The sequence below is a fragment of the Callithrix jacchus genome, chromosome 10, assembly GCF_049354715.1.
Source record: "Callithrix jacchus isolate 240 chromosome 10, calJac240_pri, whole genome shotgun sequence".
In the NCBI taxonomy this organism is placed as follows: Eukaryota; Metazoa; Chordata; class Mammalia; order Primates; family Cebidae; genus Callithrix; species Callithrix jacchus.
In genome coordinates, this window is record NC_133511.1 from 65,273,999 (window position 1) to 65,394,909 (window position 120,911).

A 120,911-nucleotide genomic window follows, 5' to 3' on the forward strand; every position below is an offset into this window, starting at 1 on the left:
CTTTCTTGGCCAGCCCACGAAATCCTTAGGCTCCGGGACCCCATGCACTGAAAGTGAGAGACAGAGCCTTGCGCAGCGCAGATGGGAGGGACTTTTGAATGATGGATCCCTCGGAGGCTTAGTGAGAGGGGGATGGGAGGGAGGGAAGGAGGAAGAGTGGAGGAGGCAGGCAAACGCCCGCGGGGAGGAGCTGCTGCCTCTGGTGGTCATTCTGAGATGCTGCGGACTTGGTGCCCAGCGTGGCGCGGGCGAGGGCTAGGGAGAAGCCTGGACAAGGGATCACCACCGAGGTGGCTAAAGGCTCTAGTCCTGCTGCCTTTGGCTGGAGAGGAGTTAAGTCTGTCCCTCTCCAGGACTTGTCAGGATGGAGAATTCTGAGCCTTGCTCGGACTCCATCAGCTGTCGAGCCCCCGTCTGTGGTCAGGCATGTTTTGGAGTGTGTCCTATGAGAAGGACACACTTGACGGAGGAGGAAACAAGCTCAGAGCTATTAAACAAGTCGCTCCGGCTCACCACAGTAATGACCCCTTTCTTCGTCGGCTTTTTGTTTTTGTTTGTTTTAATAAGACTGTTTTGAACCCACCTAGTTCCTGGCCCTCTTTTTTCTTTATTTGCACCCTCTCTCGGGGTGATCTTGCTTATGACATGGTTTAAAAACCCATCTGCGCACAATGACTCACAAGTTTAGATCTCCAGCCCTCACCCTCCTCTGGGCTCCAGACTGCCAACCGGGTATCTTCACATGGGTAGCTCCAAGGTACCTCAAACCCAGCATGTGCAGGGCTGGACTCTTGCTTCTCGTCCCCATCACCCAGGACTATATCTCCTAACCTCTCCCAAGCTTCTCCTTCACAGGAAATGACACTATCCTCCTGCCAGTTACTCAAGGCAAAAACGCAGGAAACGTTCTAGATTCCTCTCTTACCTACACCTTCATCTTCAACCCATGACCAGCTCCTGTTGCTTCTAGTTCCAAAATATATATCTTGAATGCATCCCATTCATCCCATCCATTTTCCAACTCCAAATCACCCTCACCTGCAGGGACTACTGCAATAACCTTCATGCTAATGTTCCTACCTCTTTTTTTTTGACAGGATCTTGCTGTCTCCCAGGCTGGAGTGCAGTGGCATGATCTCAGTTCATTGCGACCTCTGCCTCCTGGGTACAAGCGATTCTCCTGCCTCAGCCTCCTGAGTAACTGGGGTTATAGGCATGAACCACCATGCCCAGCTAATTTTGTATTTTTAGTAGAGACAGGGTTTCTCCATGTTGGCCAGTCTAGTCTCGAACTCTTGACCTCAAGTGATCTGCCCGGCTCAGCCTCCCAAAGTGCTGGGATTACAGGGTGAGCCACCGTGCCCAGCCTCCTACCTCTCTTATCAGTTTATTCATTCAACAAATCATTGATGAGCACATGCTGCTTATAAGGAACTGACCTGGACACTGTGGAAACAGCAGGTGCAAAACTGCCATCTGGTTTAGACACAGCTGTCTTGATGTTTGGCTTCTCCAAGAATTTATGGCTCTGAGTTAAGTGGAGAGAGATCAGAGCCACCGACTCTCTCATATCTGTCTTATTTTCAATACCCCACTTCCCCTGCACTCCAGCATTACAGGGCTGTGGGGAATGAATGGAGGCTTTGAGGTTAGAAAAGCCTGGATTCATATGCTGGTTCAATATGAATAAGTTACATGATTTGGGATAAGTCCCTTCCTCCATCTAAGCCATGATTCCCTTATGTGCAAAATGAGGTAAATAATACCAACTCATGGGTGATAGGATCAAATATGAAATCACTAGCCCAACGCATGGCAGTCTGTGTAAGCACTTGATGAAGAGGAGTTTCCTCCCTAGCCACTTTCGGCACACAATCTCGTCAGTCTCAGAGTTTGACCAACCCCATCCTGGTTTTCTTTTCTTTTTCAAGAGGCCTTGCTGCCAGGGCACTTGGGATGCTAATCCTATGTGAGAAAGGGCTGGGAGGTCTGTTTGTTTTATAGCTGATTTGTGCTGGGCACAGTGCTGGATGCCTTAAGCAGGTAGTGTTATCACTCTTTGCCTGCCTGATGGATATGTTGATCTATTCCCAATAGGCTCCACTCCCTCCCTCCTACCCCAGTACCTCCAGTGTGCCGCCACTCTGCACAGGTGCAGAAGGCAGAATGTGGAACCTCTTGGCCAGGTTCCAAGCCACAGTTTCCCATATGCATGAAAATCAAAATTGATTTTAACTAAAACTACTTCCCCGACCATTGCATTTGACCCTACTATTTAAGTCCAGTGGGAAGGCATATTTTTTAATAGAAAGAATATATAATCATTTAATTTCAGCACTCATGATGAAAGATTTCAAGTCAGCAAATCAGTGTAATGGATTGCAGCCAATGCATTTTCCTTCCAGAAAGTGGATGGGTATCCAGTTTCCATCTAAACTGCAGTCACGCTGCAAAACATGGAGGCACAGACTTGGTCCACTCTTCTCTCCACCAAAATTTGCCATCGTATTCTCATATCCAGGACAATGCCTCAAGAATCCCAGGATTGAGTATACTGCTCAACAAGCAGGAAGCAGGGACTCTAAAGTGCCACCCAGTCATCACTCTCATGGTCATCAGCACCACCACCATCCATCCATCCATCCATCTGTGAGCACCACCTGTGCAGCAGGCAGGACCTAGACCCATAACGTTGCTATGAGGTTTGTACTGTTGTCTCTATTTTCCAGAGAAGATGACCAAGGCTCAGAGAGAATAAATCATTTCTCCAAAGTTACCGAGCTGGTAAGAAACAGGGCTGGGATACACCCCATGGTCACTCCGACTCTAAAGCCCAGGTTTTTTCTACTGTAAGATAATTTCTATTCTGTTTTTCCTTTTTTCATCATGATCTACATTTTCCTTTGCTTGTCAGCTCTTGTCAGTTTCTCCTCTCTAATGCTGCCCAATTCTGGCATGCCCTCAAGATGAAGTCTTCTGTTTTCACCTACAGGTTTTCAACTATAATCTGTATGATGCACCTGTGGCTCCCTCATAGCACTACTTACTATGATCTGTTTAAATTTACATCTACTACTCCCCTCCCTCCAGATGTATAGTCTTTGTCGGTCGGGACTCTCTATTGGTTAGTGCATCCCTGGTGTCCAGGGCTTGGCTCATGATTTATTCAAAAGTTTGTGGGATGAATCAGTGAATAAATGCATGGATAGATGGATGAAAAGACAGATGCATTGATGGAAGAGTGGAGGGGTGAATAAGATATTAATTGATGGTTAAGGATAACTCTAAACTCTACATTCCTAACCCTCTTCATTTCTCTCCATCCTTTTATCTCCAAATGTCTATCAGAAGCTTCTACTTGGCTTCTTTGCTGTCATCTGAAACTAAACCTATGCAAACCTGAACCCCACCCTAGCAGATTCTTGCTTACATCTTTTCTGCCAATGGTACAGTACTGTTATTCCTCCCAGTTTCCCCCTTCATGAGTTCTTTGATTCATTCATTTAGTCAACGTTTTTAGTTTGTTTTTCTTTTTCTTTTATTTTTTCGCTAACTGCTATATGCCAAACCTAGTTATGGGGTATAAAAAAGAGTAAATAAGACAGGCAAGATCCTGGGGGGATTCCCCCAAAGGATTTTGCAGTCAACAGTGGGGTAGAAAATGGGGTATCAAACAATAGGCAATTAAAAAATTAACAAGGAATTATAGAGCGTAATGAGTGATACATTAAGCAAACAGAGGGATGAAAGAGAACATAGCTTATGCCAGATAAGAAGGCTAGGAAGGGCTTGTTTGAAAATTGACATGAAGCAAGACTGAAGGAGAGAATATGCCAGTCAAGTAAAAGCTGAAAGAAGAGCATTCCAGGCAGAAGAACCAGCAAGTTCAAAGGTCCCGGGCTAGGAAAAGCCTGATGCGTTTCAGGACCAGAGAGGGAGCAGTGTGACTCGAGGGCAGTGAACAGTGGGAGACTGCAGAGGAGGAGGTTTCCACAGACCTGTGCAAGGTTATCCAGGGCCTTGAAGGCCCTGGTAAGGACTCCAGATTTTATTCTAGGAGCAGTGGGAAGCCACTGAAGAGGCTTAAAATGGGAATGACACAATCCATCTGGCAGGTAGGCAACAAGCTACTCCCCAAAAGCTCCAGGTGCAGATGATTCATAGGTGAGTTATGTCTAGGCAGTAGGAAACAGATAACTCCAATTCCATTTGCACCATTACAGAGCACAGAGAAGGTAAGCATCCAAATGCTTTCTATGAAGTCACCATGGCTAGGCATGGTGGCCCACGCCTGTAATCCCAACACTTTGAGAAGGCAAGGTGGGGTAGCACTTGAGGCCAGGAGTTTGGGACCAGCCTGGGGAACATAATGAGTCCTTGTCTCTATAAAAAGTAAAAAAAAAAAAAAATTGCTGGGAGTGGCAGCCCATGCCAGTAGTCCCAGCGACTTGTGAGGCTGAGATGGGAGGATGGTTGAACCCAGGAGGTTGAGGCTGCAGTGAGCCATGATTGTGCCACTGCACTCCAGGTTGGGTGACAGAGCCAGAACCTGTCTCTGAAAAATGAATAAATATAAAGTCATTATGATACTGTTGGCCATTCTAACAAGGTGCAGCAAAAACAAATGGACAGACCAAGCTTATTTATGAAATTAATGCAAAAAATCTTTAGCATTTTAGCAAATAGAATTCTGATGCACATTAAAAGAACAATGCATCACAACTGAATTGATATTATACCAAAAAGGCAAGAATGATTTACTATTAAAGTGGAAAAGACATGATCGTCTCTAAAGAGCCTGAAAGGCATTTGATAAATTAATCAATTCTTGATTTTAAAAACACTTTCTTAGTCAAATAACAGTAGATGTATGTTTCTAAACATTTTATGCCGAAAGTCTACATGATGCTTAATGTTGAGATACTGGAAACACTTCCATGAAAGTCAGAAAAATCATTCTAGAAGTATAGGAGGCATAATTGAATAAGAGAAAGGAATGAGAGGCATAAAAATGAGAAAGGAGGCAAAATTATGTGAACAATACATTCAAGATAACTCATAAACTATTAAAACTAGGAAGTTTAGTATAGGTGTTGAATGGAGACCAATACATGCAAAAATTTTAATAACCATGTTGTTTATAATTACAATTAAAATGATAAATGTAATTTTTTAAACATGTAAAACACTAAGGCTGGCCATGGTGGCAATTGCCTGTAATCCCAGAGCTTTGGGAGACTGAGGCAGGAGGATTGCTTGAGACAAGTTCAAGACCAGCCTGGAAACTATGGCAAGACCCCATCTTTAAGAAAATAATAAATTTATAAAAAACAAAAAAAGTAAAATAAAAGAAGCACTGAAAATATTTTAACATCACTAGACATTTGGGAATACAAATTAAAACCATAATATGGTTTTTAATATTGTGAAAGGATAAACAAGATTAATAGACCACTAGCTAGATTAACAAAGGAAAAAAGAGAGAAGATCCAAATAAGCACAATCAGAAACAACAAAGGTCACATTACAACCAATCCCACAGAAATACAAAAGATCCTCAAAGACTATTATGAACACCTCTATGCATACAAACTAGAAAATCTAGGTGAATGAACAAAATCCCGGAAACACACAACTTCACAAGATTGAATTAGGAAGAAATTGAAACCCTGAACAGACAATATCAAGTCCTAAAATTAAATCAGTTAAAAAAAAAAAAAAAAAAACTACCAGCACCAGCACCAACAAAGCTGTAACTCAGATGGAATCACAGATGAATTCTACCAGACCTGCAAAGAAGAGCTGGTAATTCTACCGAAACTATTCCAAAACATCAGGGAAAAGGGAGACTTCTCCATAACTAATTATACAGAGCCAACATCACCCTGATATAGAAACCTGGCAGAGACACAATGAAAAAAGGAAACTGCAGGCCAGTATCCCCGATGAACACAGATGCAAAAATCCTCAACAAAATACCAGCCATCCAAATCCAGCAGCACATCAAAAAGTTAATTCATAATGGTCAAGCAGGCTTTATCCCTGAGATGCAAGGTTGGCTCAACATACTCAAATCAATAAATGTAATTCACCACACAAACAGAAATAAAAACAGCATTTTATGTGTTGCACTTATAAGTTACTTATATGTATTTTTTTAAAGCTCTATGATGAAGATGATGATGGATTTTTCCATTTCTTCTTAAAACTCTGCAAGTTTTGCTTTCTGTATTTTGAGGCTGTTAGATGAAAACCACATTATATGCTTCTGGGGAATTGTTCCTTCTAATTTTATATGAAGATTCTCTTTATCCCTAACTGTGCTTTTTGTTTTAAAACCAAATTTATCTGTTATTAATACAATGGCATCAGCTTTCTTTTTGATTAGTATAATGTTACCAGTGGAGGGTGTCCAGGTTCTTGGCATTTTGAACAAGGAATTGGACAAAATGCACAAACGAAGCAACAAAAGAAAAACACAGATTTATTGAAACAAAAGTACATTCCAAAGAGTGGGAGCGTGCTGGAGCAAGCAGCCCAAGAGAGCCAGTTACAGAATTTTCTGGGGTTTAAATACCCTCTAAAGGTTTCCACTGGTTATTCGGTTTACACCCTGTGTATAGGGAATAGGGGCCTACAGTAAGTCTAATTGGTTTGTGGACCATGATCAATCAGAGGCTGAAGTGAAGTTACAAAGTTAGGCATGAAGACTTGGTCTGCAACCAGTCTGATTGGCCGCAGGAGGGGACCACTTAAAGGTACTTTCATTTTTCATCTGCAATGCAGAAAAGGTGTAGTGTGGGGGTTGCAAAGGGAGTAGCCTCTGGTCCTTTTGTTACTTCGGCCTGGAGAGGCAGGGTTTTTCTTTTCAGTTCTAGGAAGTCAGCATGAATCAGACTTAGGTTTCCTGCCTCCAGACTGTATTCTCCTGCCTCATCTACTACATCTTTTTCTATCATTTGTTTGAATATTTATGTGTCATTGCATTTTAAATATGACACTCAAAAATAATCTGGCCAGATGAGGTGACCCACACCTGTAATCCCAACACTTTGGGAGGCCAAGGTGGGCAGATCACTTGATCCCAGGAGTTTGAGACCAGCCTGGGCAACATGGCAAAACCACATCTCTGCCAAAAAAAAAAGAAAAAAGAAAATTAGTCAGGCATGGTGGTGTGCACCTGTAGTCCCAGCCACTTTTGAGAGTAAGGTGGGAAGATCACCTGAGTCCGAGGAGGTTGAGGCTGCAGTGAGCTATGATTGCACCACTGCACTCTAGCCTGGGCAACAGAGTAAGACCCTGTCTAAAAAAAAAAATCATTAAAAATTCATAAGAAAATTATGTATAGGTACATTTTGCTTTGTTTTATGTTCTCTAATCTGAGATTCTCTGTCTTTTAACAGGAAAATTTTGAACATTTACATTTTCCCCATCGCTATGTTTGAAAATATTTCTATTTCTATTATGCATTTGCTATTTGCCATGTTTTCTCTGTACTAATTTCTGGCCTTAATGAAAAGTTTCCTATAATCCCTTTTCTTTCTTTCTTTAAATGTGAATTTTTAGGTTCATAAACTTTTTAGGTTAATAAGTGATATGGCTTGGCTCTGTGTCCCCACCCAAATCTCATGTTGAATTGTAATTCTCAATGCTGGGGAGGAACCTGGTGGAAGGTGATTGGGTCATGGGGGCAGATTTCCCCTTGCTCTTCTCGTGATAGTGAGTGAGTTCTCATGAGATCTGGTTGTTTAAAAGTGTGTAGCACTTCCCCCTTCTCTCTCTTCCTCCTACTTTGGCCATGTAGAGAAGATGTCTTGTTTCCTCTTTGCCTTCTGCCATAATTATAAGTTTCCTGAAGCCTCCCCAGCTGTGCATAACTGTGAGTCAATTAAACCTCTTTTTTTTTTTTTTTCATAAATTACCCAGTCTTGGATAGTTCTTTATAGCAATGTGAGAACAGACTAATGCAATAAGTTAATATTTCTACTCTTCTCACAAACAAATAAGGACTTCAGAATATTTTAACTCTGATTATTCCTTCCCATCTTAACATGATAGTATTTGCTAGTATTTTAGTACTCTGCTGTTTTTATATACTTCAAATTTGTTCAGGCATGGCCAAATCCACATGCTCAAATGACTAAAATACTAAGAGAACCCCAAACAGTGATTCAAACAAGAGAACACTATAGTTCTTTCTTACATGCAGTCTAGCAGTAAGCAGGTAGCCCAAGGCTTTTAGGCTGCTCTGCCCCATGGGATCGTCCAAGACAGGTTTCTTCTGTCTTGTTCCCTCCCCTCCCCTCCTCAGGGTTGAATCTTGGCACTCAAATATTCTTAACCACAACAACATACTTTTCAGAGCTGTCTTAACTACCCAAATGATAATTCAGCTCTATCATGTCCACATCCTACCCAATAGGGAGAAAGACAAAGTTGAACACAAGCAACTTCTTTTAAGGAAGTGACATGGAAATGCAGATGGTTGTTCTTTGCTGCAAGGATGGCTGGGAAATGTGGTTTCTTCTTGGGTGGCCCAGTGTCCAACTAAATTTGGGGAATTTTGTTACTATGAGGAAGAAGAAAAGAATGGGCTCTGTGGTGTAGATTGCATCAGAATCCTGTGCCCCCTTCTGATTTTCTCTATGTTTGCTTCAACCTTAGGAAGCCTTCCCCCTAGTAATGGCAAAGTTGACCACTAACAATAGCTTCATGGTCTCCCATTTTAGCAATTCTAGTTAAAAATAAATAAATAAATAAAGAGTGGATCTTTAGGACAGTTTCAGCTAAAGTCTAGGGTTTATTTAACTTGTCTAACATGGATTACACCCCCATCAGTAAGCTAGTCACTTTGACCAGGAACATGCAGTCCTGGCATCTTCCTGGCAAACAGGTGTGAGTCATATGATCATCCCTAGAGGGTAGGTGGGGCAGAATTAACCCCACCTGAACCACATGGCCTGAAAGTAGAAGAGTGGCCCTCAAAAGTCAAATGTTGGGTGCTGTGACCACCAGAGTAAATGCTAACTAAGCCACATAACAGATGATGACTAGACTTATCTATCCCACAGGGTCATTGGATGGTCCAAGGAGGTTGTACAATTGAATGCATTTTTCAAATCTAAGTAAATAAGTGTGGAAGGTGATGTTGATGATAAAATTGCCTGGAATACTTTTACTTACACTTCTCATGCTGAGAGAACTCCTATTCATCTCTCACTAATCATTCAGCACCAGTGTTAACCTCTGTTATGTTGACCATACTCTTTGGTAATTATTTACTTATATGTCTGTCTCTCAGTCCTCCAATAATGCATTCCTCCAGAGCTAGAATCCATATGTGTCCTATAGTTCTCAAGGCACAAAGTAGGCATCAAGAGACAAGACTTGCTAAATGAAAGAAGGAGAAAGTATCAATTATTCTCAGAATAGAACTCCTCCCTCCAATTTTTAGCCTATTTTAAACTTTCGGAAATCATTATTGGAAATACATCAGCCAAATCCCAGGGAATTCTGCAGAACTGAGGGAGGAAATGTACGACCAGATTACATTCTTTTTTAAGACAGAGTCTTGCTTTGTCACCCAGGCTGGAGCACTGGAGTGCAATGGCATGATCTCAGTTCACCACAACCTCTGCCTCCTGGGTTCAAGTGATTTTCCTGCCTCAGCTTCCTGAGTAGCTGGGATTACAGGTGTGTACCACCACACCCAGCTAATTTCTGTACTTTTAGTAGAGACGGGTTTCACAATTTTGGTCAGGCTGGTCTTGAACTCCTGACCTCGTGATCTACCTGCCTCAGCCTCTCAAAGTGGTGGGATTACAGGCGTGAGCCACTGCACCCAGCCTCAGATTATGTTCTTTATAAAAATGTATCTCCTAATGACTGGAAAACAGCACCAGGCATCATTTCATTTATGGAACTCAAATCAAATCACCAAGAGGCAAAGACCTAAGTAGGAGGAAGTTCAACAGATAATTGACTAATCAGAGCTGTCTTCTCATCCTGTTTGGTTCTAGGGTTAAAGAAAAGCTGTGTTGTGCAATCAGTTTTTAAAATAAATATATACATGACTTTCTCCCCTAGAAACACCAATGCTCCCAGCTTAACTGATGCTGAAAACTCTGCCTATATTGGAGGGAAAAAGAGCTGAAGTCCAGTGGATGTAGCTAGTGGAGGAGCGCAGGAGACATAAATGGAGAGACAGCAAAGAGAGAACAAAAGTCACTTGGAGGATCAAGAGATCTCCTGGAGAAGGTGTCCAAGTGGCTTCTTGGAAAGCTCCACTTATGGGTCTTCTGGGTGGGCCTTTTGAATACTAATAGCTGCCATTTATTGAGCCACTGCCATATGCCAGATGTTGTGGTAAACATTTTTAGTGCATTATCTCATTTTAATTCTCAGAACAACCTTGCAAGTTAAGTATTGGTACCCCCATTCACATATGAAACTGAAGGTCAGAAGATTGCAGTGATTTGCCCACTGCCATACAGTTAAGAGCTACAAAAGCCAGGATTTTAATTCCTGCAGGTTAGATCTGACTCAAAACTTCTGCCCTGAGTCCTTAACTGTCCTCAAAAAACCTTTTTTTTGGAGATGGAGGAGTTTTGCTCTTTCGCCCTGGAGCGCGATGGCACACTGCAACCTCCACAGCCTAGGTTCAAGCAATTCTTCTGCCTCAGCCTTCCGAGTAGCTGGGATTACAGGCACTATTGCCTCGCCTAGCTAATTTTTGTACCAGCTAACTTTTGTATTTTTAGTAGAGACGGGGTTTCAACATGTTGACCAGGGTGGTCTCCAGCTCCCAACCTCAGGTGATTCACCGGCCTCGGCCTCCCAAAGTGCTGGGATAACAGGCCTGAGCCACTGGGCCCAGCCCACAGAACCATTTTTGAGGCAGCTATTACTTTCTCCATTCTACAGGTGAGGAGACTAAATGATACAGAAAGTAGCAGAGCCAAACCAGGTCTTTTGGACTCCAAAATCTCTTCTGCTTTGAAGATAGAAGAGCAAAGGCGAGGAGTGAGAACGTGCCAGAAAGCCCCTGCATTCAGGCACTGCCCTTTCCTAGCGTACCGCACCGACCCACCCCCAACCTCCACAATTAAGCCCCTTTCAAGAATCTTCTTTTCTCCACCTCTGCCCAGTGTGGCTCCTGAACTGAACAGGAACTGGTTGGTTCTTGGGGGATTCCCTAGGAAAGGAACCGCCAGGGCACCACCAGCCCTGGGGCTCCCATTCCCACACATCTGAGCAAGGCCTGTGTATAAGACTGGCAAGTACTTGAACCAGGAGGCAGCCAAACTGGGCTCACACACAGCCCGCCGGTTTTGACTACCAGCAGCTCCCCTTTTCAAAGCATCTATTCTGGGACAGACGTTTCACTAGGAGTTTCCAACATGGTTTAAAATTTAGTAGGCCCCACCCCCCAATAATTGGCCCTATTTTACAAAAGAGGAGTCTCTGACTCCTGGGGATGAAGCGACAAGCACAAGGACAGAAAGTCCTCAGGAGCTTGGGACTTGAACCCACTAGGGCCCCAGATTCTGCTGTTTCCCGGGAGCAGAGGAGGGAGGAGCTGCCAGGGCAGAGGGAGGTGGGGAGAGAGGGCAAACTCCCAGTAGCGCGCGCTGACGACAGCAGGTGTTTTGTGTTTTTTTTTTTCCTGCAGCACTCTTTCAATCATCGCAACGTTCCTGGATTTTTTTCCCCCTGCTGAGCGGCATAAAAGGGTGGGGCCGCTTCCCTGCAGCAGAGGCAGAGGCGGCAGCGGCGGAGACTGAGAGCTGCAGAAAAGGGTGGGGTCGCTTCCCGGGAGAAGAGGCGGCGGCGGCGGCGGCTGCGGCATCCTCGCGGACAGCGGCGGAGGCAGCAATGCTCGGTCTCTGCCGGGGGTGATGGCCTCCCATCCCTGCTAGGTGGCCGTCTGCAATCGGACACCAGCGGGAAGGAAACTCGAGCCCGGTCTGCCGACCCTGCGGCCACACCGCCCGGCCCCTCCTCTGCGCCATGGCTTAAGCCTGCAGCCACCTCTCCTCACGTCGCCTCGCTCGGCCGAGGTCTGTGCGCCGCCGCAGCCGCAGGGAGGGGCGCGTCCCAGACACCCTCGCCAGGGACTCGGGGACGCCGCGCTTCTCGCCCTTCGGCGCCGTCAGCAGACTGCGCTCCCAAAGGCGTTTGCAGCCGGTAATCGAGGGACTTTATCGACTCTCCTAGGGTCGCTCTCCCCGGGTGCTAGCTGACGGAGGAGAGCGAACTAACTCCGGCTGATCCGGGGGAGAAAACGGTGGGAATCACATTGGCCGGTAAGAGGAGGAGGCTGAAGGAAGATTAGAGACTTGCTTTAGAACCACAAAAAGAAAGAGGGGGCCGGCTTTGCAGCGAGCATCATGGCGTGGCCGTGCATTACGAGGGCCTGCTGTATCGCCCGCTTCTGGAACCAGTTGGACAAGGCGGATATCGCGGTACCGCTGGTTTTCACCAAGTACTCGGAGGCCACCGAACACCCGGGCGCCCCTCCGCAGCCACCGCCGCCGCCGCAGCCCCAGGCGCAGCCGGCTCTCGCGCCCGCCTTGGCGCGCACGGTTGCCATAGAGACGCAGCCGGCCCAGGGCGAGTTGGATGCAGTTGCCCGGGCAACCGGGCCAGCGCCTGGGCCTAGCGGCGAGCGCGAGCCCGCGGCGGGTCCCGGCCGGAGCGGGCCTGGCCTGGGCCTGGGCTCGGGCTCCACCTCCGGACCCGCGGACTCGGTGATGCGGCAGGACTACCGTGCCTGGAAGGTGCAGCGGCCCGAGCCCAGCTGCCGGCCGCGCAGCGAGTACCAGCCCTCCGACGCGCCCTTCGAGCGCGAGACCCAGTACCAGAAGGACTTCCGAGCCTGGCCGCTGCCGCGCCGCGGGGACCACCCGTGGATCCCCAAGCCCGTGCAGATCCCCGCGGCCTCTCAGGTGTCGGCGCCCATCCTCGGGGCGCCCAAGCGCCGGCCGCAGAGCCAGGAGCGCTGGCCAGTGCAGGCCGCTGCTGAGGCCCGGGAGCAGGAGGCCGCCCCCGGCGGAGCGGGTGGCCTGGCGGCCGGAAAGGCGTCCGGGGCGGACGAGCGCGACACGCGCAGGAAGGCCGGGCCCGCCTGGATGGGGCGCCGTACCGAGGGCCTGGGGCAGGAGCAGACGCCGCTGCCCGCGGCCCAGGCCCAGGTCCAGGCCACTGGCCCCGAGGCTGGCAGGGGACGCGCGGCGGCGGACGCCCTCAACCGGCAAATCCGCGAGGAGGTGGCGAGTACCGTGAGCAGCTCCTACAGGTGAGACGCAGCCGCTGCTCGGGCGGGGGAGTGGCCACGCAGACCCTCCCCGTGGGCTGCCCGGGGCCCACGATCCCCAGCGCAGGCCTCGCATGCAACCTCTCTCCAGTCCCAGGCCACACCCTCCCCTCAGCCGCCTCCCAGACCACCTCCCATCAAAGCCTTCCCTTCCGCCCTGTCCTACGCGCAAGCTGTTAGTATTTCCATCTCAGACTGCCTGGCTCTTTCACTTTACCGCTTTAGCCCTTTTCTCCATCCCGCCCACATCAGATCCCTGCCTGCCCACAGAGACTGCAATGTCAGCACAGGCTGTGCTTCTGTCCTGGCCCCACCCAGCTCACCTCCGTCTGGCAGGGTCCCCATTCTTCTAGAAGAAGAATTCTTTCCAAGTGACCTCTCCCCCTCCTCCCTAGCCCAGTTCACTTGGCCCTTCATTCTTTTCTCCCTCTCTCAGTCTCTGGGCAACACCCAAGCACCACACCTTTTTGTAGATTATCCACAGGATCTTTACAAATCACCCCCCTCCTTCCACCACTGGGACTTTGAAGTCATCGTCCTTCTATCTCTTACTAGCTGTGACCTACTGGGCAAGTTTTGTAACCTTTCTGGGCCTGTTTCTTATCTGTAAGATGTAATTGGTAATAGACATCTCTTAGGATTGTTCATGCTTTTATTGATTTAATATTAAATATTTATTTTATTTTTATTTAATTATTATCAAATATTCAACACATTTTTAAATGCCTACTATATGCCAAGCACTGTACTGGACATTGTGAGGATTAAATGAGATGATTCAGGAGAACAGCTCGTACCTAGGACATAGCGGTAATTAGTACGTCGTGGTTCCATTTCTACCTTCTACATGATGCCTTATTATTCTGATCCTACTTCCTAGATGCCTCCGGCCTTCTCTGCTGTTGAGGCATCTTCTTTCTTTCTCCTTTCCTTATATGTTCTCCAGATGTCTCTTATTCTCTTGCCACCAAGAACCTCTTTCTCCAGCACACTTAATTCTTTGCAAATGAATGCTTTCAAGCATGAAAATCTCTCTTTCCTTCTAGAATTTTCCCTCTGCTGCAGCCTCAGCCATTCCAGTCTGCTTTCTTGCTCTTCAGCCAGCCAGTATATACTTCTGAAGCCTTAGCTCTCAATCCTGCCCTTATGTTCCAACCAATATCTATTAGCTAACAACACAGTTGACTCTGGACATGTAACATTGCATTTGGGGTCTCTCCAGGAAGATGTGTATGAATAGCAATTGAGCTAGAGGTATTCAACATGCAGCTTATGGGGTCCTTTATCAATGCCACAGCTTCCTGCTGTCTCCTTCCTGCAAGAGGGTGTGGTGGGGAGGACTAGAGAGTTAGTCCTTTGCCAAGACTCTGTATTTAGCTTCATGTTAGACTAATGTCCTTCTCCAGTGAACATCACCAACACTCTCTCATAGGTTGAGGAAAGACTACCACTTCAGACATCTTTCATGTGAAGAGAAAATCTGTCCCCCAGCTTCTTCCCCTGCATTTCTCATCTTCCTGAATTCCACCTCCCTCTTGGCACCTCTCTCTTGGTTTATTACTATCACAACAACCACACTGGTACCCCAGGAGTACAGCACTTCCTTTGAGCTCTTGGTCAAGCAAGGACATAAATCCTTTTCCTTGGTTAGCCATGAGAGGGTAGAATGTTCACTATGTTTTTATGCTGCTACCAAGTGGGGAGCAAAAGAAAAGAGGAGAAACAAGCAAGCAAGATACATAAAAACAAAGCCAGGATGTAGTTTTCTGGTTCTGTTATGGCTTTGTTGTTTCAAGACCGCATTTCATTTCTTGATCTTCCTACCCTGAGAAACCCAAGTCTGGCCCAACATTATGGACTACCGGCCTGGCCTCTTCGTCTTCCCACTCTCATTCTAGCACTCTGTGGCAGGTTGGACCTTATTACCCACTGGCAGGAGCTATCTCTTCTCACTACCATACAGTCACTGCCAATCAAGAGAGATTCCAGATTCTTAAGCCTCCTTGGGTGATCCTGCTCAGTTTATGATTCCAAGTTGGCAGGACTTGCTTTGTTTATGGATGAGTGGCCTGTCAGTCAAGGAATGACCAAATCCTTCAGATATAATACACCTCAGATTTGGGGTTGTACCTTGTTCCATATAACCTTTTTCCTCAAAAAAAAAAAAAAACAAAAAAAAAAACAGCTTAACTGTGCAGTAAGCATGGCATGCTTTACATGCCATGCTTCAAATTATACACAGACTGGAAATGACTGGTGGGGGATGGTTATGCCCTCACAGCTGGTGAGAATGATTATTTTTTTAGCACCTATCAATTCTATCAACCTGTCAAAGAAAAACTTTGTTTCTTTTTATTTTCTTTCTTTCTTTTTTTTTTTTAAAGATGGGGTTTCACCATGATGGACAGGCTGGTCTTGAACTCCTGACCTCAGGTGATCCACCCATCTCGGCCTCCCAAAGTGCTAGGATTGCAGGCATGAGCCACCGTGCCCAGCCAAAAAAAAACTTTGAACAGCTCAAAAAAAATTTAAATTTAGATCTGTAAAATTTAATTATACTCATGACTTTGGCGGGGCAGCATTACTATATTGCTAGATAATCAGAAAGGTTTTGAAATGTTATGGGAATGAATATTGCTAAGAAATATCAGTTTATTTAATGAACAATTTAAATGCATGACAAATTTGATGTGAAATTTAACATTTTTTTGTTCCAGAGGAAAAATTAACAAATAATTGAGAAATACACTTTGTCTTAAAGTAGTTATAAAGAAATAAGATAGTCAATACATTAAATACACTGTACAGATGGTTGGCAATTATAAGCTTACCTAGAACATTGATTTTCCCTCCCTATTGTCTGATTCTAGGGAATTCCTTGCTATGATTCTAGGATGTCTTTTGAATTTAAGAGGGACATGTTCCATGTCCACTCTAGATGGGCCTTATGTTGCCTTAGAAGCTGAGTTGTGTACCACTTCAATGATAATTTGATTTACAATCGCTTTTCTTCTCCCATTCTTCATAAATTATGGTGTGTTTACACCATGGTGACTGGTTCATCTCATGGACTTTACAGATGACATCTGTCACATGACATCAATGTGAACAGTCTGCTTAAACAGAAAGGACACACAGTCCATCACATAAAATATACATTCAACATTCAGAATCCTATACATGCTCATTGTTTTACTTTATAATTTACGCTCATAAATAACATTAGATATCCTTTGACGTTATGGTTTTGAGAACCCTTCCTATCCAACAGCTCATCTAATTTCCAATCCATTTATACTAGCCTGAGATTTTTGCATTCAAGTAGTATCTGAGATAGCTTTAAGATTATTCACAAACATGAGTTTGATGAATTTTTGACACATTCATTTTACATAGATGATGTAAAATTGAGAAGCATGTCTTTATTACCATTTTTAATGTTAAGGATGGATTTCACTGGGAAGCCATTTGTGACTTTAGACCTGACATTCTCAATTAGAAAATAGATGAGTCATAAGGAGGGGATTAAAATTCCTCTCCCAGTCAACCCTATTGCCCTGGTCATCAGTTAATAGGGATAGATAGGGTAGCAGCTGCTCCCTATAGAAATGCTAATGAGAAACTTTTCCTAGAAAAAAACCAGCTGAGGCACCAGGAGGTAGAATTAATAAACCGGGTGAAATGCTTGAAAAATGAGAGCAGTGACAAGGAAGTTAGAAAGAAAAGGAGCTTTTAATGTCTGCCCTCCAGCCTTGCATGAAGGTTATAGGAAGGCCCATCTGACTTAGTTTATGCTGTGCAGAACTGTCCCATTCCCCAACTGCCCATTTCCCTAATTTCCTCATGGGTCAATCCCAGCAATGCCTCAAGGTCAATCTTGGTTACTGAATCTACAGCAATGCCTTCCTAGATCCAGCAATTAATTTTTCTTCTATTCCCTTTTTACTTTTTGAACTCATCATTGTCTGCTTGGTTGTAAAATACTTTTGTCCATATCAGTCTCTCCCACCAGGTCATGAACACCTAAAGAGAAGGCTGTATTTTGTTCACTTCTGGACCTCTCACAGCCTAAGTGCCATATAGAGTTGTTGAATCTAATGGAATTTTTAGGGCTTGGTGAAAAATTTATTTATTTACATATTGATAGAGTCAGTTTCATTTAGTTGAATTTTTTTTCAGAAAATGATCACCAAGTACCAGGTACCAGACAAGGACGTGGGGATACCAAATAAATGAGTCAATTTTAATGTAAGAAAATTGTGTCATCCTTAGTCAAGTTAAAGTCCAAATCTTACCAGGTTAGCACTAGAAGCAAATGTTCAAACGGAGAAGGGCAGTAAACTTTATATACCTGACTCTACATCAACCATCACCCAGGACAGTTGTCCTCAACCTTGGCTGCACATTGGAATCAGTGGAGAACTTTCAAAAGGCTGATGCATAGGTGCCCTGCCCAGAAAATCTGATTTCATTGGTCTGGGGTGTAGCCTGGGCAACCAACTTTTTAAAAACTATCTCAAGTGATTCTAGTGTACAACTCATGTTATGATCTACTTTTGTAAGTCATGGTTCTCAAAATTTAATACACAAAAGAATCACCTGGAGAGTTTTCCAAAATGCAGATTCCTGGGCCATATCCTCATACATACTAATTCAATGGGCTAAAATGGAGCCCAGGTATCTAATTTTTAGCAAGCACTCTAGATAATTTTGATGCAGATGAATGCAAGCTTTACTTGGGAAAAAATTACCTGGAGAGATTTACCATCTTTAAGCTATTGAGTTTTCCCATATGCAAACATGGCAAAGCTTGACATTTATTTTAATCTTTTATGTTCTTCACTTATATATTGTAATATTCTCCACAAAATTACATATACATATATACTCATATATATACACGTGTATACAGTTTTAAAGTTTTATTTCTGTATTTAAGTTGTTGATAATCTAACTAGATTTTGTCTTTATGAATGGAGCGAGGTAGGGATTTAATTTTTCCCTATATGGAAAGTCGTTTATCCCTACACTCTTTTTTAAAGCTTTACTTTTCCCCAATAACTTATGATATCTCCTCTATCACATAAGGGTCACATATCTTTAGATATTATTTCTGGATTCTCTGTTCTATTCCGTCAGTCTGAGTTAGCACCACATTATCTTATTTTATTTTATTCTGAGCTATCTTTTAATTATTGCTCTTATTGTGAAGAGTTTATTATGTTTTATAATTTATTATCATCCATATGCATTAATTTTGGTATGTTAATCTTATATTCAGGAATCTTATCACACTTTCTAATTAGTTTTGTTTGTAGACTCTGCTGGATTGTCTGTGAAGATAATGTAAGTTTTTAGCAAATAACAATGTATTATCTTCCTTTCCAAGGTTTACATATCTTGCTTTTTGTGTGTGTGTTTCTCTGTTGGTTAGGACATCCAGTGTGTTTTCAAATAGTAGGTGATAACAAACATCCTTGTCTTGGGATGTGGGAAAGTTTCTAAAGTTTTATTATTAAGTATGAGGTTTGCTTTATGTTTTAATAAGATAAGGTTAAGAAATTTCTCTTTATCCTAATTTGCTAGGGTTTCTAAAAATTAGTTGGCTGTTCAGTCTTACTGAATGCTTTTTCTCTTATTGAAGGCTCAGTATCAACTGAGATGATCCTATGGTGTTTCTTTTTTAATCTGCTAGATTTTTTTTCTGATATTGAACCATCTTTGCATTCCTGGGATAAATCTAACTTAGATAAAAATACATTTTATTATGCTGAATTTGGTTTGCTATTTTTTATCTGAAATGTTTGCATGTATATTCATAAATAAGATTGGCCTATAATTTTTTCTTTTTTATATTGGCCTTATGTACTGTTAGGGTTAAAGTTATACCTATAAAATTAGATGGGTAGATTCCCCTCCTTTTCAGTTATTTAAAACAAGTTTATATAAGAAGAGCTGCTCCTTAAATATCTGATGAAATTCTCCTGTAAAACTTGTTGGATCTGTTGTCTTTTTCATGGATTTTTTTTTTAACTATTAATTCAATGTCTTTAGTAGTGATTCACTTATCCAGTGAATCACTTTTTCTTCTTGAGCCAATTTTGGTAATTTATTTTTTCTGAAAAAATGTAAATTTCTTCTAATTTTATAATTTATTGACATAAAATTGATCATAGCATTATCTTGTGGATTTAAAAATAATCTCTTCTTACCTGTAGCTATGTCTCCTTTTTCATACCTAATATTTATTTGTGCCTTCTATCTTTTTTGGGGGATTAGTCTTGTTCAGATTTGTTTTGTTTTTTTAGTTTTTTCAAAGAATAAAATTTTGATTTGGTAGAGCATCTCTTTTTTCAGTAAATTTTACTATTATTTTTACTATTCCCTTTCTTTTTATGCTCTGAGAGGTAGGCATAGGTCAGCTTTTCAACAGCCTTATATTCCTGGCTAAGAAGTGTGGATTTTGTGCGTATCTACGCAACTGTCTTGCATGCTCTGCTCATGTACCCCAAAACCTAAAATCCAATAAAAATTAAAACAAAAACAAAAACAAAAAACAGAGTATTAACACCATAAAAAAAAAAGAAGTGTGGATTTGCTTCTATATACAATAATGAGTTACTGAAAAAATCTAAGCAGAGTGACAACACGGTTTGATTCAAATTTTATAAAGCTCCCATTGACTGGCTAACCTGGGGAGAGTGGAGAAAGGGAGGCCAATAAGGAGGCTATTGAAATAATTTGGAGAAAATGACAAAGCCTTAATCATGGCTGTGAGGTTGGAGATTTATAACATAATATAGGTACAAAACAACAGATCTGAACGACCAATTGAGATGCAAAGAAGAAGATATGACCCAGGATGATGACCCTTGTGTTTCTGGTTTTGGTAGCTGGTAGTGATGCTTGTCACTGGAACAGGGAATACAGAGGTGGAAAAAAAGTCAGAAGTGAAAGTTGAAGTACTTGTCAATATATAGAATTTGGGTGGTCTATGGAAAATCTAACAAGAGGTGTTTGAGGGTCAGTTAAGTAAATGGATCTGAAAGCTTAGGGAGAGTTCTGGGCTATAAATATAGATTTGAAAACGATCAGCTTGTGAGTGTTATGAAAGTAATGGGAAGAGGCAAAATTATCCATGGAAAAGGAGTAGAGAAAGTTAACCAACAGAAAACGGAGCCATGGGGGATACGTGTATTTGGAGTACTGACAGCAGAAGGGATATCCATGAAAAAGATAAAGGAGGAGTGATGGGGGAAGGGAAGAAAACCAGGAGAGAAACTTGTCATGGAAACCACACATGAACTCAGTAGTGTTTTATGTTTGATTGGACATTTTTACTGAGGCATTTTGTTAGATCATTGGTTAACTTTGTGTAATTAATTCTCAGAAATACAATGCTGACCAAGACTAACCCACAAAGAAGATAAGATATACACAATTAATTCTTTGTTGCTCTCATAGGGAAAAATTGCATCTAATGCATATACGAACTTTAAAAAAATGTCAAGCCAGTGATAATTCTAAATCAACAATCACTAAGAATAATTCAGTGTTCCAAATATAAAACGAAAATAAATCAACAAAAGTTCATTAAGATTAAGGAGCTATTTCTAGAATGCTGCTTTGGCTTTACAAATTGTGTTACCGTATTAATGTAAATAGGTGAGCTTCTCATTCTCTGCTGAATGAAGATAACTTCAACATGGCCCTGAACCAGCAAACTAAAAACCGTCTAATTTCACCATAAAAAAAAATAATAATGGTAGTAGTTAATTTAGTGCCTAGTATGTGCCTGGCAGAAGGCTAGAAACCTTAGATACATTTTCCTCCTGAAATCTTTACAGTAGCTCTGCAGAAACTATGTGGTTACTTCCCTGTTAGAGCTTATGACCCCCCTTGCTCTGTTGCCCAAGCAGGAGTGCAGTGGCACAATCTCGGCTCACTGCAACCTCCGCCTCCCGGGTTCATGCAATTCTCCTGCCACAGCCTCTCAAGTAGCTGGGACTGCAGGTGCACACCACCACACCTGGCTAATTTTGTATTTTTAGTAGAGACAGGGTTTCAACATGTTGGTCAAGCTGGTCTCAAACTCCTGACCTCAGGTGATCTGCCTGCCTCTGCCTCCCAAAGTGCTGGGATTACAGGCTTAAGCCACCGCACCTGGCCCCTTTAGGTTTTAAGACTGTTGAAAGCACAGACTTTGTCTATGCTTGCCTTTCTCTACACTCCGCACTTCCTCCATGTAATATTAATATGTACTCTCTTAATTCAGCTTCCATTCAGTAAATGTTTATTTACATCTATGTCGGCTCCTGAACTAAGTGCCTGGATGACAAAGTGGTCCCTGCTCTCAGGAGGCTTGTGTTTATCAGACATAGACAAGTCTGCTGAAAAGTTATAGGTGCCCTGATAAAATGTCTGTGCAGGGCATGGTGGAGCACAAAGAAGACTGGGGTTAAGTCTGCCTGATTTGAGGGGTGTTGGGAAAGAGTTCAGTAGAGAAGGTGACTAGTAGGCTGAGTCTTGAGAGATGAGTGGGCAGGAAATGGGAGAATGGATCGATTTGAGTAAATGTACCAGAAGAGAAATCATAAGCAGTTCTGTGCGGGCAGAACTTGGAGGTATCACTGCATAAGGACAGAATGGCAGGCGGCCAAAGAGGGAGGCAGGCTGGGGCTAGATCCTTTGTCCTACAAGCAACAGGAGAATCAGAGTTCAGTTTTAGATTTCAGAAAATGTGATTTTAACAGCAGTGGGAAGAATGGACTGGAGAGATGAGACTGGGAACAGAGTCCAGGGAAGAAACTGTAGTCTAGGTGAGAGATGATGAAGCCCTCCAGCAAGAATAGAATGTAAGCAAGTGCTGAAAAGAATAAAATAATAGGGGCTAAATAAAAGTAGGCAGAAAGGAAGAGGGAAGAGTCTAGGATGTTTCCAGGGTTCCTGCTTTGGATGTCTTGGGGGAAGATGGTGTACACTGAGCTTTATAGATAGCACAGTTTTGGATAAGTTGAGTTTGGGGTGTCTTTGGAAGGCCTACATGGAGATGTTCAATACAGAATGAAAACGGAAATTCATACTGCTGATAAGGGTGTAAATGTGTACAACCACATTATAAAATCTTTAGCATTATCTATTCAAGTTAAGCGTACATTTACCATGACCCAGAAATGCCATCCGCAAGTATCTACCTAACAGAAATTAATGCAGAAGATATGTATAAGAGTGTTTATAGTGGCGTTATTAGTAGCAAAGTACTAAAACAGCACAAATGCCCATCAACAATAGAATACATAAATTGTGGTATATTCATACAGCAGAATATTATATAGCAGGGTATGGAAGGCAGAATAATCCCCCCTCCAAAGATGTCCAAATCCTAATTCTAGGAATTTACAAGTATATTATCTTACATGGCAAAAGGAACTTTACAAATGTTGTTAAGTTATGGCCCTTGAAATTGGAAGATAACCTGGATTCACTTGGGCTCAGTGTAATCACAAGAGTCCTTGTAAGTGAAAGAGGAAGACAGAAGTGTCATATTAGGGTGATGCAGTGTGACAAAGACTTGACTGGCGGTTGTTGGCTTTGAAGATGGAAGGAAATGTGCCAAGGAGTGTAAGCCGCTTCTAGAAGCTGGCAAAGGGAAAGAAAGTGTTCTCCTCTAGAGCTTCCAATGAGACCCATTTTGGACTTCTGAATAACAAAACTGTGAAATATTAAATCTATGTTGCTTTAAGCTATTCAGTTTGTGGTAATTTGTTACAGTAGCTATAGGAGATTGATACACAGGGCTTATCAATTACTGACCAGCTAATTCTTTGTTGTGGGCCTGTCCTGTGCGTTGTAGGATGTCTAGCAGCATCCCCAGCCTCTATTCATTACACACCAGTAATATTTCCCACCCCTCTCCACCTTGAGTTGTGGCAATTAAAAGCATCTCCAGACATTGCCAAAAGCTTCCTAGTGGGTGACAAAATTGATCCTAGATACAAATGCACTTACTGAATGACTCCATTTATACCAAGTTCAAAAACAGGCAAAGTAATTGATGGTGATAAATGTTGGAATAATGGTAAATCTCTGGGAGTTAGGTGGGTAATTAACTCTCAGAAATACAGTGCTAACCAAGACTAACCCACAAAGAAGATAAGATGTATAGAGTTAATTTTTGTTGCTCTTGTAGGGAGAAATTGCATCTAATGCATATATGAACTTGTATATGTGCAGGTTGAGAAGGAGCACAGGAGAATCTTCTGAGGTGTTGGAAATGTTCTATGTCTTTGTCTGAGTGGTGGTGACACGGGTTTATACATACAAACAATTGAGACTTATGGACTTTATTCTCTGTATGTTATACCTCAACAAAAAATAAGAAACAAAATACAAAAGAACTAAATGGAGATAGAGCTTGAAGCTCAGAGAAAGGGCAGAACAGAAAAGAAGATAACAGACAACATCAGCCTGTTGGTGAGAATGAAACCCATAGACATTAGGGTAGGTGGGGGATAGAGAAGGTGAGAAGAAAAGAATGCTGAGGTCGGCTGGGCACGGTGGATCACGAGGTCAAGAGATCGAGACCATCCTGGTCAACATGGTGAAACCCCGTCTCTACTAAAAATACAAAAAATTAGCTGGGCATAGTGGCACGTGCCTGTAATCCCAGCTATTCAGGAGGCTGAGGCAGGAGAATTGCCTGAACCCAGGAGGCGGAGGTTGTGGTGAGCCGAGATCGCGCCATTGCACTCCAGCCTGGGTAACAAGAATGAAACTCCATCTCAAAAAGAAAAGAAAAGAATGCTGAGGTCAATGGCCAATAAGCATCTATATCTCTGATATGGGTGGGAGGAGTCAGCAAAGGATGAGCTCTCGTCTGTGCCTGCCTCTCCTGTCTGAAAGAGAGCAGGAGCATAGGCCTCACTGCGGTCTCAATCTCCCACCTCCCGTGCTGCTGGTCTTGAACATTACACACAGGAGCTACCCATGCTGTGTATTACATAATACACATCGTTATTATCTTTGCTATCCTTCCTTTATCCTCGCATAGTCCACTGTCAGTGGGTATTTGTTTTCAAACTGAATGAAGAGGCTTTTGCAGGATTAGGCCTGATGTAACCTCTTTTGGTGGGAAAATTGTGTCCAGGCCTCAAGCCACAAAACTCACCACAAGTGCATCCCTGAAACCATGCCTCCTCCACTGAGCTGTCCCCTTGTGGTCATTGTCCATTTCGTGCAATTACTTCAAAAAGCTGGCCCACATTGTGGCATATCCTAGAGTGCATAGTGCATTTTTGCAAGCTTCCTAGCCCTTACGGATTGTTCCCTATCAAACCATAATAATTAGGCAAAAGGTAGATCAAGGCAGAAAAGCAAAAGAGCAGAATATTAGAAAGAACAGAGACATCATTGAGTTTCGACCTCATCTGCTGAGTGTTTACTCTGTGCCAAGTGCTTTAACATATATTTTTCTATAGACTTCATAATGACCTTTTAAGGTAAACATCTCTATCTGTAAAGGTGCAGAATAGAGTCAGGGAGATGTGGGGACTGAGGTTACAGAAACAGTCAGTGTCTGAGCGGGCTCAGGAATCTCATTCTCCTCATTCCAGCCACAGCTGTGTCTTGCTTGTGCAGCTCCAGCAGGCCCCTGCCAAGTCCCCCCATACTCCCCTAGTCCAACATGTCATTCTTGGGAGGGCTGCTGCCAACTTCAGCCTTTATGCTGTCTTTCCCCAACTCTGCTAAGCCCATACCATCTCCCTCCACTAGCCTTGTTTCTGCAGTGGAAAAGGGGTTGGTAGTCTCACCCCTCCTTGTCCTAAACTCTCAATGGATTCACTTCTCCTCCAGGGCAAGGCCCAGGCACCTTGGCCTGCAGTCAATGCCTTCGAGGATCTGAGCCATCTGATGCTTCCAGCTTTTTTGACCACTGTTCCCTGCACACACTTGATGCTTTTTCTTGGGTGTTCTCAGCCCTGGCTGCACATTAAAATCATATGAGCCTCAGCAGGTGCTCTGACCAAATAACAGCCTACACTGGGCCCCACAAGCCCCACACTTAAACTACTGCTGGATTTTGCTCACAGTTTTTCCCCATGCCCTCCTCCCATCTTCTTTCTAAATCCTTTCTATCCTTCAGGGCTTTTAGTCCATTGAGAAAGAGGCTTATACTATAAAAGCAGGGAATTAGGTTGGATTTATTTGATCCTAATTCCATAGTAATATTGCAGTGGGCTTAATATTATTTTTACTCAGAGTTCAATGCAACATCTTAAGAGCATGCCAAGGCTGGGACTCTAGGCTATGTAGATTCAAGGTGAAGAGCACATGAACCCTGTTTGCAGTAGATTGTTACCTTTTGAGGGAGATAATATGGATGCAAGTATTGTATCTAAAAGCACCAGGCACGTCCTGGTGAGAGTAAAAATTGGGAGCCAGGGTTCTCTAGGGGTACAACTGTCAGAAAATTGTCAGAAGGAATGGTTGTATGAGTCCGGGAAGGTGTCCTTGTGTCCTGTGAAGAATTTAGTGCCCATCAAAACAGGGTTTGAATCATGCATCTTAACTTAAACTCTGTGTGATCTTGGGAAAGCTTTGATTTTTCTCATCAATAAAATGTGGGTGCTTACACAGTTGTGACTTTACAGAGTCATGATGAAGATGGGGGGAAATAATGCGCATACATCGTGCATACTCATCATAGTAAGTGCTGGCTACTTTTATTATTATCACTGAAATAATGGAGTAGATTATCAATGAATGTTTTTCATTTACTTATTCAGGAAACACTTATTGCATCTCAGATGAATCGCTATCCTAGGGTACGCAGGTAAATTACATCTAGCCATTGTCCTTAAGGAGCTCCTGGTCTAGTGGGAGGAAGGCATATTTTGCAAAAGTATAGTAATAGTAGTAAGTGCAAGAATAGAAATACGCACAGGGTATTGAGGAGATGTAGAGGAAAGGGTGTTTCTGGTCTGAGTCGTGAACCACTTCCTGGAGGAGTGTATGTGTACAGTGTGTCAAAAGCTTAGGAGTTAGTTCCATTGGGAAGGAAAAAGATTAGGAACTATAAATTCCTTCCTAGAGGTCTTTATCAATGAGATAAAAATGCAGAAGGGCACTTAAAAGTACAATACTTTCTTATAATTCCTGCTTGCCTCTGATGTCTGGCTTTATTTGGGACTTTGGTTTCAAGCTCTGCTTACCACATATTAACTATATGATTTGGGGCAAGTTACTTAGTCACTCTTCTCTGATTTTGTTTCCTTAGTGGTAAAACAGAATCACTAATATCTAGTTGTCTAATATGATGTTAGTTGTTGGAAGACTTAACATTCCATTAAGTCTGTTACTCTCTTACCTGTCTTATTTGCCATTGTACCACCAGCACTTAGCTTAGTGCATGGTATTTAATAGATGCTTAATAGATATTAATTAGTTGAACAAATGAATGAGTGATGTACGTACAGTGCTTAACATAGTGCCTCACCCATAGTAAGCACTCAATAAATGGCAATTATCCTCATCGTCATTGTCCCTGGTGCGTTGAGTACTACTTGGCTAATATACAGAGGTCCTTTGCCCTTCTCATTGCACACATTCTGAATTTCTGGGTAAAGAACCATTAAATGCTCAGAGCAAAGATTTTCTATGACTATTTTTAGTCCATTAAGCATATCTGAGTCACCATGTTTAATCTAGCAAATATGAATTATATGGAGAGGCCTGGCTTTTGCCACTTTGTATACACGAAAATTCTTCGTTGCACGAGTAAAATAAGAATCATGAAATTAGAACTGTAATGGAAGCAATTAGAAAAAAATGATTTTTAACAAGTTTAAATTTGCTCTGAAAATGAATTCAGAAATGTTTCTGTGCTTGGTAAAGTGATGTTATCTAATTTTTGCCAAAGTCTGGATTTAGGTGGCATCTAAGGGCCACAGGTCAGAGAATGGGTTAATTGTGTACAAACTTGAGATACAATTTTCCTCCTTGGATTGTGATGACTTGCCAGCCAAATAAATCTGTGCCACTCTGACAGCATTATGCCTGTATTGCCTCAAAAAGCCCAGGGGCCCCGAGGATTCCTCCCATGGATTTGTCATCTTTCACATGATTTTTCAGGGATGTACAAGAAAGTCCTTTCAGCTTGCTCTCCTTGCGGGCAGATCCTGGGCCTTGTCCTTTTATTCCCTTCTCAGGCCTGGCACGGAAGAGAGCTCAACCAGTGTTTGAAGAATGACTCTCAGTGAGTGATTGTGTCCGTTGCCTTTCTTCTCAGAGCTTCCTGATGACCAAATTCTCCCTTGTGGATTGAGTGAGCCACCAGATTAAATAAGCAATTCAGATGCTGAGATTCTATTTAGAGAGTACAGGGGGAGAAAAAAATGAGGCATCATGGATGTAACATGGGTGGGAGAGAAGCAAGCAGAGGAGAAGGAGTAGGGATGGCAGATGGAGTGTTGCTGCCCATAAGCAGAGCTGTGCCCCACAGCCTGAGGACTCGAGAAGACAGTATTGTCAAGGTTTCTCAAGATGGATTCACAGTATTGTTCTAAATACCTACTTACTGTAGTATGTGTGTCAACACACAATTCTCCATCCTTTTAAGTTACCACAGCCTTGCTGTGGTGAGTGCCCTCCTTCCCGGGGGTGAGCAAAGGCGTAAGTCACTGGTAGAAACAACAGTCACACCATCAGTTTGGAGTTTAGATCACCCTTCCAACAGGAGTCAGGTTAGCTTTTCATTAATTATTTCTTCCTTTCCTGTCAGTGCATCAGTCAACTATGCATCCCTTCAACAGACATTTGTCAATCTCCTACTGTATATGCGTAACTTCTTGCCTAGAGCACACTTGCAGTATAGGAAGGAAGGCAGTCATGGATGTGAACACCTTAACTATAGCAAAGTAAATTATGTTTTATGGGATGTCACATGCTTTTTGAGTAGAGGATATCAATTCTAGCTTGAAAAGTCAGAGAAGACTTAAGAAATGAGGGCAGCATCTGAGCTGGACCTAGAAGGATTAGTATATCAGCAAGCAAATAATCAGGCAGGCAGGGAGGTTAAGTGGCAGGTTCCAGCAGAAGGGACAGCTGGGGCATGGAGAGCTAGACATGCATGTGGAGAACCACGGATATTCCCATATAACAAGCGTTCCAAGTGTAAGAAGTGACATGGCAGAAGATAAGCTTTATAGCTTTAGTCTAGACCATTAGTGGGCAAACTTCCCATTGAGAGACAGATAGTAAATATTGTAGGCTTTGCAGGCTAAGACACAAAATTAAGATTATTAAGTACTTAAATAACGAGAGAAAACAAATTCCCCCAAAATTTTGTTGCTAAAATTCAAAATATAATAATTATTGAATATAATCTTTTATACAGCTCTGCTAAATGAGAAGAATTTTTTAGGGTAATATTTGCTGAATTGGGGTTCAAAGTTAGTGTTCCCTTTCATCAGATTGATTGCAAACTTTCGTCTACAAAAACCATTCTTAGCTCACAGCAAACAAAACAGGCAGAGGGCTGGAACTGGCTGGTAGGCAGTAGTTTGCCAATCTCTCTGATCTAGGTTATTGAGGACAGAATATTGTGTTACCAAGTTTCAGATTCTGTATTTAAATAGCAAGTAACTGCCTGAACAGAGTGCATAGAATGCTTGTTTTAACTGTGCCTTATTAAGCACATCACTCATTCTTTGAAAGTGACATAGTCATTCTCTTGTTTCCCCACAACTGAATAGCAACAGGAATCTGATGTACATATAAGAGTCTCTTTGTCTTTATATATAACGGATAACCAACCAATCTCTCGTAGCAACCAATAATCAAGGTACAGGAGTCACCATTGTGAGATACTATCAGTCTCTGGCTACTATGACCATTTCTTGTGTAGGGTTCCCTTAGGGGCTACTTCAAGGAATTAAAAAAAAATAGACAAGGGATAAGTGGTATTAAAAGAACACAGTGAGATAATCAACAGGCAGGGATCTAGCACCCAAAAATAGCACAGAAGAGAGCTCTACCTTGAGGGTCTGTTACGACACCTCACTGAAGCCCTGGTCCAGCATTCCTCCAGGGCTAGCCAAAAGCAGGCTGTGAATTGGAGACAGGCTTTGTGATTCTAAAAATCGAATCTAACAATACCATTCTCTCGGGAGCCTTTTAGCACACCATAGTAGTCCCAATCCAAGCTGCATTTGTGAGAATGAGATTCTTTGCAAGCCCTTGGCAGAATGCATTACTTTAGTCATTTGTTCATTCAATTCATATTTGTTGAGCTCTTCTTACAAACAAGACTCTGAGCTAGGCTCTGGGGATATGATACCAAGTCCAGGGGCTGGGACATGCTGATTTACTCTGTGTCAGCTCCTACTGCAATAGTAGGGAGAAATATGATGATGAAGATGATGACGGTAATGATGATGATGATAGGATTGCGGTACACATTCCTACCCATTCCCATTGTCCTATTCAGGTGTTATTTTTTTTAACTTGTCTACATTGATTCTGATTACTACTTTTTTCTGTGGCTTGTCTTTTACTTTCATTTACAGTATCTTTTATCATGCAGAAATTTTTCATTTTAATGTATTCAATGGATGTAGACCTTGCCTTTATCATTTATTTTTTATTGCTAATGTAAGAAATGCCTCACTATCCTGAAATTATAAAGGCACTATTTTCTTCCAATAGTTTTCTGTTTGTTTTCTTGCTTTTAAGCAGAGTCTCACTCTGTTGCCCAGGCTGGAGTATAGTGGTGCAATCTCAGCTCCTTGCTGTCTCGACCTTCCAGGCTCAAGCAATCCTCCCACCTCAGCCTCCTGAGTAGCGGGGACCACAGGCGTGCACCACCCCAGCTGGCTAGTTTTTTAAAATTATTTTTGGTAGAGATGAGGTCTTACCAAGCAATCTATCTGCCTTGGCCTCCCAAAGTGTTGGGATTACAGGCTTGAGCTGCTGCACCCAGCCTCTTCTAGTAGTTTTAAAATGTGTTTTTTACATTTAGATGTGTAGTACATCTGGAGTTTATTTTTATGTATAATGTGGGAAGGGTACAAGTTCCTGTTCTTGCATGTAGGAAGTCAAGTATCCCAAATCCATCATTTGTCTAACAGGTCATTCTTTTTTTCTTCGTTAAAAAAGTTCCCACTATCATATAGCAAGTTCCCTCATTTGTTTCTGGATCTGTTTCTGGGCTCTCTGTCTTGTTGTATTGGTCCGTCTTTTTCTTAAAAAAAAAAAGCCACACTTATTCATAGCTTTGTAATATGCTTTGATTTTTAACAGGGCAGATATCTCTTGGTTGTTCATTTTCAAAATTGTCTCTTTTTTTTTTGACAGTCTTGCTCTATTGCCCAGGCTGTAGTGCAGTGGTGCCATCTTGGCCCACTGCAAACTCTGCCCCCCAGGTTCAATCAGCAAGGTTCAAGCCATTCTGCCTCAGCCTTCTGAGTAGTCGGTATTACAGGCACATGCCATCACGCTTGGCTAATTTTTGTATTTTTAGTAGAGACGGGGTTTCACCATACTGGGCAGACTGATCTCGTCCTAACCTTGTGATCCTCTCACCTTGGCCTCCCAAAGAGCTGGGATTACAGGCGTCAGCCACCACACCCGGCCAGAGTGTCTTGGTCTTTCTCGGACATTTATCCTTTCATATTTGTGTTGGACTAACTTTTCAAGTACTGCAAAAAAATACTGTTGAGATTTTGATTGGCCTCAGGTTAATATTATAGATTAATCTGAGTATTAACATTTCTATAATACTGAGTCTTTTTATACATAAACAAGATGTTGTTCCCTTTACTCAAGTCTTCTTTGATATACTTCGAAAAGGTCTCTTTTCCTTGAGTTTCTTCCTAGACATTTCCTAGATTCTGTTGCTATTATCAATGAGTTTTTTTCTGTCATCTTTTCTAATTGGTTGTTGTAGTATACAAGAACAGCGTTGATTGTCATGTCTTTTACCTGAGAATTTGCCGAATTATTTTATTAATTCTAATATTTTCTCCTTTGATTATCTTTGATTTTTTTATTTATCATGATTTTTCTTTGCTCCTTTTGGATGCATTTCTGTCTTCTATTGAACTACATTTTTCTGTATTCCTTTCTCTGTGGAAGTCACATATTCATTTATGTGGAGTTTTTTGGTCAGGTGATTTTTTTTTTAGAAGCTATTCTTATTTTTAAATAAGAATTAAAAAATAAGTTTCAGCCGGGCACGATGGCTCACGCCTGTAATCCCAGCACTTTGGGAGGCCAAGTTGGGTGGATCACTTGAGGTCAGGAGTTCGAGGCTAGATGGCCAACATGGTGAAATCCTGTCTCTACGAAAAATACAAAAATTAGCTGGGCGTGGTGGCGCACGTCTGTCTGTAATCCCAGCTATTCGTGAGACTGAGGCAAGAGAATCACTTGAACCTGGGAGGCGGAGGTTGCAGTGAGCTAAAGATCATGCCACTGCACTGCAGCCTGGGTGACAAAGCAAGACTGTCTCAAAAAAAAAGTTTCAAATTAATCAAGCTCGACTGTTCTCAACTTCCATGGTTTTCTTTTCTTATATTTTACTTCATAAGTTCTCAACTTAGAAATAATTAGTAATACAATTTTTCTACCCAATGCTTATTGAGACTTGCCCACATATCTACTAATATTTTACTCACCATTGCTTCATCCTTTTTTTTTGAGATGGAGTTTTACTCTTGTTGCCCAGGCTGGAGTACAATGGCATGGACTCAGCTCACCGCAACCTCCAGCTTCTGAGTTCAAGCAATTCTGCCTCAGCCTTCCAAGTAGCTGGGATTACAAGCATGTGCCACCACACCTGGCTAATTTTGTATTTTTAGTAGAGACGAGGTTTCTCCCTGTCACGCTAGTCTCAAACTCCCAATCTCAGGTGATCTGCCCGCTTTGGCCTCCCAAAGTGCTGGGATTACAGGCGTGAGCCACCACACCCTTTTTTTTTTTTTTTTTTTTAAGACATGGTCTTTCGCTATGTTGCTCAGGCTGGTCTTGAACTCCTGGGCTCAGCCATCCACCTGCCTCCACCTTCCAAAGTGCTGGGATTACAGGCGTGAGCCACCACATCCAGCCAGCCATTGCTTCCTGAATCCCACTCTTTTCTGCTGAAAACATGTCCTTTTCTTTATCTCACTCTCAGCTTTAGAGATAGTGTCACTGAGCGAAGAATTCTAGAAAGACAGTGTTTCCTCAGCACTTTGAAGATACTATTCTCTGGTATGCTTGTGTCTGCTGTTGCCTGTGAGAAGTCTTCTGTCACTCTAATTGTTCTTCCTTCCTATGGACTCTTTCCTCTTTGTTTTACGATTTCTCTCTGTCTTTGCTGTTTTGCAGTTCACTATTATGCATCTAAGTACTGACTTTTTTTTACAGACCATGCTTGAGACTAGTTATTTTCCTGAATTTGAAGACATGTAACTTTTTCAATTCCATGAATTTCAATATCCCTGAATAATGCCTCTCTTTGTTTCTCTATTCTTTCCCCTAGAACTTACATGACACATATTTTATTTCTTCTCAATATATCTTCCTTGTCTTTAAACCACTCCTTATTTTTCATATATTTTATCTATTTGTGCTTAATTCTGGGAAATGTTCTCAGTCTTTCACTAATTCTCTCAAATAGGATATTAATCATTACTAAATTTTTAATTTCTGTGATGCTTCATTTCTAGAAGTTGTTTGATTTTTCAAATATGCATATTCTTTTCTCATCATGTCCTATTGTTTCACTATGCTTTCTTTTTCTGTTTAAGTCTTTAAATGTTTTAAACACATTTATTTTATAGTCTCTTTTAGGTTAGATGTTATCTCAACTTCTTTGGAGGCTAATCCTCATGGCAGATCATTTCTTCATATGGTTTTAAGTTTTTATTGTGGATTGTGAAAATGGCCCTCTGGAGCAATTGTGCTTTAGTTCCTGAGAAATATATTTCAGGGTTTCAGTGGTCTGGGGTTCAATTTTACCTTAATTTCTCAGCTTGGAAATTCTGTGCTCTGTGGGTAGTGCACATAGGGATTCCACACCCATGCGTGACTCTCACTTAGGGTTCTAATGGATAGTGGCAGGTTCCCTGACACCATCCCACCCAGATCCAGAACCCTTAATGGAAAGGGATATCCTTAGACTTCCCTGGGCCAGTGACTCCATTACATAGGGGGGCAACCTCTGTGGCCCTGCTTCATAAAAGAGTTTCAGTTCCCATTCCCCATTCTACAGAAGGCCGGGTTTCTTCTCCTTGCTTTGCCATGAGAGCTGACACTGGGGTCCAAAGTGCCCTCTCAGCAGCAGTGCAATCACTTCTCACATTTACTGCTCTAACTCAGGGGTGCCTTCATTGAAATCCTTGAGATGAACTGGATGCTGCAATGGCTGCCCTCTTGGGTTTAGGTGTTGTTCCTTTATGGAATCCATGCCTAGGTCTGTTGTGTACAATTTTTAGGTGTCTCATTTGACCAGTTCCAGAGGTATTTCAGCTTTTAGCCTTGATATTCCCGTTATACTGCCTTTACTGCTCTGACTCAGGGTTTCCTGCATCTGAAGATTCTTTTTCTTTGGAGCTCATCTATAAGTGTAAAAAAGAGTTTTATTATATTTTACGCAGAATTTCTGTGCATTTTTGTGGGGGAGAGGGCAGCTTAGCTTAGTCAGCCAAATTTTCTTTCTTGAATTTTCTATATAAATGGTAGTATTATCTGCAAATTATGACAATATTGTCTCTGCCTTAGCAATCTTTCTTCCTCTGATTTCTTCAGTTTTGTCCTGTATCACTGTGTAGGAATACCAGTACAATATTGCAAAGCTTTTGTCATAGTCTATTGTAGTGGATGAATAAATATTATAAACCGGTAAACTTTGGTATCAGGCACATCTGGATTGAATCCAGGCTCTGTGACTTAATACCTCTGGTATAAAGAGATGATAAAGATAATAGTGGCATTTACCATGAAAAATTATTTTTATTATTATTATTGAAAAATTGTTATTAAACAAATTACTATATAAACTGCTTGGATTAGTACCTGACACATAACAAAATAAATACCATAAATAGTAACTATTGGCAACAGTAGTTGTGGTAGTAAAAATAATGGTAACAGCTTTGTGCACATTATATCTAGTCTTCATAACTCTGTCAGTTAGATAGACTCAGAGAGGTTGAATACCTTGCTCAGTATCACACAGCTAATAACTAAAGGCATAACTTCCCTGAGTGGGTGCTCTGAAGCATGTGTCTTCCCCTCCCTAGCTTATACTGCCCTTTATGGTCATGATTTATATGCTATTGCAGAATTCTGTCCTGTCCCAAACCTTGAGAAGGGCCTCAAAAAATGAAAAGTAAGTTTGTAATCATGCACCTCTAAGAATAAGAATTGTTTTCTAAGATGTTGAAATGCACACCAGTATATATAGAATCAGAAACTGTCTAGGAGAGGGGCTGTTTTTCAAATCATCCATCTATTCATCCATTCTCTCATTGAGGGCTAGAGCTAGACTACCTGGATTCTAATCCCAGCTGTCCTCCTTAACCTTGGAGGAGCTCTTTACCTTCTTTGAACCTCACCTTCTTCATCTGTAAGATGAGAAGAATCGTAACAGCACCTACCTCATAGGGGTGGGGATTAAATGAGTTAACGTGTGTAAAGCACGTAGAAAAGTGCCTGGCAACATAACATGTACTCATTTATGATAAGAATAGCATTTATTCTTATCACTGTGTTCAATATACAGTCAAGAGGCTTTTCCGAGTTGTGAGATGTGTGGAAACTGCCGTGAATGTGCAGAAGTGGCTAGTTCTGTCAATTGTGAGTGTCAGAAAAGACTTCACGGTTGAAGTGAGATTTGCCTTCTACATTTGCAAAGGTTTTCCTCTGTGCCAAGCACCTTACTAATCAGTGGGGTTATAAAGCTAAAAAGTCCAGGGTCCCTGCTGTCAAGGAGCCTTCATTCTGGATGAAGAAACAAATATGTAAATCAGGGATCTATAGTATAGGCTCATAAACATATAAAACATGGCAAGACGGGGCTGCGATAAAAACAAAAAAGAGATATCTGCAGTAGTGTGCTGGCAAATGTGAATAACCAGCTCTCCAGGAAAAAAGACATATATATATTAGACATACATAATAATAAATGTTAGTAATTCGATGGATGTGAACACACAATTTACAAATAATAAAAAATACACAGTATTCTTTACAGTAAATTCCAAATACCTATTACCACATTATGTCTATTTCTTGCAAAGTCTACTATCAGTTTTTATATTTCTACTGCCAATAATAGTATCACAAAATAAGCTATGAATACAGACTTGATTACTATTTGATTTAGCAAGGAAGTCACTTACATTATTAACAAACAAGTGTAGTTCTGACCTTTTTTTTTTTTAACCAGACCATTTATTGTGTTGACTAATCATTTAAATCCTTGAGATGAACTGGATGCTGCAGTGGCTGCCCTCTTGGGTTTAGTTGTTCCTTTATGGAATCCATGCCTAGGTCTGTGGTGCACAATTTTTAGGTGTCTCATTCAACTAGTTGCAGTGGTATTTCAGCTTTTAGCCTTGGCATTTAAGCTATACTTTCTCTTGTGTTTAGCAGGGTAGCAACATTTGCCACAGGTCAACTTCTGAAAGTGGGGGGCCTTAGCACACCACAGAAGCGCAGTGTGTGTTTATGGCAAGGGTTTCCAAACAATGACTAATGGGATGTTCTCTTCATTGTCTTGCTTCTGTGCCAAAACCAGAGAGCCTGATGTATATGTTGACTGATATTTTTGTTTGTATTAAGGAGAAGGTGAGAGAGAAGCAATGAAGATGTATAAAGACATATTCCAGAACTTTACTTGTTAGTCAATGTTGAGGGTTTCTTTGCTCAATCAGATAATAGTTTTGAATCTTGGATTCAAGATTCAAGAATCCTCATTTTTTAATGCTATTTACAATGTAACAACTACAGATACAACCCATTTTTAAGCCTAATCTGCACTATTAACATTTACTCCATTACTTTCTTAAATCTAGACAGTCAACAGAGTGATAGACCTAGTGCTGATTTGTAGCATTTGCTGATTTCCAGGGTGTCAGTATGCCCACTATAGCCAGTTTCAATCAGCCGACCTGACAGTGATGATCACGGAGTCGGGAAGAGCTCTGCGGAAGCACATCACTGTGTAGCATTTCCACCCTAAGGCAGCAGGAGATGGAAATCACCTCAAGAGCGCAGCTAATAGCAAATGTGCTGAAAGAATTAGGAAAGGATGAGTTTTGAGCATTTGTTGCTTTAATTTTAATGTAATTTATTTAATTATATATTTATATAAATTTTTATAATGGTTGTGCTTAATAACTGGCTCATAAAATTCCAGAAAATTTAGCTGTGGCTCTCTGGAGCCATTGTGAACTGGCTCCAGCATACTACTGACCTCTGAAATAGACATGCAGACCAGAAGAAGCTTCCTGAAAGACTGACGTTTGAATGGGACTCTGGGGATTGAGTAGAAGTGTGCTAGATGAAGTAGATGGTGGCATCTCACACAGAGAAAATGAACAGAACAAGGAAAGGTCCCTTCCGGGGATACAGCATTAGCTTTACCTGGAAGCTTAACAGAAAAGCAGAATTCCAGGTCCTGCCCTGGGCATACTGGGTCAGACTGCATTTTAACCAGACCCCCATTGGCATTTTAAAGTCTGAGAATCCCTGAGCCAGAGCAGGCTTTCTCTCAAGTGGTCCAGGCCGCTTGCACTGGAATCACATGGAGTGGTTGTTTATAGTGCAGATCCTGGACCCCACTCAGGATCCTGGGTTCTACCTCAGACCTTCTAAATTGGAGTTTCTAAGGTTGGGCCCAGGAACCTGAAATTTCAATATGCTTCTGAGATTGTTATTATGCATATCAGCAGTCCACACTAAAAGACTTGGCCCCAAACAGTCATGTTTGAATTAGGTCAGAAAAATGAAACTCCTTAAGCCCTCCTAGTAAACTACTTCTTTCCCTTTGTATGCAAAGCATGTAGGTCATTGTCTGGCAGACAGTAGGTGCTACACCAGTGGTAGCAATTGTTCTTGCAGTATTTGTGGTATTTGAAACAACATGAGTTCCTTGTCAGGTCCAGAATTAAGCATGATCTAGGGAAAGACGTGTGAATGTGTGTGTGTGAGTGTGTAAACGTATGTGGGGGCCGGGGGTTGGTTGGGGATTGGGGTGAACAGAAGGATGCAAGGGGCTAGGTAATTCAGATTGTCCCTTCAGCCTGTTCCCCACCCCCAGTGCCAGCAACCATCTGCTCTAGGAGCTGCCTGTCTGGGAGTGGAGGGTATCCATGGTTACCAGTGTGAAGGTTGCCAAGAGGACTCTGTGGCCGCCAGCCAGAGGGGAGAGTGGAAATTAAGTGGAACTGAAAGTGACAGACTCGTGTGTGTTCAATGGAGTGGGAGGCAGTCAGCTGCGAGAGCCATGGTGGGGCATGGCCACAGCCAAGCTAGTGCTTGGGCACACAGAAGAAGCCTCCAGACAACAGTGACTGCACAGCTGTGCCCAGGAGGATCACTTTAGGCAATCTGAACAGTAATCTTTCTCTCTCTCTGTCTCACAAACCCCCTCCCTCCCTTGTTTTCTCCCTCCACTCCTAAGCAAATGCTTTACTTGTGGTGTTGGGTCATCTGTCTTTCTATACATATTTTTATAGGGTTGAAATCATGCACTTCCAATTCGGTATTCTTCTCTACAAAAAGTTCCTTTGAGTCAGGCATTTAGCTTTGAGAAGAAAGTATAAAATTTAGAGTGAGATGTCTCCTATGTTTGCACCCTACATCAGCCTGGTAAAAAATTAGTGGTTGAGGCCAAAATGACAAGTTAGCTCAAAATGGATATTCCTAAGTGAATGCTATTGTCCATCTCAACCCGCAGCATCCGTTTTAGTCATTTCACCACTTTGCAAGTTAGGGCTTTGTGTGTGTATTTAGCAGCTTTGATAAAGCCTTATGCATAAAGGAAAAAACATTTCCATCAGGAAGAAAGGAATGGGGATTGTTTTTGCTTAGATATATTTTTTTGACTTTTGTTTTTATAATTATTTTTTCTTTGAGACAGAGTCTCACTTTGTCACCCAGGCTGGAGTGCAGTGACGTGATCTTGGCTCAGTGCAACCTCTACCTCCTGGGCTCAAGCTATTCTCCTGCCTCAGCCTCCAAGTAGCTGGGACCATAGGCGCATGCCATCACACCTGACTAATTTTTTTTCTTTGTATTTTTAGTAGAGATGGGGTTTCACTGTGTTAGCCGGGATGGTCTCCATCTCCTGACCTTGTGATCTGCCCGCCTCACCCTCCCAAAGTGCTGAGATTACAGGCATGAGCCACCGCGCCTGGCCTGTCTTTACAGATTTAGGGGTACAAGTGCAGCTTGGTTACATGGATATGTTGTGCAATGGTGAAGTCTGGGCTTTTAGTGTACCCATCACCCGAATGACATATATTGTCGCCATTAAGTAGTTCTTCATCCTTTACCTGCCTCCCACCCTGCCACCTTCTGAGTTTCCGAAGTTGTTATTCCACTCTCTGTGTCCATGTTTACACATTATTTAGCTCCCACTTATAAGTGAGAATCTGTGGTATTTGACTTTCTGTTTGAGTTATTTCACTTAAAATAATGGCTTCCAATTCTATCTGTGTTACTGCAAAAGACATGATTTCATTGTCTTTTATGGCTGAACAGTATTCCGTGGCCTATATACCATATTTTATCTATCCCCCTCATGTGTTGATAGACACGGATTGATTCTATATCTTTGCTGTTGTGAACAGAGCTGTGATAAACAGCAACAGCTATCTTTTTTATATCATGGTTTCTTTTCTCTTGGGGTAGATACCCAGTAGTGGGATTGCTGGATTGTGTGGCAGTTTTACTTTGAGTTCCTTGAGAAATCTCCATACTGTTTTTCATAGAGATTGTACTAATTTATATTCCCAGCAACTATATATGTGTTCCCTTTTCTTCGCTTCCTTGCCAGCATCTGTTATTTTTTGACTTTTTAGTAAATAGCCATTCTGACTGGTGTGCGGTGGTCTCTCATTGTTTTGTTTCAGATGTTTTTGAAAAGAGCATTCAGATTTAAAATGCTATACTGACCCTGGAGCATGACATTAATAGAGTGAGAAACATGGAAGTGAATCATTTCTACTCAGTTAGTGGTACAACAACCAGAGGCCTCATTATTCCTGTTACCCCAAGAGCACTAGGGGTGACAGGGAAGTTGGCAGGAGCACTCCAAGGGCAGTGCCAAGTCCTCAGTGACCAACCATATTTCAGGGGCAAACGGGAATTACCTCTCAGGGAGATCAAGATACCATTTCAAGCAGAATGTTTCTCAGATTGATCCATTGTCTAGATGAGTTCTTTTACTGATCAATTCATCCAATCGTATATTATCTTGAGAAGGACACTTCACGGGAGTGGTAAGAGCCACACCAGGATTGCTATAAAGCAGGCCCAAGGGGCCTGTGAGGAGAGCTCAGCAGAGAACCAGGCAGATCCCGGCTCAGTCAAGCCACCCTGGTGTTCTTGAATTTTTCCTAAGACAACCAAACTCTTTATTTATATCATTTAAATGGTTACATACTATTCTAGCATGTGGATGCAGCACATCTTATTTAACCAGTCCCCTATTATTGGACATTTCACTTATTTTCAGTTTTTCATCGCTGTTAATTCAAAACATTATGGTGAATGTCAATTTTTCCTTCCTTCCTTCCTTCCTTCCTTCCTTCCTTCCTTCCTTCCTTCCTTCCTTCCTTCCTTCCCTCTCACCTCCCTCCCTCCCTCCCTCTCTCCCTCTCTCCCTGTCTTCCTTTCTTCCTATCCTTTTTCCTTCTTCCTTCCTTAAGAAACAGCTCCATTTCAAGGCAACAATTTTGATCCACTGATAGTTTGTTGACCAGAAGGAGTTTTGTAAGTAATCTGTCCTGCCCTCCCATTTTAGAGATGTGACATCTGAGGCTGACAGCGGGGTTTGTGATTTGTCCAGTGGCAAATCCAAGGCAGGGTTCAGGGTTCAGAGTAGAGAATTGGTTCCTAGTCTTTTTGGACTCTTGCTCCGGTGCTCTCTTCTCCCTCACCAAGCAGCCTCCAGCTCCACCTTTTCATTCTGCCTGATCACATATTTCACATCCCATCACCCAGAAATACTACAAAATTAGCCCATTCAAGACACTATATATAGCTGGGTTTACTTTAGTGGATGTGTCTCTGCCCTTCTAAATGTTTATTTATGAGTCAATACTGTTTTCGTGGCAAGCTAGAAAGCAGGGACTGTGTCTTTTTCAACTTAGTGTCAGTAAATGCTTTTCTTGCATGATTTAAAGGAGCTTGTGAATATTTCAACTACTCCATATATATGATCTGCCATTAACTTTTACATTTTTGCTTGAGAAAAACATCAGTTTGGGAGCAGCTTAAAAACTGATTTAAAATTCTAACCCCAAAGGTGAACAAAATCACTAATAGAAGGCTTCGCTTAAGCTTCTTGACTCTTTAAATTAATTGAACAAACAGTTTTTGAACACCTGCAGTGAACAAAACACCAAGTTAATATAATTAATAGCTGTTCAAACGGGAGAAGGCTTTGCCCTCAGGTTGCTTCTAGTTTAGTATGGGAGGCTGTTTTCAAATGCAGGTTTCATTATTATTCGTATATGGTGAGGCCAGAAGATCAGGAGACACCTGCCTTTGAAAGAGATCATTCGTTGCCAGGAGGAATACTGCGCCACGCAGGGCCACATAGGGAAGCACCAAGTTGGGTCAGGAGGCAGAAGGATTGAGGGGGAATATGGATGAAAAGCTTCTTTGTGGTTTTTGCAGGAAGGAATGGTTAAGCTGGGGTAAGCAGGCTAAGTGGGCTTAGGATTGGCTAGTTTGAATAGTTTCGGTGTGCTCTGGGGCACAGGGACTGTCCATGGTGGTCTGGTACGTGGCCCTGGGGTGATTAGGGCAGAGGAATAGTGGCCCAAGTGTGAGAGCCTCCTAAAGGAGGTGGTTGGGGAATGGTCATTGGGTCGGTTGGTTTGCATAGAAAAGGCACCCTCACAGGCAAGTTGTTTACTATCTCTAAAAATTGGCTAGTCTTGGGGTGTGTGGAGGGGAGCTGGGGAGCAAGGGACAATTTCCAGGGCATCACTAAGGCCCCAGATGCCAAAAACATCAGAGTAAAAAAGATGCACTTCATAGAGAGGCAAAGTAGGTGCTTCATGCTAGCATTGTATAAGATGAAAACTGCATGTAACAAAAGAGAAGCACTCTTTGGTTAAGAGGAAGAGATTATTTCAAGTATACTTGTTCTGGCACAGGTTTAATAGAAGAAATGGCTTTTCAGCAGGGCGGGTGAGGGGAAGGAGCCCAGCGCCCATCACTCATTGGCAAGTTGCCCACCTTGGGTAAATTACTTAAACCCTCTGAACCATGTTTATTCTGTTTATATGCCAAGGTTGTTGGACAGATTCAGTAAATATCTTAGTGTTTCTCTCAACGTGCACCACTGGCAGACCTGCATCGGAATCACCTGGGGTGCTCCTTTCCAGTGCAGCTTCCTGAGACCCAGAAGCAGACTATGGGGGTGGGGCCCAGGACTCTGCATCCTGACAAGCTCCTCACTCCCACCCTAGGTGATTCTTAGGAACACTAAAGTTGGGAATCACCATGGAGAAAACACTGCTAGGTGCATTCTAGGACTTAAAGGGTAAAACGTCACACTTGGGTCAAGATGTTTTTGTGTACTTATCATAATACAACCGTAGACTTTCCCGGGCTTCAATATCTCATGCCTGGCACAGCATCCACTGAGCTAGGTGTTAAACGTTCGGACACAATGAAGATACCTCCCCAAAGCCCTGCCTCCTGCAGCTCTGGCTGGCTTGGGCCAGCTGCGCGGGAGGCTAACGTTACAGATGTTCGGATGTGGCTCAGAAAGGAATGAAGCCAAGGCACCCAGTCCTGAGACTGTGAGAAGGCTCGAATCACAGCTTGCCTGCTGATGCAGCTGCGCGGTTTCAAATGCCATTTTTATCCCCTTGGGTTTCTATTTTTACCTCAAAAATTTAAAAATATGAACCGACAAACTAATTGAAAGTGCTTTAGCAGTTTCAAGTAAACTTGAGTAAAAATTATTGAAAAATTGCTGAGTCTTTTGGCCTTGCCTAATTGGGCTTTTGGCAGCAAGACACCGCCTGGCCTGGTGCTGATGGAAGGGGCTTAAGGAGGAGCACTTTGTAAGCACCGGATGCCGCTTGGATTCTCGTGCTGTTGATGTGTTTAACCCTCACGGCAGACCTAGGAGGTACGTTTTTCCCCTTTCACTTTAATAAAATGAAGCTCAGACACATTCAGTCCCAGGCCCAAGATTTCACAGGAAGTGAGGTGTGGACGAGGACCTCCCCGGTTCTCTTTGCTTTCAGAGGCTCCTTTATGTCCCTGGCAGGCTGCCTCCAAGAAGAGAGAAGTCCCCAGGGGAAGCCGGAGGCTGCTCCTGCACGTCCTACTCATTGCTTTACAATACCCGGGTACCATTGCTCACATTTTATGAGCCTTAAATTTTCGGTTCACGGATTTTCACAGAGATCATTATTATCAAATCTCTGACAGAACAACCAAAATCCTGGCAGCCTATTTTGCTCCACATTTTCCTTCCCACTTCCTAGTAATTATACAGTAATTACAATGTTGGTAATTACCTCATTAGTAATTTGGTGTGAGAAAGCTCAATGAGAGAATAATAAAAGGGCATCTCTTTATAGCTGCCAGATTACAGATGACAAACAGTTTTAATAGCCCTTAAACACTCATTAATAGAAAAATAAATTTTCCCACACAATATTTTGCAAAGTGTTAGCGTCTCTATTAACCCATGCATGGCTTTCCAAAGAGGCTGAGGTTTTCTGAAGAGCCCATTTCTAAACAAGTGAAGGTGCTCTGAAAATTCCAGTAAAAGCCATCTCTGGAATTTGCTTTTGCCATCCTTTGGCCATGAAAAGCCCTGTGTCTCCCATCTTTGGTGAATTTGTGTCATAAAAATCAGACTTGGCCAGGTGCTGTGGCTCACACCAGTAATTCGAGCACTTTGGGAGGCCGAGGTGGGTGGATCACTTGAGGTCAAGACTAGCCTGGCCAACATGGTGAAACCCTGTCTCTACCAAAAATAGAAAAATTAGCTGGTCACGGTGGTACATGCCTGTAGTCTCAGGTACTCAGAAGGCTGAGGCAGGAGAATCACTTGAACCCAGGAGGCAGAGGTTGCAGTGAGCCAAGATCTTGCCTCTGCACTCCAGTCTGGGTAACAGAGAATCTGTCTCAAAAACAAAAAAGATTAAAAAGATTAGAGTCATGTCTTCTTTGACTTTTTGCCACTGCTTCCACTTTCATAAAGTGGAATAAATCTTACCATTTTATGTGCTCTTAACACTCCTTACTTACATACTTGCTGTGTAATATTCTTAATTCATTCAGCAACTTTCAGCAAATATCTCTTCTGCTGAGCCTGGGAATGGGGACGCAGCTACTCTTGCCCATGTCATCATCTTTTGTCTGGACTAGCAAAGTAATCTCCTAACAGGTCTCCCAGCTTCTCCCTTGCCTAGCTAGTGTCTGTTCTGAACGCGGAAGCTGAAATAAACATAAACCGAGAGTCAGATCATGCCATCGGAACTAGATCAGATCTGCTCAAATCCTCCAGCAGCTCCCCATCGTGCAGAGGATTAAACCAAATCCCTCTCTCTGCTGCCCAAGGCCCTCCCCTCTGCCCACCCTTCACTGATCTCTTCTACTCCTTGTTAGCTCCCATCCAGCCTCACTGGTCTCTTAAGCATTCCTCAGACACATCCTCCTGCCTTAGAGTCTTTGTACTCTTCCCACAGAAACACACAAGGCTCCTTGTTTCCAGGTCTCTACTCAAATGTCACTTGATCAGAGAGGCTGTTCTTGACCCTAGGTAAGCACACACACATACAAACACACACACACACACACACACAGAGCACATAAATAAATAAAGGTGACTCTGTCGCTTTTATTATTGTTGTTGGAAGTTCCCACCACCTGACATACCAGCTTACTGGCTTATGGTCCCTCTCCCTTCACTGGAATGTAAGTCACTGCTCTCAGAGAGGGCAGGAACTTTGTATCCTCTGTCCCGATGCCTGCCTTCCCACAGCACCTAGGTTAATATATGTTAAATAAATGAATGAGTGATTTTTTTTTTTTAGCATCTCACTAGCATTTCCTCAAGAAATACTTACTCACAGAAAAATCCTAAGGTTGCCCAGAGTATCTGCCAAAAGAGTGAGATTTAATTTCAAGTTATATGAGGACTAGCCTAAAGAACAAAAGGCGTATGGACCTTTTGGGAAGATCATTTGCCTTCATAAGTCCCGTGGGATGGGGATTTATGAGCAAACCCCAGCAATTCAGAGGACATACTTAATGGAATAATTTCTAATGCCCTGTACATGGTAACTCACATGAAATACTTAAGTGAAGGTATGCTACAAGCAGTTAGGTTTTGTGGAGACATTATCTATTGTTGTTTTTAATAATAACAATATTACTATTAGTGCCTTTAAAATACTGTCTCCTCCGATGCAAACAAAACAAAACCAAAAAACTGGGCCAAGAAATGAGAAGCTGGAATGCTGGTTCCAGCTCAGCCATCAGTTGCTATGTGACTTTAATGGAGTTATGGAGTTATTTCCTCTCTCTCTATCTAATTTTTCCAATCTGTAAAAATTAACATATTGGATTAAATTATCTCTATGATGTCTGCCAGCTCTGAAATTCTACGGTTCTAGGAATTACTGATTGGCTGGCTGGATGGATGCATAGATAACTCTAATTTCCACATTACACAGTCATAACAATAGTGGTTAGTTCTAATCTCTTCTTATCACTCTCTTCCCATGATTCCCTAGTCCAGAGAGTACTACCCTTTATCTGAGGTTATGTACACCCCTTACCCTTAGGTCCTTGTATCAGTCTTCTTTGAATAGTGAACGGTTAGAAGCCAGTAGATTATAGAATCATAAAAAAAAAAGTGTTGATAACTGAAGGGCATTTATTCTGTGAGAAAGGAAAGAAGGTGGATGTATTAACTTACATCTGAGAATCAGGAAGGCAAAGTAGTTCATGCAGTCCGCGTCACTATGGCTGTCTGTGAGACATTTCTTCACACACTTTTGCACAAATTATTACGGAGATTATACAGACATTGAATCTTCCCTCTGGTGGATTATAAATTCAGATGGCTGAATGTGGAAAGACCCAGAAGAATATCTGAAAAAGTGATCTTGGCCCCCTAACTTCCTGTCCCTGGACAAGTCCCCAGAGTTGGAATGAACATGGAGGAAGCCTGCCTTGGGCTCAGGTCTACTTCTTACTAGCTGAGTGACCTTGGGTAAGGCACCCTCTACCCCCATGTTCCTGGAAATAGAACAGAGCTAATAAGGTTGAAGTGAGGATTAAACAAGAAGGCTCAGTGAGGTAAAGTAACTTGCCCCTAATGTCACAGAGCTAATCATTTGAATCCCATAGCCATAGTAGGAAATGAATATAAAAGGAATCAAAAGAGACTCCTATAATTTTACACTCTCTGTTTATTACATTGATGGATTTAAAGTAAGGAATGTCTAGATGCAGCTCTCAGAGATAATTTCACCATTGCTAGAAATTCACTTACTCACAAACCTGGTGTCCATTCAGCAAAATATACCAGAAATGTCTTCATGGGGGGTATTTGCTGGATGAAATTGGATCATTCCATCTAAGTGAAATAATTGGACACAGTGCTTATCTCCTGCGAGAGCAGAAATGATCACTTTTCATTGTTCTCCTTTTAGACCTGACCTTGTTATTCCCTCATTTCCTCCTAACTATATCAAAGCACCCAAGGATATAAGTGTGCTCTGCTTCAATTGAATTTCACTGGTCTCATGTTGAGGTTTGCGTTCTGAAGCAAGCACATGATCATCTCCTCACCAGCCCTTGAATCTGCTTCCTTTTCTTCCCTTTTCATGTTTGAGTTTCCTTAGCTAAGACCGCCACTTGACAGCCATCCATCACTGAAGCTGTGAAAGTGCCTTTGTACCATCTCCTGCTGGCCCTGTGTTACATGAGCCCCTCTGGAGCCGGGGTGTGGGAGAGGGTTAGGCAAAGGGCAATTAAGAAAAAAATATCTACTATATTTCATTAAATCTGCCCACTACCACAGCAAGGTAGATGACATTATCCCTGTTTTACAGATGAGGAAGCTGAGGCTCAGAGAGGGTAGTTCTTGAAGTTACACAGCTGATACACAGTATAATTGGGATTCCAAACACAAGCCCTTTCTCATAGGCCATGCTTTGTTTTTGTTGAGAATGAGTGGAGATTGTAGGAGAGTGACCAAAAATGCGTAGATATACCTGCAATCCTATTAACAATTAAGATTTTACCCAGCTATACCCCTCTAAAGAGGTAATTCAAATTATACATCTTAAACCAATCACCCTGGCACCCACAGCATGCCACCTTGAGCCTAATGGTGTGCCAGGCACTTTATTATGGACACAATTTACTTTATTCATCACCTTTATCCACAAAGTCATGATAACTTTAAAGTGGTGTTTTTCAAAGCACGCTCCTCTGACCAGCTGCATTAGAATCACTCAAGGAACTTGGTAAAATACAGATTCCAGGGCTTCTCCACAAGGATAAAAACAGTGGAATCTTCATTATTAACAAATTCTGTGATACATTTGGACAGTTGTTCTAAAAAGGTAATAAGTCTTTGTTATTAACAAAACACTTGAACCATTACCTTTTAACAAGCCTTTGTAAATTAAGCATTTTGTATTTAAAATGTAGCTGTGGATCCCTTTAATTAGTAATAAGTTTAGGGAGACAACAGATAGAAAGCTGGAACACAGTTCAGGGCTTAGTTGAATGAATATTACCTGGTACCCAGAGAAATTTGAAGGAATCTATTTTTAGGAGTGACTAGTAGGTCACATCTATAAAATTTCTGGTATAAATAGTCTGAAATTTGGACTCCAGTTTGGACTTTTGTAGTATTCTATGGTATATCAAATAGAAGCCTCTTTTTAAAATTTAAGTTAAATATTCATCATTAAATTATATCAGGTATGTTACAAAATTATAGAAACAGATTCATTTCAATGCAGTAACTTTAATGAACATCAACTGTAAACTAGGTGCAATGGATTACAAAAACAGTGAAACCAGTGATTTCTGCCAAACATGCAAAGAAAAAGTAATACCAATTTTCACAAACTCTTCCAAAAAATAGAAAAAGAGAGAACACTTCACAACTCATTCTATAACGTCAATATTACCCTGACACCAAAACCAGACAAAGACATGCGAATTCACAGTGAAGGTGGGAGGAGTTTAAACCCAGGAGTACCTGCTGGTTCTCTGACTGGGCCAGATGGATTTCTGGGAGAGGGTAGAGTCAGAAAGCTCAGAAGACCGCGATGATGACAATGGTGGTGAAGGTGGCGGTGATGACAGTTACAGCAGCACATGCACACACACTCACATCACTCATATGAATACATATTTGAAATCCAGCAGTGTGGCCAGGTGCAGTGGCTCACACTTGTAATCTCAGTACTTGGGGAGGCAGACCACAAGTTCAGGAGTTCAAGAATAGCCTGATCAACATGATAAGACCCTGTCTCTACTAAAAATACAAAAAAAAAAAAATTAGCCTGACATGGTGGTGCATGTCTGTAGCCCCAGCTACTCTGGAGGCTGAGGCAGGAGAATCGCTTGAATCCGGGAGGCAGAGGTTGTAGTGAGCCGAGATCGTACCACTGCACTCCAGCCTGGGCAGCAGAGTGAGACTCCATCACAAAATAAAAAGAGAGAAAGAAAGAAAGAAATCCAGCAGTGTGGCAGTGTGTTTTATCAAACATTCTTCTCTAAGGTAGATCCTGGCCTTGTCTTTGCTGTAGATACTCACTGTGGTAGATATTAGAAGACATGAGAATTCAGCGTGTAGCTGATGATCAAGAACCGAGACTTTTGTTCCTGTGTCGACAAGCCTTCCTCTCACTGCCTTCTTAGTTTCTTTTCTCCTCTTCACCCCCCTCAGCCCACTCCCCTTCCGACAATGCCCTCACTGTCCTTCAGTAACAGCTCCCTCCAAGTAGCACCACCCCTGGCAGTATATCTACAGCCCTGTTTACAAACTTGCATTCAGACCTAGATCTAGTTATTTGGCTATGACACCGCAGTTTATGTTAACCCTTTGACAAACAGGCAAGTGATAGCAGCCATGGAATAAACTTTTTCCAGTCCCTTTGACCTCAAAATAAGATAATATATTTTATGTCAGTATTTTGAGCAAAGCCTTTTGCTCTTTATAGTGAAAGCTTCATTGAATGTTTCAGGACAGTATTAATTCAGGGGGGAAAAAATGTACTTCTGATGCAGGATGCCAAAAAAGCTCCCACTCTGAGCACTTTTATTGGCGCAAGTTGGCCTGCAGAAGCCCCAAGGAGAGACACGGTAGAAAGGCCCAGGTTTGGCAGGAGGTGATGGCTCACGCCTGTGATCCCAGCGCTTTGGGAGGCCAAGGCAGGAGGATCACTTGAGACCAGGAGTTGGAGACCAGCCTGGCCAATATGGTGAGGAGGCTGAGGCAGGAAAATCACTTGAACCCAGGAGGCGGAAGTTGCAGTGAGCAGAGATCGCGCCATTGCACTCTAGCCTGGGCAACAGAGCGAGACTTTGTCTCAAAAAATTAGAAAAAAAAAAAAAAAAAAGAGAGAGAGAGAAAGAGAGACACCCAGGCTTTTTGTCCTTGTGAGCCTGAGTCTCAGCATTGCCACTTGCTAGCTCTGTGACTTTAGGTAGAATTCTTTACCTCTCTGAGCCTCTGTGTTCCAACGTGTGAAATAGAAGTAATAACTTCTATCTTGCAGGTTTGACTTGAGATTAAATTAGATCAAGTGAGCAAATCTATTATTAAAGCTTCTGGTACACAGTAAGTTTTCATTAATTGTAAATGTAACTTTTACATTCAACGAATGCAACTCATCAGACATAATTGCAAGGTGATTTTATTTTTGCCTCCGACTATCCCTTTAATTTATTCTCCAGGGCAAGTTCTTCCCCTCCCCTTTCACAAAATTTTGGATGAATCTCATAACTTGTACAATATTTACGGAAGTCTTGTAACTTGGCAAATGTCAGGAAATAAAAGTCCTCCAGTAATTTAAATGTTCAGTCCTGTGTAATAGTCAAAGTAGTCAGTATATTTAAAGTGAATACTTTTCTCCCCTGCTGCTCTGGCCTGCTGCAGAGATGCCCACAATGGGCTTCTACAGCCTGTCCTCCCCTCCCTTAGCTCCTCACCTTTCCAGGGTTGGAATTCGGGGAACCAGAGCAGGGAGGAGGAGAGGTCTTGCTTGAACCCGTGTGGCCACCGTGACTGCTCTCCCTCAGCAGGTGTTTAAGGTGGGCTCTTTCTCTTGTGGGCGCTTTGCTGGGTTCTTTGGAGGCCCCCACCTATTACTTTGGATCTTATCCCACAGTCCCTTGATAAATGGAATCTCTCCGGCTGTTCCCATACTCCTTCCTCACCTCAGCATCCTGCAGTCCCTCCAGCTTCTTTCTGGTGGGATCTGTTTGCTACTTCAGCTGGCCCTCTTGACCCCATCTGCTCCAGAGAAATAGCACTGTGCATTCTTTGCCCCCGCACACAGAGTACAAGCCACCCCCAACACAACCATTTCTCTCTCCCTCTGCTCTGGGATCAGCTAGCCAGCTGTCTCCTGGGCCTTTAGGTCTCTCAGATGAGTCAGCTATGGCCCCAGCACAGCCCTTGAGATCCAGGTGTCCTTGAGCCTCTCTCTTGATTTCAGTCGAAGGGAGAAGTAGCCCCATCACAGCACAGAGAGCTCTCCCCAACGTCCTCTCCCTCAATCATTCTCAGCCTTTCCCTTGAGGATTCTGCATTGTGACCTTGTGCCCACTTTGGTACTGTCTCAGTGCCTCAGCTGAATGTTCCATTTCAGTTCTGGGACACGGCTTTTACTGGTAGTATTTTTGTTTAACCCTAACGTTCCTACGTATTCCTGTCCAAGGTCAGGACACAGAACCCCCTCAGCTCCTGTTTCCTCATCTGTAAAACAAGGATGATAATAACAGTGTCTACTTCACAGGGTCTCCATGACGATTAAATGAGATAGTGCAAAAAGCGCCTTACACAGTTTCTGGTACCGAGAGGCTTCTCCGTCATCTGTTTTCACAATCATCACCATTACCTTCATTAGTCTTTTTTTTTTTCTTCTTTTTAAGACAGAGTTTCACTCTTTCATCCAGGCTGGAGTACAGTAGTGTGATCTCGGCTCACTGTAACCTCTGCCTCCTGGGTTAAGGCGATTCTACTGCCTCAGCCTCCCGAGAAGCTGGGACTACAGGCATGTGCCATCATGCCAAGCTAATTTTTTTTTTGTATTTTAGTAGAGACAGAGTTTCACCATATTGGCTGGGCTGGTCTTGAACCCCTGACTTTGTGACCCACCTGCCTTGGCCTCCCAAAGTGCTGGGATTATAGGCATAAGCCACCACGCCCGGCCACCATGATTAGTCTCAAAGCAAATCGGTTTCCCACTGGGATGGAGCCCTTCTTTTCAGGTCCATTTGTTACCAACCTTCCCTCCTCCTACTTTTTGCCCAGAGCACACACACACGAAGACACGTACAGACATGGAGGTATGTGTGAGCACAGACGCATGTGCAGAGCAGAGGCAGTTTGGGTGTGTCCTCGACGCTGACTCTTCCACACCCAGCACCCTGGTGCCCCTTACTAATTGGTTTATCTCTGCACATTGACCTCCCAAAAACCTCATTAAGTGGTGGGCCTGTGTGAGGCCAGCTGCTGCTGGACCCTCAGCATCTCTCTCCCAGGACCCCTAGGGCTCCCCAAATGGCACAGAGCTCCCTGGGGCAGAAAGACGGGCTAATCCCATTGTTGGGAAGTCATGTGCGAAGCATCTGTGTTGAATGATTACAAGCATGAAGATGATTTTTGAATCTCACAGAGGGCTGCTCTGCATATTTCCTCTCTGCTTTCAGCCATTTCCCAGGTTATATGCAGTTTGGCTCTGCTCCAAAAGGAGAAAACATAAGTAATAGGACCATGGGCCTATTTTCAGTTTGTAATGCACTTTCTTCTGCCACGCGTCACAGTTAGACCTCACTCATCGCCTGATGCCAGTGGTTACAGGCCTCCTCTGGTCCTTCTCTGCTCCCTCTGTTTCTCTGGGTTATAGCAACTCTGATATCCAATGACTCAAATCATTTATTTTCCTCTTCTACCCTTCACTAGATTTTGGGCTCCTTGTCTTTTCTTCCCAGAGCCTGGATCATAGTCTCTCTGAGGCCCTAGATGAGTAACTTCACCTCTCTGAGCTGGGTTTCCTCATCCATAAAACAGAAAGTAATAGCGCCTACCTCAAAATGTGGCTCTGAGGTTTAAATGAAATAGTGAATGCAAACACCTGGTACACAGTGGGCCCTCAGTAAAGGGTACCCATATTATAATTGCCTCAGGCACTCAATAAATGCATTAAATAATTTATCAGCAGAAGTGACACTAAGTTTGTAGTTAAGATCATTATTAAATAAAACATACGTGAATCTGCAGCCTCCAGTCTCTCCCTATCCTGGTCTTTTACTGTCTCAAAGTGGCCCGAGTTACCAAAACAAAATACCTCCCAGGCCACGACATCATGTCACTCCTCTGCTCTGAGGTCTTGTGTGGCTCCTGCTGCTGCCAGAGCCAAGCCCAAGCTCCGGTGTGTGGTCCCTCCTCACCTCTCCACCTTCTTTGCCTCTATTGGCCTTCATATAATTCTTAGCTATAAAATGAGAGTGTTCAGCTGTCTGTCTAGCTCTGCTACTCCATGATTCTTATGCAGTCATAGTCACTCAGCAAGCATTTTCTGAGTGCCTGCTCTGTGCTGGGCTAGGATCGGACACAGCTCCGGTCCTCTAGGGCATCCAGTTCAGAGAGGATATATGCTTGTCAAGAGATGACTGCAGCCGACTGCGATGCCCTGTGGTGAGCGTTTTCATCCTGTCTTGGGGGTCAGTGATGGCTCACAGAGGTGACATGTGTGAGGTCACGCAAAGAGCATGGGGCCTGGGAGAGCATTCTAGAAACAGGGCAGTATAAGCAAAGACCAGGAGTGTGGATAAGCTGCTCAGAGGATGACAGTGGGAGGCAGTGGGCCTACAGAAGTGGACTGTGCTGGACTGGAACCGTGGTCTGGCTGGGGAGTCTGGCCTTGATTCTCCAGATATGGAATTAGCAGCGGTCTTTTAATCAGGCCAAGCCAATTTTCAACCATGGCAGAAGTGTTCCTCCCTTCTGCTAGTGTAATCTGTGCATGTGATTGGTACCAAATTTTATTTTGATATTTAAGTAAGAGAAAAAATTTGTGGAGTTCTTTTTTTATCTGTTTGTTTTTTTGTGGTCTTCTGTACCAATCACTGTAGGATAGGAAAGTGTCAGATCTGTACTAAATGGTTCACTCTTGAATCTGAGTTCTGGTCCTCCTGTTTGTTAGCTGCGTGCCCTTGAGCAAACCACTCACCTCTCTAGGGGCTTTGGTTTTCTCATTAGAATGGGGGACAGTCCCTGCCTGGCGGCATTGTGTGGGGATTGAGAGCATGTCCGTGCAGCATCTGGCACACTGGAGGCCCCAACACCCTCTTCTCTTCTCTCCCCCTCAGTTGCAGGATGCCAGCCTGACGACCTGCACAGCTGACAGATAAAGAATGCAGGGTGCTGATGCGAAGGAGGCTTGCTTTGAAATATTAATTGCTTCCCCCAAAGACCAGGTGTTTTCAAGGGCTTTGTTTGCCCAGCTGAATGCACATGACATGACAGGCTCAGCCCTGCCATCCCAGGCTGCCTGGAAAATGCCTCTTAAGACAACTCCAAGCGCTGTGGCTGTGTTAATAAGTTTGTGGGATGATCTTCCTATGAATGCTGGGAGGGAAGGATTACAGAAATGTCAGTGCCTCCCCTTCCCTGCCTGGAAATCCCTCCTCTTCTAAAACTGCCCTGTGATTCCTCAGCGAGGCTCTTGAACTCCCAGAGCACCTGCTCTCCCCAGGCCCTGGTGTGCGCTTTTGTTTTCTTTGTGTTGAGTGAGATTTACTGCTCCACTCAGCTGAACATTGATAGAGGCCAGTTCACATCTTTGTGTTACTCTGGGACGCATCCTCAAGGCCTGTTAAACAGAATTGCCAGCAGAGGCCCAGCAGCATGAAACAATGCTTCCAGCATAGGCTGAGCACCTGCTATGTGCAAGGTGTGTGTTCAGTAGGCATGCGTTTTCCATTGGAATGTGAGCCTGGCGCCAGGCAGGGACGTGTTGTGTGGGTGACCATGCCTTTTGAAAGAACATGGCCACTCCCCTGATGGGTCCATGCATTACACTGACTTGTGTCCTTAGCCTCTTTCTTTCTACTCCTTTTTTTTGGCCTATATTTGCGTTGCATCTCTGGTAGAAAATGGAAACAAAAAATTCAAGGCAGGGGCAGGTCATGCAGACACAGACTAATGAACATGTTTCCGGCATCTGCAGAGCAGCTCGTGGAGCTTGAGATACGGAGTTGGCTGGGCCTGGGTTCTAGTCAGGCCCTGATTGGCCATGACACTTCAGGGAAGACCTTGAACCTCTCTGGGACCCAGGGGGCCTCCAGCCTTAATGGGCTGTGCTGAAGGTGAGAGAGCAAGTGCATGTAAGTGCCACCCACCCCTCTGGCATGGAGAGGAATTAAGGAAGTCATGCAGCTGCCCTGAGCAATCGGCCTCTGAGGTGCCAGCCACAGCACATCGCTGTCACCCTGGGTGCTGGCCCAGGCAAGTTTTGTGCTGCAGCTTCATGATGAAATTCCACATGCCATTTTTGAGGAAGCCTCTCTGGATTTCATGGCCTGAAAAACAAGTCTCACATTTTCTCAGACACTGACATGTCTGAGAATGTCTATTACTTCTCTTTGAGTTAGCAGGTTGCTGACAAACTTGCCGAAAGTAAAATTACAATGTGAAAAAGAAAGGAAGATATGAAGCCAGGGAAAGTTAGTTGGGCCTGGGTAACTGAAGTCCATGATTCACTCACCAGACCTCCCATCTGCTGCTGGCCCAGCTGGCGGCACGTCCCTGACCCAGAGTTCTGGCCCCTGCAGTTGAGACAGTGTGGGCAGCCAAGGGTCTCAGTGAGGGCAGCTGGGCTTCATGGGCATCACTTCCAGGGAATCAGTAGCAATACGAATCAGAAGTAGCACAAAATGCAACAAAAATGGTATTTCATGTGACTTTCATCATGGGGGTCACCTCATTCATATTTTACACTTGATGTTATTTACTAATGTCTGAGATTTAGGCATATCCCAGGCTGTCAGAATTCATTCATAGTTCCAAACAAAGGAGTAATGTGCATCCTCCACAGGATGGTCATCAAGAGCTTGTAAGACATTGTGAAAAAATGCTTTCTAGTCCACTTATTACTAATATTTACTAATGGTTGAATATGTGATGTCACTAATATGTGTTGAGTATATGAATTAATGAATGAAGCCTTTAACATTTCTGGGTCAAGGAATAGCAGTGTTAAGGGCTTCATTCACTAATTCCCATATTCAACAAATAGCCATGGTGTACCTGAGCACCCACAATGTACCAGACACTTTGCAGGGCCCTGGCGTGCAGACAATACACGCTCCAGAGCAGTGTCGTGCCGTATTGGAACAGGCTATACTTCCCCACATCCCTGTCAATAGTGGATGAAGTTACTCTTCTTCCACTTTGCCAGACTACATGAAAATATAGTAATACTTCCCAATGTCTTATAGACCTAAATGTAGATTAAATGCATAAATGTGCAAAGAAGAAATTATAGATGAATATTTATGTGACCATGGATTAGGGAAGCACTTTTAGAGCATAACTTCAAGAGCAGACATGATAAAGAAAAAGATAGATTAGGTCACATACAAATAGAAAGTTTATATAGAGATACAAAGGAAAAGACAAACTGGGAAGCAGAGTTGCAAATAATTATTTTATTTTTATCCCTAATATGGAGAATTCTTGCAAATTAATAAGAAAAAGGAAAACGGACCACTAACTGTAATTATTGTATGTCACTTTTACAATTAAAAAAGTTGGCTGGGCACAGTGGCTCATGCCTGTAATCCCAGCACTTTGAGAGGCCAAGGCAGGCAGATCATTTGAGATCAGGAGTTCGAGACCAGCCTGGCCAACATGGTGAAACCCCATCTCTACTAAAAATACAAAAATTTGTTGGGCCTGGTGGCACACACCTGTAATCTCACTTGGGAGGCTGAGGCAGGAGAATTGCTTGAACCCAGGAGGCAGAGGTCGCAGTGAGCCAAGCTAGCCCCACTGCACTCCAGCCTGGGCAACAGAGTGAGACTTGTCTCAAAAAAAAAAAAGTAAAGACAAAGGTGTTTATTCATTGTCTCAGCAACACTGATTTGAGTGCATGCTGAAACATGCCAGAATCCAGAAGAGGCACCAGGGAAACAGAGATGGGTCAGATGTCGCCTCTGCCCTCCCAGGCCCCACAGATGGGCTTGGAAACAAGTAACGAAGAATACACAGCATAAGAAGTCACACAAAGAAGGTGGGATCAGAGGAGGCAGGGAGCACCTCCTTGCAAAGGGAGGGGTGTAAGAAAGGAGACGTTCCAGCTGGATTTTTAAACAGCTTTATTGAGGTACCATTTATATAACATAAAATGTGCCCCTTTTAAGTGTACATTTTCATGAGATTTAGTAAAATTACACATTGGAGCAATCGTCTCTGAAAGACAGTTTTAGTATCCTCCCTCTCACTCACAGGCCTCGGCAACCACTGATCTTTCTGTTTCTACAGTTTGCCTGTTCTAGAATTTTCATATAAATGGAATCATACAATATGCGGCATATTCTGTTAGCCTTCTTTCATTTAGCATGCTTTTTAAGAGTCATCCATGTTGGTTCATTTCTTTTTGTTGCTAAGTAGTATTCCATTATACGAATATACTCATTTTGCTTATTCATTAGTTGATGGACATTTAGGCTGTTTCCACTTTCTGCTACCATGAATAATGCTGTTGTTAACATTCATGTACCAGCTATGTGCAAATGTGTGCTTTTATTTCTCTTTGGTATTTAGTAGTAGAATTGCCAGGCCACATGGTAAGCGTATGGTTAACTTAAAAATTTTTTTCCAAAATAGCTGTACCATTTTACATTCCCATCAACAACGACAGATCCACTGGTTCCACACCCTTGGCAATGTTTAAGACTGTCAGTGTCTTTATTTCAACCACTTTAGTGGATTTGTAGTGGTATCTCACTGTGGTTTTAATTTGTATTTTCCTAGTTATTAATAATGTTGGGCAAATAAGCATGTTGGGCATGCTTATTTACCATTTATATACCTTCTTTAGTGAAGTGTCTATTGACATTTTTTCTGTTTTAAAATTGGGTCATTTGTCTTCTTATGAGTTTTAAAAGATCTTTATATAGTATGAATGGAAATCCTTTACCAGATATATGTTTTGCAAATATTTTCTCTCAGACTATAACTTGTCTTTTCATTGTCTTTTTTTTTTTGAGACGGGAGTCTTGCTCTGTTGCCCAGGCTGGAGTGCAGTGGTGCGATCTTGGCTCACTCCAACCTCCACTTCCTGGGTTCAAGCAGTTCTCCTGCCTCAGCCTCTCAAGTAACTGGGAGTATAGGTGCTCGCCACCACGCCTGGTTAATTGTTTTGTATTTTTAGTAGAGACAGGGTTTCAGCATGTTGACCAGGCTGGTTTCGAACTCCTGACCTAAAGTGTTCTGCCGGCCTTGGCCTCCCAAAGTGCTGGGATTACAGGCATGAGCCACCGTGCCTAGCCTTCATTGTCTTAATGATATCTTTTGAAGAGTAAAAATGTTCAGAATTTATCATGTTTTTTCTTTTATTGTTTTGGGGTTTTGTGTCATGTCTGAGAAATCTCTGCATACCCCAAAGCCACAAAAATCTTCTCCTGTGTTTTCTTCTAGTTTTATGGGTTTAGGGTTTCTGTTTGGGTCTATAGTCCATTTTTAACTAATTTTTGTGTATGGTATAAAGTAACAGCTGAGGTACATTTTCTTTGTGTGTGGATGTCCTGTTTTCCCAGCACTGTTTGTTGAAAAGTTTGTCCTTTCCCCCACTGAATTACTTCAGTACATTTGTCAAAAATAAATTGACCATATATGTGAGCCAGTGGTATGATGATAAATGTTTAATAACTTTTTCCCACTATTTGGAAAAAAAGAAGGGCCTTATTTGTCTTATTTGTCGTGTTAGCCAGATTCCTTATATGAATACTCTCACATGGCTGCTTTCAAGTTACCAATAGTTTAACAATCAGTTCATCAAACTCCTGAAAATTTAACAATTATTGCTATAAACCAGTGTGAGCCAGCTTTAGCACACTTCTGTATGCAAAGATCTATTTCTGAACACTCTATTCTGTTCATAGATCTATGTGTCTATTCTTATGTGAGTAACACACTGACTGATGACAGTAGCATTATAAGTTATGAAATCGGGTAGTCTAATCCTCAGACTTTGTTTCTCTTTCTCAAAATTGTTTTGGCAATTCTAGATCTTTTGCATTTCCCGATAAATTTTCAGAACAGCTTGTCATTTTCTACAGAGTCTTGCTGGGATTTTGATATTAGTTGCTTTGAATTTATAGATCAATTTCTAGAGAGTTGCCATCTTAGCAATGTTGAATCTTCCAGTTTATGAATATGGTGTATCTCTCCATTTATAATATTTCTTCAATCTCTCTCAGCAGCATTACATAGTTTTCAGTATATAGGCATTGTACTTCTTTTGTTACATTAATTACTGGCTGAGTATAGTGGCTCATACATGTAATCTCAGAACTTTGGGAGGCCAAGTTGAGAGGATTGCTTGAGCCCAGGAGTTTGAGGCTGCAATGAGCCATGATCACACCACTGCACTCCAGCCTGGCTGACAGAGTGAGACCTTGTCTTTTAAAATTAAAAAATAAATTTAAAAATTTTTTATCTCATGAGACCTAATTTTAAATAAGAAAAGAAAATTTAAAAATAAAAAAAATTTAAAACTTATTCCTAAATATTTTATTCTTGTTGATATTATTGTGAATGAACTTTTAAAAATTTTATTTTCCCATTGTCTGTCACTAGTATATAGACATACAAATTAATTTTTGTGTATTGATCTAGCATCCAGAAATCTTGCTAAACTCAATCATTTTTTTCTAGTAGCTTTTGTTTCGATTCTTGAGTTGTTGTTGCTGTTGTCATTGTTGTTTTGAGATGGAGTCTCACTCTGTCACGCAGGCTGGTGTGCAGTGACCTGATCTCGGATCACTGCAACCTCTACCTCCTGGATTCAAGTGATTCTCCTGCCTTAGCCTCCTGAGTAGACAGGATTACAGGTGTCCACCACAACACCTGGCTAATTTTTGTATTTTTAGTAGAGACAGGGTTTCACCGTGTTGGTCAGGCTGGTCTCGAACTCCTGACTTCAAATGATCCACTCACCTTGGCCTCCCAAAGTGCTGGGATTACCTAGCCAATACCTGAATGTTTTCTAAATGCAAGATTATGTTATATGCAAATAATGGCAGTTTTGTATCTTCTTTCCTAATCTGTATGCCTTTAATTTCTTTCTTATTTTGTTATATTAACTATGACCTTCAATACAATGTTGAATAGAAGTGTTGAGAGTCGACATCCTTGCTTTGTTCCTGATCTTAGGGGAAAAGCATTTGGTCTTTCACCATTGAGTATTATGTTAGTTGTAGGTTTTTTGTAGATACCCTCTGGTAAGTTGAGGAAGTTCCCCTCTATTTCTAGATTGATTAAAATTTCTTTTTCTTTCTTTCTTTTTTTTTTTTTCAAGTAAAGACAAGGTTTCATCATGTTGGCCAGTTTGGTCTTGAACTCCTGGCCTCAAGTGATCTGCTTGCCTTGGTCTTCTAACATGCTGGAATTACAAGAGTGAGCCACCATGCCCAGCAAGCTTTCTTTTTATAATGAAAGGGTGTTAGATTTGTCACATGCTTTTTCTATGCATATCGAGATATCATATGGTTTCTGTTCTTTATTCTGTTAATACATGATCTATTATCCTAATTGATTTGGAATGTTAAACTGACCTTGTACTCTTGGGATAACCTTTACTTGGTCATGGTGTTTAAGTCTGTTTATGTTACTGGATTTGATTTGCTGATGTTCTGTTAGTTTTCGCATCTGTATTCATGAGGAATATTGGCCTGTAGATTTTTTTTCTTGCGATGTCTTTGACTGACTTGGTATCAGGGTGTCAAGGAAATGCTGTCCTCTTAAAATGAGTTGGGAAGCATTTTCTTTTCCTCTGTTTTATTTTTTTCTCTCTTGAGTCAGGATGTTGCTCTGTCACACAGGCTGGAGTGCAGTGGCACCATCTCTGCTCACTGCAACCTCCACTTCCTGGGTTCAAGCCATCATCCCACTTCAGCCTCCCAAGTAGCTGGGTCTACAGGCATGCACCACCACACCCAGCTAATTTATATATATATTTGCAGAGATGGGATTTCGCCACGTTGGTGAGGCTGGTCTCAAACTCCTGGGCTCAAATGATCCACCCACCTTGGCCTCCCAGAGTGCTGGGATTACATGCTTAAGCCACTACGTCCAGCCTCTTTTTCTCTTAAAAAAGAAGTTGTTAGGATTGGTATTTATTTTTTCCTTAATGTTTGATAGAATTCACCAGTGAAGTCATCGGGGTCAGACTTCCTTTATGTAAAGATTTTAAGTTACTTAGAGAAATGCAAAGCAAAACCACAATGAGATACCATCTCATGGCAGTCAGAATGGCAATTATTAAAAAGCCAAAAAATAGTAGATGCTGGCAACGTTGTGGAGAAAAGGAATGCTTATACACTGCTGGTGTGAATGTAAATTAGTTCAAGCATTGTGGAAGACATTCCTCAAAGACCTAAAGACAGAAATACCATTCAACCCAGCAATTCCATTACTCGGTATATACCCAAAGGAATGTAAACTGTTCTGTTATTTATAAAGACACACGCACGTATATGCTCACTGTAGCACTGATCACAGTACCAAAGACATGGAACCAACCTAAATGTCCATGACTGATAGACTGGATAAAGAACATGTGGTGCATATTTCTTTTTTTATGTCCTTTGCAGAGGCATGGATGGAGCGGGAGGCCATTATCCTTAGCAAACTAATGTAGGAACAGAAAACCAAATACTGCACATTCTCACTTATAAGTGGAAGCTAAATTATGAGAACACATGAACACATGGAAGGGGCATATCAGTAGGTGGAAGGTGGGAAGAGGGAGAGGATCAGGAAAAGTAACTGGGTACTAGATTTATTATCTAGGTGATGAGCTAATCTGTACAACAAACCCCCATGACAAAAGTTTACCTATGTAACAAACCTGTACACGTACCCCTGAACTTAAAAGTTAAATAAATACATAAATAATTTTAAAGATACGGACACATTTTTTTTAAAAAAGTTGAAAACTATGAATTCAATGTCTGTACCTTATAGAGCTTTATTCAGATTTTCTATTTCTTCTGAAGTCAATTTTTTTAAAGCAAATAAAACACTTATTCATACTTTTTTCCATTTTTTTTTCTTTTTTACAAAAACATGCATACATACACAGGGTATGGTGGGTCCTAGGAAAGACACACACTAACAACGCATGCCTCACTCACAGGCATACTCACACTCCTCACACATGCACTCACACACACTTCTTGGCCCCAGGCCTGGACCCCCAAAAGCCCTGAAGACTTCGCCAGAGCAGCCTCCCCTCCTCCATTTCTATATCTTTTCTCCTGCCCCCTCCCCCTCAGATGGGTTAGTCCCATATGGGGCAGGAGTCAGAGCTGTGGTCAGGGAGGCCTCAGAAACAGAGAAACCTCATGGAGCGGGCAGTTGCCGAGGGGTCCCAGGGGTATGCTCTGCTTCTGGGGAAGATGAAGGGTTTGGCACCATTGGATCAGGAAGCACAGGACTCCCAGGGCACCCATCGGCTCCACCAGGGCATTGACAGGAGGTCGATGTAGGGGGGCCTCTGGCCAGGGCAGGGACCAGATGGAGGTCTGCCGGTCTCGGCTGACAGGGAGTTTTGTCTCAGTGCCTGGTGGTGTGGGGAAGCTTCCAGAGTCATCTAAGGAAGCAGGTGAGAGGGATTCCCCCTGTACTCAGGAATAAGAGTCCATTATTATTTTTTTTTTGAGATAGTTTCACTCTGTCACCCAGGCTGGAGTGTAGTGGTGCCATCTCAGCTCACTGCAACCTCTACCTCCCAGCTTCAAGCAACTCTCCTGCCTCAGCCTCCCAAGTACCTGGGATTACAGGTGCCTGCCACCACACCTGCCTAATTTTTGTATTTTTAGTAGAGACAGGATTTCACCGTGTTGGTCAAGCAATCCTCCTACCTTGGCCTCGCAAAGTGCTGGGATTACAGGCGTGAGCCACTGTGCCCGGCATACTTTGTTCACACACACACACACCCAGACAAAACTTAGGTTGATTGAGTGCTTCACTAGATGTGTACCGGGTCCTTGGCAGTTTTTACAGAGTATACTCTCAGCACTCTAGGTTTACCCCCGAAGGAGTGGCATTCCCACCCACCTTTCAGGGCTTATCTCCCTTCAACGTTTCCATTTCCAGTCTAGAGAGCCATCTTTCTGCAGGGATGGACACAGATCGTTGGGGACCCAGCTCACTAAACAAGTGTAGCCTTCTCTTCTCAATCTTGACTGATAACTCTATGGCCTTGTGGCACAACCACACCAGCATTCCTAGGACTGATAAACCCTGACAGTGATGGGGAAATAATTACGAGGAAACTGTTTTCTTAAAACCATATAACCTTTCATCTATCTCTTCGTTTTTCTGCTTGAGGTATCCTTGTAGTGTACTTGTCTTAATCTTCACACTCCCTGACTCATCCACCACCTCTGTCAACTGTAGTTCTTATTTTGCACCAGTTTTCTTCCTATAGTTTCTGGTAAATACTGCAATTAAAATTAATTTGTGTAGAATCAGTTTGAGTTTTGGGGGTTTATTTATTTATTTGTTTGTTTTGAGACAGAGTTTTGCTCTTTTGCCCAGGCTGCGGTGCAGTGGCGCGATCTCGGCTCACTGCAACCTGCGCCTCCTGTGTTCAAGCTATTCTTCTGTCTCAGCCCCCTGAGTAGCTGGGATTACAGGCATGCACCACCACACCCGGCTAATTTTTGTATTTTAGTAGAGAGGGGGTTTTACCACATTGGTCAGGCTGGTCTCGAATTCCTGGCCTCAAGAGATCTACCCGCCTTGGCCTCCCAAAGTGCTGGGATTATAGGCATGAGCCACCGCACCCAGCCTAGTTTGAGCAGTTTTAATTTTTAACTATCCATCCTCACAGTTTTATACACACTGTGCTTGTGGACTTTCTTTGATGAGAGACACAGTTTCCCAGATGCCCAGGGGCCTCTAAGCTACAGGCCACCCACAACCAGACTTAGATGGCAACTACATGCAGAATGAGCCATTTACCTAGTGTGGGGGCCCAAACCTCAACATCTGTCATTGCCAGATGTCACCCATGCAAATCTTTCTACATAAGAGAGACGGAGCATTCTTTTCTATTAATTATCTACTCAGATTAGCTTCAAACTTTTCTTTATATACTTGACCATGTTTTGTCCAACTATGTGCTTTCCTCATTTTCTAAAATCATCATCCATGGTGTATATGCACGTACTGGATATTAATGGATGAGAAAAATGATCCTAAATATTTAGAATACTGGCATTCTCTATGCAATACTTCTTTCTCCCTTTCACACAAAAGGAACTGGGAGCTGCATGCAAGCATATACACACAGGCATGTGCCCAGTCATTTCTGGCCAGGAGAAAGCAATCTTCAACTACCTTCTAGAAGGAGACAGAAGCTCTCTACACCGCTTGCAACTCTCTAGGCCCAAGGTTGTTCTTTCTTTTTAATTTATGGATCCTACTTCCTTTAACCACCTCCTGACAATAGCTCGGCAAGTGACAGCATTCAGCGACTGCCTCCATCAGAGTGCACAAAGGAGGTGGCTTTCCTTCTTCAGGAACACTTCACGGTAACAAATGGAGACAAGATTTTCGAACAGAGACTTGACATGTTTCCACGATGACATAAATTGCCTACAAAAATCTGTAGGAAGATTTTAGACCATTAAGACTAGAAAGCACCCTCTTCTTCCTTCATCAAGCAGTCGAGGAAAGTAAAAAAAAAATTTATGAAGGAGATTGGGAAAGAATTTTATGTTCCCAGGATTTAGACACATAATAAATAATAAATACTTAGATACCTAAAAAATAAGTTCCTCTTCCCTCATAAACAGAGAAATTGAATTTTTATATGATCATAGTTGGCAGTAATCCATTATTCTAAGTCGCTACTTTTATCGAAGTGATTTATACCAACTAATACATATAGATGTTCTTCAGAGCAGTTAAACTTGTTCCTTGCATACTTATATTTCCTTGTTTCCTGGAAATGTCAGCGTTTTGCAAATTAGCAACCAAAGCACAGCCTCCCCTCTGTTCTTTTACAGCACCTTCCAGGGCCAAACCCTTCCTGCGCACTCCTGTTGCCTGGCCCCCTCCCTCCCTCCCTCTTATGGGGCCTGGCCCCCTTCATTGACAGGCTCTCTGCAGGCTCTGCCTCTATAATTGCTCTTTCAGTATCTCCCCTAGAATGACTGTGGGCAAGACTTAAGTGGAGCAAGGCCTTAAAAAGGGAACATCTGTTTATAGTGGGTGCTCACTACTGGAGATTCAATTAATCAGAAATTCATTGAATGCCACTTTGTTCAAGTCTAACTTGAAATGTGCCCAGAAATAAGCCTGGTGCTGGAAGCGGCTGCCAAAATTTTACCCAGTCCGGGCACCAGAACGTTGACTGCAGCGTTCAGGATTCTAAAAATAGCTATCATGGATATTTGGTTATCTGTGTACTTGTTGATCTCTCCCCACCTGGCAACAAGGTCCATGGAGGCAAGAAGCTTCATCTATCTGTCCACACTGCATTTCTAGCTTCATGCCTGGAGCACAGAAGAAATGCAATACTTTTTCTTGACTAAACGACTCTGTAATGAAAGCCGAATACATTTATTATGCACTTATCTACCATAGGATTTGTAATTCTGGTACAAATATCCAGGTCCTCTTCAACTAAAGAACTGGTTTGCATTCTTTCTTACTTAACCCCACATCAATCCTATTAGTAGGCAGTATGTAAATCCTTTACAAATGAGTTCACCAATGTTCAGAGCAGGCATGACCTGACCCATGGGTTAGAGCTAGGATGGATGTATCTCACCCCAGAGCCAGTTCTCTTTCTAGTAACTCATCATCACTGTCATCTGGCCCAGGTTCCATGCTTCCTCTCACCCTGTTAACCTCTGTCTGCACTTCCGAGAGCTTTGCATGTGCTTTGTGCTCTGAGACATCATTTTTTCTGTGCTGGTCTGTGTTTCTTTTTTCTGCTTATGACCTGGATCCAAGGCAGGTGCATTTTTACCAGCTTTGCAGCATTGGAGGCTTTGCTACCTTTTAAAGAAGGCTAAAACCATTCACTCTGTTTCTTAGGACAGAGCATGACTTCTCTCCATGAAGGTAATGCTGCCGCTCTGCTGGAAACTTAAACTTCTGTGCTCTGCTTACACCAGTATTTTCTGCCTTGCTGAGGTGACACAAGTGTTTTAAACCCTTTTCAATGAGAAGAGAAAATTTTCTGATTGGGGTTCGTATTAGAATTTGTTGCTTGTAACAAATTACTCCAAAATTTAGCCACATAAAGCGATAAATATTTTTTATCTCATAAAGTTTCTGAAGGTTAGTAATCCAAGAATGGCTTAGCTGGATGGTTCTAGCTCAGGGTCTCCCAGGAAATCATGTGAAGGGTTGTCTGGGTCTTGGATCCACTTCTAAGATTTCTTACTTCCATGGCTTTTAGTGGGAAGCCTCAGTTCCTCCTGACACTGGCCTCTCCACAGGGCTACTTGAATGTCCTCATGGCAAGGTAGCTTGCTGTCCCCCGAGAGAGTACAAGGAGGAGGCTGCAATGCCTTTAATGATCCACTCCCAGAAGTTATGCACCACCACTCCCACCATCTTCTGTTTGTTAGAAGTGAGTCTCAAAGTCCAACCACACTGAAGAGGAGGGAATCAAGCTCTCTATAAGGTAAAAGTATCAAAGAACTTGTGGGCATATTGTAGGACAGCATATGGATGCCATGAGATGCTTGCATAGCAACTTTACACCCCCTCCCTGGCTGGAGCAGCCCCAGGGAGCTGGGAGCTGCATTCCACATCCCTGTCCTAGATATGATGATAATTACGTGGATGCAAAAGGAAAGTCTTTACTCTCAAGGATGGCACAGCCTGGGAGGAAAGAAAGTCATCTACTTAGGTAGCGTGAGGTAAAATATAGTATGGTGCATGCTACAGAGAGATGCAGGTCAGAGAAGGAACAGAGATCAAACAGGAGGATTTGAAGGTAGAGTGTTTGTTGACTCCTCTGAAAACTTCACCTCATCAGCAAGATCCCAAAGTCCTGCTTAGGCAGCTGCTCTGAACATGACCATACAGCTGTTCAAAGGTTCTGGAGGAGCAGCCCCCCAAAATCTTGCCCACTAAGTCTCCATGAGATGGCTCAAACTGGGCCTGGCTCTGCCATCCCTTAGTAGGGGGGTTAAGGGCTGGCCCAGCCTTCTCTCTATAAATTTTCCCAGCACAATTAAGCCCTCAAGGAGTCATTTAAACCCAGATCTGAATATATTGACTGAGCCCACTCATCTGCCGTTCACCCACCCACTGGGGAATATCATAGTCCCAGACCTGCTTCTGCCCCTGGAGGATTGTGTATGAGATAGGTCATGCATCAAGGCTCCAATAGCAGGGTCCACCAGAGGCTCTGTTGTGGATGGGACAGCAGGCCTTTGGTGATGCAGTTGAAGAGCACCCTGTCCCTGTGACTTCTACATATCACAATACTAGAGAAGCTGTGGCATGAGGAGCATCTCTGAAATGTCAGGGTAGAAACGCATGGATATGGGACCCTCCCAGTGTGCCCAGAGCCTCACTGTGGTGTACCTTCAGGCTGATGAAGGGAAGGGCTTTTTGTGATTACTTCCAGGAGCCAAAGTGGCCATGAGCTTGAAGGACATCAAGACAAGCTTGGGTTACATATCCACTCCCAGGTGTGAGCTTTGGAGGCAGGCATTCCCATGCCACCAAGAAGCAAGTGTCTGCCCCATGTAGGGCAGGGAAGGAAGGACTCAGGAGGAGGTGGCATCGGCTGACCAGAAATAAATTTAACAATAGCTACTTCCATTAGCTGCCCACTGAATGTTAAGCCCTTAAATCCTGTGAAGAATGGAAAGAAGATATGGAGTGTGGCCCTGGGTGGCAGCCTAGGGTGTGGGGGATAGGCAGGGATTGCAGTCCTAGCCCCTCTCAACCCTAACCTGCAGTCCAACATAGCATATCCCTTTGCAGCATGCATATGAGACTGGACTCAAGAGTAGGATTCTGTCATACATTTTATATTATCTTATCCCTTAAGAGAGACAAAATGCACATGATAGAATTGAAGAATGGCATGAAACTGCCTGGTAACCACAAAGATAGCTAGTAAAGTAAATGGGCCAGGAGCCGAGAGATGGGAAATTTTGGGTTGAGTAATCCAGGAGAGGTTGCTGGAAGAGAAGAACCCTGAGCTGGGCCTTAAAGAATAGCTAGAATCAGGGCAAGCTGGTATGAGGAGAGCACCATCAATGGAGAAACAGTGCTCCCTTGCTCAGAAACTTTCAGCGTCTTCCCAGACACAGTGCATGCTTCCACACATGGCATCCAGGCTCTCTGCCACATAGCCCTAGCTCCTATCCAGTTTGGGCACCTTGCACAGCCTCCAAGACCCCACCCTGCACCCTGAGTAGCTGCCCTGATCAGTTCACCTGCTCTCTGAACCTGCCATACAGACTCAGACTGGTACCTGAATTCCCTTCATCTGCTTATCTGTCGACATCCTTCAATACTCCTTTCCTCAGTCCTCACTCTCTATCAGAGTTAAGCATTCCTTTCCTTCGTGCCCTCTGAGCCCTGTCCCATTTGATCCATCCTGTCTTTTCTTAGAATCACACACGGTCAAGTCTAGATACCTGAATTCTAGACACCTCATCCATTCCATGGTTTACACATCCCTGTGGGCCACTTGCCATGACCACAGCTAGTATTTGGCAGATGCCAAATGAATAGACGAATGGATGGATGGATGGATGGATGGATGGATGGATGGATGGATGGATGGATGAATGAATGATCAATAAAAAATATGGTTGCACAAGAAGGGGAGACCATGTAACAGAGGACCATGAACTCCTGTCAAGAGGCACTGGGGATGACAAGGCAAGAGTGTGGCCCATATTGCTCTCAGTAAAGCATCTCAGGGCTGGAGGAGCTCAGGTGTCACCTAGCCCGGTCTGTGTCATATAACTCCTCTACAACATTGCAGGCAGCAGGCCAGGGCCTGCACAGGCACCTCCAGGGAGGGCAGGTGGAGCACACTGCAGCTCTGGCACATTGCCGAAGTGTAGCAGGAAGGCTGTGGCCTGCGGAGCTCAACTGACCTGAGCTAAGACCCCCAACTCTGCTATTTGCCAGTTGCATTGCCTTATGCAAGGCACTTCATCTCTCTGAGACTTGGTTACCTCCCTTATAAAAGGGGCATAATAGTACCTGTTCTCAAAGTTGTTGTAAGAACTATAAAGAATATACAAAATAAAACAAAACCCTCCGGCTTATAAAAGGCAATTAACGAATGGTAGCTAATTTTCTTTTTATGACATAATATTAGTTGTTGCATGTGACTGGAGAAGGTTTTACGGAGAGTACAAAGAAAGTTCTTTTCTCTTTTCTTTTTTATTTTTTCTTGTTTTTTCCATTTTGTATTATTTGGCTCATTTTCACACCTTGACAAAGAAGTTTTTAAGAAATGGAATTTGGGCTTAAACCTAACCATCTGTCATAATTACAATGAACTTATTCTGAAACTCATGATCAAGGTCTCATGTGAAGATGATGTACCAAAGTTGTTCAAGATCAGGGATTATCAAATTTTCCCACAGAGACATGTCCCATTGATAGTGCTCACAGGTGAAACACTCCCCAGCCCACAGGGGCCACTGCAGAGACGCAGGAGGTGGCAGAGGCTGGCCTGCAAGAAGTGACCCTGAAACAGTGCTGAGGAATCATGTCCACCTATCTCAGTGCTGGTTCTAGAAGTGGGCAGGGGTGTGACAGAGAACCCAAGTTTCTGCCATCCTATGTTCAGAAGCCAGGTTGTTACTGATTTGGTCCTGGGAGGCCCAGGCCCAAATATCAGGAGCCCATCTAACCGGCAAGGCTTTGGCTCTGAAGGATAGAGGGAAGGAGGGAGGGACTGTGGCCTCTAGCAGGTAATGGTGGCCACAGCCCCAAATGTCCTTGGGGCTAGCCCTGGGCCTGTGTGTAGGGCTGAAATGGTTCAGAAGTCAGGTCAGAAAGGAGATTGAACCTAAAGAAGGTGGAGAAGTAAGTATGAGGGGTTAGGAAGGGATCCAAGAACAGCCTTGTTGCTGGGGTGGGTGGGGTGCTGTGAACAGAATCAGGAGGGCCTCAGCTTCTTCCCAAAGCCCATTTTCATTTCCTCCCAATTTCCACATCTCAGTGAGGGACTACCACCCGCCCCAGCTGGAGTCCTGGAGTCTCCCCACACTCCCCGCTACCTTATCTCCCACGACTCATGAGTTTCTAAGTCCTGCCCATTCTCCCTCTAGACCCAGCACCCTCTCCTCTGTCCCCTGCTTCCCCCTCTTCCTAACTGCACAGTCTCCTGCCTGGCCTCTTGCCTCCACTCTTCCCTTCTGTCCACCATTCACACTGCTGCCAACATTCTCTTTCCAAAAACTAACCTGGCCTCACTCATCCTTGGCTAGAAGTCATTTGGCAACTCTTTGTTACAGTGGAGACTGTCCCCTTAACGTGGCTGGCAAGGGCCTCCATGGTCTGTCTATCCTCTTATGCCCTTCCCCACTAAATATGAGTCCAGCCACCCACACTGTCTGCAGGTCCCCACAGGGCCTTCTCCTACTTGCATGGGTTCCATAGCACTCAGCATCTTGTTAGACAGACCATAAGCACCAAGTACATATTTTGTGAATGAATGAATGAATGAATGAGTGAGTGAAGATGAATGATGAGGGAATCTAAGAGGAGGAAACAATTTGGCAGGGAAAACAAGATGGTTTAGGTCTAGAGACATTAAGTCTGAGTTGTTGGTAGGTGTCTTTTTCCATTTTCTGTTGCATATAACAGAATATTGGAAACTTGGTAATTTATAAGAAATAAAATGTATTTCTTACAGTTCTGAAGGCAAGAATGTCCAAGGCCAAGGAGACATATCCAGTGAGGGCCTTTTTGTTGGTGGGGATTCTGCAGAGCCCTGAGGCAGCACAGGGCGTCACATGGCGAGGGGGCCAAGTGTGCCAGCTCCAGTCTCTTCCTCTTCTTATAAAAGCTACCAGTCCCACTCCAACAGTAACTCGTTAATCAATTACCTATTAATATACTCACCCAGGAATTGATTAATTCATTCATGAGGGCAAAGCCCTCATTATCCAGTCACCTCTTAAAGGCCCCGCCTCTCAATACTGCCACACTGGGGATGAAGTTTCAATATGAGCTTTAGAGGGGACAAACATTTGAACCATAACAATGGAGCATCTAGGCGGGGACCTAGGCTGCACTGGAAAGGAGAGTCTGAAGCTCAGGGAAGCATCTCTTAAAAGCCAGTGATCTCTCTTCACATACGAGCCGGTTTCCTTAGAGAAATACAGAGATCAGGAGGTCAAATAACCAGCAAGTGGCCCAGAGTTACCAAATCAGCTTTATCAACTGAGATAGCCTCAGAGCTAGAAAGACATTATAAGGACCTTGTTTGGCCTAATTCTTTCATTTTACAAATGAGAAAACGTATGCTCAGAGCAGGGAAAGACCTGCTAGCAACAAGGCAGTGCTAGCACGAGAGCCTGCGTGTCCCCGGTGCAGTCCAGGCTCTTTCTCCTGCCTCCTGCAGCCTCCTTGCTCATGGCACTCCTCTCTGAGCCCTGAAGGAGGGAGTCATCCATGAGGGAGACAGAGGGGCTTGGAAAAGTCTGACTCCACAAATATTCGTGCCCTAATTCCTCCTTTCCCATGATGCAGCTTCTTTTGCCCCCAAAGGAGAATAGACCCAATAAAGACCCCAGAAGCCACAGAGCTCATGCACTGACTCTCGTGAACTTAGCAAACAGGATGGACCCTCACGGCCTCAGTCAGCAGCTACATTTTTAAACTCTGTTTTAAACATTGTCAGCCATCTACTCTCCAGCCCCATACCAGATCATAAACAGCTGATGAGAAACCACGAGGAGGTTGCAGAGAACAAGAAAACTGACACACTGACTCAAAAAAGCAGCAAATGAGGATCATTTAGGTTAAGGACCAACAGCCAAGAGCACAGGAAGATGCTCCTACACAGAGCCCAATACAAGGCGCAGTTATGTCTCCAAATTATGTTCAGTCTGTGTTGCTTGCTTACGATCTGCAAATGTTTAGATATTTCACGAGGATGTTCATCTAAAGTGATTAAGATTGTTAACATTCTGGCAGTCCGAGAAGCAAGCCCTCTGCTATTCAAATGGGGGAATATCCTCAAGGAATCTGGGCAGCAAAAGTTGTTCATTATAAAAAAGGGGGGAAGGGAATTGGCATTCACTGATATGCCACAATATATCAGACAGTGTGCCTAATAGAGTGTCTCACTTAATTTCACAACTCTTTAGCTTTGCACATAGCAGGCATTCAATATTTTTTTGACTTCATGAATGATTGAATGGGTTAGGTTTTTTCTGTCTCATTTATGAGATTGGGAAAAAGAGCCCTGAAGATTAGAATTGCCTGCTCATGGTCACACTGTGTGGAGCTGAGCGCCTGAGCTTTCTCCAAGGCACAGCTGCTATTGCCACAACCCAACCTGGGTCAACTTTGCAAGAAGGGAAACTTGCACACTTCCTTATGAAAGAGTGAAGCTAACCCTCCAGCCACATTCAGTGCTGCAAGCACTGATGGAGAGCGTGCTGTGTTTGCAGCCCTGTGTCAGGAGCACTGCTTCCAGGAAGATGGTGTTTCATATCACGTATGCTTTCTTTGACTAACAGGAATGAATTCAGGGCATGGACGGACATCAAGCCTGTGAAACCAATAAAGGCCAAGCCCCAGTACAAGCCCCCAGATGATAAGATGGTTCATGAGACCAGCTACAGTGCCCAGTTCAAGGGAGAGGCTAACAAGCCAACAGCAGCTGACAATAAGGTCATTGATCGCAGAAGAATACGCAGCCTCTACAGTGAACCCTTCAAGGAACCCCCAAAGGTAAGACAGACCTTGTGGAAATCCATCAGCACAGCCTGGACCATAAGGGTTAACGGCAGCAGAGCATGGGGTGGACTGCTTTCAACTCTGGCCCTGCCCCCATGGGCATCTTTAAAATCCCTGCTTCCTCTCAAGCATACTGAGACCCAGGGGCATCTTCAATGGGAAACTTTGATAAACTCAAAGGGAGTATTAAAGAGAAACATCACCTAAAATAAAGACAGTTTAAAGGTTGGCAGATTTCCAGGGAACTAGCTTCCAATTTTGAGAAATCCAGATAAATAGTGGCAGAAAATCTCACCTAAGCCCTAAATCCCCTTGTCTTAAAATAGCTGTGCTTGCTGGGCGCGGTGGCTCACGCCTGTAATCCCAGCACTTTGAGAGCCTGAGGTGGGTGGATCACCTGAGGTCAGGAGTTCAAGACCAGCCTGGCCAACATGGTGAAACCCCACCTCTACTAAAAATACAAAAAATTAGCCAGGCATGATGGTGCGCATGCCTGTAATCCCAGCTACTTGGAAGGCTGAGGCAGGAGAATCGCTTGAACCCAGGAGGTAGAGGTTGCAGTGAGCCAAGATCACACCACTGCACTCTAGCCTGAGTAACAAGAGCAAGACTCTGTCTCAAAATAAAATAAAATAAAAACAGAGTTGTTTGGGCCCCAGAAGCATTGGCCCAGTATTGCAGGTTTCCATGCCCGGTTCCCCTCGTGCCAGATCCTGCCCTGCCTCATCCTCATCTCCTGCCCTGCCTCATCCTCAGCTCCAATCACTGGACACTTTCTTCTTTCCCTAGTCCCTGAAAAGCACCTGCCCTCTCTCATCTTCTCGAGCTAAACACTATCCACTATGCCTTCTCAGCCTGTCACAACATACCTGCCACATCAGCTGTAAGATGTGTCCCCAGCAATAGTTACCAAAATGAACAGACTGTGAAAGTGGACTCAGGGATTTTCCTAAGGTAACATTCCTCCACCTTACATAGGAGTTCAGGAGCGGGAGAAACATGTTGGAGATATAGCTGGTGAAGCAGGAATCATACAAGCCATGCAACCTAGCATATTCTGATGCCAGGCCCCATGGAATTGTACAAATATCCGCTGTCCTCTGTATAATAGCAGAAAATGCCTGAGAACCTAAATAGCTCTGGAACCTAATTAGCCTTTTCTTTGCTTTTGTCCTAAAGTCTTACACTCAAGTGGAGTTTCCTATTTGGCCCAGGACCAGTTTATGGGTAAGGTAACTAACCGACCCAGTTTGCCTGGGATTCTTCCATTTTAGCACTGAAAGTTCTGTGTTCCAGGAAACCTCTCAGTTCCAGGCAAACCAGGACGATTGGTTCCCTTCCTCACAGGTCAGGAGTGACTGAAAACCACTGCACCTCAGTAAGCGAATGATCCAGCCTGCAAGGCCCAGCATCAGCTCTGTCCATCCAGAGATGGGGTGGGACCCGGGGCATGGGGTCGGCATTGGACAAAAGAGGACATAGGGGCGAAGGAGGGAAAATGAGGGAAATCTAGAGATGAGTGAGGGGGGTGGCCTATTGAGGGGTCCCTTTCAGTGACTCCAGAGTTTCCTGAGAAAGAGCTGCCGAGGCCATCTTCTCCAGATGAGGGGAACGGAGGTAGAGAACAGAGGCTGGGGAGAGTGGAGTGAGCTTGGAACAGCTGCTATGGGGGACATGGTAGGGGAGCCAGGCAGAGAGGAGAAGCGGAGGGCTGGCAGTGGAAGGCATAGCTGAGACTGGAGACGCCCTGGCCCGAAGCATCTCAGTGAGGACATTTCTCCATATGAGTGAGCCAACCTAGAGACAGAAACAGGGAAGCCAGCGGGTGCTGCAGTGACCCACCACCAGAAACTCTGCATCTTACAAAGGTTTATTTCTTATTAATGTCCACTGTGGGTTGGCTGCCACTCTACCTCTTGTTGCCTCCTCATCTGGGATGGCGGAACAGCCTCTCTCTGTGGCAGAGGAAAAGAGAGTGCTGGGCAGCACAGCCTGACTCTCACATCTTCCGCCTGAAGGTGACCCAAGTCACTGCTCACATTTCATTGACTAAAGCAAAAATCCTATGCCTGTGTCCCAACATGATGAGATGTAACTTCCTACAGGGAGGGGCTGAAATATTCCCCAACAGTGGTGCGGCCCACTGCCTGGGGTGGTTGGGGGAAGGCTGGCAAGACAAGGGAGCCCACGTGGCCAGCGAGTGCTGCCAAAGCGGCGGAACAGGGAGTTCACATGGGAGAAGCCGAATGCCCTAATGTCCCTGGGAACCCCTTATATACCGTCCTCCATCTGGGCCAACCTCTGTCATCACCGTTATTCCTTAATTAATCCTGCCTTCTCTCTAAATTCTCTCCCACTCCCTCCCTTTTCGTGTTTCTGTGTTTTCGGTCTGTCTGTCTCTCGGTGCAGGTGGAGAAACCTAGTGTTCAGAGTTCCAAACCAAAAAAGACCTCAGCAAGCCATAAGCCCACGAGGAAGGCCAAAGACAAGCAGGCAGCGCCAGGGCAGGCTGCCAAGAAGAAGAGCGCGGAGGGCCCCGGTGCCACCAAGCCTGACGACAAGGAGCAAAGCAAAGAGATGAACAATAAACTGGCTGAGGCGAAAGAGTAAATTTCCCTGCACTTTCCTTTTACTCTTCTCTCTCTCTCTCCCTTCCACCTTTTTTTTTTTAAAAAACCAACCAACAAAAAAAAGGCCACAAAATTAATTAGAGGCTTCTCATCTGCCTTGGTCTTGAGTGTTCCAGGAATTCTTTGGTTTGGCTTCTTTTGATGGAAGAATCCTGCTTCAAAGACTGAGTGGCAGGCCTCCTCCTGAGGGTAGCCCGGGAGTCCAGCCAGCCAAGGCCCCTGGAGCACCAGGAAGCATTGCCACTGGCTGTTCCCTCCCCTGTCATTCCGACTACATGCTGAACAGTAAGGTGGGCAGGTCAGAGAGGTGAAAAGAATCTCCTGGCAGTGCTTGGAAGTGTCTGTAGGGTCTCCTCCTCCCAGGTCCCCCAGATCTGTGTCACTGGTCAATTTTGAACTTTAGGTACTCGTGTTCTTTTCCAAAATTCAGAGAATCGTCAAGTGCTATAGAAGCTCAGCTTGGGCTTCAGCAACTGACAAAATTTGAGTTAAACAAAAACAACAACATAAAAGAAACAACCTTGGCCTTAATGGCACTAAAAGGGAGTTGTGTCTGTGAAGTAGTCTTTTCACAGACTCGTCCATGAGACGTATGTGCCTGTGCTTGGTTTCCTATCAGTGGGCTTCAATTGTATGCCAAGTCATGGATATGCCACTGAGCCAAAACCAGGCCAGGGCTGGTAATGAAAGGTTAGGTGTTTTAGGTGCATTCTAGCTGTCATAGGAAGGTCACAAAAATGAGGAGGCTGTTTTCCTCTGATTCCCCTCGGCCGACCACCCGTTCAGTGCCGGTTTCGCAGAGCGACTAGTTGGAGGCATCTGAGGAAGAAAGTTCAAGGTGTAGGGATAGTGCATTTGGAATGTGACTTTCCGTTTCTGAGAGACCCAAGGGCATGTAGACGTAGTGGCAAGTGTGGCGATGTTTATCCTCCCTTCCTGAACCGCCCTGGTCTGCTCCTCAGAGAGGGCAGCGCTGCCAGGCCTGAGGACAGGGAGAATGTCTGTGACTTAGCTGCAGACTAGAAGACTGCCCTGCTAACTGATTGGCAAGCAGCTTTGACCTCATTCATATAGAAAAGCAGCTCTCAGTATATTCCGTGTCACGTGTGTGTGTGTGGCCAAAGCCCTGAGGGTGGCCAGTGCCACCTTAGCTGTGCTAGAGTTGTGTTGTAGGAATTAGTCAGGGAGTTGTTGTGGAACAAAACCCCAGTGCTTGTGAGGGAACGCAAAATAGTTACCAGAAAAATAACCTTTGCCAACGTGATGTGTATATTGCTCAGCACACTTTCTATCTTCTGTCCTTAAAATCCTTCTCGCCCCCGGCATTCTGACATGTGGGGCTGCCATCCAGTGTCAGGCCCCGGCTCAGGCTTGCTCTTCTTTTGTAATGAAAGGGGTGAAGAGTGAGAGTCTCACAGTTCCTTACCTCAAAAGTCCCTTTAAGTCTTTCTGCTTTGGAGGAAGTGGAGCCTCCGCAAACTCTCTTATTCTGACCATTCAAGGCAGCAAAGTCTCTGCTTCACCGTCATTTTGGTTGTCACCTTGAGCAAGAAGCCTTTTGCAAATTAATTCGGCATGTGTGACGTGAGCCATAATTATTAACAGAACAGGAATACCAGAAACGGAGTCGTTGGTGGAGCCCACTGCGACCTTCCTTTCTATCTCAGGGTTTGAATCTGTGAGGAAGGAGGTGAAAGAAGTCGAAAATGCTGGTGAGTCTCAGCGTTTTGAATGCTATTGGGAAATGACTCAAGTGGATCTCGGTACTGATTCCAACTCTTTGCCAGCTAATCTTAACATTTACCAGAAAGTTCTGTCAACATGATCTTAATTGTATCCAGAGAATCTGCCAATGCACGTTCAGTCTCTCAAGATTTGGTCTTAGTCAGACATGTTGATGCTAGCCACAGTTTGGATTTCTCCATAGAATAATCATTTATTTTTGCAGATCAAGTAAATCAGAGTTTACAATGCACAGGGGATCATGTATTTAGTGTTCACTTACTAGAAGCCTGTGTGCCAGGCCCTGTGCTAGGCATGGTGGGCAGTATAAATAAATCTGTCTCCACAGCCACACAACCAGAGGGTGACATGACTTGATCCTTGTGACGAAGTCAAGCTGGTGTTGCCCAAATCGCAGTTTGCCATCATTGTCCCGTAGGCTTTTCACGCCCGTCACTGCCCCAGGGACCCTGCCCGCCCCCGAGGCTGTAGAGGACCTGTAGAGTGTCTTTTCCACCCTGTCAGTAGCCCCTTCTGTTTAATACACCCACTGAGAAAAACCTGTTTGTAGTTCACTTCGACTCTTGAATGTGTCACTTCACTGGCAAGAAACTTCCTTGAATTTCTACTGTTTACAAGTAAAACTCAGCCAGTCTCATTCTATATCCCAAACATACTGAATGAAACTGATTTTGGTTCCACAAGCAGTGTTTGGGTGTTGCCTTCCTGAAGGTGACCAAGCTTCCAGTGCTTGTCCCACTGATCTCTGTACATTACCCTGTGGTTCCCCGTCCTTCCCTGGCAAGGGAGCTGGGACTGAAGCTTTCCTGCTATTTCCCTGCCTGCAAAAGCAGCCCCGACAGCTGCGTATTGGCTTCCCTCAGCAATCCGTCCTCTGTCCATGCTCTCATTCGGGCCACATAGCTCTGCCTCTCTGAGGCAGACAGGAAGTGTCTAATTACCATTTTGTGGCCTGGGTTTTGTTGCGTACCACAGAGTGTCTATGTAACGTGTAGCGCACACCTCTCTTGGTGCTATTTCATTCCTGCTGTAAGAGAATGACAAAAATATTCATGTATAGCCAATTGATTGTGACGTGCTTGTGGTCTGTGCTTGCTCGGAAAAACAAACCAACCAACAGTTTTTCCAATTATAAATAAATGCTAAAGACGAACACCACTTTCTTGATCTTATTTCCTTGGTGAGGCCCACCCGAGTAGATGAAGGAACAAACCTTTGCCATTTGAGCCATTCTCTGCAAGATGAGCTGTGCCCTGCAGTCTTCCTGGGGCTCTCCATAATGCAGCTTGACTCTTTTAGATTGCCTCTCAGATACTATTTGCAACAGTCAGAGCTAAGTGTTGGGAAAGCGAAGATGGACCGGGAGACGCACTGGCCAACAAGGTAGTGTAACGCTTTGATCCCATGTTGCCGGGAAGAGTGACCGCCCGCACCCAGCACTGCCTTGCCGCACTGGGAGGCTGGGCTCTGACGCTCTGCCTGACTGGCAGGACTGTTGTTTCTGGCATTTTCTCCTCCCATGGGATGGCAGAGATGCCTTCACTTGCTCGATTACTCTATGTCATTGTGGACATTCCACCCTTCGGGGGCTGGCTCACTGTGGGTTGTGGGGGTGATAGTCATGTGTGTGCCTAGTGTGGGGGTGCTGAAACAGCCACCAGAGAGGCCACCAAGTAAGGTAACAACAGAGCAGGTAATTGGGAACTCAGATGAAGGACAGGCTTCTTCCAGCTAGGGCTGGGGAGTTGTGGAAGGCTTTGTGGCAGAGGGAGCCCCTGGAAAGCCCCTGAGGTGTGGATATGTAAGGGCAGGGCACCACAGGGAGCAAGTCTAGAAATGGAAAAGTGGTGGGGGCTGGGTAGGAACCTGAAAGCCAGGACCAAGCTTGCCCACTTTGTTATCCTTCTGGTAAAGTGGAAGACAAAAGATTTTATACTCTCTTCTTCCAACATATGTTGATTGAACACCTATTATGTGCCAGGCACTGTGCTGGGCACTAGGGAAACCAGGATGACTGAGACCCCGCCTCTGATCACAGTGGGGCACGAAGGAGGAGGCCATTCTAGCTGGTTCCATGGATCAGGGAGGACTTCGGCGATGGGTAGGTGTTGACCAGGTGAACAGAGCCGGGGGTGGCCGAGGCATGCCGGACAGAGGGGTCTGCCCAAGCACAGGTCGGAGGGGAGGCCGCCAAACACCAGATTAACTCAGGTTCTGGTGGGTAGCTCCCTCGGGAGGGTCACAGCACAGGCTGGAGAGTGGCAGAGCTCATGGTGGAGAGGCCTGGTGCATGGGAGGGGGCGGCTGCTAACGGAGATCTCCATTTCCATACACCCAGATGGTACCCGCACCCCTGCATGCTCTCCTGTCCTGCTTTTCTCGCTTGCTACGTGTCAGGCAACACCACAGATCCTCTCTTGCTCTAAGCTAGGAGCCTTAGGGTGGACTTTTATTGCTGGACCTGATTGCTGAGTTTTGGGGGAGGCAGGGGTAGAAATCAATCATGGGTGGTATAAATAAAAAGCCATATGTATTTGTTTTCCAGATGAATAGAAAACAGCCCACCCATCTGCCTACTTTTGTATGAGGCAGAAAACATAAAAGCTTTACAAGAACTAAAACAAATACATGAAAGTATATTATTAAGCTCTCTTTTGAGAGAGAGACAACACAGGGATTGAGAAAGGCGAGAAGTAGAGAGGTAGAAATAGCAGCACAGAGAGAAAAAGACATGGAAAAGCACACATATGACACTGAGAGTAACCTAAGAGAGTGCGAGAAGGACAAGAATTGGGCAATGGAGGAGGCAGGAAGGCGGGGGGCTTGCCAGCTATATCAGTGCTGTCCACATGCTTAGGGTTCTCCCAGACTTTCTTCCGCCTATGGTTCCCACCATGCTCCCCTCTGCTGCCCAGAGCCCCAGGAGGTGAATCTATAACCGGTCACTTGCATTGCCTCCCCCAAACAGCAAACAAACGAAATTCAAACGAGCCCCCTATTTTCAAAATAGGTTATTTGTTGCTAAGTTAGTTCTAAATGTATTTCAATTCTTCCTTAGTTTGTGTGTTCTTTGTGAAATTCTTCCCTCTTTCACTAGGGTTTAAAAATTTACAACTTGTTTCTCATAGATTTGAGGAGTGTCAAGTCCCATTTCACAAAGGCTGCGGACCCCTTTAATCTGTCACTGTGATTTAAAGCTCCTCTTACTGCTAAAATGTCTGAAAGCTGTTCACATTTTCATGAGCATAGGTACAGAAGTTTCCTTCAGGATGTAACCTGTGGACCGTCTGTGTTAAAGCAAGACTCCACCCCTAGCACCACCTGGAGCCAGCAGGGCTAGGACAGCGGCTGGGGCAGCCAAGGCCACTGAAACAGGAAAGACAGCTATTTGAAACAAAGGGAGCCCAGACTCCACTCTCACAGAACCAGGCACGTGGTCCAACCCCACTTCCACCCCACTGCCATTTGATGCATGTATCCTCATAACACCTAGACCATCCTAAAATTCCTGTAACAGGGAGAATTAGAATTGACATCATTGTGTTATTTGTCCTATGAGCAATGGCTACCATGGACAGTGCACTTAGGCGTTTACAAGGTTCTTGGGTGGAAATCAGTGCTGCCATGCAACCCTGTGCCTCTCACCAACCTCCTGGAGCATTAGTGTCCTTCTCTGAAAATGGGGAGACTGAAACCCCCCTCAGAGGAGCAGAGTGAGGATGAATGACACGAGGGCTGTAGGGAACCCATGGAGGACACTAAATGTGTCACTTCACACCCTTCCCCTCCCTTTAGAGTGCTTGAAAGGCATTTTCTGATAGATAGATAGATAGATAGATAGATAGATAGATAGATAGATAGATAGATAGATAGATACTTAGCTGTGAGTAATACATGAAGTTGATTGAGGCAAACATTCTTAAGAAGATTGCCTTTAAAGAATTACAGCTATTGAATTACCTTGAATCCACAGACCTAAATGATAATATTCTAACAATTTCTATGTATGCATTGCTTACGAAGCATTTCTTTCTGTGCCATTCCACTGAACCCTTCCAATGTTATGGGGCAGGTGTTGGTAACAGAGGAGAAAGGGAAGCTCAAAGAGGAGGAGGCACCTGCCAGTTTGGTGAGCCTTGGAGGATGGAGGAAGCACTGGAATCTAGGCTTCCAACTCCGTAGTCTGCTGTCTCTCCCTCTCACCTGAAGGAGGCTGGGCTGGCCTGAAAAGAATCAGGTTTCAGAAAAGTGGGACCCCCAATAAAAATGAAACACGCACCCTGGCTGGGCCATTCCAGGTCCTCCAGCAGGCTTGCCTAGTACCCTCTTTAATTCTTGGGACCTAGATATAAACTGAGGGAAAATAAGAATGGGGTCAGATCTTTACACATCTGGCTCAGACACCCTGACTGTACTGACCAATCATCACAGCCAATACACAGTTTTTCTCCTTTTGGTACTATCTTGCCTGGGTGACTACAATGTAGGTTACTAAATGCAGAATGGTCCAGCAGATACTTCATTCATACAAAATATATTCGGTCTTGGAGGTACCAAGATAAAACTGGTATCCATTATTATCCGTGGTATATGGGTATTGGATCTGAGACTGCATTTTGAGCATTTTATTTCAGCCAGTGGAATTGAGCTTACATTTCTGTCCCTTGTCCTCATGTAAGTGGGCTCAATTACTTGTTAACCTGGCATTGTATATAGTGATCTCAACAGATGGCCCCAGAACTCTTATCTGGGTCCAAGAGAGATTCAGAGGCTGAGATTTAAAAGTTACTGCCACTGCTTGCTACTGGTTTAAGCTGCTAGAGGGATCTTTATGCAAATCTGACCATGTCACCCCTGCTTTAAACCATCCATGGGCTCCTCGTGGCGCAGAAGCTTCTTGTTCCCTGGGTGCACCATGCTGCTTATCACCTCCATGCCTTTACCCTTGCTGTCCACCTGCCCGGAATGCCCTTCTCCTGCTTCTTCACCTGGCTAACTCATCCTTCAAGACTCCGCTCAGGGGACAGCTCCAAGAAGCCTTTCCCGCACCTCCCAAGCTGGGTAAGCTGCCCTCTGTGTGTCTTCCTGATGCCACATGTACTGTGTCATCTGCTCTTGTGTGTGTCCCACCTACTAGACTGTGCTCCCCCAGGGCAAGAGCCAGGTCTCTCTGTTCACCGTTGTAGCCCTAGCTCCTGGCCCAAAGCCTACCATAGAGACTGTCTTCTAAAGGGCTCATTGAATGAAGAGTGAGTGAGTGAATGAACTACGATATTCACCATCTGACTCCACATTCACCATGGTGCCTCCACAAGGCTCTTCTCTGCTTAATAACAGTCCCTGCTCCCGTGAAAGGGGCAGTTTTGCGAGAGGTCACAGCAACTGTGGAGCAGAGAGCAGTCAATGGCTGGTTTTACACTGGCTGACCTCTGTTCAGGCCTGCATACTTCTGTACTTTAGCCACTTTTTCTAAACAGTCTGGATTTCATAAAATCTTGGGCTCTTGTTACAGAGTAATCTAAGAGACGGGCCAATCCCACTCCCTGCTCAGTGCAGGGCTCCTACCTCTAGGGTGACGAGACCTTCCCCACCACCACACATTTCACAGGCATGCTCTAATTCTGGGCAAGGATTACAACCAACAGGACTGGTTCTAAATCCAAGCTCTATTTACTAGCTGTGTGACCTTAACTGACCTTAACTTGTATAAGCCTCCAACAGATAACAATAATGCAAATATCCATCACTCTCCAAATATATTTGGTTCCCAAATTCAGGAAGTAAGAATTTGGCCAGCAAGGGATAACATGTTATTTCAATCCGTTTGTTTCCAGAGTTCAGGATGGCAAGTGGCAAGAGCTCTGATAGCAAGGGCTACCTGATTCACAGGCAGGCTGTGAGTGCCCCGTGGCTGTGAGGCATGCAAAAGTCCTCTGCAAACTGGAACACCCTTGCCAATAGCTCATGTTATGGGTAGTTTTGCTGACAACAGCTTCCCAGTTACTTACTGCCCTTGGTCCCCAACTGCAGGGCAGCTGGAGCTACACAAGGTAAATCTACTCCTTCTACCACACAATGGCCTGAGATTAAGACCATCTAGTGTTGGTCTTAAATTTGCTGCCTCCTCCGGTCCTCCAGCCCTTCATCTGGCCCGTGCTCTCTAAGCACACCCTATAAATCACCTGATGCAGACCCATTTCTGCAATTCCACGTTCATTTGGATTGATCCCCTCTGGACACAGGAAACCAATTTTCATTAATTGCTCAAGATCCGATCCTTTGCTTTAGATGGGGGTTAGGGGAAGACAATGATTGATTTGCACATTCCCAGGAGCATAGTGTTAGACAAAAATTGAGTGCTGCCTTAGTCCAACATTTTACATTTCAAAAAGGGTCATTAGCAGAATTAGCAGATTCCTGGCAGCCCACTGGGACAATCCACTGTGCCTTTTCTTAGTGCTAAAACAATGTAGAATGCTTTTAAAAATATTTGTCGGCCAGGCACGGTGGCTCAAGCCTGTAATCCCAGCACTTTGGGAGGCTGAGGCGGGTGGATCACGAGGTCAAGAGATCGAGACCATCCTGGTCAACATGGTGAAACCCCGTCTCTACTAAAAATATAAAAAATTAGCTGGGCATGGTGATGCGTGCCTGTAATTTCAGCTACTCAGGAGGCTGAGGCAGGAGAATTGCCTGAACCCAGGAGGCGGATGTTGCAGTGAGCCGAGATCGTGCCATTGCACTCCAGCCTGGGTAACAAGAGTGAAACTTCGTCTCAAAATAAATGAATAATAAAAATAAAAATATTTGTCATACAATTAGAAATTTATTTAGTTCTAGTTAGCAGGCCAAATCCAGAAAAGGTATTAACAATGGCAAAAATAAATAGGTAAACAACCACGCAGAAAACATGACTACCTAGCCACCTACCCGCCTAGTGCAACCATTTCCCTACTATAGAAGAACATGTCTGCCTGGAGGGAACCCAGAGTGGCAGGGAAAGACCTGAACCAGGAATTCACCCCAGATCTTGAAGCAACTGTTGAAAAACGTGGAGTTGCCACAGCCTTTGCCACAGGACAAAAGAATGAACCTTTACTTGGCCTTTACACACTTCATCTCACTTAATCCTCACAGTAAGGTTAGAGAGTCCTTGGGTGTCACTCCCATTTACAGATAAAGAAGTCAGAACTGGGTGATGAAAGAACAAAGTCACACAACTTGTAAGTGGTGAGCCAGGAGGTGAACCCAGGTTTGGGTGACCCTTAAACCCATTCCTTGCCCAGTACTTGGGACTGTCTGTAGGATTCCTGTTGTAAAGATGTGCATGCCCTAAAGCAGCAGCCGCCTCCTCTGTCCCTCGCTTGCTCTGAAGCCTTCAGCGACTCTCCATACACTTGTCTATGGAAAATGAGTCACAAGAAGGTCACAGATGCTGAGTTTGATCTACACATTTCACTCCCTCCAGCCCCGTCCAGAATTAAGTCTTGTGGAGGCAGAATTTCTCCTAACTGTGGGCCTAGCTGGTGTTTCTGTGGTGATGAGCCACGCCTGACGGACTCAGTGTGGTTCTGGGCTGGTAGACTGACTGGCAGCTGCACAGGTAGGGCTTCCAGGTGTGAATGTGGTTGGCACTCTTAGGCAGGATGCCACTTCTTTCTGGGGCTAAGGTCTTCTTTTCCAGGGTCTGCTGAATGCTAGGAAGTAAACGTGGAGGGTGCGGGGGTGCTGTGCGGTGGGAGCAGCCAGCCAGGTTGTTGGGCCCAGAGGGGCAACTCTCTAAGGAGATGCAGCTGGGGGATCTGAGCTGGGACCTACAGAAGTTATTTGCCCCAGCCAGAGCCAGTCAGTCATCTCAAGCCCAGGCCAGTCCAGACATCTGCAGACAAATTTGGGATCTCTGTATCTCTGTATCCGACCATGAGGGATGTTGTAGAGAGGAAAGAGCTCTTCCATTAAGGTCCTGACTTTGCCTGAACTCACTACAGGACCTTGGGCAACTTCCGCCTTCTACACTGTGTTTTTGCTTCTGGAAGGTGAGGTGAGGGCTTTCTGTCTGCCTGGGTGACACTGCTGTTGTGGGAATCAAATGTCTCATTGCATGTAAAGTTCTCTCAGAAACCTTAAAGAGATGTTATCCTTAGGAGGGACAAAAAGGGTGCTAAGGCAGTTGAAAATAGGAAAACATTTTTATGTCATGTAAACGTGATTGTTAGAATTTGACCTTGTGTGAGCTATTTTAAAACTTGAGAAAGTAGGCCTCCTACTATGTGCCAACCCTAAGCTGGTGATCCCTGGTTCTGCACTATATGCAATGGCCTGGCACATAGTAGGCATTTAGTAAATGCTTGTGGAAGTAAGGCAGGAGACAAGAGAGGCAGGGAAGAGAGAGGAGAGGAGGGGAGGGAGTGAGGGAAAGAGCGATGAGACAGGCATGGTCCCTGGCCTCAAAGTGCCCAGTCTAGAGAGCAGCTACAAAACTTTTGAAACTGATCTGATAGGGGCTGCTGCCAAGATGGGGGTGGGGATGGGGGTGGGGGTGGGGGTGGGGGCACTGCGGGAACACAGAAGGAAGTAGAGGCTCAGAGGTTGTTTCACTGAGGAAATGGCTGAGAACCGATTTTTCAGTCCTGGAGAAGGGGTTTGCTAGGCGGATGGGGAGTGGTGGTGTTTGGGCAGCAGGCACTGATACAGCTAGAGCTGCTCAGGCTGATCGTTGGAGGTAATAGACTACAGGGCAGAGGAGGTGTGTCCTATGTGGAGACCACGCCTACAAAATGGCTTTCGGTTCTGGAGCTGTGCTTTCCAAGGAACAGAGCCAATTGAGACACTGTGAGGAGGGCAGCTGGGAGGTGAGGGCTCTGGGAACCAAGTCTGAGCTGAGTGGGGCATGTGTTAAGCCAGGAATATGGACCCAACTGCTGCCCCCTTCAATACCCAAAAGTCTGTCCTGGGACAGCCAGCAGGGCGTTCCCTAAAAGGGTGGCCCCAGAGTGCAAAACAGGGATCAGTGTAGCTATAGGAAGGAGCGGAGCTGACTGTCATGCAGGCTTCTGCTCAGGTCTAACCAGTGGCCACCGAGGAGACTGCCTCACCAGGCATCTGCAGCCCACCCCAGGTGGTGCGAGCAGTGGCTGGGTTGCCACCTGCCAGGGAGATTGCAGCCCAGCAGTCTGTCCTTCCAGCCCTGGGCACCTTTGATTTGGCTTGTGGAGTTGTGCTTTTGTGGAATAGCGAGGGAGGACTTCTCCAACAAAGTGACAGCTTGGCCCCTAATAAGAACTTTGAGCCTCTCTGGTTTGAAGAGACACAGGCCAATAAGGCTTAGGGCCCAGCTTGGTGGTGGTGCCTGTGCCCGGGTGGCGGTGTCATGTTTATGTTGTGTGTTTACAGGTCTGTCTCCTGCCTCACTCCAGGAGCTCCTTCCCCCAAGTCAGGGCTCAGGGCTCATGCACTTCTGTGTCCCCAGTGACAGCCTGACACAGAGCAGGGTCTCAGTAGATTTCTTGAGTGAATGGATAAAAGAGAAAAAATTAAAAGAGAATAAAGAGAAGAAGCTACCCCAGCCACGTGTTTTTCCCAACAATATCTGCCAGGTACTACGATGAGCCAGACCCTGTGCTAGATGCTCGTGATGCAAAGACCAACAAAACACAGTCCCATGGGCTGGCAGGAGAGGCAGATAATTACAACGGGATAATTACTAAAAGAGAAGCTCCCACAGAGTCCTGTTGGGGAGAGAGGCGGAGCAAGTGTTGTTTTGAGAACGCCTGTCTCCTGCAGATTCTTCATAAGAATAATGAGCCTTTCAAAGATGGTTTCCTTGGCAATCCCCCTTGGCGGCTGCATTTCCCATCGCTGTGCTAGGAGTTTTGTTTGTGTCTAAGAATCATGAGCACGTGTATGGGGCCCATGGAGGCAGGCAGCAAGGGAACAGAGCTGGAATCACCCTGTCTCGTCCTTGTCTCTTCTACCACCCACTGAGGTGTTGAAAGGCCCATGTTTTAGTCCTGGGCCTGCTATCCATTAGCTGTGTGGCTGTGGGAGAGTCGCTTGTCCATTCTAGGCCAAGTTTCCATCTGTGGAGCCAGACAATTGGAACAGATCACCAACTCCTCCTTTGGAATTAACATTTGCTAAACATCACCTGTATTCCTGGGGTCATGCCATGAGCATTTACATAAGCTACAAGGTGGACCTTCTAATCCTCCTTTTATAGATAAGGAAACTGAGGCCTGGAGATGTGTGTCCCTGATGCCATCCCATGGCTAGGAAGGGGTTGGATTAGCATTCGAACCCAGTTCTTCTGGCCTCAGGCCCAGTCAATGCACTGTCTCTTCAGCAGGTTGCTTTTTACATCATGAGAAATAATATATATTAAAACAGCTGGCACCGAGCCTGGCCCATAGTTATTGCTCAGTTTCTTTCATCCTCAAGGCTTTTCCACACTGCCCCACACTTCCACACTTCCCCTGGAAAGCAGGGTCCATAGGTTCCCTGCTTTCTGAATAGAGCCCTATGCCAGGAGCACTGCTGCAGCTGTGCGTCGCTTTGATGGTGCAACAGGAGTCAATCTGGGAAGAAAAAAACCACGTGGGTGGATTATAAGACTGCAATCATGTGCAAGGGCAGGAATCAGTGGGAGAGAATGAAGTCCTTTCCCCATTCATAGACGGCAGGTCTTGGTAATCCTGCTTCTAGACTCTGGGAAGCATCAATCCAGTGTCAGTGTGTGCACTCAGGAGGCATTGCCTGTCTCCATGGAAACAGGAAGAAGGCCAGAAAAGGAAGTGTCTAAGACAGGATTTCTCATATAACCTTGGAACATTAAGTTTTGTAGGACAGAGCCTAGCACAGAAAAGTCCCTTGTTTATTTAGTCATTCAAGTATTAAGTCAGAACCCACCGGGGTTCGGGTACTGTTCATTTAAAGTACAGAGGATACAATGATGTGCAAAACTGACATGGTCCCTGCCCTCCTTGTATTCCAAAAGAATACAAGGAATTACTTGAGAGAAGAGAGCAAAGCAAGTGCCAGGGACTAGGAGAGCCTGTAGCAGGGGGCTGGCCATGACTATGGGGTCCCTGGTAGGCTTCCTAGGGCTGTGCTTCAGTGAGCTGATTGAAGATGGCTGAGTAGGCACTAGCCAGGTGAAGAGGGAACGAGAGAATATTCCAGGAGCAGACAGCAGCATGTGCAAAAGCTGTAAAATGGGAAGGAGCAGGGCATGTTGAAGGAACAGAATGCTGGGCACAGAGAGCCAGGGAAGGCAGGAAGGGGAAGGGTGGAGGGGTAAGGAAGTGGGTAGATTGGACAGCTAGGTGGAGCAGTGTAACACATTTTATTCTTTATTCTTGGTGCCAGGAGAAGTTACTGAAGGGCTGTAAGCAGGGTAAACAGGATCCTGTAAACAGGATCAGGTTTGCTCTCTTAGAAGATCATTCTGATTTCTATATGAAGAGTGGATTGGAGGAGAGCAAGGATAGCTGGAACAGGGGACACCAGTTAGGAGGCTGTGACAGTGGTCCAAGGAGATGATGGCATAGCAGGTGGCAGGGGAAGGGAGGGAGGGAAAGAAGTGGGAATATTCAAGGATAAATGTTAGGAGCTGAAATCAATGGGGCCTGATGGGTGAGGTAAGGGTTTTGAGGTGAAGGGAGGTATTAAGGATGAATTTGAGTTTCTGGCAGGGGCCAGGAAATAGACGATGAATCAGCTCTCAGCAACAATAACTTTTAAAACTTTCCATTTTGCCTTCTTTGTTTCAGATACTGTGCTGGGCATTGGGGCTGCAGGCAAGAAGGTTGGCCCCTGCCTTCAGGGAGCTCGCTGTTTAGAAAGGGAGCCTGGCCTGCAGCTGGGATATGTGAGGAGGTGGAGAGAGAGACTGAGATGGTGCTGCAGCAGGGATGCAAAAGAAATGCGTGTGGAGAGACACAGGCAGGAGGAAGACCTGGGAGGAGGTGGGAGCTGAGCCGAGCCTTCAAGGATGGGAGGGCTTTGACACAGAAAAGTGGGTGAAGCAGAAACAGCAGAAAAAACACAGCCCTGGCTGGCAGTGTGCAAAAGAGTATGAGAGGATGAGGCAAGGGAAGTGGGGTTCCCCCAGGACTTCTGTGAGGGGCAAATGACATAAGGTAACAGATGCGTGAGCATTTAGTAACCTGCATCCCGGTTATTACAATAGTGGACTTATCTGTGTACTATCCAAGCATGCTGAAAATATCAAGAATTATGATTGCAGATGCCTGCCTCGCAAGATCTTCTGTTGTAACAATCCCTGAAATTTAAATTCTTATCCCCACTTTATAGGCAGGGAAACTGAGGCCTGCTGTGGTTGAGCAATTGCCCAAGACCTTTCAGGCAATAAGCAGCACAGAAGCCAAGACAAGCCCAGCAGGTTATTGTAGTTTCTGAGACGGTGCTTTCAGGGTACACAGGCTGGGAGAAGGCACCTGTGGCATATGCTGTCTTGAGAATATGTGCTGCCGACCCAGGGCACCAGATTTGGTTGTGTAGGTTGGGCCATGCCCAAGGAGAGCAGGCCTGTGGCCTGAGTGGGCTGAATGCAGCCTGCTTCTGCTCCCCAAGCCACGAACCAGCTTCTACCCTGAAGGGGTGGCTTTGCCTCATTCTCACCAGCCTCACTGGAGGAGGTGGGACATTTTACAGATGGGAGACTGGCAGGCAACTGTGGACCAAAGCGAGGACCAGTCAGTGTCAGTGAGGATTTCACAGCACCCTTGAGTGTAGTTTCATGCATAGAAAAACCATCCAGGCTGCTTGGATTTTAAAAGTGAACACTTAATAAAAAGTAACAAAAATCAAAAACCTAGTAAAATGTAACAATCTCTTTTAAGGAGGATGTTACAGCTTAATTTGATCACCCTAAACATAAAGCAAATTATAAATAATTTTAAATAAATTGATTAAAAATATGGTGACCAATGACTTGCCATAAAAGTTCCATCATTGTTTTAAAAAACTGTAAAACTGTCATATCTTTCAGCTTTAAGTTATAAGTCTAAATTTACTTATTCCATTACACATTTTATATTGGGATTACAAATCTAATCTGTTAGATATTCTAATATGCTAAATTATCTTAAATATTACAAATACCTTTGAACTAAATCTGTGCAAATTTTTCCTAAACTTATTTTTTTTTTTAACTTGAGACAGTGTCTCACTGTGTCACCCAGGTTAGAGTGCAGTGGTGAGATCTCAGCTCACTGCCTCCTCCACCTCCTGGGCTCAATGATTCTCCCACCTCAGCGTCCTGAGTAGTGGGACTACAGGTGCTTGCCACACACCCAGCTAATTTTTGTATTTTTAGTAGAGATGGGGTTTCACCATGTTAGTCAGGCTGATCTCGAACTCCTGACCTCGGGTGATCCGCCAGCCTCGGCCTCCCAAAGTGCTGGGATTACAGGCTTTTTCCTAAACTTAATACCAAAAAAGTAATGTTGGGGATTTGATTTAATTCATAATTTCTAATCCTAATTATAACCTTCCCATGATTAAAGATACTCACTAAAGAAAAAAGTTTTCTAACCAAAGCAATATGGGTTTATGTATCCATGCAAAGTTGAGGTTAGCTCACAGCTGGCTCATTAAACACAAGTGCCCAGTAAACAGAAATTTGGTACTTGGCACAGGATCTAATGCTGTAAATATCCAGGGAAACGTGCTTCCCAGCCTAGGCTGCAGGGCTGGCCTTCTTTGTGACCTCTGTGCCAGCAGGAGACTCCATCCAGGCCCATGTCCTGCCCTTGGGATGGGGTTCAGCCCCTTTTTTTGCTTTTGTCTCTTCTCAGCTTCATCACTCTGTTGGCAGGACACCACCCAGGTCGCCTCACAGTCTAAGAGGATACACCTAATTGGTTTCCTGCTTGGTTCTATTCTGAATTCGATTTTTATTTTTCCTCTCTGACCAGCCACCAGTGACTGGAGGTGTTTTAATGCCTTTGGATTCCACATGCTTCTCATGGCCTTGCCTGGCTCTCTCCTCAAACACTTAGGACCTACTAATGGCAGCCAGCTGTGTCCATCTGGCTAGAGCACCTGTGTTCCATGTCATGCTAAGCCAGAGAGCCACCCTGGTGCCTTCCACTGTGATGCTCAGGGACAGCCAGGAGGAGTGGACGGAGAGGCCGCCTATGCTGCCATGGACTCTGCTGAGAGATACCAGTCCATGGGTGGCTCAATGTGCTAAATACAATACAGCAGAATAAAAGTAGTCCAAATATATATAATTTTACTTCTAAGTAAATATAAAAATAACCATAATACTACCTAATAATACCATAGTACAAGGTGCTCTAGGTACTGACATCTACTCATTATAGATTTCTGTGTAAATATCATTATACCCAATAAATAGAGTAATAGTAATAGCTACCTGGCATTGAGCACCTACTATGTGCCAGGCATGCTACGGGAAAGAGCCCAGGCTCTAGGAGTGGAAGGACTCAGATGCTGGTCTATGGGGGTCCCTCACTTTCCCCATTACTTGTTCTTTCACAACCTCATTTTCTTCATCAGACAAGTAAGGGTAAGAAAATCCTTCCTATGTGCCTCACAGGGCTGCTCCGTTGCCAAAATGAGCTCTGAAAGGGAGCCATTTGGAAAGCTGAATGTGTTATAGGTGTGCAAGGGCCTGTGACGCTTGCTGAGCAACGCCACTCTCGAGTGGCTACTTCCAATGTGGCCTGAAAGGAAGGAGTGTGCACTCTAAACCAGAGGCTCCAGGCTGGCCGGGTCCAAGTGTGGCAACGCTTGCCTTTGAGGGTTGGTGTTGTCATAGGTTCTCCACAGTTTGTGTGGGCCAGTGGATGAGGCAGATGGCCACGGTGAGGCAGACAGAACAGTGCCTGAGGATTCTGATGAGAGACTGAGACTCTTGGCTGCAGGGAAGTAAGCCCAGGAGCCTTGGAGTTGGTGAGGGCAAGGGTCTTAGGAGAGCAGAGGGAGCCAGAAGTGGGAATGGAGTGAGGGGATCAGGGCCCATCCCTACCTGAATGGGGAGTCCCAGTGAGTCACCTACCAAAGGTTGGGGGTAGTGGGAGTGGTGCACGCAATCACGGGGAACACTGTCTATAGAGAATTTAAAGCAATAAAGCTAAAAGCTGCCTGTAGTCCAGCTATTCCGCTGGGAGGATCACTTGAGGTCAGGAGCTCGAGAATAGCCTGGGTGACATAGTGAGACTCCATCTCTACAAAAACAAATAACAAAAAACTACAAGCTGGCCTTCTTTTTATTATCACCACATGCTGCTCATTCAATACAATGTCAGTGATAAAATCCTTTTCCCCTTCCAAGAGAGGGGGAGAAGGGCATTCCTACTGCTTCCTTTCCTAGTATGCCATGAACCCCTTGCCCCTTCCTGCAGTCAGCGCTTAACAAGGGGGTCAGGGAGTCAGGGAGGGAAATGAACTGGAAGTCCCTGTGAGCAAGGAAAGAGTACCCTGGCCTTTGGGGGCATCTGGTGGACAGCTAAGATGGGCCCAGTGATCCTAGAACAAGTAGGGACCTGGATGGAGTGTGGGGTGGACAGGCTGCTGGGATGCCTACTGGATGACTCTGAGTCCAGCTATAGTATTGCCATTGTCACCAGAGTGCCACCCCCATGCCACGTGCAGGTTATAATCAATTGGCAAGCACATTGAATGACTGATTCCTGTGCCTTCCCCTCACCCACCTCCCTCACCCACATTCTGTAATAAGAACACAGAAATCAGATTCTCCTGGCTCTCCAGCAAGAGCTGCCCAGCCCAGGCTCCACTAGGCCAAGACTTATCAGGCAATCTGTTCTCTGCCCTGTCCCTGCCTGAGCTCTACTCTTACAGTGACCACCTCTCTCTCCTTTGCAGGAGCCTGGGTCAACACGTCAGTGATTCAAGTAAGAATCAAGGTCCTGTAGCCACAGAGCCAGACAAGGATCAAGGTTCTGTGGTCCCAGGCCTTCTGAAAGGTCAAGGTCCTATGGTCCAAGAGCCTGTGAAGAAGCAAGGTTCTGTGGTCCCAGGGCCTCCGAAGGATCTAGGTCCAATGATCCTGTTACCAGTCAAGGATCAAGATCACGTGGTCCCTGAGCCTTTAAAGAACGAAAGCCCTGTTATCTCGGCACCAGTCAAGGACCAAGGTCCCTCGGCCCCAGTTCCTCCAAAGAATCAAAGTCCTATGGTTCCCGCAAGAGCTAAGGATCGAGATTCTGTGGTACCAGAATCTCTAAAGGATCAAAGTCCTAGGGTTCCTGAGCCTGTGAAGAATCAAGCTCCTGTGGTCCCAGCACCTATCAAGGATCAAGGTCCCATGATCCCAGCACCTGTCAAGGATCAAGGTCCCATGGTCTCAACACCTGTCAAGGATCAAGGTCCCATGATCCCAGCACCTGTCAAGGATCAAGGTCCCATGGTCTCAGCACCTGTCAAGGATCAAGGTCCCATGGTCTCAGCATCTGTCAAGGATCAAGGTCCTATGGTCTCAGCACCTGTCAAGGATCAAGGCCCCATGGTCCCAGAGCATCCAAAGGATCAAAGTCCCATGGTCACAGCACCCATAAAGAATCAAGGTTCCATGGTCTCTGAGCCTATAAAGAATCAAGGTTCCATGGTCTCAGGGCCAATCAGGGATCGAGATGTTGTGGTCCCAGAGCATGCAAAGTTTCATGATTCTGCAGTTGTGGCACCTGTAAAGAATCAAGGTCCTGTGGTCCCTGAGTCTGTGAAGAATCAAGACCCCATTCTCTCAGTACTAGTTAAGGATCAAGGGCCCATGGTCCTACAGCCTCCAAAGAATCAAGGTCCTATAGTTCCTGAACCTCTGAAGAATCAAGTTCCTATAATCCCGGTGCCTCTGAAGGATCAAGATCCTCTGGTGCCAGCACCAGCAAAGGACCAAGGTCCTGCAGTCCCTGAACCTCTGAAGACTCAAAGTCCCAGGGACCCTCAGCTACCTACTGTCTCACCCCTACCCCGAGTCATGATCCCCACTGTCCCCCATACGGAATACATTGAGAACTCCCCTTGACACTCACCCCTTGACACACCAATGAAGGAGCTGACAGTGAGAGTGCTCCCCTCCCAGGGGCAGTGAAGACACATATTTAATCTGCATGAAATATGTACAGTAGTCTTGCTGGAATCTAATAAAAGTGGTCCCTCTGGCTCAGCAGTGTTTCTCGCTGGCTCTGTTGGGCAGGGTTGCATTTGTGTGAATAGGTGTGCATGCCGTTACACTCAAAAGTGGGCATGTCGGACTCTGCATTCACCCATATGGACCAGAGGGGTCCTGTGAGTTCTCAGCATGACATGGGAATGGGTAGGCGATGCCAGGTTGAAATAGGACCCCATCACAGAGGTGGGCAGGATAAGGCAAGGGTCAGATACCATGACAGCCTCACAGGAGGTGCCAGATCCCAGAAGGCTGAGCTCTGGGTGGCTGAATTGAAGCCTGAAGATGAAACAGGAACAGGGACTCACAGAGCTCAGCCTTAAAGCTCATACAGGGGTCACATGTCTTGAGGAAACCAGGCCTCTGATCACAGGTCTCAGGACACTGTAGATCCTAACATCTGCTGATCCTCATTCAATATCCATGACAGATCAACTGAGGAGCTTCTTAAAAATATGCCTAGGACCAGGAGTGGTGGCTCATGCCTGTAATCCCAGCACTTTGGGAGGCTGAGGTGGGTGGATCACCTGAGGTCAGGAGTTTAAGACCAGTCTGGCCAACATGGTAAAACCCTGTCTCTATTAAAAATAAAAAAAATTAGCCAGGTGTAGTGGCAGGCACCTATAATCCCAACTACTCAGGAGGCTGAGGAAGGAGAATTGCTTGAATCTAGAAGGTGGAGGTTGCAGTAAGTCAAGATCATGCCACTGCACTCCAGCCTGGGCAACAGAGTGGTCTCAAAAAAAAAAAAAAAAATGTCTGTGTGTGTGTGTATACACACACACACACATCTGAAGTCCCCATTCATTATCTGTGCAGCAAGCTTGTCCTTAGCATGCACTTTGTGCCAGGCTCAGTGCTGAGGACTGGGTCAGTCACTATGAGAAAAAATATTATGACAATAAAACGTGGTATGGGATGAGGCCCTAGGACAAGTCAAGGCCTGGCTTTGAGAAGACAGTGAGGAGAAAACACCTGGTGAGTGTGGCCAGGAAGACTTCCCGAAGAAAGCGGCTGTGGAGTTCTGACGGGGTCTAAGCAGTCCAGACAGGGCAGCACGGGTGTTGCTGAGGACTGGGTAATGCTCCCTCCGGAAGTCCTTGAATGAAAGGAATCTGGTTTGCATGAGGACTTGACCAAGGGTATTGCCTCTGGGGTGGAAAACTGGGATGAGGCAGGGGTGATCCATTTTCTGAATTCCAGGAAGTTAGGGGAGTGGGGGCCAGTCCTGTGGCTGTGAGTGTGGTGCTGACAGGCTGAGGAACAGCCATAGCCAGGCTGTGGAGAGGAAAGGTGGGAGCTGCCAGCGGCCCGGGCTCAGCCTCAGTCAGAGATGGGTCCCACGGATGCCATGGGAGTGGCCCACAAAACCATGTGGTAGCCTCCCTTTCAAAGCCTAGAGCCCTGAGGAGCTAGGCTCCATCTATTGACCCCACCAAAGCTGGCTCCCAAGGAATACTGCTACCCCTTTCAAAGGAGCTCAGCTCAGTTCTTACAGGAAAACCAGAGGAAGTACAGTACTGAGGACCCCTCAAGAGTCTAGTTTTCTAAGCAAGTCTTCCCCATCCAACTGGCCCCAAGCCTGCCTCCTCACACACACACACACACACACACATACAGAGACAGAGAGAGGTTTCTTCACAGTGAGGTTGGATTTTTTGGCCCAACACAAAAGTAGCCCTCAGAGCTTGTGCCATGTGAGCTCCAATAGTCAGGGACCTGAAGGTAAGACAAGGTCACACTGAAGCCAAAGAATTGGGTACGGAGGCTGTGCTGGTTGGCTGGAGCCTATAATCTCAGCTACTTGGGAAGCCCAGGTGGGTGGATTATTTGAGGTCAGGAAGTCAAGACCAGCCTGGCCAACATGATGAAACCCCGACTTTACAAAAAATACAAAAATTAGCTGGACGTAGTGGCAGGCGCCTGTAATTGCAGCTACTTGGGAGGCTGAGGCACGAGAATGGCTTGAACCTGGGAGGCAGAGATTGCAGTGAGCCAAGATCTCGCCACTGGACTCCAGCCTCAGCAACAGAGCGATACTCTGTCTCAAAAAAAAAAGAAAAAAAAATGCGTGTGGACACCTCCCACCTCCTCTCAGTCCTTCCTCTGACCCACATACCAGGCCCCATGACACACATGCTTCCACAGGCCAGGCAGACCGTGGTGCCTCCTGAGGGCCTCAAGGACGCCCAGGGACAGATGTCTAGGCCACTGGCTCCCAGGGCTTGACCTCTGAAGGGACAGGGCCTGGGAGTCACCTGCCCCGGGGCTGGGGAGAGGACAGTCACAAGCCCCACTTGGAGGACGCTGCGCTCCCTCAGAGAGTGTCAGAATGGAAAGAGAAGTGGGCCCAGTTCCAAGTGTTGGAGACTTAAGATGTCAGAAGAGAATCGCCCAGAAAAAAACCTGAGAGGGGCCGGCCCAGAGCTGTAAGGAGGAACCAGGTGCCTGTGGTGCCTGCAGTGATTCCATCAGGAGACAGTGAGGCCGGGTGTAAAGCCGGGAGCGCTTGCGCAGATGAGGACTGCGGGGTGACCGCTAGATCTGGCAGCTTCTGCTCTGAGCCCAGGGCCAGCCTCTCAACTTCTTCATTTGCAAGCCGGTCCTGACAATGAGATCGGAGCCTCTGATCCGCAGGCCTTCCCTGCTCTGTCCAGTCCAGCCCTCCACTACCGAGAAAGAAGGCCCAGTGGGGGAGGAGGGGCTCTGGTTCCCCACCCTGGGCTGGGACAAGGAGGGCGGGAGCGCACCCTACTCTCCTGGCCCTTCTCAAAGGCAGTCTGTACTCGCGGCCTAGCTCCTCCCTGCGGCCGCCATTTCCTGGCCCCCCGCGGTGTCCCCGTCCGAACCCCTCCCTCTCCCCCTTCCCCCTCCCTTCTGCCTCCTCCCTTCTCCCTCCTCCCTCCTCTCTTTCTCCCTCCCCGCTGCGGGGCCTCACTAAGCAGGGGCGACCGCAACCCCCCCGCAGGCCGCAGGCTCCCGTGCCCCTGCTGCAGCCGCCCTGGAAGGAGAGAGCTCCGCCCGGAGGCGGTGCGAAAAGGGAAATCTTCCCATCCGGCCCAGGGGCGCGGCCCACGCCTGAAACCTGGTGACCCGACCCGAGAGCCCCACCCCGAAGATGCCCAGGCTCGGGAGGGCGTCTCCTCCCACAGAGCCCCGCTACCAGGGCTCTCGGCTCGGAAACAGCAGCACCCCCCAGCCTCGCGCACGCGCACAGTCCCCGCCTGCAGGCTCACCCCGGCCCCACCCCAGGCTCTAGCTCCGCCGCCTGGGCACCCTGGCCCCGCAGAACCTCGGGAAGCGGGATCGGGCCGGTGGGAAAGACAGTGCCCTGGCGAGGGTGGGCGAAAGAGGCCCCGGGACCTGCGAGGGGCAGAACCTGCGCTCCGCCTACCCGCCTGGGGCCGCTGAAAGGCCTGGCTGGGAGACCCTTTCTGGGAGCTGGGCGGAGGCCTCGCTGGAGCCCCAGGAGGCTGGTCTGGGGAAAGGCCGCGATGTTACTCCTCACATAATAGCCCCACCCGTGATATCTGCCGGCGCCCCGCACCGCCCGAGCACCTTGTGACATACTCGGGGGAGAGGGGGCGGTCTGTGTGGACAAGGGTCAGGTGCCATGTCGGACCAGAGCGACGCTTTCGGGAGTCTGCCGCAGGGTGGATGGGTGGTCTAGAGGAAGGGGTGGGAAGGCACTCGGGTTGACCCAGTTCTCAGCCAGAAACCGAGAAATCCTTTTCAGTACCAATCTCCGACCCTCCGCTTCCAATCCCTCACTAAGACCTGTCTGCGCTTCCTGCTAAATAGCAAATCTGCCCACTTTTCTCTGTCTCTATGGCTACCCCTTCTCACCTCATACATCTTGCAATTTGTAATTCGGTCTATGCATCACAGCACGACACTCGGGTGTAAGGAATGCCATGTCTTTATTTTGGTAAATCTCATTAAATACACTGGGAGCCCCCTCCTCTCATTGCCAGGGTTGGCAGGAAATCTAATATTAGTCATTTTCCTGGAGCCTCATCCTCTTTGGGGCTAGTCACAATTCCAGGAGGCTCAAGCCATCCTAAGAATCACTATGGCTTCCCTGGGTCCAAGCCAGGGGGAGCTGGCAGCCCCTCTCCCTCTCCCGAGGGCTTGGCTGGGGAGCTCCCAAAGCCTGCCCAGGTTGTGGTATTTCTGTGCAGTTTTTCCAGGCCCTCCTGCAGCCTCAGCATCTGAGCCCATCCCTCACAGACCCTGCAACCCAGCCTGCAGACACTTGGCCTTTTCTGCACACCTTCATTCCCATAGGCAAGCCACTCCACCCCTCATCCATCAAAGCAGCTGAACTTTCATTCTCTCTCCAACTTGGGCCATCAGTTCAATCCTCTGCTGGATGTGGTGGCGCATGCCTGTAGTTCCAGCTACTTGGGAGACTGAGGCTTGAGCCCAGGAGCTTAAGCCTGCAGTGAGCTCTGATCATTCCACTGTGCTCAAGAGCCCATCTCTTGGTGCAGTGGGAGAACAATGACAAACATTCTCTATGGGCTCAATTCTGGTTCTGGGTGGGCCAAGACACCACATTTTACCTTCCCACCTGCAATGTAAGAAGTTTCCAATTTCTCCACATCCTCACCAACACTTGTTATTTGCCCATCTTTTTCATGTAGTAGTAATTTATTTGGATTGTTCCCAATCTTACATTTTTTCTTACATACCAGTTGGTATCTAATAAATATGAGTAGATATTTATTGTTGTGCGGATGAATGGGAATCCATGAAACAGCTTGTTTGGCAGAAGGATGGACTCAATTTGGTGTCCAGGAGATGTCTGGACATGGTGGTCTGAGCCTGGGAAAGGGGTCTGGGCTGAAGGCGGAGATGGAGACCTCATTGAAATGTGAGCATCACCAGCCCACAGAAGGTAAAAAGGCCATGAGAGAGGGCGACTTTACCCAGCAAGAGTGTGGAAAGTGAGAGATGGATGGGGTCAGGATAGAGTGCTGGGAAACACCCACATTCAGGGGACAGGCAGAGGAAGGAGCCCCAAAGTGGAGGGTGCCCTAAAGCAGCAAAGCAGCAGAGGAGTCAGAGGAAAACTAGAAAGGAAGGTCACCTTGGGAAAGGCGTCAAGGATGAAGTAGTCAGCTGGATTAGAGACCATAATGGCTTCCCTACGATATGGATTTAGAGTCCATTGAAAGACATGGGTAAAATGTCATTACATACTGAAGTTTTGTGATGCGTACTATTTTATAATTGTGTATATGTTGGAATTTTTCCCCTAGGTATGAAATTAATTTTTTTCTTTAAAGTAGCAATGAAGAGATCACTGACCTTGGCAATTGCAGACTCTCTGGAGTGGAAGAAACAGAAGCCTGATTTCAGTGAAAGGGGATAAGAAAGGAGAGAAATCAAGTGTGTTTTCATACCTGATACATAATATACTAACATCTCATTTAGCAATCACTGAGCACATATACCCCAAGTATCCCTGAGAAAAGAGCACATTGTGTGTACAGGCATTAATTACCTTCACAATCCCTTGGTGCCTCCCACACCAGTGTCAGCTGGGACCACTGTCAGCTAGCAGTAAGCCAAGAGTCCTTCCTCAAAAGGAGGAAAACTGCTTCCTCGGAGCACCAGGCTTCACTCCTAAATCATAGACACTCCACTGTGATTCTCCTATCAGAGTTTGCCATGGGTTCAAATACCATCCCATCTGCTGCAGACACTTGAACCACCTTGGGATAGCTGGGCTACCAGGGCCATGTGGGAGAACTGCTTGCCATTCATTCTGGACCACCTGGAAACCTTCCTTTTCTCTGGGCCCCACTCCAACCCGGCAGCCTTATAGGTTACTCAGTAACTTAAAAGGATCAGAGAAACACACCAATACATGTTGCCTCTAAAATACCTAGAAGCCCAAGAAGTGTTGTGCTTATTACCAGCAAGAGGTAGAAAGCCCAGCAAGTTGTCTTTCACTTTGCAGGGTCCTTCCCTGCATGATCCAGAACACTGAACATGCAGGAGCTTCACTTGAGTGGCAGGCCCCTATGTTCTCATGGGATTCACTTTCCATCCTCAGACACACTTGTGTCTTACTGATACATCTGAAGTACCCACTGCTTGTCTCTCTCCCAATCCTAGCAACCTAGTATCATCAATATAGTGGACAAATATAATGGCCTGTGATTCAGGAGGATGATCAAAATCCACATAGACAGAAAACCAGAACTTGAAAACTTCAACAGAAAACCAGAGACTGGAGGAGTTTCAAGACAAGATGAGAAAGGTGTACAGCTATCCCTGCCAAGAGAAAGAAAACTGCTAAGGGGACTGTCTATAGAGGACAAGAAAAACAATTTACCAGATAGTTTCACATCAAGTCACAAAAAAATTATCGTTCCCATAAAAAGACCACACCGGGAATAATAGCATCTGCAACTGAACTCGCCACCTGAGTAAGCTTACGGTAAGGCACTGCCATTCTCCAAGACCCGTGCCTTTTGCACAGACCAAATAGATGAGTTAAAGGAAGTGTGACAGAAATCACCGTTGCATCTTTAAAGTCTTTGATGGTGGCACAAGTTCCAGTGATTCCCCAGAGTTTATTATTGACGTATTATTTTGGTAAGAAGGGGGAGTTTGAGGGACTTCCACTTGATCATTTTGCCATAATGACCTTTATTCCACAGGTCTGGGGGCTCATGTGTGAATTCTACCTATAATTCCAATTATATACCATGCAAGTAAAAAATAATAATAATTGCAGAATGGGTTCAGGGTCCCACTGCAATTGTGTCAAAGCTCCGATTATTACCTGACCCATCTGAGCCTCTACATAGCAACTTTCTGTGTCTTCAGGAATTAACATTAAATAGACTTAACATCCCCTAATCCCTGAAACATCTGAGTATTTTCCTTTCACAGAGCACAATTCTCTGGTGAATGGCCCAGGACCTTTTACAGAAGGCTAAAAGAATGACTCACAGTAAGTATCTCTGGTGCTATCGAAAGGGCTTTTCTGAAGGGTACCAGCCTCTCTTTCGTTTGAGGGACTTTGGGTGAGAAGTTGAGATCTCGTGGCTCAAGTCAGGCTTCCACTTGCCAGCTCTGGAGGGTTTGTGTTTGTCTGTTGGTTGTTTTGTTTTGTTGTTTCTGTTATAGAGATTAAGGGGGGCTGGGTATGGTGGCTCATGCCTGTAATCTCAGCACTTTGGGAGGCTGGGGTGGGTGGATCACTTGAGGTTAGGAGTTCAAGACCAGCCCGGCCAACATGGTGAAACCCTGTCTCTACTAATAATACAAAAATTCACTGGACATAGTGGCACATGCCTGTAATCCCAGCTACTTAGGAGACTGAGGCAGGAGAATAGCTTGAACCCAGGAGGTGGAGGTTGCAGTGAGCCGAGATCATGCCATTGCACTCCAGCCTGGGCGACAGAGCAAGACTCCATCTCAAAAAAAACAAAACAAAAAAAATAAACGAGATTAGGAGGACCTTAAGGGCTGCCCATCTGTTTGGTCTCCTTGGTCCAATTTGGCCCTTGATTGATCAGCCTTTGCTGAAGACATCTGTGGTCAGAACATGCTGATTGCCACCTGAGGTCTGATTTCCTAGGCAGTCGAGTGCTGCTTGCCCTCTGCTCCCCTGGGGTTCCATCATTTCCACTGAAATCATGGCCTCCGTTTCTATGACAGCATCTCCCAGCAGTACGCCCCACCTGCAGAGAACAAGTGCTGCATCACACTTCAAAGGCGCTCCCCTCACCATGTGTTTCTGGGTGCCTTGATGAAGGGAGTGTCTTCCAGTTTCTACAAGAGGAAGTTAATCATGTGGAGCTTAGCCAAGGAGAGTGACTGGGTCACATGGGAACAGTCACCTCAACATTCCTCCCTCCTTAGTCTTTGGATTGCATCTTCTATATTAAACAAGGAACTTCTGGCATCTCGATTTCAATTAGAACAGGCCTTGACTGAATCAGGAGTCAGTCAACCACTCCAAGCTAAGCAAATAAAACCACTCCTAGCTGCTCACACCAGCACATTGAATCTAGAATCTCAGGTAAATGTAACTATATTGATAAATTCAGCCCAGTGAAAATCATATTCCTCCCTCCCTAGACTAGCACCCATAGAAAACATTCTCATGTTATCCAGATTTTTGCTGATGTAAGTTAGCAAAATCTTACAGTTCTTTTGATGTGTGCGCTGCCTCCTCCCAGACTTGACTCGGGAATTAGGCAGGCAAGGATCTAACCCATTACGGGGCTGGAGACAATGTGACTTGGACATGAAGAGAACTGGCCTCCCCTTAGATGACAGATGCCCACCATATTTTGCTCCAGAAGCAGAGTCTAGTTGTCGCCCCTTGAATCTGGGCTGGCCTCATGACTAGCTTTAACCAGGATGATGTATTATAAGTGACTTGATGCAACCTGCAGAGCCCAGGCCTCAGATGGTTAGCTCTTGCCTCCATTCTCCCAGAATCCTGAGGTCACCATACCATGAAGAAACCGGGAAGAAGGACATTGTGGACAGATACTCAGCATCAGCCAACGCAACGATCCCAGCTGAGCCCAGCATCCAGTGATTGCAGTCATCTGAGCAAACCCAGACAATTAAGTCGCTACATGTGGAGTGGCCTGTTACTCAGCAATAAATAACTAAAACACTGCAGGGTAACTTCCAAGACAAGGTCGTTGCAAGGTCTTCAGGCGGGGGCAGGAGCCTCCGCTGGTGGAGGAGCAGGGACTGCTTCTGCCGCAAGGAGGTGCTGTGGAGTAGGGGCTGGTGAGGCCTCTAAATTGCCCAACTCTTTCCATATGACCACTGTTTCATCCTCATGGAGGTCAGTGCCCTAAGTTTCACCTGAGACAAAGCAGTACTGTTAATTCCATTGAGAAATTGACAATGTAGTTTGGCAACGGGCAGCATCAAGTTCATGTTTTAGGAAGTCAGAAGGCCGGGCGTGGTGGCTCACCCCTGTAATCCCAGCACTTTGGGAGGCCAATGTGGGCGGATCACCAGGTCAAGAGATCAAGACCATCCTGGCCAACACCGTAAAACTCTGTCTCTACTAAAAATACAAAAATTAGCTGGGCATGGTGATGCATGCCTGTAGTCCCAACTACTCGGGAGGCTGAGGCAAGAGACTCATTTGAACCTGGAAGTAAGCCAAGATTGCGCCACTGCACTCCAGCCTGGTGACACAGCGAAACTCTGTCTCAAAAAAAAAAAAGAAGAAGTCAGAAAATATGGCTCAGCGCACCCTCCTCTCCTGAGTCTCCCTGCTGAGCTTTTGACCTCTGCTTATACCAAGAGTGGGTAAATGGAGAAATGACATGGAAAGAAAGAAAGGAAAAGAGCTGTCCACTTCTCAGCGTGCGTCTTTTAAATACAAAGCCACTTCCTTATTCTTGCTGGAGCAGCCAGGTGGGTCAGCCTGAACTGGATGCCCCTGAGGGATGGGGCGCTGGAGACCATGTGGTGGAGCTGAGCAGACTGAGAAAAGTCACACTGAAAACACGGAAGAAAGATGGTAGCAAGATGCATGAAGGATGGTGTGTCTCCAGGTCACCTGGAGGGATACTGCTGTGCATGCTGCCACACTTCTGACTAGGGGCCTGGAAGGTTCCCTGGGGGTGGTAGTACCCTTTGAAATAGGCCTTCAAGGATGTGGAGGACTCAACAGGCAGAGATGGGAGAGGCCTGGGACCAGGCAGAGACAGCATGGGCAAACAGGAAAGGGAGATGTGAGAATTGAGAGGGGCTGCAGAGGGAGCAGGAGTGGCAGGACAGAGGACTGGGAAACTGGGAGGGGTTGAGTGGTGAGCGCCATCTGCCCTGCCTCTAAGAACAGTCCCAGACCCACTGTGTGCCTTATCATGTAACAGTTCCATCCTCCACCTCCTACTTCCACCCTCCTCACCAGCCCCTTCCCTATGTTCCAGGGTCACCCTGCCCATCCCAACTGCTGCACCTCTGTTTCAGCTGTTCCTCACATCTGGAATGCCTCTTTTCCTCTTGCCATCCAGCTCTAGCCCCTTCTTCCAGAAGTCTCCCCTGATACTTCAGCCCTGCCTGAACCCAAGGCACTGTGACATCATGGAAAGGATCAGACTTGTCACAGCTGCAGAGAGGTGGGCTCAAATCCCAGCTCTGCTGTATGATCTTGAGTCACTACCTTCACTTATTAGTATCTATTAATAATATTTATTGGCTGTGTGTTTGCCAAGTACCATGGATGGATTACCTCATTTAACTTTCACCACAAGCTTATGAGGTAAGTACTGTTATCATTTCCACCTTACTGCTGAGGAAACTGAAGATCAGAGAAGGTAAGTAATTGACCCAAAGTCATACAGCTAGGGAGTGGCAGAGCTGGGACACCCGTCAGGTCTGTCAGGCTCCAACACCTCTGCTGCTAAACACCACAGTTCCCTCTGGACTGCTTCCTTAGAATGAGCATTTATTAGGCACCTCCTGTGTGCCGGGCGTTGTGCTAGGTGTGGGGATGTAGCAGGACACAGGCAGACGAGGGCATGCTCTCACAGAGGCCACAGCTGGAGTGTCAGGACAACAAGCTCGATGCTGCAGGGGCAAAGATGGGTGACTGCTCCCTGCAAACTGTGGAGTATGGAACTCACACACTTCAGTAACTTCTTCTTCCTCCACAGCCAGGAGACCTGGGTTTCCATGTGGGCCAAGCTCTGCTGTTGCCCTGCTGAGTAGCCTTGAGCTGGCCACTTTACCTCTAAGCCCCAGTCTTCTTGACCATAACATGGGGTAGGAATAGCTATGGAAGTCTGAAAATTAAATGAAATTGGCCAGGCGCAGCGGCTCACGCCTATAATCCCAGCATTTTGGGAGGCCAAGGCAGGTGGATCACGAGGTCAGGGGTTCGAGATCAGCCTGACCAACATGGCGAAACCCCGTCTCTACTAAAAATACAAAAATTAGCTGGCTATGGTGGTGCACACCTATAATCCCAGCCACTCAGGAGCCTGAGGCCGGAAAATCGCTTGAACCCAGGAGGCAGAGGTTGCAATGAGCCAAGGTCACATCACCGCACTCCAGCCTGGGCAACAGATGACTCTATCAAAAAAAAAAAGAGAAAGAAAATTAAATGAAATCATACATGGCAGTGCTGGGCACACAGTAGGCACTCAGGAGAAGGCAAATCTGCATCTCTCCACTTGCATCCACATCTGGGACCCACATAATCCAACAGGCTCGTTATTTCGAGAGTCTTTAACAAGCACCAAGGTGAGAATGACAGGGTGATCCCTCCAGCGGCCTCCAGGTGGCAGGAAAGCTCCACACAAGCCAGTGATGGGCCACGGGCCAGCAACACTGGCTGGCCCAACCTCTAGCCCCCACCCCACCCCTAAGTCGCCCACCTCTGCCACCTGCACTGCCGCTCCCACACCAGCAACCCCAGTCCTCACTGACGGGTGTTTGAGATGCAGCAGCACAGACCTCTTATCCCCCGCCTCACCTGAGTCGGGAGGGAGGAGCGTGGCCTGAAGGCCCACTTTGGGTCATCCCCTTGGTGGCCCCCACACCCAGGCCTGGCTTATTTTACTGCCCATTCCCACTTGGTGTGGGAGCTGTCACAGGCTGAACTTCAGGGCCAGGTAACCTGGGTTCCAGGAGGCCTCTCCTGCCCTTCCTGTGCAGTGAAGCAACTACCCACCAACTAGGATCGAGTCCCAGCTCAGCCTGCACTGACTGTGGGGCCTCAGGCAGCTCACTTAACCTCTCAGCCTGTTACCTCACCTGTAAAATGGGATGATCCCTACCTAGCCAAGCTGTTAGGAAGCTTGGATAAAACTGTACCTATCAAGTACTTGTAACACAGGAGGAGCAAAACACAAAGGACTACCAGCTGGTTTCACTAAAAGCATCATTCTGATCCAGAAATGCCTACTTCCCCTTTAAGACAGCCCACATGCCATCTCCTCCTGGGAGCCTTCCTTTGTCTGCCTAGGCAGTCATGGCTTCCTCCTCTGGACTCCCAAAGCCCTGGAAAAGGCCCTTCTAGAACGGTCCTTTCACTCAGCAAATGTTTTAATGCCTTGTATATGCACGACACTTAATCTAGGTGCAGGACTTATAGCAATAGACAGCCACGGACCCTATCTTCATGGATCTTCCATTCCAGGAGGGGAGGCAGGCAGGGAAGTCATAAGTGGGTCATTTCATAGTGCTACGGCATCAGTAAAGTGAGGAAACATGGTAGAGAAACTGAGATGGGAGAGGGACTGGTTATGTGGGGTAGTCAGGGAAGGCCTCTCTGAGCAGACAACATTTAAGCTGAATCCTGGATAACAAATAGCAACCCTGCAAACATCTGGAACTGCCTGTCAGGCAGAAAGGACAGCTAGTGCAAAGGTCCTGGGGCAGGGGGACAGGCATGACACACCTGGAACACAATGATCCAGGTGCCTGGAACACAGTGAGCACTGAGCACCCGGTCTCTGTCCCTAAGTCTCCACCTCCAGACAACCCACTTGAGGAGAGAGACCTAAATGATTAAGCTGAAGCATACAAAGGCCCTGGGACTCGGCAGTCTTGCTGAAACTTCATCCTGGCAATGACAGGAGTAAATCAGCTGGCCCTTCTGCAAACTTATATATCTCTTGGTGGCTACTGCTGGATTGCTCAGCCAGGTAAGGGTCCCTCCCTGAACCAACAACCCCAGGTCACAATCTTTGGCAGAAGAAAGCTGGAAGTGCCCAGAGAGAAAAATGACCTGCCAAAGGTTAGATGGCAGCAGGCAGCAGAGACAGGGCTCTAGCCCAGTATCCTTTGCTCCTCCACCTCCCTGGCCCCTGGCCCCATCCTGTGCATCCCTCTCCCTCCCTGAGGTATGGTGTCAGGAGCCCTAAGGACCATGAGGCATCCAACCGGAGGACTGTGTTGGGGGCCTCCTCCCCTGCTATAGATCCAACACTTTGGGCCACCTAAGGGCAAGGATCCCCATGAGCTCCTTCCTTCCAAAGTCCAGCCTAAAGTCAGGCAACTTACTAAACGTATGCCTGAGTTTGTACCTGTGGCCTTGGATGTGGCATAAGTTAGCTTGGAATGAAAGGCTAGGGGAGCTAGGCATAGTCCTGGCTCACACCCATAGTCCTCCCTGTAGTCCCAGCTACTCAGGTGGCTGAGGCAGGAGGTTCGCTTGAGCCCAAGAGCCTGAGTCCAGCCTGGGCAACATAGCAAGACCCACCTCTAAAATAAGGGTAAAGAGCCAGGCGTGGTGGCTCACGCTTGTAATCCCAGCACTTTGGGAGGCTGAGGTGGGCAGATCACCTGAGGTCGGGAGTTCAAGACCAGCCTGACCAACATGGAGAAACCCCGTCTCTACTAAAAATACAAAATTAGCCAGGAGGGGTGGCACATGCCTACAGTCCCTGCTGAGGCAGAAGAATCACTTGAACCCGGGAGGCAGGGGTTGCGGTGAGCCAAGATAGCACCATTGCACTCCAGCCTGGGCAATAAGAGCAAAACTTCATCTCAAAAAAAAAAAAAAAAGGATAAAGAAATAAAGAAAGGTGAAGGGACTAAAGACTGGCTCCAGCTCCAGTGCTCTCATTCAGGCCCTGTAGCCACTTCTCCAGGGCTGCCAGAGCCAGAATCATTTCCCAGATCAGCATGGAGTGCACCTGCCACTTGGCACTGTCTGCACAGTGATCTGCCAGCATTCCAGGGCCTGATGTGAACCCTCAGTATCGAGCCTGCCTTAACAGGAGACCTTGTCCCCTGGGAAGAATGGTGTGAGAATCTCCTGATCCAATCTTCCACGCTCCAGCAAAATTTCATTGGAAAAGTTTTATTGAAAAAAAATTGTACAAATAAGTTCTTGGTTTGATAGCAACAAAGGCTCATGTTCCCCCTTCCCTCCCCATCTTTGAAGAACTAAAAAATGAAGAAACAAAAACAAAAAGTTCATCCCCACGAAGCTGGACACAATGCTTCTTGACCAGAGTCTGCCCAGAAGCCCCTCCTGTGAGCTCTTTCTCCATCCACCTCACTGGGGCCAGGTCATTCTGGGGGTGTCTGGTCCCAGGGGCTGCAGCACCTAGTTTTATAGTTGGGAGAGGTTGGGATAGAGCTGGGGAGGTGGCTGAGGTGTTTTAGTGTCAGGAGAAGAGGGCTGGCTGAACCACCTAGTTCAATTTGGTCTCACAGGTGAGAAGATACTTGGCTATAAATATGAACACTGATTGAGGCAGGCTTGATCTGGGACTCTGGGGGCAGGCAGGATGATTACCGGTCAGGTCCCACAGGATGTGGAGTTTCTGGGCTCAGCATCATGGTATCTGGGGCGCACGTCCAAGCGGAGTGAATTCTAGCTGGGAAGGTCCGCTCAGGCACACGGGAACCCTGGTCTGTTTTTCCACCCCCACCCTATGGAGTATCCAAGGCTGGTACTTCACCTCCCCCCAATCCCAATAGCACCCATGTGTCTCAGGAGCCTTCGGCTGCTTCCTGCCATCCTGTGTGCACCCTGAGGCCCTACAACTCGTCTCGCATCTTGTCACCCTTAGGCCGGACCAGGCGCCCAATGAACAGCAGGGAGCTGCTCTGGGTGTCCCGCACCAGGAAGATGAAGGGGTGGTCAGCGTAGAACAGCTTGGGGTTGCGCAGCTCCTCGCGCCCGTAGATGTCTTGGTCAAAGGGGTTGCCATCTGTGTCCAACTCAAAGGCGGTGGCGTGGAACACGCTGGCCAGGTACAGGTCCTTCTTGCCTGACATGCGTGACAAGTCTGCCTTGTTCTTGTCAATGGCCTCGGTCAGGCCCAGCCCAGCCAGGTGTTTCTGTGGAAACAGGGGGGTGTGCCAGGTGAGGCCATGGCATGCCAGGCTCCTCCACCTTTGCAACCTCCACCCCATACCACCCTGACCACTTCCCAGAGAGGAGAGAACCCCTCATTGGCCACCTTCTGTGTGCCACGCATGGTGCTGGGCACTTCAAACCACTCTTTCTCAGTTTTCACTGCAACCCTACAAGGGCTTCTAATTGCCACTTCACAGATGAGGAAGCTGAGACTCAGAAAAACAGCTGAATCCTGGATGACAGGGGTGGGACAACAGCCACTGGAGAAGGGGCTGGGGAAGGATCGGGACCAGGCTGGGGAGGGAGACAATGACCCCTCTCCAGGAACTCCCAGTGTCTACAGCACAAAGAATGTATCCCCGGCACTGCCCAGCTGCAGTGCAGGGACAGGCAGCATGGCACCACCCAGGTGCTTATCTGGAATGCCCACGTCCTGACCCCAGCCCAGAGCCCCGGAGTCTGAATCTCTGGGAGTGGGCACAGATTCCTTCTCACAAACTCCCCAGGTGCTTTCTTAGCATACTCAAATTTGAGAAATACTGATCAAGGACAGCTATGCCCACATCACTCTGGGGCTAAAACATTTCCAGAGTGACAGGATGCCTGGAATTTGCTTCAAAATAATCGGATGCAGAGGGGAATTGGTAGGTAGAGATGGATCACTATTGGCCATGAGCTAATAATACTTGAAGCTGGGTGATAAGACACTTGAGGGTTATTATACTAATCTACTCTTAGTTTATGTTTCCAATGTTCCATAGTAAAGATAAAACACACACACACACACACACACACACACCCCTCCACTGCTCTGCACAGCTCTTGGAAGCCAACCATAAGCTCTTTCACATATGACCTCTGCCTACCTGGCAGCTCCAGCCACATCCCTTGGCATGCCCACCCTCCAGAGGGCCTCAGTGAGCAACTTATATCCTGGATGGCCATCCTGTCTCCCATTAGGGCTCTTTAGAAACCACTTCTTGGCTAGGTGTGGTGGCTTATGCCTATAATCCCAGCACTTTGGGAGGCCAAGGTGGGGGATCACAAGGTCAGGAGTTCGAGACCAGCCTGGCCAACATGGTGAAACCCCATCTCTACTAAAAATACAAAAAAATTTGTTGGGCATAGTGGCAGGCACCTGTAGTCCCAGCTACTCAGGAGGCTAAGGCAAGAGAATCGCTTGAACCCAGAAGGCAGAGGTTGCTGTGAGCCAAGATCATGCCACTGTACTTCAGCCTGGGTTACAGAGTGAGACTCCATCTCAAAAAAAAAAAAGAAACCACTTTCAGGAAGCCTTCCCAAGCCCACAAGATGAGTGGTACCTCACTGGGCCTTCCTGTTACCAGTCTGATGCTGCCTGTCTCTCCCACTTGGCTTGGAGCTCCCTGAGGGCAGGGCCCATGTCCAGGGCTCTCCCTGGCTCTCAGTGCAGGAGAGATGACAGTAAAGGGCTGCAGGCTGAGTGAATGGCAGTGTCCAGGGCCCAGGATTCTGCAGGATAAACTCCACCTCCCTGGCATGGCCTGAGGTCCTAAACCCAGGGGGTCCTGAGACAGGCATTCAAGGTAGGCCCAGCTCTTCCCACCCCGATGACCCTGTACAGGTCATCCGCCTCGAATTTCCCAACTCAATCTACCCCATGGACTGGGGGGTGCTGTCTCCACTGTGGGTTCCAGGAAGACATCAGAGGAACAAGGGGAGAAGGGGATGGGACAACAGCCACTGGAGAAGGGGCTGGGGAAGGATAAGGGCCAGGACCAGGAGGGAGACAGTGACCCCTCTCCAGGATCTCCCAGTGTCTACAGCACAGACCAGTACAAGCTCCATTTGTCCCTGGTTCGGTGCCTAAGCCCCATTTCATCTCCAGCTTTCTCTCTCCAAGCTCTCCAAGCAGCAAGTCTTGCCCGTGAGAACCATCTGTGGCATCCAAGGAAAGAATGACACAACAGTTTCCTGTTTTGAGTAAGTCAAAAATCTCTCTCTTGATCGATAAAAAAGGCCACTATTATGTTTTTACCTTGAGGTCTAATTGCAACTCTGCCACTTATGGGCCTGGGGAACCTTAGGGAGTTACTTACTGTTTCTCTGTGAGCCTCTGCCGACCACCCAGGATAGTTGCGAGGGAGAATCTTGAGCATGTGTGTTAAGTTTCTGGCCACCTTAGAAGACCCATAGCTACCAGTCTTATTATTGCATGATAGATAATCCTCCGGCTTGAACAACCTGTAACTGGGGGCACTTCAGACCTCAGAGGCAGTGCAGTGACCAAGGGTTAGCTCTGGTGCAAGATGTCTGAATTACTAGCTGTGTGACTTTGCACAGGTTACTTAACCTTTCTGAGCCTCAGTTTCCTCATCTCTAAGATGAAATTTCTAGCCCCATCTAATAAAGTTGTTTTGAGGATTAAAAGAATTTAATATATATAAAGTGCTTAGAAGAATGCCTAGCATACAGGAAGTGTTCCATTATATTTAGCTGCTGGTATTATCATCATCTTCCCAAGGGCAGGGCCCAACCTCCTGCCCCAGCTTATCCCATCACAGAGCCCAGCACTGCCTGGACAACCAGGGGGGCTCAGGACAGACCTGCTGAATTGGTGAGTGGGATCTCCCCCTGGTTCCAAGCCCTGCAGGCCCCAGGGCTGGGCCACCCCTTACCTGCAGGTCATGGGTCACCTCCACCACACCCTTGGGCAGGGAGATGGCGACAGCCTTCTTCTGCATCTTCCCCATCCAGATTTTCAGCTGTTCTTTGGTTAGCAGCTTTTCAAGGCGCTCGAGGGGCTCCACGTGGTGGGGCATGAGGATGATGAGGCTGGAGAGCTTGTGGGCCAGGGGCATCTCCACGATTTGCAGCTTTTCCTTCTCATCATCATAGTAGTTGTAGAGGCCTGGGAAAGGAGCGGTGAGGACATTGGGCACCCTGTGTTCAGGGGTGAGTCAGACCCCAAGTACCCTTGGAACCCCACCCACCTTGACACCCTGCTCCTCCCGGCACCTACCTGTCCGGTGCATCATCATGACACCCACAGTATAGGATCGAGTCACCATGAAGCCACGGTTGTCCACCATCTTGTGATGGAATTTCTCATCCCAGTGTGCTGTAGTTGGGGGCAGAACACAGGGTCAGAGACACATGGCCACCCCACCGACACAATTATAGCCCACCCCAGCTGCAGACCCTTGATTTATCCCTGCCACAGGTCTTTGCTCCATTCTTTTGGGCCCAGCTGTAGCCCCCCTTCCCCTGAGTACCCATTCCACAGAGTCCACGTTCCCAGCTTTGGGAAGGATCTTGGCCCCAGGACATGCCATCTGAGGATGAGGCTCCCTACAGTCACTGCCTGGCTGCTCCCACATGGCAGAGAATTAATTCCACCCTAGCTCAGCCACCTCTATGGCCACTCCCAGCTCTGGCAATTGTCAGATATTTTGAAAACATGCTCTGAGCTGGGCTTTCTTCCCTGCCTGGTACCTGAGGGACAGTTGTGCCCTGGGCAGGAAGTGCCCCATGACTACTGTCATTTTTTTTTCTTTTTTTTTGAGACAAGGTCCCACTCCGTGCCCCAGCTGGAGTGCAGTGGTGCAATCATGACGCACTGCAGCCTTGAATTACCAGGCTCCAGCGATCCTCCTACCTCAGCCTCCAGAGTAGCTGGGACTACCAGCATGTGCCACCACACCTGGCTAATTTTTTGTAGAGATGGGGTTTCACCATCTTACCCAGGCAGCTCTTGAATTCCTGCACTTATGTTATTCACCCTCCTTGGCCTCCCAAAGTGCTAGGATTACAAGTGTGAGCCACTAAACTCAGCCCATTCTTCATTTTTTTCTGCAAGTTCTGTCTCCATGACCAGAAAATAACAATAAAAAAATGCCTGAGAGTGGCCTGAATCCTGCCCTTGCTCACAGCCAGACCTGTGTTCCATTCCAAGCTCAGCCACTGACTCTGGGAGACCTCACCTCTCCTAGTTTGGTCTCATTTGTAAAACCAGGGTTACTTCATCCTCACAGCAAACTGTGAGAATAGTACTGTCTATCTATGTAGGTACTCAGAAACATTGATTAACCCCATATCTAGTCTTCAACTGAAGACAGAGGCATCTGCACCTGAGGCCTGGCTCTGCTTCCTCCTCTCTGAGCCTCAGTTCCCTCACTGTGAAATGAAGGTAACACTGTCTGTGCCCCCAATGTTGCTTTAAGGATTCTGGGTCTTGGCTGGGCACAGTGGCTCACAGCTGTAATTCCAGTGCTTTGAGAGGCCGAGGCCGGCAGATCACTTGAGGCCAGGAGTTTGAGACCAGCCTGGGCAACATGACAAAACTCTGTCACTACTAAAAATACAAAAATTAGCTGGGCATGGTGGTAGGCACCTATAATCCCAGCTACTCAGGAGGCTGAGGCAGGAGAATTGCTTTAACTTGGGAGTCCGAGGCTGTAGTGGGCCATGATTGTGCCACTGTACTCCAGCCTGGGTGACAGAGCAGCTCCATCTCAAAATAAAAATAATTTTTTAGGCCGGGCGCGGTGGCTTACGCCTATAATCCCAGCACTTTGGGAGACCGAGGCAGGTGGATCACGAGGTCAAGAGATTGAGACCATCCTGGTCAACATGGTGAAACACTGTCTCTACTAAAAATATAAAAATTAGCTGGGCATGGTGGTGGTATGTAGTCCCAGCTATTCGGGAGGCTGAGGCAGGAGAATTGCTTGAACCCAGGAGGTGGAGGTTGCGGTGAGCCGAGATCGTGCCATTGCACTCCAGCCTGGGTAACAAGAGCGAAACTCCGTCTCAAAACAAACAAAAATAACAAACAACAACAAAAAATAATAATAATTTTTAAAAAAAGGATTCAATTTCTTTGTCCAGCTCACTACTGAGGCAAAATGGATTACAAAATTTTATTCATTCCAAGACATACAAGGACACTTGGATGAAATTTGGTCTGAATATATTCCATGGAGTCCCTCTGGGGTCTCGGCTCCCTGAATCATTCCTTTAGATGCTGCTACCTGTCTCTGAATCTAGTTTCCAGTCTGTACCAAAGCTGAGTGACAGTCCTACTCCCTGAGTTGTTACAGCATAAATGAGAGGCAGTGAAGGATGGAGTGCACAGAATGCTGTCCTACGTCTTGTATGGGGATCCTGGGAGGAAGAGGGGGAGGAGGACCCCTGAGCGCGCCCTGACTCACGCTTGAAGAACATGGCGTTGACAAGCAGGGCTCCGTCCGTGCGCTCCACATCCTGGGTGACCTCGGGCAGCTTGCCGTCGGTGGTCTGTGCGGCCCACTCGTTGATGGACTGCAGCGCACTGCGCTTGTCGCGGAAGTTGATCTTGGAGTGCTCGCAGTTGTAGTGCTGCTTGCTGCTGCGCACAAAGTCATCAGCGAAGCTCACTGAGCTGGGTCCGTACAGGCGGCTGCCCAGCTTCCAGGTCACATTGCGTGCCGTGGAGTTGCTGAGTGAGCGCAGCAGCTCGCCCAGGCCGGCGTGCACCTCCTCATCGCGCAGCTGCTCAGCGCTCAGCACTGCCTTGGCCTGCGACGCCGTGGTTGCCTTGCCACCCAGCGACACGAGTCCCAGCGACGATGCCACCACCACGGGCGACACCAGGATGTTCTCTACCGCCTGGTCCTTGGCCATGGCCTGGTAGAGGCTGAAGGCCAGGCCGGCGCTGCGCTCAGCCAGCGTGGCTGCCTTGGGGCTCAGCTTCTCAGCAGTGCCAGGAGCTGCTGCGGCTGCAGGTTTCTTCACCTCGGCCGCCAGGGCCATCGCCAGGAGGCAAAAAGCGCTGAGAAGCAGGAGGGAGCGCATGGCTGGGAGGTGGTTTGTGTGCACCAAGGTGGACCTGTGAGGGCTGCACAGACAGGGTGGCCTTGAAGCCCATGGCCTTCCTACCCAACAACCACCCCCGGCCCTCTGGCTGCCACAAGTACCCTGGAGATGGGGACAAGAGAGCCCACAGTCCAGTAATACCATACCTCACTCTAGGCTGCCAGCCTCTCAGGGACCTCTGTGACATCCCCACCCAAAGCAGGGCTCCCAGCAAGTCACCACCAGACCACCTTATCGATTTCCTGCACCAGCCAGCCAACATTTCCACTTCTTTGTGTGTTTATTACATACATATTTCTGCCCCTAAGTAGACTGTGGCCTCCAGAAGGACAGAAAACCTAGCCAATCTGATCGCCACTATATCCCCTGTGCCCAGCACGCAGTAGTCTCAGCTCTTCCTGAATGAAGCTAAAACAGGGTCACTTGGCCAGACCTGGGGTCCTCATCATGTCAGCCCTGATCTCACATGACCCTAGGGGCCCTTTTCCAGTGAGAAAAAGCAGCAGCTAGGGCTGAACGTCTGCAGGAAGCCCAGATGCCTGGGCAAGGAATGAGGGACAGAGCTGGAGGGCTGTCCCGCCCTCATGCCTTTCATTCTGTTCTGGGATGTTAATGAGTCACCGTTTGGCTCACTCATTAAAAGGAGAGCTCAGATGCTCTGCTCTGCTGCCCCAAGGGTAACCTTGAGAAGGCACGTGTCCTGTGTCCTCTCGGCCTCAGTCTCCCTTTTCCAAGCTGAAGGGTCCAGGTCTCCATGCCCAAGGCCTCTATCTGGGCAGGAACTTGGCATGCCCATCTGCCCACAGTGCCCCCTCCCACCCCATTCAGATGGGAAATCCCCACGACAAAAGCTCCTGGGAAACTGACTCCTTTGAAGACTTGGTGGGGGTGGAGAGGAGGCTTCCTGCCATAGCACAAGGACAGGATACTAGGGAAGGGGGTGAGACACACAGCTCAATAGAGCAATGACCCCCTCCCCCATCATCAGAAGCTGGCCAGATGTGCACTCAGCCTCCAAGGAAGCTGGAGCCACGTCAGACTCCAATCTGCTCTCCCATCTGACAGCCACAGCCACACAGGCCATCTGCTCCAAGGAATCAGGGTTGCCCACAGGCCTCCTCCCCAAGCCCCAGCAGTAGCAGTGGCCCCAAGGACAAGCCCCAGTCCCCTCTCTGGGGCCTCCAATTGGGACAGTCTCTGTTCCTGGGATACTTCCAGGCTCCCTCTCTCGCTTCAGGCCATTATGCCCCTTTACGACAGGAGAGGGTGTTTATGCAACACACAGGAGAGATGACGGGGCAAAGGGAAGGCTAGAAGGACCCCTGGTGGAGGCTGCAATCCCACTGCTCTGATGGATTCCGACTAGTGGTCATCCTTGAAGAAGACCGAGCATTTGAGATCTTGGTGGAAGACCCTCAGGACTCTGGCTGCACTGGATTTCTGCGAAGATTCTACTGTTGCCATCCCAAAAACCTGAACAGGTCCCCCATCTTCTGGAACTGCCACGCTCCTCAGAGCTTTGAAGGTGGTGCAGTACAAGAGAAGCAAAGGGCCCAAGGTGAGGAGAGGAGGGAAGGCCCGGAGATCTACAAATGCCTGGAAGGAGGTGGGAAATCTGTCTCACCCTAAAATGAAGGGAGGATCTTGGGGCCTAGAATATACCCCAGGACACCTATCTCCCGGCCCTGGCTTCTTCCCTGCCAGAACTGGAACCTCAAAGGCAGAGCGACCATATAATTTATTGCACAAACAAGGACACCTATGAGAGTAAAATGGGGACTACTAATTATTCTGCCAGGACAATAGGCATATGGCCACCCTATTCGAAAGCCACCTCTGATCCAGATGCTGGAGCTCAGACCACAGCACAGGCTGCCAGCCTCCCTTCCCCAAGGAGGCAGCTCAAGAGCCCACTCCCAGCCATGCCACGTGGCAGGTACCATCTTGACAGCCCCCACCCCACCAGCCAGAACCTCAAAGGACTGGGAGGGGCTTCCAAGCAAGCTCCAAATAACTGGTTTGGGATTCCTCAGGCAGCCCGCTAGGCTAGGCCTGCAGCAGCTTAGCGCCAGCTTCTGGTGGTGACGTGGCAGTCAGGAGGTTGAACTATCTCCACAGGCCGGCAGAGGGGGGCTTCCAGCCTGGGAAGCAGGCCTGGTTCAGGTCCCAGGGGTGCCACGCATTAGCCAGGGAACTCCAGGAGCCTTCTTTGGCCTTAGTTCCTTTCCCATCTGCACATGGATCCCTGAAGGGAAATACCCGCTGGGGAGAAGGGTGGCCCCGTTAAAGCCAGCAGCAGGAACGGAGGAAGGCAAGTTACTGCAAGCAGGCCAGTCTCCCACAGCCCAGCCCATCTTGCCACAGAGAAATGCCAGCCCTCGGGCCAAGGTTAGCTGAGTCCCACAAAGAAAACACAAGATTGCCTAGCCAGGGCGGCGCCCACAGCTAGCCAGACTGAGCAGGGTCTGGAAGGGCAGGGGAGGAGATGACGGGGCCATTAGAGAGTCCCAAACACTTGAGGGGTCTAAAGTACCTGGAAACTGCCTCAGAGGGAGGTCAATGCCATAGAGAGTCCCAAACACTTGAGGGGTCTAAAGTACCTGGAAACTGCCTCAGAGGGAGGTCAATGCCTGCCTTTTTCATTCTGAAAAAAAACAGAAGAGTGAGGAGGATGGGAGCCGGCAGAGGAGAGGTGGTGAGGAGGCCCCTGATGCAGAGGGAACAACCAGTTCCCGATCTACAGGGACCTTGGAGGTCAATCACCTCACTGTTCAATGGGAGAAACTGAGGCCAGGGCAGGGGGCCACCCCAGGTCCCTCGGGATAAACAGAGGTCTGCCTTCCTAGCACAGGGCTTCCTCCTCTCAGAAGCACATGGAGGCCCTCCTGAAGGCGGCATCGGTGTCCTGTTACACAGCCAGTACCAAAAAAAAAATCTCTGCTGGGAATCCTGGTGACAGAGGAGACAAAGGAAGGGACAGGAAGGGGGATGGGTACATAAACCATCTGAAGACAGGAGGGTGTGGCCCCGACTAGAATTCCATTGAACCAAAGCCCCCTCATTTTCCCCCAGGCCTCCATCCCGGCCCAGCAGTCCAGAGGGACCAGCCGGAAACCAGGAAGAGGAGGGGCTGGGACTCTGGGCCAGTCTGGAAGTGCATTCATTCTCCTTCCTCCTCTCCAGCCACCTCAGGAATGTCTCTAAGCTGGGGGGCAGGGAACCCCAGTCTCTGGAAGTGAGATCCTGCAGTTTAAACCCTCCCGTTACTCCAAGAACCCGGTGGCAGTGGGCAGGAGAGACTCAAATCCTCCTAGTCAGCTCCTTAATCCCCAGAGCTAAGCAGACCCTAATGACCCCCACTCCCTTTTTCCGAGGGGAGGGAGCCTCGCTGGCCAAGTCTTTCCTTTGGCTGCCATCATCTAGGCTGCAAGCTGCTGATCAGAAATTGAGCCACTGTCGCCCACTTCTATCAGAGCACATGGACCCCTAGAGTCAAGACGATTTCACCTCTTTTCCCACCACCCTACTACCTTCAGGAGGCTGATGCCCTCAGCAAGCCTGTGAGGAGGCTGGGCCACTAATCACTGCTGCCCCTGGGTCTCAACTCCAGAACGGAAGGGACCTGGAACTGCAAGGCCAGCCTGTCCTCCCTATCCATGCTGGAAGAGGCACCAGACCCCATCTCCTTCCTCCTCGGTTTGTTTCCGCAGAGGCTCTGCTCTCAGCCTCCAGCCCCCTTTACACAGCACCTACTAAAGGTCTCTGCCACCACCACCTTCTAAGGGTCTCTGCGCTTTCCCCCAATCCTCCGAGTGCACGGGCTCCCACCCTGGCTCGGATCTCTGCCCTAGCCCTCAGCTGGCTCCATCACCAGCTAGCTCTGGGCTCCCGATTCCAAACCCTCCAGCGGCCCCCAAAGTGCCGAGAACTCCAGTTTGCAGGCTCTGGCTTGGCCCCCAACGCCTGGCAGGGTCCCTTCGCCCCTCTCACTCCCTTGCGCACCCCCAAATTGCTCTGAGCTCCCGCAGGCCGCACGCGGGCGTCCCCCGCCCCTCACCTGGGTCGGGCTGGGCGGGCGCCGGGATGGGAGTCTCGCTCCCGAGCCGCGACACGATTCTACTCTTCGCCCGCTCCCCTGCTCCCGGTATCTATATATGGCAGTCCCCACCCCCTCCGGCCCGTCCCGAGAAACTTCTGGAAAGTTGGAAACGCTTCCGGAGGGCGCCCCAGCTCCGTCAAAAAAAAAGCCAAAGACCTCCCCCAAACTTCCCCGGCCCGCGGCCCCTCCCTCTGCCGGCGCCTCCCGGCCCCTGGGTCCTACTGCCCCCCTCGGCGGCCCGGGCTGAGGGGCCCCGGGAGTCCCCACCGGGACCAGCGTGTCCTTCGGAGTGCGAGTCTCCTCCCACCCCACCAGGCTCTCTGCACTAGCCAGCCCGCTCCTGATCGCACATTCCTTCAGGCGCCCCTTTCCCCGCAGGGACTTTGCCCCGAGCAAAGCCATCGCCCATTTTCTCCACTCTCCCAATTTTCAAGGTGAAACATAATTGAGTTCGGGGTGCACCCTTCTCCCTCTCAGGGGAGATTGTCAGGCTTCGGAAGGCAGCGCCTTTTCTCCATGCTTGTTCATCCAAAAAAACGTCAACCTCAGAGATGGCCAGAGGGAGAGGGAGCAGACCAGCCCCGCTACCTTCCTGGCACTGGGAAAGTTCAAGTCTTGGAGTAATAGAGGCAGAGATACCTAGGGAACGTCAGGTGGTCTGGCTGGGCTTGGAGGGGTGCACAGGAAGAAAAACCTGGCTCCATTCAACAAGGTGCTGTGTGACCCTAAGCAGGTTACTTTCCCTTTCTGGGCCTCTGTTCTCTTTAGCTGTGAAATGTGGTGTTAAGTCATCCTTTGCTATTTTCCCCTCTCTCTCTCTCTTTCTCAATCCCTGTCATCTTGGCCCTCTCCCGATTGCAATCCCTCCCACAGGCCTCAGGTCTCTCTGTCAATTCCTACCCCACCCTTGCAGACTGATAGCTACTTGACCTCGGAGTTAAGCCAGGGTATTCATTACTGTTCTGGGTGCTGAGGACACAGCTGAGAGCTGAACAGAGTCCTCCCCCCATGCGATGTCCATCTGAGGGGTATGTGTGGGTTAGTAGGGAGCTCAGTGAGGCAGATTATTTAGGAAACCCCCCACACCCAGTCCTCTTTAGTAGTTTAATGATAGATCTTGGATGGAGACAGTATGGAGAGGAAGGGACAGGGTAGGGACTCTTCATTCATTCATTCAACAAACTGTGTGGAGCATCTTCTTTCTTCTAGGTGCATCCGTGGATCCTGGAGAGGAAAAAATCCCAGCACCCAGCAAATGAGTCAGTCACCTGGGTCCCTGCCCTCTGTTAGTGGCTGTGGGGAAGCCTAGTAGATGTGACAAACCTCTTTGTCTGGGTAGGCTGCTGCTGCTCAGAGTCTTTTGGGTACAAGAACTGTGGGAAATCTCAGATCCCAAAAGCTTCAGACTCTGAGATTCAAGGTAAAAGAATAAGAGATTACTTCCACTAAAAGCCCCCATGGAGTCTTTGAATCCAGCTAAGGATTCTTAACATGTTAAAGTCTCAGAATTGAAAGATTTTGGAATAAATGTATTAAAGATTCTGAGCTACGAGGCATCTCAGAGGTCCGAAATTCCTGTCTGCAGCCCCAGGCAGAAGCCCTCTCTTCGGTATCCCAAAATGGCCAGCACCCAAGCACCTCTAAGAAGAGCGAGCTTACCTCCTTCAGAGGCAGCCCCTCATTCTTTTTCAGGACAGGTCTGATTATTAACAAAACCTGGCAGCCTTGGCATGGTGTCCATCTCTTTGAGGTGGCTGTCGTGGTTCTCATGTGCTTCCTCCTGCCTCACCTATATATTGCTTTTAAAGATAAATCCTAGGCCGGACATGGTGGTTCATGCCTGTAATCCCACCACTTTGGGAGGCCGAGGAGGGTGGATCACCTGAGGTCAGGAGTTTAAGACCAGCCTGGCCAAAATGGTGAAATGCTATCTCTAATAAAAATATAAAAACTAGTCAGGTGTGGTGGTATGTGCCTGTAATCCCAGCTACTCACGAGGCTGCGGCAACAGAATCACTTGAACCTGGGAGGTGGTAATTGCAGTGAGCTGAGATCATGCCACTACACTCCAACCTGGGTGACAGAGAGAGACTCCATCTCAAAAAAAAAGACCAGGGACAGTGGCCATGCCTGTAATCCCAGTACTTTGGGAGGCCAAGGCAGGTGGATCACCTAAGGTCAGGAGTTCAAGACCAGCCTGACCAACATGGAGAAACCCCATCTCTACTAAAAATACAAAAAATTTTCCAGATGTGATGACGCATGCCTGTAGTCCCAGCTACTTGGAAGGCTGAGGCAGGAGAATGACTTGAACCCGGGAGGTGGAGGTTGCTGCGAGCTGAGATCATGCCATTGCACTCCAGCCTGGGCGACAAGAGGGAAACTCTGTCTCAAAAAAAAAAGAAACAGAAAAAGAAAAGATAAATCCTTTTTTATCCAAGGAGGCCTCCTGGGTCCCAGGCCAGACCCCACTCTTGGCTCCCCAACCCCCACATTGGCCCTCAGGCTTCCCTGTGACTTGGTCAGTGAGCTGAGAGCAGGGCAGAAACAAAGAGTGCCCATCAATGCTGGCAGAATGGAGAGGGTGGCCTGGGCTTGCCACAGGTTCAGATGTCAAATCCCAATGAGACAT

At 46.2% G+C, this 120,911-nt stretch overlaps 2 protein-coding genes and 1 long non-coding RNA gene across 5 annotated transcripts; 2 read left to right on the top strand and 1 right to left on the bottom strand.

The window, feature by feature from the left end:
• The first annotated feature begins 11,753 nt into the window (after window positions 1-11,753).
• MAP6 (microtubule associated protein 6) lies at window positions 11,754-93,521 on the top strand. The gene is made up of 4 exons (XM_009007417.4): window positions 11,754-13,297; window positions 71,756-71,969; window positions 74,385-74,581; window positions 92,222-93,521. The coding sequence occupies exons 1-4, from the start codon at window positions 12,390-12,392 to the stop codon at window positions 93,378-93,380; spliced, it is 2,478 nt and encodes an 825-aa protein (XP_009005665.1). The 5' UTR covers window positions 11,754-12,389; the 3' UTR covers window positions 93,381-93,521.
• Window positions 93,522-96,774: 3,253 nt separating this feature from the next.
• LOC118145785 (uncharacterized) lies at window positions 96,775-120,651 on the top strand. The gene is made up of 3 exons (XR_004731234.3): window positions 96,775-103,788; window positions 110,228-110,307; window positions 119,489-120,651. It is a non-coding gene; the product is annotated as an uncharacterized LOC118145785 (long non-coding RNA).
• SERPINH1 (serpin family H member 1) lies at window positions 107,322-118,305 on the bottom strand. Of its 3 annotated transcripts, none has more exons than XM_009007419.4 (6): window positions 118,238-118,305; window positions 116,781-116,824; window positions 113,538-114,202; window positions 111,347-111,445; window positions 111,003-111,235; window positions 107,322-108,326 (listed from the first exon to the last, which is right to left on the bottom strand). In XM_009007419.4, the coding sequence occupies exons 3-6, from the start codon at window positions 114,157-114,159 to the stop codon at window positions 108,024-108,026; spliced, it is 1,257 nt and encodes a 418-aa protein (XP_009005667.1). In that variant the 5' UTR covers window positions 114,160-114,202; window positions 116,781-116,824; window positions 118,238-118,305; the 3' UTR covers window positions 107,322-108,023. The 3 variants fall into 3 exon arrangements, with proteins under 3 accessions (XP_009005667.1, XP_078196332.1, XP_009005666.1); XM_078340206.1 differs by having other exon boundaries at window positions 116,714-116,824; XM_009007418.4 differs by lacking the exon at window positions 116,781-116,824.
• Window positions 120,652-120,911: the final 260 nt, after the last annotated feature.

Excerpts from the sequence above, each read along its gene's own strand:
- MAP6 (XM_009007417.4), top strand. The coding sequence starts at position 12,390 with ATGGCGTGGCCGTGCATTACGAGGGCCTGCTGTATCGCCCGCTTCTGG. Across the intron at positions 13,298-71,755 it reads ACCGTGAGCAGCTCCTACAG|GAATGAATTCAGGGCATGGA; the intron begins GTGAGACGCAGC and ends TTTGACTAACAG. Across the intron at positions 74,582-92,221 it reads AAACTGGCTGAGGCGAAAGA|GAGCCTGGGTCAACACGTCA; the intron begins GTAAATTTCCCT and ends TCTCCTTTGCAG.
- SERPINH1 (XM_009007418.4), bottom strand. The coding sequence starts at position 114,159 with ATGCGCTCCCTCCTGCTTCTCAGCGCTTTTTGCCTCCTGGCGATGGCC. Across the intron at positions 111,446-113,537 it reads CAACGCCATGTTCTTCAAGC|CACACTGGGATGAGAAATTC; the intron begins GTGAGTCAGGGC and ends CCCCAACTACAG. Across the intron at positions 111,236-111,346 it reads CATGATGATGCACCGGACAG|GCCTCTACAACTACTATGAT; the intron begins GTAGGTGCCGGG and ends CTCCTTTCCCAG.